The 107,078-nt window shown below is 32.4% G+C and overlaps 5 protein-coding genes and 1 long non-coding RNA gene across 17 annotated transcripts; 3 read left to right on the top strand and 3 right to left on the bottom strand.

Annotated features, from left to right (window-relative positions):
* Nucleotides 1-111: 111 nt before the first annotated feature.
* LOC132740759 (testis-expressed protein 47-like) lies at nt 112-16,346 on the bottom strand. The gene is made up of 7 exons (XM_060728731.1): nt 15,787-16,346; nt 14,817-14,889; nt 9,084-9,190; nt 7,263-7,367; nt 6,114-6,272; nt 902-965; nt 112-248 (listed from the first exon to the last, which is right to left on the bottom strand). The coding sequence occupies exons 1-7, from the start codon at nt 16,003-16,005 to the stop codon at nt 124-126; spliced, it is 852 nt and encodes a 283-aa protein (XP_060584714.1). The 5' UTR covers nt 16,006-16,346; the 3' UTR covers nt 112-123.
* Nucleotides 16,347-16,494: 148 nt separating this feature from the next.
* On the top strand, nt 16,495-29,861 carry LOC132740758 (G patch domain and ankyrin repeat-containing protein 1 homolog). Its single transcript, XM_060728729.1, has 2 exons — nt 16,495-17,032; nt 28,277-29,861. Exon 2 carries the CDS (start codon nt 28,302-28,304, stop codon nt 29,478-29,480), a length of 1,179 nt encoding a protein of 392 aa, XP_060584712.1. The 5' UTR covers nt 16,495-17,032; nt 28,277-28,301; the 3' UTR covers nt 29,481-29,861.
* A 10,384-nt stretch (nt 29,862-40,245) lies between these two features.
* LOC132740760 (uncharacterized) lies at nt 40,246-80,241 on the bottom strand. 10 transcript variants are annotated; one of them, XM_060728733.1, is made up of 7 exons: nt 61,200-61,350; nt 60,186-60,680; nt 55,080-55,173; nt 51,205-51,389; nt 50,720-50,941; nt 50,202-50,348; nt 40,246-48,922 (listed from the first exon to the last, which is right to left on the bottom strand). In XM_060728733.1, exons 2-7 carry the CDS (start codon nt 60,243-60,245, stop codon nt 40,946-40,948), a joined length of 8,685 nt encoding a protein of 2,894 aa, XP_060584716.1. In that variant the 5' UTR covers nt 60,246-60,680; nt 61,200-61,350; the 3' UTR covers nt 40,246-40,945. The 10 variants fall into 10 exon arrangements, with proteins under 10 accessions (XP_060584716.1, XP_060584720.1, XP_060584721.1 ...); XM_060728737.1 differs by lacking the exons at nt 60,186-60,680; nt 61,200-61,350 and adding an exon at nt 80,181-80,241; XM_060728738.1 differs by lacking the exons at nt 60,186-60,680; nt 61,200-61,350 and adding an exon at nt 68,186-68,296.
* LOC132740763 (uncharacterized) lies at nt 74,331-76,758 on the top strand. The gene is made up of 2 exons (XR_009627207.1): nt 74,331-74,596; nt 75,945-76,758. It is a non-coding gene; the product is annotated as an uncharacterized LOC132740763 (long non-coding RNA).
* A 9,485-nt stretch (nt 80,242-89,726) lies between the features above and the next one.
* Nucleotides 89,727-103,753, bottom strand: LOC132740762 (universal stress protein Slr1101-like). Of its 3 annotated transcripts, none has more exons than XM_060728744.1 (5): nt 103,668-103,753; nt 96,628-96,722; nt 92,381-92,461; nt 90,741-90,859; nt 89,727-90,019 (listed from the first exon to the last, which is right to left on the bottom strand). In XM_060728744.1, the coding sequence occupies exons 2-5, from the start codon at nt 96,719-96,721 to the stop codon at nt 89,738-89,740; spliced, it is 576 nt and encodes a 191-aa protein (XP_060584727.1). In that variant the 5' UTR covers nt 96,722; nt 103,668-103,753; the 3' UTR covers nt 89,727-89,737. The 3 variants fall into 3 exon arrangements, with proteins under 3 accessions (XP_060584727.1, XP_060584726.1, XP_060584725.1); XM_060728743.1 differs by lacking the exon at nt 103,668-103,753 and adding an exon at nt 103,261-103,358; XM_060728742.1 differs by lacking the exon at nt 103,668-103,753 and adding an exon at nt 103,089-103,230.
* On the top strand, nt 100,100-101,802 carry LOC132740757 (uncharacterized). The gene has a single exon (XM_060728728.1). The coding sequence runs from the start codon at nt 100,861-100,863 to the stop codon at nt 101,749-101,751; it is 891 nt and encodes a 296-aa protein (XP_060584711.1). The 5' UTR covers nt 100,100-100,860; the 3' UTR covers nt 101,752-101,802.
* Nucleotides 103,754-107,078: the final 3,325 nt, after the last annotated feature.

Below are 107,078 nucleotides of genomic sequence, written 5' to 3' on the forward strand. Positions count from 1 at the left end.
AAAACATTAACTAATTAAGAAAGTCAATATAATACAACTTTTTTCTCATTTCAAATACAATCTATTTTAAACAATCTATAAATCTGGTATTTAAATGTTTGGTTGCCATTCAAATAGTTTACACTATCTTACTGATAAAAACTTACCACTTTCCAAAGTTACATCAAAGGGTTTCTCATACATGTCCAAATACTCTTCAGGCATTATCATTGTAGAGTCATTCTCCTCCAGTAAAAAGTGAATGTGTGCTAAAAGTGAAGATGCAAACAATTAAATATTGAAACCTCTCATTACTTAACTGTATCAGTTTAACTGCTCAGGATAAGGCTCACATAAGCATTCAACTATGACTGCCTGATGTGAAAAACAACAAAAATCCTATTGGATTTGATCAAACTGTAGTCTTATAGGCTCAGCAATGACCAAGAAATTTATATTATGTGGGCTGTCCAAGAGAAGGTAGCATGATTTTGTAGTATAATGTGGACTACCATAAGCGGAAACAAGACTTTGTTGGGGAATTTATAGATAGATTCTAGCAATCCGAAGACCAGGGGTATCTATTGACACTCGGACCTTAAGACAATTAAATGCTTTTACATTTTTCACTCAATATACTGGGTGCCTGTGACTGGTATTAATCTGTTTATATATTAATAAAATATATTTAAAATACAGTGTATATATTATTTAGTACAATTTAGATGGATTAAATTCAGTATATAAAAATCTTATGGTGATAACATGATAAAAATAAACTCAAAATTGAATTGATCTTTTCATAATAGGCTATTATTTTTACTCTAGTATAAATGTCAAAAGATGGAAAAAAACTAATATTATTACACAACTATTGTGATGGACTGTTCAGAAACATTTCAACAAAACATATAGCCCCTACCTTGTTGAGGAAGAAGATCTGGGAACTTTTCATGCAAAGAATCTAGTGTTGACTTAAAAGCAATCTGAAAATTGATAAATAAATAAAATATGGTAAGTAACATAACATTTGTTTTACATATTTTTCATGTATTCCGTTTAGGGGCAAAAGGTTGGAAAGACTTTAATAATATTTATTCCGTTTAGGGGCAAAAGGTTGGAAAGACTAGAATAATATTTATATCTGCTTCCAGTATGGCAAAGCTTAAAAATAGAAAACTTCTATCTAACCCATGCCATGATAAATTTGTAGTTCGTCTAGCTTTGAATTTGTAACTGTTCATTGTTAATGTAAGGGGTTTTGGTATCAGAAGCTTAGATTAACCAGCCAAGACCAAACCTATCAATATTATTTAGTCATATACAGCACCAGCCATCAACATTCAGTACATTCAAACAGTTAACCTCTAACCACCCAAAACATCTTATATGAACTTGTCCATCTTTCAATCTGGACAAAACATTTCATAATTTTTATGATAAATTTCAAAATATATACTGACTGTATAACTATAGTGAACAGTGCAGACCATGATCAGATGGGCCAGATGTGCCGGCTGATCTTCAACAGGTCTGCACTGGTCACATGGGTAGAGTCTATTTCCTTCAGCAGGCTAAGAGTAAAAGTCTATGATTGTATAAAATATACACCATATACGCAAACCTTTCAATATAACCCCTTGCATATTACTGGAAGCAAATATACAATAGATTTAAATGACAAGATAAAAGAATAAAATAACAATAGAGGAGAAAAGTGGCAGACTATCAGCTAAATATGTACAAAATATACAAAATCCCAAGAGTATGAAAAGTGAAATAAGGATCAAAAAAAATAAAACTGATTCAAATATATGAAAACTGATTTAAATTTATGTAATGGAAATTTAGATTTAACAAAATCATTTTGTGAAAAAGAAATAATGGTAGTAGTAGAAGAAGTCAATGGAATTGATATCCTAATCATTCATTCTGTTTTTCTACTCAAACATAATATGTGCTAAATATTCCAAAATGTGAACACTAATTCAAACAAAGTCTCAAAATAACTCAAACAGGCAGTGAGCATTATCCAGTGCTCTTCATTCTTTAAGTCATTATTGAAATTAAGTATTGACTCACCCTTACACAAATTTTATTATATAATTATGATAATATGAAACTAATCTTTTGTACAAGCAGGCAGACACGATTGCCTGATAAATATGTTAAAAATAAAATACTAGTAACTGATCAAATCATTGTAAATCAGCATATTCAACTGATTTTGTTCAATACTTTGGGGATCAATTTTGCTGTTTTAACAATGGCAATGTTTTGATTTTAAGTGGACTATTCAAGTCATATGCCCACTTTCTAGTCCCATTCAGTGCACTGGTAAATGAAGATAGTAAATTGCTCATCTCTAAATTATCTACAGAGTCTATCATAATTATGTGTATATTTTAACATCACAATTTTATATGCTACCTGAAAAGCTCCTTCACTAGAAACAATTCAACATCTAAAGCAAGGTTCAACCCCTTAACTTTGAGAGAAAAGGTTCAAACTGTACAACATTAAGCTTTTAGTTATATAACAAGTTCTTGTGATTAAAAGAAGGTTCTGAAAAAAAATCAAAACAGAGAGAACATAATGCCATGTCACATCAGATAATGTGAAAGAAATTTTGCACAGTGCAAGAATATTTGTTGTTTTTGACTTATGCAGATACAGGTGTTTCTTGTTGTTTTTTTAAGTCATACCATCACTGTAAAGGTCATTTGATGACGTCCAGATTTACTGACAGGGAAAGATCTCAGGTGCCTCTCTGTGCATTATATCAGGCACAAATTGGCACCCGAATAGAACTACCAACCTTCTGTATGCTAGTTTCCTCATATAAATTGATTCAAAACCCACAGTGATTAGGGACAAGTGATTTAAAATTGGTGACCCTAACCACTAAACCATTGAGGCCCGATGCAGACAGGTTGTTAAAATGTTATTTAGACTATTGGTAGAACCAGTAAAGCTTAAACTGAAAATAGGTTTAGGTGAAAGCAAAATGCAAAATACTTATTTGAGGGACTCCATAAGATGTAACAATTGTGGACTGTGTATAAAATATGGCAACTTGGGACTGTGAAACAGCCCAAAAACCAGTTTTGCAACTTTCTGATAAGGGGAATTCAGAGGAAAAATACAAGGAAACAATATATATAACTAAGCAATTTCTTCACAGTGAATTTCAATACCATGTGCTTTTACATCTACAGTGCTAACCTAAACATACTTAAGTGCAAGTGAAAAAAAAAAACACATTCTTTATTCCTATATCAAACTCCATATCAATATCAAAATCTTAATGAGATTAACACCATGCTTTACAATACAGCACATCAAAGACTTTCAGCACTTCATATACCCATAAAAAATGCATGTTTTATTTACCCAATCCTCCTCATTAATAAAGCTAGTACCATCAGGCATAATCTAAAGAATAATCTCAAAATATTTAGATCAAATTCACAACTAGCATTTCATAAAACAGGTATCACAACACCAAAATCACAGACACAGAGTTTTACTTATGGAAATTTTTGTAATTATGTATTCTTTATAGAATATAAAGATGACAAGGAATTCCAACATTCATTTACAAAATCTGATTTAAATACCAATACAAGGATCGACTGTCCATAAGACAGTAGGCTCGAGTATTCTCAGTGCTTGACAGTAAGAAAAGGGGAACAACTATGTTATAATGTAACTAAGAATTGTGGGACCTTAGATGCACATCATGTTAAATAATCACTGACAACAAGTGTGTGAAGTTTCAACCAATTCCCTTAGTTTTGGTGATACCAACTTACACGCAAAATCTTAACCAATGTGCAACGGCAATGATGCTGACATGGAGTGAATACAATTAGCTCAAACTATTCTTCGTATAGACAAACTTAAGAAACAAAGAACATCTATCGTTCAAAATCTCTTACTGTACAGAACATGTACAGGATATTAATGTGAAAGGATGCTCAACTCTTTAATTAATCTGATAAGATCTTTATTGCTCAAATTTTCCTTGTAATAATTTAAGATGACTTGTGAAAAACCTTTAAGTGATATTTCATATAATTTGTTAAACATGTCAGAATAACAGATAGTCAGACAGACAGACAGACAAACAGATATATAAATAGATGAACATACGAGGGCTGTTCAAAAAGTTCGTGGACTGCGGCTCTGCTGTTCACATCTTTTAATTTGCGTATATGATTTTACAAGAGACATATACGAAAATATGTCCTTATTTAACAGTGAAAAAATCAATAAAATATGTTTACAAATAACAATTCTGTGACAGTAACAAATCACAAGGGGTGCACAATCCGGCGCACGCTGATGACGAAACAAAATGACGTTCGTGACGTCGCAATATAAATGAAACATTTTACCAGCGTCATTGTTTATGAAAGTACTCTGTTTATTGTTCAATATCTGCGGATCATATACCAAAACCGTTTTACTGTTTGTGATGATGACCCGAGATATAAGGTGGTCATCTTTTCGCTCCATTCTCCGTATAAAGGTCCGAGCGCCGCATACTTTCCGCTCTTTATCGGGATTTTTGAATAATTTTGACACTTAACGGACAGTGTTATAAAGTTAATTCAATTGTTGATTTATAGCATCAATTTGAAACCGCCCTCGTCCGATCTTTAAACAATATGATTATCAATGATAAAGAAAAACATTTTATCAACTGACAATTATTCTATGCGGTAAATCTACTGAACACCGGTTAGCATTAAGTATCAAACGGACCAGGGTAAATACACGTAATACAAATAATAACTACAATTATTTATTGTAAAAAGGCAAATATCCTGGTGAATGAAATAAAGTATTATTTAAATTAAATTAACTTAAATTGTTTTGTCAGAATTGAATGCATAGACCCGATGCAGAAATTAAACATGCATGTCGGACATCTCGCAAACCTTTCATACTGTCTGGACTTCTGTAGATTCTTTTGCAATTGACGTTACAAACGTCCCATCAATTTGCCGCAAAATTCTCCGTCGCCCTTTCTGTCTGTGAGCATGTATTTTCCGTATTTGAATCGCTTGCGCGACCTGAAACCAAGAGACTTGCTCGCCAACTCATTGTTATTAATTAATATAATCACCTCATAAAAAATATGAAGGAGTATCCCACATGTATTGGTAAAAATTTCCGAAAGAGCGAATTTCTAGTTTTTAAACGGGCTTTATACTTCCCAACTTACCCGTCTGTCTACTGCTGCTCAAGACCTGTTTGTTCAGCTATTCAACGTCCAATCGACGTCAAATTTCAGATTTATGTTATTTAAATATTATTAGATGATTACTTGTATTTTACTTCATAAAACAATCATTCAGTTTGTTTCAACATTTGTTTATATTTAAACATTATATGAAAATTTCGGCGTGCGCCGATGTTGCGATGCCATGGTTATTAAAGTGCACATAACTCGTAAAGGAATTAAAAGTTTACACTAAAAGTAAATCTTACTTTTAGAAATAAAGACACTTTTTCGATTCATATCCACTAAGGGTGTTTTTATGAACCAAGTAAAAAATGACAGCAAAAATCCACGAACTTTTTGAACATACCTCGTACAACATCAAAACAATATATTGCATGCAATAATACAGGAAATACTGGTTAAAATACTGACAGACAGATTGAGACTGACTGATATAACACTATCTATGTAATAATTATTTACAACTGTAAAGAAACATTAGATAAAACATAAACCATTTCTAAGAATGATAAAAAAAAGTCTTTAAAAAGATAAAGTTAAAAAAATATGAAAATTGTTTTCTTATATCTAATTTTAAATGGTTTAATTAGATATGTAAGTAAATATACATTACTTTTCAAAATAAGCCTAAGAAAAGTTGGAAACAATTTTGATTTTCATGTGTGAACTTACTGAATTTGTTAAATATGCTTGTCCAGCTTTCATTTTTGGAACCATCCGTGTTGATTTTTTACAAATATTAAAATGATAATTTGAAGTTGTTCAGCCAACAGTATAAAGCCTGGTCAGACTGCACGGAAGTGCAGGCTAACCTGGCCCCATACTGGTGGCAAAGGCCAATCACTTTCGGTTTGAGCAGTTTAAGAAAAAGATCAAATACCTTTGGAATGATCGCCAACTTGCTACCAAGTTTAAGTAGTTGTGAGAGAAGATCTATGATAATTTTATCGGCACCTTCTGATGACTCATAAGATTCCATTCTAGCTGCCTGTATATCCAATGTTCTGAAGTTCCACTGCTGGTAAAGACGTGTGGATACGTTCACTGTAGTTAAGGAGTTATAACTACATGTGTTCCAAAGTAGATAAAGTAGTGTACTTGTGGTTGGAAATGATTCAATTATAGATCTCTCTATTGAATTAAAGAGAGATCAATCTAGTTGATGGCTGTCAATAAAACTTAGTGAAAACTGAATATGGAGAAAGTAAACTAACATGCTGAATTGCCTGAATTCAAATATGGACCAACCATCTGTTTATTTCAGAGATGTGGAGCTAATGCTGGGAAGCAAACAATGATATGGCAATTTTTCAGCTAAATTACTCATGGAGGGAGATCTCAGATGCCCCTTCATCAAAAGCAGCATTTTAGCTGAACCACCAACCTTACAAAAGCTATATGTAGCTAACAACTTTCTAATGTGAAATAATTTGGTGTTAATTCATTCAAAAATGGAATCTGAATGCACAGATATGAGCTTCCTATTCTATACACTTGGCTACAAAGTAATCCTTTTGAATTAACAATGAATTGTTCCAAGTTCAAAGCAGTACAAGTCTTTAAAAAAAATTGTTTTTATAATTTCAAAATCTATGGTGTAAATGTTAAGGGATTATAGGTCACATTATGAAGCATATCAAATTTTTAAAACTCTCACATTAAAGCTGCATGCCGCAAGATTCATGCTAATTTTCATGAATTTCGAAGTAAAGTATTGAATAGTAAAAAAGGTATTTCATATATTGCAAACCGTACTAACAATCAATGTAAATTACCAAAAAGTGGTCAAAATATGCAAAAAATAACTGTTACTGTGTTAGTCATGCTGTAAAACTATTGTGATAAATACGGCAAAATCAGTCATTAATCACACATATTATGTAAACTAATACTTGAATCTTGTACTTTTCTTAAAATCTTTTTTTCTCAAGTTTGATTTTCTTGAAAATTTTTTAGAACATCTGGAGGCGTGCAACTTTAATGATTTGTACATGTATAACAAAATAAAACATGTATTTATAAAGGATATATCATGTGAGACAATAAGTATTTTTGCCTGTTCTAGAAAACCATCTTCCTCTTTTTGTGTCTTTATTATATCTCTCACCACTTCAAGAATCATATCTGAGGATGTCTGGAAAATAATTATAATAGAATCATAAAAATTGACATTAAAGGAACTCGACTTAATTTCTTTTCCTTACTAGGACTGGGAATATAATGTGTTTCTTACACAAATCAAGCTAAGAATCCCATAAAAAATCAAATACATATGTAATTCTGAGAGTTACAAAAATAGTTATTATTTTGCACATTTTTCTGTTTTTAGTGCCAAAGTTGATCTATGTATCTATATATAATTCAGTTATCTTTTTATTCTTCTCTGTTTATCATATACCTTTCAATAAAAATAATTAAAGTAATTGTGGATATTTGTGAGTGACTATCTTAATCCTGGCTTTATTTCAATCATCTTTCAATTATCATCACACTTTAACAACAAGAGGGCCCAGAGGGCCCTGGAGCGCTCACCTGAGAAAAAGGTCAAAAGGTCAAAGTTGACTCCCTTTTTCACCCAAAAAGTACAATTTGAAAACAAGGGTCAGCTTAATCTGAACAACTTTTGTACACTGTCATCAAGGAAATTTTGTGTAAAACTATTTCAAAATTGAACCAGTGGTTTACATGTTGTTGTTGTTTAATTTTAGCTCTGGCAGTCATTTTATTAAACAGACCAGCCTGTCACTAAGTGAGGGGTGAGCTAATAATAAGATGACAGAAAAAGAGAATGAAAACAAACATTTGACCTGGCTGGGGATTGAACTGTCAACCTTGATCCCCTGGGGCAGGGCAAATTTTGACCCAAGGGTTTTATTTGAACAAACATGGTAGACATCCACTAGAAGATATTTTATGCAAAATATCTCAGCTCTAGCTCTTTTGGATTTTCACAAGAAGAGTTTTTAAGTTTTAACTATATACATGTACATGTATATATAAGGAAAATCAATGACCCCCCTGGGGCGGGGCCAATTTTGACCCTAGGGCTTTTATTTGACCAAACTTTGTAGACATCCACTAGAAGATGTTTCATGCCAAATATCTAAGCTCTATCTCGTTTGGATTTTCACAAGAATAATTTTTAAAATTTTTACTATTTACATATAAGGAAAATCAATGAGCCCTGAGGCCGGCCAATTCCGACCCTAGGGAATTTATTTTAACAAACTTGGTAGGCATCCACTAGAAGATGTTTCATGCCAAATATCTAAACTCTAGCCCTTTGGGTTCTTCACAAGAAGATCTTTTAAGATTTTTTGTAAAACTATCTTTAGGCTGCCATGGGAACCAGAGTTCTTTATGGAATTAATTCTTTGAACAACTTTGGTACAGCTTCATGCAAGGAACATTCCTGCAAAGTTTCAACAAATATGGCCTAATGGTTTAGGAGGAGAAGTTGTTGAAAGAAATTGTTGACACACACACAGACAAATGATGGACAATGGGCCATCACATCGCCTTGAGGACATTGTCCTCAGGTGAGCTAAAAATAATCATTTAATTATCTACCTCTAGGATAAGATACAGAATTATAATCTTTATTGTACTATTAACCCTGACCCTGCTGGCCATGACTGTATTTACACAGGCAACCAGTACAGACCAAGATCAAACGGCACATCAATGCCATCTGATCATGGTCTGCACTGCTGGCTATTAAGTTAGTACTTATTTTGAAATTTTACCTAAAACTGAAGAATGGTTTTGTCCAGATTGAAACATGGACAAGTCCATTTAAGATATTTAGTGTGGTAAGGGTTAAAGTTCTGAAGAATGATATATAGATTACCTCTACAACATGAACAAGGTGTTTGAGGTACACAAGAAGAAGACCTGTTATTGGTTCAGCATGCTGGTAGTTATTCTGTAAGTTCTTCAACAGTCTGTCATAATGATCTGAAATATTAAAATTATATTTCATATTACACAGTCTATTAATGGATATAAATTACACACAGTTGACTGTTCCTCTTAAACTTTCACTCTCTCTATTGGATGACATGAGAATAATTATCAATATAGGAATTTTTTGTGTGTTCTTTCTTTACACCTGAAAGGAGCAAAGGGGCATCTGAGGTCACTCACGGTGCCACTACCAGTTCAACATCACATAGGCACACTCTTGCAAAAATTTGCAGACTGGCCTTTTGACATCAGGAAGTCACCATTGCTCCTTAACGTGTGTTCTAGCCAAGTAAAATACTTTGAAAAATATTATCCATAAAAATTCTACCCATTCAACTATAAAATGGTTGAAAATGAATCTGAAATGTTGTTATATCTAACATTTCACTAAATGGTCACTAATGGAAATTTAATTTATTTTTATCTTTCTTTAAAAACAATTACTGGACCTTCACTTTTTTTAGCTAATCTAATGTTACATGGACCCTACATGTAGGTCAGGAGGTCTTATAAAGGAAATCATGTACAGTAGGGTGAACGTTTCGGTTGTCAAAAATAGCGTTTTTCGTGCGTCCGTTTTTCGTGTAACGTGCGTGCGTATAGTCGTGAACGTGCGTTTGGCTGAAATGCGTTCTCACAATGCGTGCATGTTTACAAGGTTTAACGTTTTCGTTTTCGGTGTATCAGTTTTTGGCGTTTATCAGTTGCGTCTGATAGCGGTGCGTTTGTTGATTACCAGAATCGCGTTTAGCGTTGCGTTGCGTTCGGGGCAGCGCTTAGTACCCGTGTTTTAGCGTCTGTTAGCTACTTGAGTTGTAAAAGATTTTTAGATGAGAATAAATATATGTATATTTGTGTGTTTCTTCAATACATGTAGAGTTAGATGTTCCAGGTGTCCGCTGTCAAGAAAGGAACATTACTTTTATTATAAGAAGTATTATTGGATGACAACTATTTACATTAATAGTTTTAAACAGTTTGTTGTGATCCTCGCGGTGAATACTGGTTCAGATTTCTACATGCTTAAAGCCGAAGATCAATTAGTTTTAATCCTATTTTACATACGCATAAGATATAATTACTAATTAATTGCAACATTTTTGATATTCAATTCAGCAAACAGATGTTTATATGCGTACCAATATATATTAGATACGAGGTTCGTCAGACATCAAATGATGTGATCAGACTAGCACCCCACCCCCTTTACAAGTTCATCTTTTGACTTTTCATCAAAGACTGTCCGAATCCTATCGGAATACTATTTAGGGTGATAATTATTTTAGACAGTTCCTTCCTATTTTTCTTGACGGATTTATATTGATATGTAAACAGCCTGGCAGGCACTCGAACCCCTGGCACTCGGAATACGATTCCGCGGCTCTTGAGTTCCTCTGAGCTATTCGGCCGCTTACACGTTTTACTTGTTTAAATACTGAATAGTTATAAACCTACTGTGTATGCAAATATTTCTTCGAATTTCCCAGGCTTACTTAGCATTATAAATTAATTTCTAGCTGGGCTATACAAATGTTTGTCAGTCACAGGGTGAGAAAAAAGTGCATCCTGACATGTACTCGAACCCGTGACCGTCTAAATACTGTACCGCAGCTGTACCGACATTTGTTAATAGTTTCATTATTTGTACATGTATAGTGAACATTTTACTAATTATACATTGTACATTGTACTATTTCTATATTTTTGTACAAATAAAAATAACTAGATATTTTCTTGATAAAAAAATTCTATGGTGGCTAAAATATAGCATGTTGAACTTTTTAGACATGTAATCACAACAGACAGGCTAAGCCACCCTTTACAAAATTCCCCTATCTGTCAGCTCATAATCAAGCCATAGACTACTATTTTTGTATGTGGCCTGGGCTTTTACTGGTCACTTACAAACCGTATAACACTGATAGCGAACAGATGCCCAGGCTGGTCTGGATCCATGCTGGTCGCAAACCCATTATGTTGCTTTTATCGTGACGGGGCTCAAATATATCTTAATCTTATATGAGGTCAATAATATAACCCACTTTGATAAACATATATAGCTTTCTTGATTTTTATTCTGTATATTATCTAAAATCACTTTTTAAGGTTTATCAATCTGTAATCATTACTTAACATAATACCCCTTTGAGATACCCGAGATGAGCCTGTGTCGCCCTTTGCTAACTTAAAAGTATATAACCTTTCCATATATAACCATATAATTCTTTAAAGATTTTTCTCAGCTGAGTAAGATAGGTATGCTGTAGTCCCAAGTCACTTGTTTAACTTCCCTCAAGTAAGTTTATAAACCTAGACATAACTGATAAAATTCTAACTATAATATACTTAAATATCACCTATGTATTTATATAAATTTACATAAACCCATTTTGCATACTAATATATCTTTTGGGACCTGTACAATTTCAATTGATTGTAATTTTAATTTTCCTACAATATCAATTTTATGCTTCATAGGTAGGTCAGTTCATTAAAAAAGGCATAATACAAGATCCCTATGAAAAGTAATGTAATTGATAACTCAATCCAAATCAACTTTATTAATTAAAAGCTTTCATTAGATGACTTTAAAAAGTGGATTTCAATAATTGTCCAGGAAAAATATAAATGTTATAGTAAATTTTATCTGGACCCCAACTATTAAAGAAAGCAGTGCCACATAAAATGTTGATACACCGGGTAATTTTACCTTAAACTTAACCTATTAGGAAATGATACAGAATTTTTTATATAACATAAATCTATTATATTAATAAACAAACATATGTAATTGACTAAAATAAGGTAGTCCTAACAAATTTCATTACAAAATATGAGAATTATGGCAAATCTCCTAAGATGCCTAAATGTCCAAGATAGTGCACTAAATCACAACAAAATATGAAAATTTTACCTAATTAAAAGAGCCTTGGAAATTAAACAAAGCTACAAGAGGAACATTAATCTATCATATTAATTAACAAACATATCTAATTGACTAAAGTAAGGAAGTCCAACCAAATTTCATTACAAAATATAAGAGTTATTGCAAATTTCCTAAGATACCTTACTGTCTTAAGATAGAACACCAATTCACTACAAAATGGGGATTTTTACCTTATTATATCAGCCTAGGAAATGAAACAGAATTATAAGTGCAACATAAATCTATTATATTAATTAACAAGCATATCTAATTGATTAAAATAAGAATATCTCAATAAATTACATTGAATATTCAAAAAAATATGGCTTATTTCCTATGATGTATAACTATACAAGCTAACACACTAATTCATTAAAAATGGGAGTAATATTACCTGATTATAACTCATGGTAAATGAATCAAAGTTATATAAGCAACATAGTATTATTATATTAAGTTAAACCTACATCAAATTGACTTATATAAGAAAATCCCAACAAATTTCATTGCAAATTAAGAAATAATGGCTAATTTTCTATAATGCCTTATTAATAACTTTACCACACTAAAGCATTGAAAATTTGGGTAAGTTTACTTTGTTATAACCTTTTGGTCACTGAAACAAGTAAGTAAAGCCAAATAATGTTATTACTATCAAGTAACTACTACATCTAATTGACTAAAATAAGAAAACCCCATTGAATTATATTGACAATGACGAGAGATAAGGTAAATTTTCTATGATGCCTATTTGTTCAAGCAAATACATTACATATTTAAAAATGGGGGTAATTTTCCCTTATTATAACCTCCTAGGAAATGAAACCAAGTTAGTAAGGCAACATATCACTATAATATTGAGTAACAATTACATCTGTTTGATTGATATTGAAAAAATCCACCAAATTTCATTGAAAAATAAAAAAAAAGGTATGGCAAATGTCCTATAATGCAGACAGAGGTGTTCAGATCCACTATCAGTAAGGAAGTGTTCCCTTCCCTGTCAGGGGACCATTACTGGCATGGTATATGGAATCACAAAAAAGATACTGTAAAACTGATTTTTTCATTTTTACAGCTCTGAACTATTCACTAATGAGGGGACATAAGATAAGTTAGTTAACATAAACCCGTTTAAAATACATGAATGGCTAGCTATCATTTAACCCTTTCCCTGCCAGAGGGTTATTGTTTTATTGTTCACCTATTTGCCAGAGGATTTTCTAAGAAATTACTATATTATTAATTAATATAATTATTATTATAATTTATTTGTTATTAGTATTATAATAATTATATATGTTTCCAAATCTGTTAGTATAATAATAATTATTGTCGATGGTATAATTTTCTTTATATTTATTATTATTTTTATTATCATTATTATTAATTTATTATTATAACTATTATTTTTTATAGAAATGGCTAAAGCCGTCCATATGGCAAATACGCCGAAAATAACAGGGACGGCTTAAGCCGTCCCTATGGCAGTGAAAGGGTTAATCAAATCACTAAACGATCTAGCTTAGAAGTTGTTAAAAATTTATATGATAAGGATATTTTATTAACGTTTAGAAACGATTTCTTCTATTTTGCATGCGTTTTAGCGTGCGTATATCGTGTAGCGTATTTCGTTTTGCACGCGTTTGCGTATTTCGTTTCATAAAGGGTGCGTGTAACGTGTGTTCGTATAGCATGTAACGTGCATGCGTTTTTTTCCGCAACGTGCGTTTTGCGTGTAAAACTGAATCGTTCACCCTACTGTATCACATACACAAAATAAAGACCGTTTAAAGTGAAATAAGAGTAGTTTTTCACTTATACGCCTATAGTATAACGCTACCATTTAGCCATCTTTACATAATGTTTTTTATAACGCTAATGAGGTCATGTAAATTATATGCATGGATGTGCAAATACCATATTAACTGAGTGGCAAAATCGGCACTGGTGTGTGATAAAGCATATTAATACGGGGAAGTCAAAAACCGCGGGTCCGGCTTTGACTTGCCCGGCTATAGACTACATGTGTATATTTAAAAGAAAATCAAATAAAAAACAATTAAAAAATATATAGAATTCTATACCTATCAATGAAATTTTCAGTGTCAGTTCTAGTCGGGGGCCACCATTTACAATGTAACTCAATGATAAAAGGCGGGGTATTCCGATAACGGAATAAATCTCAACTTTTCGGATAAATAATAAACGTCAAGTGTGTTCCGAGTGAAAAGGGAGGCGGTGCATGTAATACCGAATGACAATTTTAAAACGGAAAGAAAGAAAGGAATTTTTTAACGACTTCCCCGTTCATAGGCTCTGCCTAATTTCATATTACATATTAAGCGCAGATCAATAAGTTTCAATTTTAAGTGATATGAAAAATATTTTCTGTTGTGCTGTCTTTGTAAATCCAATAATTTCGTTCGTATAGCGTGTAACGTGCGTTTTGCGTGTAAACTGACACGTTCACCCTACTGTACACAAGAATTGACAGTTTCTTCCTGACTTTTTTAAATGCAAATACTGGTAAAGAAACCAGGAACATTTGTTAGACAACTAACAATCAGTATATAACAATGATTATTAAAAAAAGTACATTTTTATTGCCTACCAGGGTTTGACTTAAATATAAATTTTCACCCAGTTTAAGTTAACAAAAAGAAAAAACAACAAAATCACTATACTCACTTCCAACTTCAATTCTGTCATCAACATTCTCTCTTAATTTTCCAACATATACTATTCTGTGAACCAGATTTTTCTGAAATTATAAATATATCTTAATATTGAAATATAATATTAAAAGTTTTAGCAAATATTCTAACATTAATAAGCTCATAATAATGGAATTGTCTAGATTTAAATAACAGCTGATCCAACTTACTCCCTAGGACAATAAATCATTTTATGCAGTATTTTCTTTTCATGTAATTGGTTAAAAAGTGTGAGGTAACATTAATATACAGTGACATCAGTGAATATCTATTTATAATTACAAACTGCTGTTGCTTTATACTGGAAATGCACTAAATATTTTTCCGATTTTAATTGGTTGTGCTTAACAACAGTAGTGGGACATAACTCATTTTAATCTTTCTATCTTCTTCGACACGCGCAAGTAATTACAGTTCATCAATTTCAGGGTTAAGAAATCTCTTAATGTATCATACTGTATCAATTACTGGAAAATATTTTTTTCTTCAACATAATACATGTATGTTAAGAAAAAGATTAATATACAATCTGAATCAGCTATAACAAGTATAAAATTTTGTTCTTTTGGATATTGAAGCAATCAGTTTATACATGTTAAATAATGCCTTTACAAAAAACATAAAAAAACATGCACATTTGTGACATTAATTGTCAATCAACATTTTGAAAGTTCATGTAGTACTGTGTTTAAAGTCTCTGATTTATACAGTTTTTGGTTAACTATTTTGTGCTCACACAAACTTTGTACATTCATTTGAATGTTGTTATTTAAGTGAAAGCCATATGAAAGACAATGTAAATTAAGGCTTATTATGCTCTGCATTCCTAAAATATGGCAATGCAAATTAAATCTAAATACTCTACCTTCCTAAAAAAAAGATTTTATCATTAATATCATTATTAATATCTCAAAAATATATTTCACACTGCAAATTTTTTCTACCATTTTACTAGAACCTCCACCTTCTGCTGGATCAAAACACGAAAGCTCAAAAAAGCTCTTCTTAGGCCAGTCCCATACTCTTTCCTGGGGTTTCTTGGCTTTCCGGCGCCTTTCTGGGCTTCGAGACCCAGGTCTTTGCTTTTCCTGATCCCCTGCATCATTTTGACTATCATCTTTATTACCTTTATCTTTCTCTAGCTGACTCATTTTTTCTGCCATTGTTTACCTATGTTCCCTTTTTATTTAAAAAAGCTCTGGAACCACCTGACTACTGTTTTTACCCGAACGATTTTAGTTATAAAATCACCCAAACACTGTTTAAAATTTAATCACGGCAAGTCCATTCAAGTTAAATTCAAATGCAAAGAATAAAAACTTCCTAATCTGAATTTTAAAGAATATGGTATATTTGTTCTTTAATAATAATTATCAAATAAGTTGTTTATTCCACACAATATAAATTTCATCCAGCTTTTTTTCCAGATTTTTTTTGACAATGTAGATCTAATAAATATTTATTTTTTTTCTGTGAATTTATGTATGACACATGAATCTTCTAAATCTCTTCACATGACAAAATTTAACAAGTCTGATTTAAAATTGAGAGTTAAAAGATTTGTTTTAACACAGACTTCACAATACACTATTGGTTACTTAAAAACAATCTTATCACTGCAGGTATAACTACCTGTTGACAACATGTGATAAAGTTTCAATAATACTGATAAGCTTTTAATAATGTTTCATTCCATGTTGACAAAAGTTTAATCTAATGTCTTTCAAATCACAATATCTTAAGTAAATATACACCAGCTGAAACAAACATAATGCCGGCAAAATCAACAAAAACCTACAATCTGTACAAATGCTGGATTTTTATTGTAAGCCTTAAATATTCTTCACTTGTGATTTTTTTTTTAACTGTATTAAAACATACCTCAAAATGGTTTATTCCAAGGGATTCATTTCAAGTGTTTTGTGTTAAGCAAATATTAAGAGTATGTTTGTACAATGGGATAAGATACAATAAAACTATAGTGGCGTATTAGAAACAGGCAATTTATTACATACACTTTGGGTGAAAAAATAAATCCCAGAGCTACTTTGTTTGATGAACAAATAGTAGTTTACCAGATAACTGATCTGCTACTTGTGGAAATTGTGAAAATTAAGTAAGATGAGGAACAATTTTTAGAAATTCAAAAAATCAAAATGAAGATGGGGAAAAAACAAATGAATCTACATGGTAAGTAATGTCAATGAAATGATTACTTTTATCATCAACTTACCGTACTAAAAGCATAAATATTTTTGACTATACTTTTTATGAACATTTCATTTAATTTTTATCAACAGTGATATTGTACCTAATGAGGGATAAATAAGATACTGGCATATATAGGATGGTTGCTGATGTCAGGTGAATAGTAATTATCCCTGTAGTCATTTCAACTGAATTGGGAATTGCTCATAATTTATATAATTGCAATGATTTTCATATCAAAATTATTTGAATTGAGATTAAAATTTGAAATTAGAATTCAGTATACATCAGACTGTGTGGATGTGCAGTCTTGCATATACATGTATATATAGCTCTACTGCAGTATACAATTTTGCAACAACCTTTAGAATTGTAACTTGTAATCATTATAGTAAACCATTCACTCTTTTTGGATGACATTTATAATTACAAATCTAAAGAATGAAAAGAAAAGACTTGAGTAAACCTCGGCATAATACTGGTTGGAGAAATAACTTTGACTTTTAAAATCTCAGATTCTTAAACTGCCAGTTTTTTGTTAAATATGTTAATTTATAACCTTCATGCATATTTAAGATTTTGAATCACCTAAAAATAGTTTTTTGTTTTTTGTTTTTTTTTTCAAATATTTTATGATGCGCTACAAAATTATTTATGAAAATGGGAACTTGTACAGTTTTTTAAGGTCCTGAATAAGGTAAACAAAACATGGACTTTTTACCATACAAGAGCGATCAGTAATCACATGTGTCGCCTCATGATGGCCAATTTCATGTTGGGACAAATTTTGTGACAGACGGACAGTGCACAACTAGACTAACCACTTTGTACTGATCATTCCTGTAAAATTTGGATAAAATTGCACCAGTAGTTTAAGAGGAGTAGTCCGGACAAGCTTTTGCGCATCTGGCAACACACAGAAAAAAACACCTTTTTATCAAAGGGCCATAACTCGGCCAAAAATCATTCAACCGGAAAACCCGTGCAATATGCGCAAGGACTTGAGCTACAGATCAATCCTTTAAAGTTTCATTGAAATTGCATAAGTGGTATAAGAGAAGTAGTCTGGACAAACTTTAAAAATAAAAATTATTAAAGGGCCATAACTCAAACAAAAATCATTGAACCGGAAAATGCTGACAAAATGCACAACTAGACTTGATACTGATCATTCCTGTAAAGTTTGGGTGAAATTGCACCAGTAGTTTATGAGGAGTAGTCCGGACAAGCTTTTGTGTATCTGGCAACACATAGAAAAAGAAACCTTTTTATCAAAGGGCCATAACTCGGCCAAAAATCATTCAACCGGAAAACCCGTGCAAGTGCGCAAGGACTTGAGCTACAGATCAATCCTGTAAAGTTTTATTGAAATTGCGTAAGTGGTATAAGAGAAGTAGTCCGGACAAACTTTAAAATTAAAAATTATTAAAGGGCCATAACTCTGACAAAAATCATTGAACCGGAAAATCCTGACAATATGCACAACTAGACTTGATACTGATCATTCCTGTAAAGTTTGGATTAAATTGCACCAGTAACTTTATGAGGAGTAGTCCGGACAAGTTTTGTGACGGACGGACGGACGGACAGACAGACAGACGGACGACGGAGAAGTGATCCCTATATGTCGCCACTACTCTGTAGAGGCGACACAATAAATAACAGTAGATAAAGCAAACATTTCATTGTTGAGTCAAATTACAATTAAACATGTAGCTGGAAAATCAGCATCAATCATTTATTTTAATATTTCAAAAGTTTTTACTATTTTTTGTTGATATTTTTTTTACCATTTTTCAAGACACCTTCCCATTTAGTCAAGGCCTGTATTCAAGACAATGGTAACCGTAAAAAGAATGATTTGAGGCAGTTTTTCTTGTACACAAAAAGTTGTGGTTAACATAAACGCATTAAGTAGATAAATCAAATCTCTTTTCCTGGTGTCTTGCATGCCTACACAATTTAATCTGTACCATGTCTTGTGATGTAACAAGCACCTGTTACTTCTAATCCCTTTACCTTTCTTGTGAGCCTGCATATTCCAACTTGAGATAACATAGTCAAACTAATTAGACTTGTCAAAGCGACTTGGAAATATTTTTTGGATGGGCAATGTCTTTTCCCAAATCTAACCATCAACTGTATTTTTCTACATGGACACTGCCTAGTTAGACATTGTTGGTAGCGTTAATTAGCAATATAAGGAAGAAATGTCCCACTTCACTTGATACATGTACATGTAGATACAAAAACATGTATGTATCTTTTTTTTAAAAATATTTTCCAAATATTAAAATTTTTCATTTTTTGATTACATCTAATATGATTCATAATCTCACTTAATTACTCTCTCAATACAAGTTTGCTATTCAGCCAAAAATTCAAATTGTTTACAACAATTTTTTTTATCCTGAACAGTTAACTAAATACTATGATAAATAATGTTAGAGAAATTTCTGTATATATTGACCATTTATTGGAAAAGAACTTCGGCTAAGTTTATTTACTAGTGCAAATGTATGACAACATATTTAGTATAATTTACTCATTAGAAACTTTTAATATTTTTGCTTTTAAAAAAAAACAACAAAAAAAACCCATGCTGCTTTACTGGTCGGAGACCATCAACCGGACACTTTTGGAACATTTTTCCATACAGATTTCATAATTTTTAACCCTAAGAGACCAAACAATTTGACACAGTTCAGCTAGGTTCTTCTCCTAACTAATAAACTAGTTTGTTTATTTCTGATTGTATTGACACTTATATCTGAGGCTCGACAAGGAGGGTCTCAAAATTACCTAAATTGTCTACACTACAGTACCATGTGTCCGGACAGATATGTACATGATGTGATTTAATTAAGATAAAAGCCTGGGTGTTTTGATTTTTTATTTGTAACATGATATACAATATGTCAGCAACAAATGCTGAAGTTTTGGATATTCTATTATTCACTCTGCAAATGATTATAGCTGGTATATGAGGTCAGGCATTGCTTTCTTGACCCCCGAATTTCAATGTTAACATTCTTGAAATAGACATTAAAATATTACCATTTACGGAGGTTGAAATAAATTCATTTACTTAATTTTAAAAGAAACATGCACTTATTGTTGATAACAAGAATTTGTAACAGAGTTACCAACGTCCCCCGCCCCGGGAGTTTTATATGAAGCATAAAATTGTGCTATTTCAAAAGATTGAGGTATGGATCTCAGGACATTCAGTCCAAAATTATGATCAATGCTAGATCTGCAAATGTTACAATAAATTTGTTAAAAAAATAAAATGAAACACGGAATTTAAAAATCTATCATGTTAAGCTTTGACCTCTAAGTGTGAACTTGACCTTGGAGGTAGGGGAGCAGGTGTTGTGCATGACCAGAGCTGCATTACTGGTACTGGTACTGGTACTGCAGTATGTACTGCAGCGATTTTGCAAGTACTGGTACTGATACTGAATTACTCTTACAAAATTTTGCTACTACTGGTACTGGTACTGCATTACTGTCTTAAAAAGTGGTACTGCTACTGCATTACCCAGTACTTTTGGTTTTGATAAAAATAAAAAATTACATCAATTTTTCTCATAAAATAAAGCTGTAAATTACATAAACTATATTTTATTTTTGTGAAAAAGTAAGTTATCAAATCTAAAGATAATTTGCTGCAATATTCCTTCAAATGTTAACATAGTATTCATCATAAAAAGCACCAAAGACTTTAAGTAAAAATTAAATTAAGATAAACAGACTCAATAACTCTTTCCCCAAAAATATCCTTATTAAAATATTTTATTATATTGTATTTATTAGTAAAAGAGCAAAATAAACACTAATTAATTTCTTCTATTCTAAAAAATCCCATTTCAAGTGATATTGTTAGCACCATAAAAAGTTGTTATTTACTTTGGTATAAATTGAACAGAGGTGTGAAGGTGTGAAAGGCAACAAAAGACTGTTGTGTTTTAAATGAAAGATGTTTGTATTGTATTTATACAGTTGACTGGTTACTAAACAGTTAGATATGACCTGAATATATGTTGTAAATATTGTTTGTAAAAAGTATGTTAAAACTATAAAGCTGTAAATACATTGTATGTTATGTTAACTTTAAAGCAGCACGCCTCCAGATTCATCCTAATTTTCATGAAAATTTTGAAAATGTATTTAAAGGTAAAATATTGTTAAATGAACAAAGAATGTACTTGACACGTTACAATTGGCACTTAAAATCCCCGTAAATTACCAAAAAGAGGTCAAAACATGCATAAATAGCGTTAGTAACGCAGTAGAAATATGGTGATAATACTACAAAATACAGTCATTAATTGCACATAAGATATAAATTATCACTTGAATCTTTAATTTGTTTACTTTTCTCAATTTTTTTCCAAGTTTAATTTTCTTGAAATATTTTGGGTCATCTGGAGGCATGCAGCTTTAAGTAAATTATGATTTTATTTCTTTGCTGAATAATATTTGCAATTATTTGTTTGACACTGTATTTATTCAAACTTTGATGAATATATAAAAGTAATGGTACTGATACTTAATTACTTCACCAAAAAAAGTACTGGTACTGCAGTACCAAGCTAAAATCTAGTACTGGTACTGGTAATGGTACTGCATAATTTGCCAAGTACTGGTACTGGTACTTAAGTACTACACCCTTAGTACTGATGCAGCTCTGTGCATGACATAACGTCTTATTATTGTGACTATTTGTGCCAAGTATTTTCACAATCCTTTGATCTATGAAAAAATTATAGACCTGACACAAAATATACCCTGTAACAGACTATGTAAGTATTTGACCTCCAAGTGTGACCTTGACCTTGGAGGTAGGTGACCGGTTTTTGCGCATGACACATCATCTGATTATTGTTAACAATTATGGCAAGTATTTACAAAAGTCCTTCATAGATAAGAAAGTTATGGACTGGACACGACATATACCCTCAAATAGACAATGTTGACCTTGAATGAACAAGTACGACCTTGACCCTGAAGGTACGGGTCTGGTTGTTGCGCATGACACATCCTCTTATTATAACAAACATTTGTGCCAAGTTATCTCAAATTCCTTTGATAAATGACAAAGTTATGGACCGGACACGAAATATACCCTGCAACAGACTATGTTAATATTTGACCTCCAAGTGTGACCTTGACGTTGAAGGTAGGCAACTGGTTTTGCGCATGACACATCGTCTGATTATTATGAACAATTATGGCAAGTATTTACAAAAACCCTTCATAGATAAGAAAGTTATGGACCGGACACGAAATATACCCTGTAACAGACTATGTTAATATTTGACCTCCAAGTGTGACCTTGACCTTGAAGGTAGGTGACTGCTTTTTCCGCATGACACATCGCCTGATAATTGTGAACAATTATGGCAAGTATTTACAAAATCCCTTCATAGATAAGAAAGTTATGGACCGGACACGAAATATACCCTGTAACAGACTATGTTAATATTTGACCTCCAAGTGTGACCTTCACCTTGAAGGTAGGTGACTGGTTTTTGCGCATGACACATCGTCTGATTATTGTGAACAATTATGGCAAGTATTTACAAAATCCCTTCATAGATAAGAAAGTTATGGACCGGACACGACATATACCCTCAAATAGGCAATTTTGACCTTGAATGAGCAAGTGTGACCTTGACCCTGGAGGTAGGGGTCTGGTTGTTGCGCATGACACATCGTCTTATTATAATAAACATTTGTGCCAAGTTATTTCAAATTCCTTTCATAAATGACAAAGTTATGGACCGGACACGAAAGTGTGACGGACGGACAGACAGACGGACGGAGCCTATTTCTATATCCCCCTTTTTTCTTCGAAAAGGCGGGGGACAAAAAAGTGACTGACAACCACTGAACAATGAAAATACTAAATTTAGCATTTTCGGGGCCGTCCGGGTTTGGTGGTTGTCCGGTTTTGGTGGTCCCCAACCAGTAATTAATGTGTCTTTCCATTATATTTGTTAAAGTGTATAAAGCTATTTATTTGTTCTTTTGTAATTAAAATGATTACAGAATACCTATAATTTTCCCATTGTAAACATGACAGTCAGAAAAAAATAGGCATAAATGTAACAGTCAGAAAAAAATAGGCATAAATAGTCAGAAAAAAATAGGCATAAATGTAACAGTGTGACAGTAGGAAAAAACTGTATAGACTCTTTACATTTTATTAAGGAAGTGGCTAGCCGTACGGGCCCGTACGGCTAGCCAAAAGTTCTAGCCGTACGTGAGTCACGTACGACTAGCCTGGACACACTGTATTGGCTAGCCGTACGGCACTTTTCAAAATTATATGGAGGTCGTATGCATAAGTTATTTTGTGTCTTTAAACGACGATTTTAATCAAATCTCCGCATTTGTCCTAGTGTGTTCACTTTAATAAAGATGCTCCGCAATTTTGCAAAAAAAGTGAATACGAGTAAGCGTTGTATAATCTTTCTTAATAAAATTAAGTGTCAAAGTTGCATGTTATAACGTCCTTAATTTTCATGCTTATGATTTGTATGAAAGATGAATTGTTAAATCTGTTAATTAAGCACACGGATCGAATAAATAATGATCGGAGGGGAATTAATAAATAAATAAAAAGAATATTAAAAAAAACGGTGAAAAGGAAAAATAATTTAATAATGCAAACTTTCCTTAATGATGGACGATGAACAAACTTCTATACCGTCGGTATTTGACGCAATTATCAGAGACCGACAACAATTATTTTTGGTGTTTTTTTTTTTTTTTTTTTTTTTTTTTTTTTTTTTTTTTGTTTTTTTTTTTTTCAATTTAAAAATTAAACTTATAATGAAACAAAAAATGATTAGATTATCAAAATTTTGTAAACTATTTCAATTGATGTTATTTAACTGCAACCAAACGCTTAAATTTTTTCTCGACGTCTTGTGATGACAAAGTACGTACATTCTTTACTGTAGCCAACACGTCGATTAATCTCTAAAAAGTAAACATTCTTGACTAAAATCCTCGCTTAAAGTCATAATTAACATATGCACTTTCGCCTTCCATATATTTTTGAAAAGTGCCGTACGGCTAGCCAATACAGTGTGTCCTGGCTAGTCGTACGTGACTCACGTACGGCTAGAACTTTTGGCTAGCCATACGGCTAGCCACTTCCTTTTATTAAATGGCTCAAATCGTGACACATAATTAATTTGGCTTGAGATAACACGAAAAAGGTTTGTTTTATATTTCGTATCAAACATCTTTTGTAAAGTCTGTCATCCTTAAGTCGTAAGAAATACCAGAGAAATAGCAATGGGTATTTTTCATTATAATCTTCTAAATATTACCCCACCCACAAATTTTGCATTGTAGAAAATGTAAACATTAGCGATAACTTCGCCGTTTAAGTTTGATTCAAAACAATTTGATCGTCAATCACATTGACCAGTTATAACAAAGCACTACCTTGCTTGCCGCTCTGTTTTTATCTTCAATTACTTCAAGGAGCGAGGTTCTATGAGCTTCAATCAGTGAGTCTTCTCTTTCCATACCGGAGACCGCCATTTTGTAAACCCTTTGTTGCTATAGATACATTTTAATTAATATTTTAATTTAAAGAGATTTATTCAATTTTAATACCTTTTTATTTCTTTTATAAATAATTATTTAACTTTAAAATCAATTTATTAAAAAGATCTTTTTAAATAAAATAAAAATAATAAAAATCATTGTCATGAGACGCTCTGGAAAAGCGTCTGGTTGATGTTATGATAGTCAAATGTGATCATATTTGACATAATTATCATTTATGTCAAAGAAAATTGACATTTTTATGGTTTTATCCTAACTTTTCAAAGAAATAGGTAAAGTCAAGTTTATTTAATTCAATTAGTTTTATAATATCACTCGGAGTTTATTTTATTTGGTGGTTATTTTGAGAAGGACTAGGCAAAGTATTACAGAAACACTTTTTCAGGTCTAGGATTTCATGATATTTATGGACTGTCCGTAAATTTATAGACAGTCTAGAAATTTTAAGATTTTTCAATCCATAAATTTACAGATATTCAATGTGAAATTTGCTGTTTTTAGTTTTACAGTACAATAAAATCCGCAGCTTTAGACAAGTTGTTTTATTGATTGTTTAAATTTACAAAGGTAATGGGGTGAGTTTCATCTTTGTATGATGATTTTGAAATTTTTGTAAAAAATGAAAATTGAAAGTCATCAAACTGTTCTGAATCTTAACATATAGTCCAACTAATTGTACTGCGCGACGAGATATTGTGCTATTTTCGTGTCTGGGCAATATCTCGCCTCTAAAGCGAGATTCTGCCCCAGAACGAAAATATCTCAGAATCAAGCTTGAGCACGTCAATATATTTTGACTACTTAACATACTGATACATTTAATTGTACAATACCTTACCTAATTCATTTTAACCTGCGGTTTTAAATTTTAATGCAACTTCTACTATTTTCTTACTTAATGTCTGTAAATTTACAGATAAGAAAACCTGTAAAATTATTGATCGTCCAAAAATTTACAGACTGTCCGTAAATATCATGAAATCCTAGACCTGTTTTTCATCACACAGTAGACTAGTAGATCTAGGTGACACAATATAATGTACATTTGCACTTCTGCAGATTCATCTTTCATGACAAAACTCGCTTCATCAATATGATTCATTAATTTCACAATTATGGCATATTTCAATGTTGTTGGTGCTGCATTGATAAATTAATTAATTTAATTTAATTGGTCAAAATTGACCTGTTTCAGTCATACTCATAATGACATACGTATGGTGGCTGACCTGTGGCATTCGTGATTTCGCCCCGCTACCCCACCAAGCGAAAAGTTGAGAATTAATAAGTTAAAATGACGCGGGGACGAAAACATGCTACTTAGCGGAGACAGGAGGGGAAGTTTAATAAATAAATCTTTGTCTCGCAGGGTCGAGGAGCAAGATTTAAGAAATAAAATGGCAGGGGCACTAATTAGCATGTATTTGCTCTGCTCCCCCACCATTTTAACTTGTTAATTCTAATTTTTTCGCTTGGCGGGGTCACGGGGCGAATACACGCTAATTTAAGCGGGGGCTAATGGCAAAGTTTTATTTATTAAACTTTGCCCCACATCCAAGCTTATTAGCATGTTTATTTTTATTTATTAAACTACGCCCGTGCCCGCGCTGTTATATATCTTAAATCTTACTCTGCGTTCCCGCGGGGCAAAGTTTTATTTATAATTCTAAATTTCGCCCCGTGTCCCTGCTAATTAGCATGTTTTTGCTCAGCACCCCCGCCATTCTCCCATAAAAATGATTTCAAATAATTTCATTCTGCATTTTGGTAAAAAAGTGATGAGTTAACCAAAAAGGGGACAAATGGACTGGTTTAGGATGATTTGAACAAATATAGGGGACAAGTTGAACTGTTGACCAAAACAATGTCAAATGGGAAAAATTGACCTCAGGACAAGTTGGTCTGACAACTAAACAGTAAAGTTTTTAACCAAAATATTTAGAATCATTCTGTAAAATAGTGTTTATGTGAAACAAAGTTGCTAAATCAGTGATCGGGGCCAAATTGTAATAAATGTGATCATATGAGAGAAAAAACTACAAAAAACACCTTTTGAAAGTTAATTAGTAAAAGTCTTCGTTTAAAACAAAAACAAATAATTCCATCAATTTTTTTTATATTAAATGTTCAATTAATAACCTAAATTTGCCAAATATGCAGCAGACATGCAGTTGCATACATGTACATGTGAAATCCCAGCGGGATTTAAAAAAGTCCTGATATTTTGACCCTGATCCCGATTCCCTATATTAAACATGAAAATCTTGATGTTCGTCTCACTGTTAAAATCAGTTGTCACATGTATGCAGTTGATGTATAATCTCGACTTAGAATTTCTTTCCTTTTGTTTGATGTGGTAAGATCAAATGATCATGCCGGAACCATTGAACTTTAGATGAAAGAATAATAAACTAGAAGTAAAGCATGTTATCACAGAGTTATATTGAAAATAATTAATTTAAGTCCGTGGTTTTATGCTTTTATTTTGTAAGATATTCTTTCATTTATCATGTTATTCCAAACATAGATCTTCCTTAATTGTTCATACAACACCTCTAGAATAACATGTTACTCATTTTTTCATCCCATCTCATCCCTATAATCCCATCCATCTTCCATCCAATCGTACATTGACCAACCCTAAATTACACCCACTTGTTAATCCGCTTTGAAGAAAAGAAATAGGGGTCATCTTACTAAACATAACAAAAGAGAACAATATTACAATTAAGTTTATTACAAAGCAAAAGAATAAGGGGCCAATTGCACTCTTTTAAACAAAAGAAAGTAATAATAGAAATGGTTGCATACATTGTACTGCTTCAATCAAAGTTTGTGCTGTTATTAATTAGTGAAACATGTATCTGAATTGCATTAGAATATTTGTGTTCAACAGTTACAATAATAAATCTCAGTTTTAAACACGAGTCTTAAGTAATGTATGACATGTATGTAGAAGTCCATGGGGCTATTGTTGTCAACTAAATCGGCTACACTAGCTTCCATTGTTCAATATTTCAATGGCGCAAGCCAACAACCTTCAATAGACTGCATTAATTTTATTCTCTTACATGGGTATTTAATATTAATGCCATAATGCATTTTCTACATTTTCATATAACATGTAGTACATTAATTACCAGTGTATGTTCAAAAGTAGACAAAACATTTTATTTTTCAACACATTATTTTATCCTAAACAGTTCTCCAGTTCTCTTTCTGTTTTGTGAGAAATTTCTGTATATTTTTACAGGTTATTTGAAAATAACTTCGGCTAAGTTTAATTACTAGTGCGAATGTATTACAATAATAATATTAAGTAAAATTTACTCATTAGAAACTTTATATATTTTTGCTTTCCAAAAAAAAAAAAAAAGAAGCTATTTTTTGTTCTTTTGTGATTAAAATGATTACAGAATACCTAGAATGAAAGAAATTTATTAAAAGGTAGTGGACATGCGTGAAATAATTGACTAACCTACTAAAAATAGCCACTATTAATGTCTAAATACATGTATTTTGTTCAAGAACGTTTAATTCTATTTATACACTTAAGTTAATTTAATTGTAAAAAATTAAATTTTAACTTTTATTTAAGAATTAATCATATATTTTATTTTTGTGTGTTTTCAGGAAAAAAGGTTAGTGTACAAAAAAAATGGAAATCACAAACTTGATCAGATTTGTACCAGAAGGATGTGAAAATGATGTTGTCAAACAAAAGAAGCAAGTAAACAAGGAAAGTCTTACTGGGGAGGAAGCCAAGTCGTTCTATGAAGATTTGATCAAAGATGATACTGAATCAGAACAGACTAGAAAAAGGAACAGGAAAGGAAAAAGAAATTCCAAAGAAAAAAGCAAAGATGGAATGAAAATTAACTTAAAGAAGAAACATACAATTACATTGTGTGATACATATAATGCATTAGAACAGAAGAAAGTAACCGAAGAAATTGTTGAGATAAAACAAGAACTTGATGAGCCAAGTTTTGGCTGTGACAGTTTTGATGGTGGTATTGAAAAACTGAAAGAAAAGAGAAAGGTTGATGACTCCTTAGTTAATAAAAGTATTCAAATGCATATGCTTAAGTGTGCTCAAAATGGTGATTTGCCTGGACTTAAGAAGTTGTTCAAGAATGAAAAGGATTTAGATGTTGATTTTCAAGATGGATATGGATGGACTGCACTCATGTGTGCAGCAGTTTCTAGGCATATAGACGTGATAAAGTACCTTATATCTGTGGGTGCAAACAAATATATTTTGAATAATAAAGAAAAAACGGTTTTAGAAATATGTGAAGAAGTTGGTGCAATAGATGCTAAAATTGTAATAAATACTTTTACTGGACGCTCAGATGAAAAACCTGCAGTTAATAAGAATGTAACCTTTTTCTGTGATGTATGTAAAAGTGAGTTCAGTGAATGTACAAAAGAAAAACATGAAACTTCCACTGTTCATCTGTTCAGCTTGAGGTTGAAACCTAAACCAGATCAATTTTCTATACCAGAGAGCAATCGTGGTTTTCAGCTGATGAGAAAGTCTGGCTGGGATGGATGTAAAGGGCTTGGACCTGAAGGTCAAGGTACTAAATATCCAGTGAAAACCACACTTAAAAGAGACAGATTATGTTTAGGTTCTGAAGTTAAAGAAAAAGCAAAAGTTACCCATTTTGGACCTAAAGATTTAGAAGCAGTGAAAACAGTTCATAAACATTCACAGAGAGTTATGTCAGCTAGAACTGTAGCAAAAAGAGAAAGGATTAGAAGAGAGAAAAGAGACAAACAATGGGAGAGAAATTTAAGAACTTACATGAATATTGATAGCCCATATTTGTAATATGCATGCATTATGCATATGGTGAAAACATACACTGTGATACATACAAAAATTTTAAGACCATCCTGCATTGATGTGGCAATAGTCTTGTTTTAATACTTATTCCTACATTTTGTTTTTATTCTGAATATTAGTTAGTAATATTTTAAAAAAGTGCATGGATAAGGTCATTCTCTTGATATCGGCATCAGTTTTATATTCCATCATTCATGAAAAGATAATATGATAATCCTTATTTAGTACTGTACCAGTATATATGAATATACAATGTATATATATATTGTAACACGCTCATGTCTGTGTTTACTGACTAAATTCATAAATCTTCATTTTCCGATTAACTTATTAATTATTAATAATTAAAATGTCCTTAAGTAAGATCTTGTTATCGTCATTTTATTGTTGTTTATCAAACAATAGTAAAAAATCAGTTTGTGTGCTCAACTGACACCTTGGTTTAAAGGGGTCCTACATGTAAATCTAACGATTAAAGACATCCCGCCAGACTTTACCATGGGAAATTGTGTGTTTTTACTATAATGTCGATCAACACACCAACTCCTTTACCAATATCTCCTTGGCACCAGCATTGATTTTGTTTGCCTTGTTATTAAGACCATTACAAACTTGTAAAGTTTGAGCTCTATCGTCGTCCTCTCTTAAATCAACTTGAATGGGATCTTTAGGCCAATTCATTCCGTTTCATATCCAAATAATAAGATTTCAAGGATTTTTTCTTATAGCTATATCTGCCTGCTATAGCTTCTGATTGACAAAATACAGTTGCAACACAGCTGTTGCTCTTGCAATTCCGTAAAAACGGTCGTAAAGACGCGCTAAATGTTAGCAATTCCTTATACCCTTTTTCACTGTAATTAGTTCTTATTGTTTGTGATAAATTGAATATTATAGTCGTGTAGATTCGATTAATACGCATATACCACGAGGGCCGCTTGGGGACATTTCCCCTTGGTTAGGGCTTTGTGCCTGATAGTGTAGTAAAGAAGAACCCCCAAATTGAAACAAGGACTAATCTGCATCTGAATCAGACAAATGGTGTTTTAACGGTTGCTTCCGTATAATGGTCTTTTTTTTTTACAAAATGCATACACTATAAAATATACAGAAAGAAGACAATTGACAATAGCTTGCGGACTTCTCAAGGCCATTTGCCTTGGGTAACAGTTTTGAACCTTATATTGACGGAAAAAGAACATCCATATTAAAATCAAAGGTTAATCCGCAACTGAATCTGAAAAAGTGTGTTTGAACGTTTGGCATCAGCAAATGGTGAGGTTCTTTTGACGAATATTCTTAAACTTGATATACAGAAAGAACAAATCGCCTATCAAAATCAACTAAACCAAGCGTTACTCTTGAGGGTAAGGTCTTTGTGTCTTATTTTGCTGCAAGGGAAAATTTTTGAAAAAAAACAAAACCGGACAAATGGTGTTTTAATTGGTGCATGACTGCAATCTTGTAATAACATGCTTTAACGCGCGCGTTTTTGTCACACACCACCTTATCAAATTTTCATGAAGTTTTAAGACCACTCTTTCGTGCTATTTGAAATAATATACGCTACAGTTTCAGGAGAGTTGTGTCTCTCCGAAAATGGTTACGAAAATTTCAATCGATCTAATAGTATACAGAAATAAAAAATCACCGATCCTTAAAACCACAAGGCAACGAGGGCCTCTAGAGGCCATTTCCTGGGTCAGAACTTACAATTACATACATGTGCCTTACATTTCTGTAAAAAAAGAACCTCCACAATGAAACAAGTGCTAATCCGCAACGGAATCAGACAAATGATTTTTTTAACGGTTGGCTGAAGAAAATGGTGTTTTTTTACGAATACACAACCAATAAAAAACGTTAACAAAAAGAAAAACAACCCAAAACAAACGACAATTCCATGCGGGTCTCTGAAAGGCATTTGCCTTGGGCAAGAGCTTAAATTTTCTCCTAATATTGACGTAAAAAGAATCCACAAGCTGAAACAAGGGCTAATCCACAACTGAATCGTGTTTAAATGGTTGTCCAACCATGCCACGTGGACCTCTTGAGACAGGCTATTCTCCTTGGATTAGAGTTTTGTGCGTTATGTTGCTGTAAAGAAGGCCTTAAAACTAATGCGAGGGCTGATTTGCAACGGAATAAGACAAACTGATGTGTTTTGAACGGTTAGCACGGGACATTTTTGTTAGAGCTTTTTATTTTATATAAATGCTGTATAAACAGTTGGCTTCAAAAAATGTTGCGAAAATGTATACACTTTATATACTTGCTGTAAAGAAGAATCTCCAAAGAAATACGTATATTTGACTGGATCAGTACTTCTTCTTTTTTCTTTAAGTACGTAGCGTTCTTTTTACCATGACTCTCTGTGCATGACGTAAATTCTTGACTTGAATGTTTAACGAGCGCGTCACTTAATCACGTTTTCATGGAGTTGTAAGACCACTCTTTCGTGTCTAATACCATGGCTTCAGATGAACAAATCGTCCATACAAAAAAAACGACAATGTCATGCGGACCTCTAATCTTAAATAAAATTTGTTTTGTAAAAATACTGGGGAAATTCCTTAAAATATAATGACTTTGCTTACAAACAAACTGAATTAAAATAAAGCAGCACGCCTCAAGATTCATGAAAATTTTAGAAATGTATCAAATTGTAAAATATTGTGTGGTGTACCAAGAAAGTAATTACCATATTGCAATCGGCACTTACAATCCAAGAAAATTACCAAAAAATCGTCAGCACATGCAAAAACAGCCCTTACTGCGTTAGTAACGCAGTAGAAATATGGTTATAAAATACCGAAAAATCAGTCTTACACCGCACATAACATGTAAATTTTAATTTGGATCTTGAATATTTTTACATTTCCATTTTTCTAAATATTGATTTACTTGAAATATTTTGGCTCAATTGGAGGCGTTCAGCTTTAAAATGTCAAAACTTCAGCATTGAAGAAGTTAGAAAGATGTTGCACATTGAATAACATTAATCTGTTGAATAAAGCTATACCGTTATAAGGTACATTGTAATAGTTTAATGTTGGTTATGTCACGTATGATTCACTTTACCTAGCGATAGTATCGTTTAAATTGCTCAAAGAATGATACATGCGTTGTATTTTAGTTAATTTAGCCCAATAACATTAATCTCTTGATTAAAGCTAATTTAAACCGCTAACGGATGGTTTTGTTACAATTAAAAGAAAGTTATGTCGGTTATATCACGAGTATGATATACTAGTCCTTATATAATTTGTCTCAAATAGGCAATACCATTACATTGTTTAGAATAACATTTGTTTCTCTGAAATGCGCTTGATGGACAGCTGACAGAAATTAGGAGCGAGGAGCGAGAAATATAACACTTTTATTCATTCTTTTAAAATTTACCTAACATGACACAATGTAAAGAATGTATTTTCTAGAACTTTTATTGTAATCATTGTGGTAAGCACTTGGGTAATTGGATACTTGATAAAACATAAAACAAGAAGTATCTTTAAAAAGATACTCGGCCGAAGTCAAACTTGTTAACTTGCATACTAACCATGCTAACCGTAAACAGAACATTTTATTCGTCCTCAATAGTTTTATTTCAGTTCATTTTACCCGCAATGTTTTTCCCATTAATTGTCATCTTAGATTTAAACAATATTACTTACATTATTTGATTTTAATCAAAATGGAATTTGATTTGAATAGGAATTTATATTTAGTAGATACTGTACACTAATTCCACGGAGAAAATTGCAACTGTAAATAAGTCGAAAGTTAGTTTCAATCGTCTTATGCCCGGTTTGAGACAAGAACAGCTTAGAAGAGAAACCCAATCGAACGCAAAAGTATCAAAAAGGCGATCTGCTATATTAAATTTCATATATTTATTGAAAAGCTGTTCGAAACATCTAGAAAATACCATTAATGGCATTATTGTGTTTTTATATTTATTCTAACTTATACCTCTTTCCAACACTTCTTGCCATCGCGCAATCGAACAGACCTCTACCTAAAACGAAAGCTCTTCTGGAGTATCAATCGAACAGGCTATTATATAGTGTTAAAATGACCAATGAAAATTCTGCCTTTTCATTTCTTTACTGTTAATTTTAGCGGAAGTCAAGGTGAAATCAGACGGCCTTCGGCCGAAAAAGATAAATGAATAAACATGCATATATGTACCATATATTGTATTTGTTGTGTGCATTTGAAAATATTCATTACCACGGGACAGGAACACACGGAAGATGGAGTTCTTATGATATCTTGTCAGGAGTTCCTCTGATAACTGTCACGGAGTTCGTCGGAAAACATTTGTATAAACTGTAGAAGAACTCATCAAAAATGGCAATTTTCATTTTTAAAAGAGAATTTGAGATGCTAAATTAATTTTTGGTGATTAAGGTTGCCTTACATATAGTATAAGGCGTCAGAAAAAAACTTTATAGTCCCTTTTTCGTCGCCAGTTGTTTAAAATCTTATAGTTTTGAGTAAAATTTCCAATTTATTTGCTCATTTGTACATATTGACCTGTTCATTTGTGCATACTTACTTAATTATAATGGAAAGTTGCAAATACGAAGGCCCTGCTAACAAATCTATGCCCGATTTTTCAGATGTCCTAGAGTTCTTTTGATAACGTTGAATATGTTCAAGATCGAGTTCTTCTGTTACTTTTTGTTACTGCCAGTGTGTTTCATACGCAAAGTAGGGTAATTCAAAACAGCTTAGGGGCGTCCGTGGCCGAGTGGTTAAGGTCGTTGACTTCAAACCACTTGTCCCTCACCGCTGTGGGTTCGAATCCCGACAGGGACATAGGATTCTTTCTTGTGAGGAAGCTATCCGGCTAGCTAACGGAATGTCGGTGGTTCTACTCAGGTACCCGTTCATGCCTGAAATAATGCACGGAAGGGCACCTGAGGTCTTCCTCCACCAGTAAAGCTGGAACGTCGCCATATGACCTATACTTTGTCGGTGTGACGTCAATCAAAACAGCTTATGTTACGTTGTTTGACAATTGTACATACGTCATTTTTCTGTTATATATATATTTTTTAAATTTTAAAGTGCTCTGACATTTTTAGTCAATGTTAACATTTTAGTGTTTCTTACTGTCGCTCAAAAGACAGGCAAATATAAATTTACACACATTCTCTAGTAAAGGGCGCATGTAGAGTGTTTTTCGGACATAAGTTGGTCAATTAAGACGAGTTTTGTTGTTCCTGTGAGTACTTATTGTAGCAGCTTCATGTTGGATTTGTTCAAGTTCCTTTGTCTATTTTGGTACAATTGTCAAATAAGACATCACCATATTCGAGTATAGTCTGCTTAAGGAAAAGTAGATGATCTCTAGTGACTTCCGGCCAAGCATAGATTTTTTTTTGTTCACAATATTTTATTTATTTTTTTTAGAATAATCGAGGTGTGCTCAGTTGAAAAAAAAATATACCTAGATGTTTTTGATTGGTTGGCCCTGTATTATAATGGATTGGTGATTTATTTATTCTTACGGGATATAAACAAAGATTCAGATTAAGAAGAATTAAATTGAAGTTGCTCTTTGTTTGCATGTGTGCATTTAGAGTGTTGGAAGCTGATAGTGGATTTTCAACAACAATGAATAGTATAGTCAAAAAGTATGTTATTTGCTTGACTGACAAAAACAATAACATCTATATAAAGTTGACAAGTTTTGCCTGTGTGCCCTGTCCAGTTTGGTGTCCTGCTGGGCTCCTTACTGGTAGTCCTATGTTGAGGGATGCGTTCACTGAATGTCACAGTCTTCCTTGCTGATCTTGTTTTCTTATATTTTAATTTTTATCGGAAATGGTATATACGAGGGCTTTCTGTCACTTAAATACACTAATGCATGTCTTTTTGCTAGTTGAAAACAGTGGCCATTTGATTATTGCTTTATGTAATTATTTTTTATAATACGGAAATCTTTTAAAGATATAGTATTCTCTATTTCGATATTTGAAAATGCTGTAATTCAGTTTTTAATGTAAAACAAACATCTCATGAATACATACAGCGAAAATATGATATGTTTTAAACCATGCACACTATAAGTAAACACTGTAATGAATACATTTCGCCTTCTTCGATGAAATCAGCATGCAGTGAAAGACTGTTAAAAATCTCGTCTAAATCTCGCGTCGTCTCCTTAGATGCACGAATTAAAAAAGCGTTTGATATAACTAATAGCGTGTCATAAAATATGATACATATAATGTATCGCCTCAGTCCATACATTTTGTTACTTTAAATATTATTATCTAGATATTCGGAAAAAAACCTTTAAATTTGAACCGATCCTGGCTATTGCCTTAAAATGAAATGGGTCCCTGCTCAGTCTATTTGTGTTAGAAAACTTGTAAGTCGATGCGATTAAAGTACAAAATTACATTGCATGTAATATTCAGCGCTGAAAGTTACTTCTTGCCTCGTAGCCCTTTTTGTGAAAAGTACTTTCATCAGAATTTAATAGAGGGATGGTGCTTTGACGTAATTAACAAACAAACATTTCAGTTTCATTGTACATATCTGTTTATTAACAGAGCGAAGCAGCCGGTGGCCAAAAGAGTAATTCTAAAGATATTGCATAACATCTAAAAAACGCATCCAAGAATACATTAATAATATTAATGTTTTATATATATTACATCACAAGATCTAGATACCGTAATGTTTATGGATTCTTCCTGTAGAGTGAGATGTAAATGATAAAAACGGGAAATGAGAACAAATATCGACGAAAGAATAAAATCAACATATCAATATGATGGAATATAAAAGCATCATAATTTATTATCTGTATCTGGGATGTACTATAACGTATCGTATGTTCCAGTCTGTATATAAAATTATAAATTACACAATATTGGCGGAATAATAGATAAGCTGAACATATCTGGGTTTGTTATATTCAAAGAAACACTGTAATATCAGCAAAAATAACAGGTATATGCTCGTTCATTGTAATTAAACCATTATTTAGAAATCGGTATTTCATTTCGTCCTTCGGATGTTGAAGTATAGGTTATGCTGTATTAATGTCACACCAAGGCTGTGAAGACCATACTAATAACGTACATCATAGCTCTATTTGATCTACTTCTACCTTCTGTGGGACTTTCCTATTTCACTGATTGGTGGAACCCACCCTTTGTAACCATCACCATGCCATAAGAACGAAAATGCATATGCATTTTGACCAAGCTTCTGTTTTAAAACATGTGCCTGAAACTTGGCGTTCATCGTGGTGTCGACACACAGCTGTAAATATCTCATGTAGTAAGCTTCTTTCATGATTTCCTACGGTACTTTTAAATGACCCATATCAAAGTTTTGTCCTGTTTTATTTGACACAAATGTTTTTTATTACTCCACTCACTCGTATTAATAATACGAAACGTTTAAATATGCATTGTCTTAAAAATACGTTATATCTATGTGACAAAGAGTTACAAATAATATTTATATTAGAAGTTTATATAACCAAAGAAGTTTAATCACTTAAGACATTTTAAAAGCAAAATGTAATAGATGTTACATCAATTACAATAACATCAATCTTGCAATGTTAAACTATTCTTGAAAGATTTATTTATCCTGAAATCCATAGGGAAAAACAATGTTTAACATGTTGATAAATACTTCTTCCATAAAAATAACTCGTTACAGTGACGTTTTGTTGTGTAATTTAACACATTTGTATGTTATCTTAGTCACAAATTTCCAAATATCACCCATGACTTTTGTCAGTTTTCTACACTTATTAGTTTTAATGATTTCGTTATTTAACTTTATTTATCGTGCTTAAATCTTTGCTTCTAATGTTGCAAATGAGCTAAAAAAAAAATATTTGTGTACTAATTAAATGTCTCTCATTTACCGGAAGTTCGACTTAAAATAACTTATTTTCCAGGTCACTTATAATTATGTAACTTACTTAAACATCATCCTTAAGCGAGCCATAGTAGATATATTAAACTCTGGGTTTTATATAATGGATTATAAAATTAAAACTTCATTATCTTTTAGCCTTGTTTATTGTCAATAACATTTTACAGAAAAAGGAGACTCCCAGGTAAATAATATAAATTTGAGGTGAATGATTTAATTTCTTGTGATTGATAATAAATATGTTTTTGACTTAATTACTTCATGAACCTAAATCGTTAAGCTGATGTTATGATTTCTTCTTTTCTAGAAATACATTCATCACATTCATCTCGTTTAAAAAATTAACGAAATATATTTCACCTTTGAATGCCTTTACATCTTGTTAATAATATTTATGTTTTTTCTTCTTCATAATACTACAGTATATATAAAACGCTATCCGAGTGATTTCCACATCTCAATACCTTCTCTAGTTTGACTAAACCAAGTCTAGTTATTGTCCTTAAAATTTTCAAAGTATTGCATAGTTATTAAAATGAACCCAACATTGCTATTTAACATGGTCTTTCTCACTAGATTTACAAGTCGTGCGTTTACAGTTTTTAAGAATCGAAACTTTTAAAATGTTCAACTGTTACAACTTTGGTGGTAACGCAATTTAACTGCCAGGAAGTCATTTACGCTCTTGATTTTTCCAAGGACCTCACAATAATGGTGTCTTGATTTACAAGAAGACTTCATTTAACCATGAAAGTCGAGAGTTTCAACTTCACTTACAAGATCGTCATGATGTTTATGTTCTTTGCACATCATACACAGTTATTGTCCTATATCAATCTTAGTTGAATATTTGTTCTCGTTTCTGGACTTCTAATAGTTTTATGGTATATTGTAGTTTTCTCTTCTTTTCGTAATCTTCTAATATTTCGGCCTTGCATCCAGTCATCTAAAATAAAATTAATCTAAACTAAAAAAAAGATTAAAAAAGAGATTAAAAAAAGTCATTGTTAGGTTTTCAGTACAAAACAGCTTATCATATGAAAATAAAATCATCAATCAAACAAACGAAAAGCAGTTTTGGAAAAAACACAAGCTTCTATGCAACACTTGCTTAACAGAAGAAACTTAAAGTTCCACGTCCTTTTGTTAAAGGTGTGGCAAATCAGCGACCATCATTCAAAGTACACATATCAGTCAAATTTTGTAGTAACATTTCTAAGCACTACAGGATAACCTTGAATTTTCTTTAAATTTTCGGACTTAATAAACATCTGAAACCCAAAAGGAATATAAATATATATACTTATGAATGTATATCTTACACAAATGAAAAGTCTTGACAGTTTTAATCGACAAACGCTGCAATGTATTAACACGCGAAAATCCATTACAATTCATTCAATATATTAGATATTTGGGTACGTACGATACTTAAAGTTGTAAAAATGTGTAGATACAAAGTGAAAATAGATACATACCTCACACATCCAACTCCATGTAGTTAATATATTCCTTTTTAAAAACTTGCGCCCTCATAACTTTTAGTTACTGCATAAAATACCATGTATTGTGTACATGTAGCGCCAATATAAAATATGAAACAAAAGATGAATAGTTTTTATGTGATTTGCCAAGATTTACCAGTTTATCCGATGTTAATGATAGTATAAAAATGTAAAAACAAATGTGTACGTCGACTTGCGCTGTTTTACTTCTTTCTATCGCGGAGGACGTAAAAAATCGACCCGTAAATTCCATCAGATATGTTATATTGATCGTTCAACATGACATCATTGTATCACAGTTTGGAGACCTTTCTGTTGAAAATGTGTCAGAGTTAAATTGTATACATATACATGCACAGTGCGTTAAATGGAGTGCAGTTATTAGTTACCCGCACTACAGAGCATGCCCATTGATAGGCTCATTATTGCTGGGGTTTACTTATCGTGACGGCACAGAAAGGGAAAGCGACAGAAATATCATATTCAAATGCTCGTTCATTGGTTTCTTTTTTTCTGGGGTTTCATATTGTGACAACAGGGAACGTGTTTTTATGTTTGACCATAATACAAAAAAGAAAGAAAATCAAAACACTCGGCAATCTGCTTAATACTCGGGGAGGGGGGGGGGGGGCTAAGCCCCCTCGTACGAATCAGATATTCTCGTGTTTCGATGCTTTTTCTGTTACTTGTTGTGTTTGTTGTAGTTCTAATTTTTTTTTCTAGTTGGATGGTTCCAGTATTCCGTATAATCATCAGCTGGAGCTGCTTTTTAAATATGTCTTTTGAAAGATTGTGTTACATGTAGCTTTCATAATCTCTGATCTCATTTCAATATTCCATTCATTAATGTAGCCCATTGATGGCTCGTTTAGGGCATATATGTGAATTCTTTTATTCGTTTTCAAGGAATGGCACACAAGTTTCACACTGTTCCACCGCCGTATAGAACATCCCGGATGTTTCTTAATTCAAAATTTAACCATTTCATATTAAAATTTGAATTCTGCTTAAGCCGGGATGGGTGGGTGCGTGGACGGTAGCCTGCACTTTCCAGTACTATCCATGGACAGACTTAATCAAACCTACCCTGCAACGTTTTCAATTTTACCGTTTTAAACGTTGTTTTAGGGATTCCTTTTTCTCTATTCCAGTATTTAACTTTTCATAGTAAAAGGGCTTCGAACTCATTGACATTTTATAAATATGTCATATACATGTAAATATGTAGAACAATGACACTTCGTATAGCCGATAAGCACAACACTTATCACCGAGCGCTATTCGTATTGTATTATTAAAGAGACATAGATGAGAAACATTACATAATGTAAAATTCACTTTTAATACTTTCATATGCAAAACTACATCATATACTTATTTCGCAGTTGAGTGATATATTTATTGAACCGCAATAAATGTAATGCAATATTAACACAGTTTATTGTTAATAAGTCTATCAAACCTTAGTCCTATGAAGGTTGATAGACACGGGCATTATATATCTATATATAAATATGGTTATAAAATCTAATTTGATGAGTGAATTTCGTGCAAAGTAAAGCTTTTAGTGCATCATATAAATATGCGCTTTGCTATTCAACCGGTTTGAATAAGAATTAATTAAATAGAAATTCTGCTTAAACAATAATATATACAACAACAATAAATATAATTTAAAACAGGTTAAAAATAAATATTTTGACGGTAAACATTTATATGTATATTATATGGCAAACAACAAGAAAAATGCATGTACAAAATGTAATTTTAAAACGGGTAAATTCAATTTTACACGGTAAACAGTTATAACTTTTTCTCATATGGCGGTCATTATATACAGAAAATGCTTTCCTTTTTAAAAGCTCTTGGCTCGGTTGTAAAAAACATTTGTAATGCATTTCATAAATTGTCCCTTAATTTCAAACTTCCTTGGACAAATTAAGTATACTATTTCCTAGTTTTAAATTCCCTAAATGATGTCAAAACCCCGATACAATTTACGCATCAATTGTAATTCGGGCATTTTTATCATTTTTTTTCTTTAGTTGTTTCAACTGCAGCCCCTCCTTTCTGTGCCTCTGAGATATCTTTTACAGTGCTACTACTGTCATAATCTTTGTCTCCATGGTTATAAAACGTAGGAGGATTCCTTAATCTTGAAAATTTTGCTGCCAGATATTTGTTTCTGTATCCAAGATTAAATCTATTAATACCTCGGGAAAACCCTCGACCTCTGTTACCGAAGCCTCTATACGCAGGCGTGGATTCCCTGTATTTAGTTGCATCAAATTCATCTTTCACTTTTGCTTCTGTAGTTGTCTCAGTATTATCGTCTTCATGATTATCTCCAGTGTTGTTACTAATATCTACAGTGACTTTGTTGTAGTATTTGCTATACTTTCCTCTAAACCAATGCTTTGGCTCATATGTTTTTGAATGTAGAACTTTGTTTCTTAAGTCAAAAGGTTTTTCTGTATCATTGCCATAGTCAATATTCTTTTTGTTCATATACGGATAACTCCGTTTTTCTTCATGGAATCTATTTTGATATTTATCATAATTTTGCTGATAATCATATGTCTTTCGATAATCGGCATTCCGATTATGGTGTCGGTTATCATAATTTCTTAGGCTTTTGTACCCAGGCTTGTCCCCATAGTACCTGTCGGAACCATAATCCTTATAGCTTGATTTGTACTGAAAGTCATCTCTTCTCCTTGAATCGTAATCATCGTTATGATCTCTAAATGAATCATGCCTCCTTGTATATTTATCTTTATAAGGATATTTTTCATCATATCGTTGCGAACCGTACCGGCCTTTCCCAGTAGGTTTGTAATCACCGTGAGACCTAGAGGATTCACCTTTACTCGATCGCTTTGAGTCATATCGCTCTTGTGAATGACCGTGGTATTTATCATAATTGTATTTCATCTTATCATCATATTTACTGCGATGCATATCTTTCTGATATGTGCTTTGCTTGTATTCTTTTCTTGACCTGGAAGTTTTAAGGTCGTCCATTTCTTGCTTTATTTGTTTAGTTAAATGCTCGTAATGTTTAGATATATGTTCTTTAAGAAGTTCTTCTATGCCACTTGCATGCCTACGTTGTTTGTACGACAAACTGTCGCTGTCGCTGGCCAAGGAGCCACTGAAACGTGCAACTGATTCGTGCTGCTGTTTTTCATGCTGATAGAAATTATGTGCTTTTTCTAGTTTCCCAAGCATATTGTCTGAGCGGTCTCTTTTTGGCTGCGGTGATCTGGATTTCTTCCTTTCATAAGATGATCGTTTTGCACTTCGGTGTTTATCTCTTCGGTCTTCAGGTTTTTCTTCTATAATTATCTTATCTCGTTTACTTTGTATTTTATCTAGCTTTTCAGTTAAAAACGTCAAATAACTGGCAACCTTTTCATCTCCTTTCATGTCATCGGCAGTGTCTTCAAATGTTCGTCTATAATCTTTTATTGCACTTTCGATTTGATCTCTAAGCGTTTCCCGTTCTTTGAATCTAGTCCACTCTGCGTATTCAGACACAGATTGAACAGTGCCCTTTCCTGTTAACACAAAGCCATCAACTACATTTCTCTTTGGTTGGTACTTTCTTCGCCAGGAGAAATATCCGGTTCCAGATTTGTTAAATGTTGCTTTTCCTGAAAAGTTACTATATCTATTCGTTGGCATATTAAAGCGCGAATGATTATTTCTATATGCGCCTCTGCTATTATAATAAGGTCTTGATCCATAAAATGGTTTGAAATTTGAATTTGAAAACGGCCTTTGATTAAAATGTGGTCGTACTGAATGTGGAAAAGTTCCTCTGTTATAAAAAGACGACGATTCGCGTTTTTCATCAACAGACGAATGCATTGATGACTTTTGTCTACTAGAAGAGGAACGATGACTACTTTTACTTCTTGATCTACGACTTGGATCAGTGTCATTTCGTTCGCATTTTTCGGAGGAATATTTCATATGTTTAGGATTTGCATTTTCATCAGTATCTGGGCAAGATCGTTTTCGACTGAAGTCTTCAGCGGAAGATTCTTGTTTGCTACCATTTTCAGTTTCAGATAAATGCTTGCTTATTTCCGTTGTTTTGTGATTTTGATTTTCACTACTTGCCTTTTCCGAACTTTCAGAAGTACCTGCTTCTTTGTTGTTCACATGTTTAGGAGAGGTCAATCTTTTTGATTCTGACATTCTCGGAAAACATTCTCTGTAGTCTATAAATTTCCTATTAGTCATTCCTCTTTTATATTTCCAGAATTGTTGTTTCTTTAGACGAAGGACAGTTTCAAATGGTATAATTCTATCCTTTTTATCAGGTGTTGCAGTGGTTTCCACTTTTAAACTTACAAAATTTGGCATTGATTGGTCATTGATTAATTCATTATCACCGGGTAATTTTTTAGGCTGTGTATCTTTTATAGAAATTGCATTTTCTGGATCGCTTGAAGACTCGCATACTTTTTCTGAAAAATAACCTTTTGAAAAAAAATCGTCTTTTTCTTGAATATCTGTTTCTTTTAGTGACGATAGTTTTTGACATACAGTCTTGTAAACCTCATTCATAATATCGTTTGTTTCATTCTGGTAATTTTGATTTTCTTTTTCCGGCGATTCATTTATTTCTTTTTTCGCAAGCACTTTAGAGTTGGTACATGTTATCTCAGTTATTTTCTCATTTTTAGTTTCAAGATCAGATTTACTATCTGATTGTTTTACAATTCCTGCTATCTTATTTATTGTCACGTTTTTCATTTGAAGGTCTGATTTATTATCTGACTGTTTTACAGTTCCAACCGCAGCAGATCTTGGTGCGTTAATTTTCAGATCGAACATATTTTTTCTCTCTTTAAGGCCCTTATTCAAAATCCCAGATTTAAAATTGAAAGACTGCTTTGGTTTTGTTTTTACCATTGCACTTTCTGTATCTTTTCCTTTTTCAATCTTGATATTTTCGGCACATTTAACACCATGTAATTCTAAATGGTCTGCATGACTTTCCGGCTCTTTTTCAAAATAGACATGACTACTAAACATATTCGAAGGACTTTGTACAGTATTTTGCTCTATTGGAATTCCAAATTGTTCTAGAATTGTTATATCAGACTCTTCATTTGGATCAAATAAACGAGGAAGCTCATCTTTTTCATGTTGGTCAGTCATCTGTTTTTCTTTTATTGAAGTAGATTTTGTAATTAATGTATCAATATTTTTATTTTCTGTTTGACATATGTTTGCTAGCTCTGTTTCTTTCAAAGGGGAGTCTGCTGCATAACTTTCATTCGCACTTTGATATTCATCTTCGGAGGATTTTAAAATGTAATCGTATTGGAATCCATGATCACTGACTGAATTTTCATAACTAAGATCTTCCGTAACAGGACGACATATACTGTCTTCTGGTATAAAGCTAAAGCTTTTCAAATGGTCTTGAGACACCATTTCATGTCTTGATTCTTCTGGTTCGTCTTTTAAATTGATGTCGTGCCCTGCATTCAGCATTGGTCCTATTTCCGTAGTTTTTGTCACATTCAATCGTTCTTTAGATAATTCGTTACACATTTGTGTTGTCACCATTGCCGCTTGTTCTTTTCGTTTCGTATTTTGTACATTGCTATCGGTAAGGAATTTCAAAACAAAAGAAAGTTCCTTTAAAGTGTCTACAATTGCGCTTCTACATTGTGAAGCATCAAGCAAAGCTGTCCCTTTCGCTAATTCTTTTCTAATCTTAGGGAAAAAGGTTGTTGATGTTTCGGGAGAAAAAGGCTCAAGCTTCACAGGTTGTGACTCAAAATTTGGCACCGGTGTTACATGCATTCCTACTAACTCTTGGTCAACTGGTTCCTCTTTAATATTTTCTGCAGAAATCAATTCCTGATGACACTCTAAAGTTGATGATACCTGGTTAACAGAGCCTGATTCTGACTGACATTCTTTTGGACGTACATGATCATTTCCTATTCCATCCTTTGTCACAGCGTTGAATTGGTCTCGATCGTCTAAAGTTTCTTGTTTTATAACATTTGAATTGATTGGCTGAAACACTGTTGCTTTTGAATTTGTCACACAGTTTTCGTAATGCTTCGTATTTTCATTAGATACCAAGAAAGGAGTTAGCGGTAAAATTGGTGAATTTGGAACACCGCCAATAATTGTGTCTTGTGAATCACCATCATGTATTTCTGAAGAATCCCCTCTTGTTGTTCTTGAAACGTGTTTTCTTGAGCATTTTATTGGTTCTTTTGAAGTATTTTGTAACTTGTATTTTTCTTTGGCAAAGTGTGTGCATTCCTTTGCTGCGATTCTATGTTTTGAATCTTGGTTTTCGTGTTCGTCAGATATTCTAATATTTGCTTCAATCTTTTCAAACTGCTGATTAACAGGGCTACTTTGAATGCCATTTGTCGATAATAGGTTACTTTCATTAAATGTATCATGTTTGAAGCCTGTATTATCAATATCTTCGTCTGTCTCACTTTTCTGTTCAACAGATTTTCTGTGTTGCATAGCTACAGCAGCTTTTGAATTTAAAAACGATCGAACCCGATCTGCTGTATGCAAATCAATCTTCACGTTATTTTGGTTTTCAAGATGGCCTAGCTGGGGTGTTTGTTCTGAAAGATTTGGCACTGAAATTTGACTACATTTTTGTTGCTTTGATGACTTTGATGATGCAAGCTCTTTTGTCTCAACTGATTTTGGTATTTCCCTTTCCCTTTCAGCTTTTGAACACTCAGCATTTCTAGAGGTTTTCATTTTTTCTATACTTTTAACGATTTCGTTTTTCAATTGATGCTCCTTAGGAATATCAGTGCCAGTGGATGCAGTTGCTCGATTACCAGTCAATAAGTGTTTCAATGTAGGCATAGCTACACTTTTCGAATCACTTGTGCTTTGCTCCGTTATTGCTTTTGAGGGGTGAAGTTTTATTTTTTGATTCTTAATTTTCTCCTTTCTGGTACAGACCGCCTTGTTTCTATACCTATTTTCAATCGTATCATTAGTTGGAGACGATTTAATCTTTGTGTCTTTAACGCCACGAGGAATACTAGATTCACTTACTTTTTTCTGAGACAACCCTTTATGTTCACCAGTAGAAATGACAAACGGAGCGTTGGAATCTTTTTCTTTTTTGTTGATTTCTTGAGAAGCTGATTTGCTCAATTTTGAATCTGTTTGCGTATTCTTTATTTCATGTAATGCATCTTTATTCGACTTATTTACATATGCACGTTTTTTCTTGTGAGCATCACTTACTGTTGTCAGTTCCGTAGCAGCTATTGCCTTACGTTTTCGTGTGAGCGTCTTTTTTGGCTTTATATGTATTTTACTATTTTCATTTTTACTTTTAGGTTTGATGATAGGCTGGTCGTTTTTTATAGTGTATGTCTTGCAGTCTCCACTTTTAAGCGTCAGATCCTTATCATCCGATATCTTAGCTTGTTGTTTAAACGACTTGTTCGAAGTCGCTTGTGCCATATTGGTATTACTTATGGGTTTACTGTTTTGTTTATCAATATTTATAGTACTTGGAATTAAGTGTGTTCTTTCACTAACGGGAGGAACGGTTCGTTTGGCACTAAACGACGTTCGAATCACTGGATTTACCACAAGAGTCTGAGGGACGTTATCGGGAAATTGCTCAACTAATCTTACACATGATGCATTGTCTGTGTAGAAAGTCGTCATTTCTGACATGAAATGCTCATCTTTATTTTTCACACTTGACTCTTGATAAACGCGTATCTGGTTTTCCGATGATAACATATCTTTAAAAGTTTCATTAGCAATAGTTTCATTACTGTCTTGCATAGAGTATGTGGATGTTTGTGCTGACACAAGAACAGGATTAATGTTTAACATATCGGGTGCAGCGTTTGCTGCTACAGGCGATTTACTTTTTTCAAGGACCCTATGTTGCGTCTGAATTTGTGTGGGATCACACTTAGTCTTATCAATATTGATTAAGTTTGTAACCTTACCAGAACTAACCAAACTTGTTGAATAACTTTTGGACGTCTTGGCAGACTCGACTGTTTTGTTTGCCATTGAGATATCATCTACACGCAGAGATCCATTTGTTTCGTAATATGTATTTTTGCTTCTATCATCATGTCCTAAAGCATGATCATTTGAGGACTTTAATTCTGGATTGATTAACTCTTTTCTTACAGTTTTATCTTTGGCAACAAAACCGTCATTGCTAATATTTTTTAATTTTTGCTTGTTTAGTTCCTGACTTTGATCAAGGGTTTGATCTATGAAATCGTACTCTTGAGTTATTGTTTTTGTATCGGGTGCCTGTCTTTCGTATTTTTTTGGAATAGAATCCATCTTATTTTTCACCTTCAAATAACACGATTGTTTTTCCTTATTTTTATCTAACTTATATTCAAATTCACCAAACTTTGTTTTTGTTGGTGAACATCTTGTTGAAAGCGTTTTTCTATTAACAATTTTGTCTTTGCAATCATTTGGTTGCTTCCTTAGGCTGCGCATGTCTTTATTTTCATTTTTTTCCAATTGTTTATCAACAGATTTATCACTTATATACCCAAGTTTTTCATCTCTGGAACAACTTTTACTTTCTAACATACATTGTTTTGTCGACGATTTATCGGTTATCACAGACACGTCATTTATATCATCGCCACATATGTTAACATTGTTACTGGAACCGTTCTGTTTCTGTTCCGATAAATCGCTATTACTAAAGGTTTTATTAGGTATTAAGTCTTTAGCATGGTTTTTGTTATCAACTTGAACTGCATTTTTGCTTTCTTCTAATGGAACGGATCGTTTTTCATCATCTATTTGTTTATCAATAAAAGATTCATCCGCTAACGAATTTTTTTCTAATCCTTTTGTATTTGACAAAGATATGGATCTTATTTCATGAACATTCTCACTTAGAGAATCTGATTTATTATTTGAGTTATTGCTATGTGTCAGTGAAGTGCTTGGGGACAATTTTGGTGTTGCATGTAAAGTCTTGCATGTTACCTCGATTCTCGGATCTTTCACCGCTAGCGTTCTCTCATTTGGTGACATATTGTCAAACTTTTTACCGTCTGTTTTGCTTTTTAAATCTTGGCTTTGATTTTTCAAATTTTGGGAAGAAGACAGTTTTGCTGATTTGTGTTCTGCTAATGTTAAAGTTTTATCTCTTCCTTTTGTTATGTCACAGATATTGAATGTCGATGTTTCCGTACAGCTGCTCATATCTTCAAGTGGAATACGATTGTCAATTGAACTTCTGTCTGCAGGAGCTTCTTCTAATTGACTCAATATTATTTTGTCATCTTGTTTTGATGTTGTAACATCTGATACATTAAAAAATGATCCTTTAGAAAAAACATCGATGTCTGGTCCCATATTCTTCATTTCATTTCCAACTGATGATTTTATTTTAACTTTACGCCTATACATATTCAAACATCCAATATTGAGTCGCTTCAACTTAACACACGGCTTTAAATTAGTAAGTTGTTGTATAGTTCGCAAATGACTGGGTATTTCAACTTCTTTGCATAATACTACCTTAACATGTTTAGAATTTGTCTCTTTCGATCTTGATGTAAATTTTTGTAAATCCGGTGGTTTGCTTGTTTTAGACTCTATATCGTTTCTATTGCCACATTTGTTATTGATCTTTTGTAAAAGGGGTGGTTTTGCATCAGATACCGATCCTGCAGACTTTGTACGCATTTCTAGAATTTGTCCTTTTAAATGTGACCCAAAATTAGCTGAAGTTTTGCTAAAAACTTTATGTTTTCCTTTTAGTCCAGACTTAGTAAACATAAACCTAAAGCCACGCCTGGTTTCACCCTTGACTTCCCATGTTGACCGCGTTGCATCACTACCGACAGAAAGAAAAGGATTTTCTGGTACAGATGGGATCTTCTTTTCGAGTTGAATGATAAGATATGGTAATATCTGGCGTGGATGCTTGACTGGATTTGAAGAAATTTGATCAAATTCGTACAGATACACCTGTAATGATAAAGATATATTATTTACATTGCCGAACATTTTTTTACATGTTTAAACTTTGGGATGCAATCCAATAGAATAAAATAACATTTTCTAACAAAGCACTTGATTTCGTTAAATAAAAGTACTACCATTCTCCTACAAATCACTCTAAAGTTAATGGGCAAGATTGTTTTTTAAGTTAAACTGTCGGCTATATGGACAACGCCATGTTAGTTCTCGAAATCGTGAAAATTACCCTACTCAGAATCGGTTTTCCGAGGGCTAAAATTAGAAATCACATCGCTTTCAAAATTATGAAAGCTCGCCGATGATTGGCTGTGTGTAAGGACTCCAGAAATGATTTCGTATTTGGTCACGGTCAAATCTAAAAGCGAAGCGTTATTTAGAGCTGATATTAATCATATTTAATAACGCTAAGCATTAGGATCTGACATCCACCCATAGGTTGTCATCTTCTCGTGGTCCTTCAACCAACCAATAATTGGCGAGCTTTCATTACTTTGAAAGCGATGCGGTTTCTGAATTTAACCCTTGGGAAACCAATACTGACTAGGTAATTTTCACGATTGCGAGAACAAACATGGCGTTGTCCATATAGCCGAAAGGTAAACTGGCAAAACAATTTTGCCCATTAAAAATTGACTCTATTATTTCAAGATGATTTGCTAAAACTTACTTCAAACATTTTTTTCTAACAAAAATCAACAATTTGTTTAACTTCCATGAATAACGGTATTTTGATTCTTCTCCTAATGCCTATCTGTGAAAACCGGTTTGATTGCATGGCTAAAAATAGCTTTCTCGGGAAATCCGAATATTAAATTAAGAAAGGTGGTTATCAGATTTATATGGAAAATATAAGTAGATCTGAACTTTAGTTAGATTGACAAAAAGTAAACATGAAATGGCTATAGAATCTGGTTTATGGTATTTTTGTCACAGGGTGAGAAAAATGTGCAGCCAGATTGGGACTCGAATCCATGTCCCTCCGAATATCGTGACGCGACTCTGCCGACTGAACTATTTGACCGCTTACAAATTTTGTCTTCTAATAACTGAACAATTATAGACCGTGACACTATCCCGCCACTTTATTGAAATTCGTTATCGAATTTCTTACCAGTCAGAGAAAGTGTTAATTGAAAACTCGGAATATCGTTCTGCGGCTCTAGCAACTTAAATATCCAGCGGCTTACATAGTCTCCCCTTATAAGTGAACAACCAAGACATAAGTACATTCGGTAGAAAAGAAAATATGATAAAAGATAAAACGTACGTAACTACAGTTCAGTGCTTCGCAAATCGGCATTTCTCTTTCAATGTGTCTTGCTGATACATGCGAATCAAAGCCAATATAAGGAGAAACAAAATGATCATCCTTATGGAGCCGGGGGACAATAGGTTTTGTCTTCCCAAGAAACGTCTGAAATCAAGTATATGCTTTCTATTAATCTGTTTATGCTACAGCGATAACTTGATTCATCGTAAAAGCAAATATAATAAACGGTAAATTTCATTTTTAAACAATCTCGAGCGAGAAACTAAAACACTAATTTAATATATTAATTACAAAATTTCAGACCTGCCCAGTTAACGAATCAGGGCGTAAGTATAACTTACAAGTTGGATAACCTAAATATGGTTTAAAACGAATGCTCAATGAGCGCATAGACGTGACTGTTAAAATAACATGGATTCACTATATAATACGTCTGACATAAATGATATGTCCACTTAAAAGTCTTGAAAGGATATTATCGTGTCTGAAAAAGTAAAAACGCTTAATTTATATACCTTATAAACAACTATATATGTCGGAGATGAGTATTGTTGAAACATCAGATATCTTGTAAGAATGTCATAATGGCGTACGAGATGGACACCGCTTCCGGTATGCCCTAAAACATGTCTTTTCTTCGAGCCGACTTTGTAACCTTCTTTGCAAATTTCCTTGCAAGACTTCTCTGTTTCAGCTGAAAAAGCTAGAGTCTCTGCGACTGTGTCGGACGATCGTCCCTACAAATTAAAGGCATAAAAACAACAAGATATTACTTTATATGTAACATTATTATTGATGTTATGATAATTTCGGATTCTGTACATTCGGAAATTTGGCAATTTTCTGAACAAGAGTAGGCCTAAACGTAGTCCCGCCTGAGCAATTGCCCTCAGATATTCTATTTGCAAACAAAGGACATGGAAAACCATTAAGTCGTATTTTGTTGAATCTTTTGTTAAAACAATTGCTTAAAAGTACCTGTTTTTAAATTTCAACTCACCAGTTCGATGAGTTCTTTTTTGTATTCTTCAAACTGTGATCTCAGTTTGTCATTTTCAATAATATGAATGTCACTAACTCTCCAGTACCGATCATCAAATTTGTTATCAAAATTTGTTGTGTGTAGCTCTCGCATAATTTTAACTCCATCTAACGACTCCGCCTTGACCTGAACACGCCGAACATCTGGAATACACAAAGATTTCATTTGTCCCTATTTTAACTTCAGATTAATAAATGTCAAGATTCTCTGGTGTAAAATATCTTAAAATGAAAATGATACAATGCATATACGTATTTTTATCTCTTATTCACAGGCTTAATCTGTTATGGCTTTTTCTCATAAACCATATAAACCGTAGTGTTTCATATACACATTTAACATAGACTGATTAAACTACCACTTAATATACACGGATACTTTTGAATGTATCTTATTTAGCGGAAATCTACATATGATTAAAACCCTTATTCGGAGATAAAGAAAACATTGTAACATTCAGTAATTATATCAATCGACTCTTCAAGAACTACTCTAAACTGATGATTGTGTTAGTGATGTCACAGAGGAAACTTGAAGTGTCCACTTCCATGTAGCAAATTAAGTTTTGTCAAGTACTACTAGCTGTTTACAATTTATATACATACATATACATCATAAGGATTGTTATATGCACACATTTTGAGAATCATCTTATTGCTTTATAAGCGTGTTTATTGTGAAAACGGTTTTGATTTTGAGATGTCAGTTGTCATAACCGATTTCTTTTTACTATTTGAAACTTGAGATTGTGAAAAAGAGTGTGTTTACAAGATTTATAAACCGTAACGTTATGTTATAAAAGACTTATTCAAGTGTAAATCGCAATTTCATTTAAAATCAAAATACACGGTAAAACGGTCTAGAAAGAAATCTAAAAAAACAAATAGTTGTAAATCATAGACTCGGTTTAAACGTGTCTGTTCATGAGAAATGTTGGAAAGTGCAACATATCTCAAGCTAACAAGCAATAAATTAAGCACAATGTCAAGGTAACTTTTATCTCTTGTTGAATAGTGCTTGCAATGCCAGAAATATTTTTATGTCTACACAGTCGTGCACAATCTAGCTTTTTTAGCAATTTCATATCAAATAGGTGCATTTTAAGCATTTTCTCTCACGTTCCGAATCACTTAAATCACCATTTTTATCAAAACAGAACGAATCTATTTTACAAAGTAAGTGGTGACAGGCTGAATATTTAAAAGTTAAAATCTGAAATACACTTTATATAAGTACTTTTATAATTTGGAAATACATAACAGTTTATGTGAATATTAAAGTAATAGTTTACCTATTTCTCTATTGGTAAATATATTTGATATCGTTGAAATATTTATAATACGATTACAAAATACTACAAAACGGGCGTTTGTGGAAATATACGAGAATTAATATAACTCTTACCTTTCAAAGACGTTAATCCCATCCTGTATTTTTATGATATTATAAGACTTTATGTGTTTTGTGTAGAGTTTAAAATGATGAAAGGTAGAACCTACATACTCGTATTTTGTATATCGGTTATGTTTTAACAGTTATATTTGTTAACAGTGTGTAACACTACAAAATCTTACGATACATTATATGTAAAGCACAGGTAGATTTCCTATCCGAATGTACTATGCTGGTGAATTGGGTGAAGTTAATGCGCAAAATATAAATCTATATTTAGACTTTGCTTGATAACGTGATATGGTGTACATGTACACTGTTTACTTTGTCAGCTTAACGACGGTTTGTATTGAAATGTTAACTGATATAAGGGTATACTTTAAGCAATCGGTTTAAAATAATTTTTCAGCGTAAATAAGCGTTAACACTAATGTGTAATTAAGTTGTTTTGGTTAGTTTTATTTCGAAATAGTAGCAAATTTACTGCCATTATCTAAGTGTTATCTTCATGGACAAAAGTTTATCAGTAATTAAGTGTGTGTTGTTCTAATTTGTGCACAGAACGGCGTCACGTGTTGTGACAAGACGACAGATAACACGAGTGTAAAGATCAAAGTCTACTGGCGTCTGATAACAGCAACTTTAATCGTGCAATAACAAGTTCCATCAGGCACTAGTCCATATATTATTGTAAACTGTTTAAGACGTGTTATGACCATCAATCTTGATATAATAATGACCACAAATATATCAATTTTTTCATACACTGTATTGTGCTGATTTTTGTAAATCGTATTTATTTATTTAGTACGGCAGAAAACATAAATGCTTTTCCGTTACATATGCATCATGTTATTTTAAACATTATGTTCTTGTTGGGATTGCTGAATCATATGATCTTAACATATTTGCATGTGAGCAACTCATTGCACTATTATTAACAAATGAATTTATAAATGATCTTAAATGTACGCTGCTAAATAGAATTTGAAATATATTTTCTATAACATGTTTCATTACGTTATATCATGATATCTGTAGCAGCGGCTGATTCGTAACATAGATTTAGGTCACACAGAGATACTTCTTTATACACAAAAATGAGGCTGCGTTCATGCAAAAAGTATTTAAAGATAAGATATTTCAATATCTCACCATTTAGCTTAGATTCAGCGCGTAAATCCAACACTAGCTCCTCCTCCCGTCGACAAAAAGCAGGTGTTTCAAACATATACATAGTAAATACAGACACTACTTATGCTTATTCCATTCGTTAATGCTCTTGTCTTGTGTTTCAGTTCTCCTTCTGCTGACGTGTACAATTACATCTTCTACAGTGAAAGTTTTACATAGCATTTGCGTATCTGCACGGATTTCGGTCACTCTCGGTAGCTTATCAGACGAAAGTGGGAGCGAGCAAAGACCTATTAACTTATGTGGAGAGAGGTCGAAATGTCATTCAGTCGTCAGTAAGAAGTAATGTCTATCTCGGGATAATCAGCGGTTGTAAGACAATAGACTATATTTGTATATCAACAAAATTTATAATGAAGTTTTGATTTACAATACGGCTACAAATTGATTGTAGATATTAAAGATAAATAGAAGCAATTATTTTTGTTAAAGAGGTTTTTAAAATTGATTCATCAGAGTGTATGAAAAAGTTGGCATTATCTTGATTAACTAATAAATTTATGTTTCATTATTCTATTAAATATACGATAAGAAATAAAGAAAATACACGTATACTTTATATATGGTATGGTTAGATGTGATTTCATGCAATTAAAGCATGAATCTATATAATAGCTTATTATTTGTTATTATTGACAAAATATGATTTTACTTTATTGTTTGAGAATAAACTAGTTTTAAACTTTATTAAAATGAAGTCTTTCATTAGTTATATATATATTTAGTATCTATATACATATTTGTATTTCATGTAAGAATGGTGTGTCTTGAACAAATACTGAATAATATTCTCGAACGTATTTCCCATATAAGGTCAGAACGACTGCCTTTTTATAGTCAAACTGTACTTTTATGTGTGTTTTTTTAAAATATTTTTTACTGCTCAATATATTTTCTGATAGCCTAGTATAAGATATTTTAGGACGCCACGTGATCCTAATTAACATCCAATGAGAGACGAGTATTTTGTAGTCAATACTAGTAATGAAAGATTATCTTATCGTTTTCTCTATAAAGCTATATTCAGAATAATTTGAGAAGAATGAACAAGATGATGAAATATATTCCGATGATTGAGTCGTTTGCAGGTCATAGTATCAAAGGATAATTTGCAAGATTTTTTTTATCAAGTGAAATCAACATGTCAAAAATAATGCATTGTATCACTTATTTTCTTTATCGTTGTTTATTATTAGATTTTCGATATTTTATTTTGTTTTGCTTTATTTTTTTCTGCAATGACTTACTTTTCAATTTCCATCCTTTATCATCTTCACATTCTTTAATGCTCCACTTCTCGCGCATGCGCGTTTTACTGTCTGTCGTTTTCATGATGGGATCCTGTAAAATGAAATGCCAACATTAGTTTATGTCTTACACTTTTAAATTTTTCCCATTAAAGTGAGTCCGTCCGCTTGAACCGATTTTCTATATCCAGGATCCGAGTTTTTCAAAGTAGGTCCCGATTGAAAAACCGTTGCAGTTGAAGAAATGAGCATACGTGTATACAAAACAATTAGTTATTCATTTGTAAAGCAAGCGTGTTCTTACGAAACAATAGAATAACAACTAACAAAAGTGGAAGAACTTGATCTAGCAGGCATGTGTGAACATACTCGTTCAAATTATGGCGTTATTGAATATTGAATTCCTTCAAATCAAATCATGAAACGTCACAAGTTATTTCATAAAAGAGCTAATATAAAAAGATCTCTGTAGATCTCTGTATACCTGAAATATAATACTTGATACTTCAATCAGTACATATAATCTTTCTTTATACCTGCTTCTTATATACATTTAAAAGATCACGCCATAGTTTATTGATAAGTAATATTGAATATGCTATATTCGACATTATTCAATACAATGCTCTATTCATTAAACATTGACAAATTCTTAAGGTCAGTTTCAATAAAACTTCAAACATAGTAGTAGTAAGTTAACATTCAAATTTGAGTCAGGCCAATAGATCAGATTATCTTCAGTAAACAACTTATTTGTTGTAAAAAGGTAACTTATAAATAGCATAAATATTTCACTTTGGGAGATTACACAAGTCATATCGAAACGATCTGGAAATCATATCGAAACAAAACAAAAAATAGTTAAAAATCGCACTCTGTGTTTTAAGAGATAGTAGAAAGTAAATCATTTATCACGCCCCCTAGCACCGCCTTAAGCAGTATTCATTCTCAACACTAAAATGGAAAAATATAACAACATTGAGAATAAGTCCAATTAAAAGAACTTACATGTAGGGCTTTTTTTAGATTGACTGATTGGAGACTTATTTTACTTTGCTTTTGAAACATGTTGATTAATATCAATGTTGAAAAAATAAGCATGCTCTCAGACCACATTATCTGAGGGATGCTCTTGTGTTATATAAGTAAGCGTTGTTACATGATATCCTCTCACTACCAGTGAAATATTGTTTGCAATCTGTATAGATAGTCAAACTGTTCATATATCCGTATGGCTAAGTCACGGTTGCCTAAACGTATTTCTAAAAGGTTTATAATTATGCGTGGATGTAGCGTGGTTGGTCGTACACAGCTTTAAAGTTGGTAATATTAACATAGATAATATCATAACAATATTCAAAGATTATTTAACATTTATATCATGAGCTAACATTTCACAATCTGAATCAATGAACCATGTTTTATCAACCTGGATTATTCTTTGTACTTCTAAAAGAACCTCCCTTCATTACGGGAAAATAATTGTGAAAACACATAGACAAAGCTTGAATGTCTATACTTACTTAGTAAAAATATGTACTAGTATGATATATGAGGTGATCCTTAAACGTTTGACGTCATTTTGTAATACAAAATAGCAACAGTATCACATTCATAATTAAAGAGACGTATATTTAAAGTCTTGGCAAGTTTTCATGTAAAATAACAACACTGTCTACCCATCTGTAAACTATCAACTAAATAGAAAAATAAGGAAATGTTTAAGGAAACTTGATATGTTGTTAGATTTTGGGGTTTAAATACAATGCATTCCGTAACAACATTGTACGAACGGTTTCCTATTATAAGATCGTGAACATAACACGAAATTGTAAACAATATTGTATCATTGTTCGCTTTTGCGGACATAATACAACTCCGTCAACTGTAAATCTGAAATGTTTAAAGTGACAATTACGCTCATCCAAGTGTTTGCTTATTCAAGTGTTTAAAGTGAGTGAAGAATAAGTTTGCATTTTGCCATAATTCCTTTAAGTTTACAATTTATTTCACATGAACGCTAAAAAAAATTCAGCCCAAGGAAATTTCTGTAAATTTTTAAACAATAATCAACCAACTCAATACGTTACCACATGTTTATCTACAGACCTTACTACAATATTGCTAAAGTTGCTAAGATGTCATTAACACAAATTACATACATATAAATTTCAGTCGTCAATTATTGCGCTTGTATTATTTGTCTTATGTTTCTTTTCGCTTTTTATCGGAAGTAAAAAGACAGGGCAGTTCATATATTGTGTAAAATCAAAAAGCCTCTTCACTTTGACTGAAAATCGAAAACATATCATAGAGCAATACAATAGACTTTGATTAACGGTTATTGTCTCTGTAGAGTTACTGTATTCAACACATAAAACATTTATTCGTTTTGCTGTTGAATTTAATTTATTAATTGAAATGATATGGATCAATCTTCGACAATAAAACTTAGTAAAAAGTACATATTCAAATCATTAAAATTTTATATACATTTCTAAAGTAATTAGTATCTTTTAAGGTTTAGTGCTATATCGATCTTGGAACAAAGCAAAATTTTTAGTCAATTATATTTTATAAATCGCTTATATATCAGAGGTAATATCTAACCGTTTGAAATTTGATTATTCAACAAAAGGTCTTTGTTCGACTAACTATCATGTTTCTTTAAGAATGTTCTTTTTTACCAAAACATATTGCACACACAAAAAAAACTTTGATTGAAAGGGTGATTATATTATTTTGTATGGTTGGCGTGGGTCGGATGAAAAGAATACTTTAAAGGAATTCATATGTTAACCTAAATTCCAATGATTCACGTCATGATATTTTCAAATATTTCAAGTCATGACATGATACTTTGTAATTTACCATATTCACCGCTGCATCTGTGTTATGGACTTGTCCTATTTTGTTTGTAAAGTAATTATGTAGCAATGAAAAGAACCACGGTTAAAGCAGCTTCAAAAATAAGTAGCCAAAGTATAGAAGCTTGGCCTGGTTGCACGGATGATAAGCATAGTTTGGGCCTTATAATGGTGATGTTGTGATCGCATCTAACAAAAACAAGCATTCAGTAAACGACGCTTTACAAAATTGTTTTAATTTGCGCTTCAATAAATGCTTTGAGAATTCGTCAATCCAATTTAATTGGAAAAAATCAAATGACCAAAAAAGTTCGAAACTAATGCCTTAACAACTTTTATTAAAAACATTATCAATCCTGTAACATATATTAAGAAGCTTGAATTATATTTTAAAATATTTTTGCATTACAATTAAGTCATAAATATAAAACGATGACTGAATCAGATTTGCTTGGGGAAGATAGGTATACTAAACTATGCAAACACGTGTTGTTTTACATTAATAAAAAATATATGTAAATATATATACGATGTCACTAGATCATGTCAAATCTTGATGTAACGAAACCAAACGAAACGCAAGCAAATTCCCCTTTTAACTACGAAATAATGAGCCCATGCTATGTAAAACTATGAAATAATACTTTCTGAAATATCCAAACTGCGCTATAATAGTTCCGCTTAATATCACATCCAGGTCCTGGTTCACTTTTGCCGAAATCTTGCTATACATGGGATGATTTATACCAAATACATGTTAATTACTATAAAATCCGAAATAAATGCAAAGTTAAGTTCGTTCTGATAATTATGAAGAATCAATGTATTAAAAAAGTTTGATTATCAGGATATCTTGAATATGTTTTCAATAGACTAAAATAATGTAATGGAGGTTTGTCTAAAAGGGACTTGCTTCTTACATTGTTGTTACCCATAGTATTAAATTAAAAGAAGGAAAAGTAAACAGTTTTGAAAAAATGAAGTTGAGATCTTTTTTTTTTTCTTTTTTTAAGGCAAATTTTATTACTAAGGGTAGCATGTTGTCGAATATAGACCCATCATAAGCTTTTTACCCAAACATATGCAACACATGTTTTAACTGAAAAAATATTTATTTTTCAAACATCGCTGAACACTTTTTTATCAAAAACTTTCAAATAATTTCTTAAATTGACATGACCTTCGACAGTCTGATATGTTCACATGATATGTTATCAGTTTAGTAGACACATATATCAGAAGACGTAATTAAACTTGATCGTGATAAATTCAGACGCAATAGATGTCGGACTTATAGCCCAGTAAACTATTGTAGCAAACATTTCAATGAGGCATACTTGTCAAAACAGTGATAGTTACCCAAGGTAAAGCAAAAATTCAAGTGTCAAACTATATTTATGGTTTAACTTTATGAGTGTTAGTGGGCCTAAACAGGCCTATGACACCAGTGTACATGTAAAGTATCATACCATGTTACAATTTTGTGAAGTCTGGCCAGATTTCATACTGTTGGTTGTACGAAATCATTAGATCTATAATATTGCAATCCCAAGAAACTGCACAAAGCAGGACAATTCACTTTGTAAGAATAATTCAATTTCAGTCAGAGTCGATTTAAAACATGTGTCAAGCTTTTGGTTCAAAAATTTGAATAGAGAAATTGGTGTAGTTAAAAAATAGGTCTTTTGATAATCATGTCAGCTGATAGTGGAGTGATTTTGACGAAAAAGTAGGTCAAACAAACAAGTCGTTTGAAACACTTGATAAACTTTATAAATCGTTCTACAGATCAAGTTTGAAGTGGTATAATGATTTAAAGGGTGGCCTTATGAACACAATAAAACTGTCTGTCAATAATATTTACTTTGGTAAACATTAATACTTTATCGATCTCTATACATGCTCCTATATTTCTTTGTCATTTTAAGACTGTTTTGAATATCTTGTTTCACAATTATTCAAATCAGTTGAAATGATCAGCAGAAGAACCTAGTAGAGTATACTCGATTCATTAACTAAATACAAAGATTTAATTATACTACATTTGTATGCAGGTACATGAAGATCAATTCAGTAACCAAATATCAAAATAAGTTAAGCCCAATGTCAAATATATACAAAAATACAAATACAATGGACTATGGACTGGGGTTTCAAATCATACAATCAAAAATTAAAGAAAACATATTCAAAACAAACGCGCTTTATAATTTATTTAAACATCTAAATCCCTCTCTACCTTTTTTCTTACATTTGACATTTGAACAAGATTAAATGAAGCACCACTTCCTAATGTCATTGTTCTAAATAATCCAACTATTATACTGTCAGCAAAATACAGCACTAAAACACAAGATTATTCCAATGTTAATATCAATTCACATGATGGTGGCACTGCCCAACGTATGGTATACAATATAATTATGATGAAATCTTCCTTTTTCATTCATCTTCCGTTTTCCAGTTTCGCTTTCATACATCCATTAAAGCATTTTAAATCTATTACGTGTATGATGCTATGTCTAAGTGGTTTTAAGAATATAGCAATTAATCTGCATCGTTGAATTGTCAATTGAATATTATACAACTTATAGATTTGTAGGACAACACGTAAAATAATGAACTATGATCTCCCTTTTGCACAGTTTCGCTTTCGCATATCCAACCATGACGTAATTCATAAATCGAAAGTAGACGTTAATCATAATATCAATGATTAATAATTTATTTCCTCCTGAAAGAATTACACCATGAACGGCACAAATTAAACTGCTATTTTTGTAATATATATTGCAATTGTTCCTCGACTCTTAACTGAAGACTAATCAGTTTGCTTTATAGATATATAAGTCAAAAATCTATTTTTATCCTCTATTCTAGGAAGAGCAGATAAAATTATTAACACGGAAGTGCGAACACACGAGATTTTGTGACCTCAAATTTGCTTTTCGAACAATGATTTTATCATGGATATATATTAATATTGATACGACGATTATTGATGCATAGAACTGCAATATGGAAAACAAGAATTATTGCATGTGCATATGTTCTGCAGCTGAATGGATATTTTTCGATTGCGGGACAACTGCATTATGGAATTTGGCAAGTGTTCAAGTGTTTCTTTTCTTAAAATTTCTTCACAATTACGGAATGTTTTCATGAATTAAGACTTTTAAGACTCTTATCTTTTTGGCAAAACATACTTAAGTATAAGGAAAGTAGTTAAGTAGCACATGTAAAACTTACTTACAGATAAGATATGTGTTTATGTCCTCCTGTTTGATTACATATGCTGTCAATTTATATGCATGATTTTAATTAATATGAGAGTACACATTTATATACAATATACGCAAACGCATGGAACATGTTTTGAAAAGTAACTACTTCTAATATATGTTGGTTTGTTTTTATCCTTTTTACCACTTTCGTTGTCAATGTTTTATATCCGGGCAAGTATTTAGTTTCCTGCTTCATCTTAGAACAATATTGTTAAGATACACTTGTCTGAAGTGGGATAATAGTACCATCTTGTTAAACAATAGCTGATAAGAAATAAAGACGCAAAAGGAATAATTATGACGTCATACTTCAGCTGATAAGATTTTGATTAAGACATAATTATGTTTTTTTCATATAATTGAGGGAGTTATTTTTTTTTTAGTTCTTTAACAGACGAAGAAAAGCACAAGTACATGTAAAATCATGAAAATACATAAATATTTTAGTACACAAAACTTTGATTGAAGAAAGCAATGCAAACCAAATAGCAGACCGTCGATTGAAGTATGTACATACACTAATACAATTATTAGAGCTAAGCAGCTAAATCTGATATCAGATATTGAATTACTTAAGTTATTAATGAATATGAGTGTGCATGCGTAAGTATTTTCTGTCCATGCCCCTGGTGCTCCGGCCCTAATCTGCAGGCACAATTTAAGTAAAGTTTTCAATTGTAATAAAAAAAAATTTCATAATGAAAACAAATTGCTTTCTTTAGAAATAATCATTGCAGACTCATGACAACACCAGAAAGAGGTAAAATAAGAATAATATCTTTTTGAAGCAGTTACAAAAGTTAAAAAGTAAAATTTGAATTATAGTAAGCTTGTGATACTTGCATTAATTAAATTTTAGTAAAAGTATGGCGCTGCAATGATTTTTGTTTAGTAAGAAATTTGACATCGCTTTGATATTTATATTCTTTTGCAGACATTTATAGCTGAGATTTTAATAACTGACTTTTTTTCTTCATTTTTTGTACTGTCAGAAACTGGTACGAAAAAAAACAATGTCGAACCTTTATCCTGCTGAATATCGGCTTTGAATTTGCTTTACTTTGAATTTAAATCTTAAAGGATTACAATAAAGATTTCAATTTTCAAAATGACTAGACATAAGACAACAATTTGAAGGTCGCTTTGTACAAGATAAGTAGGCTGGAGCTGCATTATACTTATGCCATAGGTCGGTTCTTATCGACACCAGTATTAATTATTCATATTTTAATTACTTGAAATGATTATATGTCCATAGTGCAGTTGTAGATGATGGTTGTCATGTGTATCTACATTGTAATGATCATTATATACAGCGAAGGAATGGGCGTCCAGTAGTATTTAACTTGGTATTGAAATTCCAATGGATTACAGTACACATAGAAATAGAATGGTGAAACTTAACATGTATAGAAATAAATGAGCCGCGACTTGACAAACCAACATAGTGCGTTTGCGGCCAGCATGGATCCAGACCAGTCTTCGCGTTCAAGTACTCTGATCAGGATCTATGAAGTTCGCTGTCAGTTTCTTTACTTGTAATAGGGTTTGTAATCGAACAACATGGATCCTGATCAGACTGCACGGATGCGCACGCTGGTCGGGATACATGCTGGTCACAAACGCACTATGTCGGTTTTGCCATGGCCCGGCTCAAATGGTATAAATATGGGAAGCTCCCTATTACAAGACAAGTAAAGTCTGTATCATATTTGAACAGGAAAGGAAACCAAAACCCTTACACGGCGAAAATTTGGTAAAACTTGTCTCTCTACGCATTTTTATTGAAACAAACCATAAAGAGAAACCTTTAAAATACACATAAAGAAACTAATTATTTCTGATTGAAGGGTTCATGCAGGGTCCACTATTACAGCAACTTCGAATTAGATAATACTGATACCATAGATATACAACAGAATGTGGTAGGAGAGTAATTATCCCACCTGTGTGAACTAACAATAAAGGTTGAAATGACAGTACCGTTTAGAATGATGTATTCAGAACTATATCAGGAATTTATAATTTTCCAAAGACAGCTTGTGACACTCCAAAAATGTTTTATAAAATCACGGTCAATACATGTAGATCTTCGATGGCCTGATATAACATTGGATCAAGAATTAGGACACCAAGATGACCTTACATAGAACATTACTACTACATTTCGGATAAATATCATATCTATTAACACTTGATAATTTTAGTGTGATTCTATGTGTACCCTCTGATAATGTAGATAATGAAACGGATAACCGACAGGGAGTGGAACACGAAGTTCACAGTAGATTGATGCAATTGATGAAAATACTTGTACAACAAAAAAACAAAATGATGTGGAAACCAACAAAATCAAATATGAAAATAGCACTTCAATGAAGCAAAGTGGTATCGCAAGGCACGTACTCTACAAACATTAGAGAAGTGGACGAAAATACAACCAAAACAAAATGATTTGAAAACCAACACAACCAAATATGAAACAAATATATTGAGACTACAAAGAAATTATTATAACACCATTTTCATGCTGAAGCAAAACTGTATCATCGGAAAGCATGTACTGTACTCAACAACAATTAGCATCAAAGTACAGAATGTAGAAAACAACCTCATCAAAAAAACGTACATTTAATATGTACGAGAGGGAAAATACCACATAAATTATGTTTCCCTTCTGGAATGATCGCCTGCTTTGAAAATGACAACAACGCCACACCACATAGAAAATTTACCTGTAATAAATGTCGAATAAAGATCACTAATTGATGTCAAGAAAACAAACGTTGGTATATTCCAGTCTCCAGTATTTGTGTCTTTGATTCAAAAACCAACTTCTAACGATTTACATGATAGCACGTGATGTTAATCGATACATATCTCTACATATACTAAGAGAGCTATGTTACAAAGCAGTATGCTTACAATTCAATATGACCACGGCAGCAGAATATGTAAGTACGAATAATTTGTTATTTCAATCATTTTTCTTTAATAATTTATGATAGTGTGATATATTTTCATGTTGATGTTATTTACAAAGACCTATTTCTCATTCGTAATTGCTTTACATTTATAAACAAATTAAGAAAATCGACGATATAAATTGTTGTTTTTAAGTATATGATATTTCATACTAAATTGATGCAGCTGGTGTTTTCGAAAAGGAAACCAGTCCTCTCACCACCCTTTAGATTTAGAATTATCAACATCCCCGTCACTTCGTTTCCAGTCAATTTTAGGGGGAAAACACTGATATGCCGCAATAATTACTAAATACAGATGTCATCTGTGATTTGTCCTGCGAATTGTTCTACAGAATGTCGAGTTAAAGAAAAAAAATAACGATTCATGAATTCATAGCATTATTTTAGTAATACTTAATCGATCTCAGTTTTATTTAAACAGAGGAACATATTGAATTTATTGATTTTATAAGGTTTTAAATGAATCCACTTTTAACGCCTCCTGTGTGATGTCATCAAAATTTATTTTTTTGGACGAATAGGTAAAAATATTATGCTAGTTAGTTGTGCGTTTTAAATAATTATTGACTATTCGAGTATACTGAACGGTAGCGAGACAAAATGTTAGAGTAAACATTACGAAATAAATCGAGTTTTGTGGTGATTATACAGAAAAAAACTACTTACTTTCCACGGATATCCCACTATCGGAATTTAGAATGTGTCGTCTGCTCGTCTCGCACGTCTCTTAGCAATCTTGATATCGTACTATCATACATGTATTCAATTTGTGAATAACGGGAGTCCTAAATCTACAGTTTATTTATATCTTGGGAAATCCCAACTAGACACTATATTTAACATATGTTTTAATAAAAATATTGGGAAACCTAAATGTGGTAAATATATAACTTAATGCAATACCCCACAAGACTGAGATGATATATGATACGTAAAGAATTCTGTTTATCTGTCCGGTGTCTATGGCATGGGCGGTTTAACATGTAAACATGTCTTCATTTGAAAAATGTAAACGGCAGACTTATTATTTTAAATTAAGCTTAGCAACTATTGTTTTTTTATTGTTTTGTTTTTTTTGTTTTTTTTTTCTGGGTGCGGTAGGGGGATAGGGCCTGGGGTTCTTAATTGAACAATTTATTAATTGATATTGATTAATAGCTGAAGTAATTGCTTATTTTATAATTTATAATTTTTGACAGACTTATACTTACTGACTGACTGACTGACCGACCGACCAACTCATTTTTTCTTTCGTTCGTTCGTTCGTTCGTTCGTTCGTTCGTTCATTCATTCATTCATTCATTCATTCATTCATTCATCCATCAATTCATTCCAATATGATAAGTCCAATAAACAATATAATTTAGGAACAAACTTAACTAAGTAGCATTATGCCCATTTAAGTGTAAATGGTGGGTGAACAACAAAGTTAGATATTTCCATAATTGTTTTCAGTTAAAGAAAATTCTTTAAATGTCCTTCGGATTGTATTTTGAACATTCAATAGATAAAAAGAGTGGGGCAGTTTTTTTTTTTATATTTTAGGCAGTTATTTTTATTCTTCACATTTTTTGTTCAATGACCAATATAAAAATCAATCTGTTTAAATATATAGCAAATTCAGCTCAACTTGACAACGAAAAATTGAGCATAATGTCGCTTTAATCCTAATTTATGAATTAATTCAAACCAACTTAAGCTGTTTCACACACTTTTTGGTGGAATTAAAGAGAGTGCCATAATCCATGTCAAAGAGAGACGTTCTAGTTAAATGTCCTACAGATATATTTGTTATTACAAGATTGTATTTTTATGTTAAAAAATGCAATATCTAAAATTGCTCTATAGCATATTTTGGAATGACACCTAAATAATAACATAAGTATTTGTTAAGTTGGTCATTTAATGTGAAGGACTTCTACACTGCAAAGACTCAAAACGTTCCATGTTTTTATAATAATGGCGGTAATGTTACAGGCACAAAGCGCCTTTGAGATATGGATTGATTGTAAAGATATGGGAAATAAATATGAAAAGCCTAACCTCCGAATTGTTTACAATACCAAGACAGATTTCTGGCATATACAGACATAGAATAACTGTTTCACATAGAGGCATTGCAATATCTTGTTCAGAACGGTTAGCTTATACATTAATGTAGGAAGTATATAGAAATATACAGCATTCAATTTTTTGAAATTGTATAAAAGAAGAACATCCCTCTATTAATACATTTCCATAATTAGATGTTGAATTCTTTTTAAGCCGGTGCTTGGGGGCATGCCTTAACAATTGTCTCTGTCGTTCATGATATGGCTCAATTAAATCGGTCCTGAAACATATAGAATATCCCATGCTGTCCTACCTTTAAATATTTTCTCTGGACATTGTAATTTCATTTTATACGATATAATCTCAACTTTAAATTCCTCTAAAGTAGCCAATGCCAACATACATGTAAATCAGATTTGGTATTGCATATCACTAAATGTTTGGCATACAAATCCGTAAAACTTATCGAAATGTATATCAGTATACCTGCCTAAACTCCATGCGAATTTGGGATAAGAAAAAAAAATAGTCTGAAGCCCCAAATAAATATGGTAAAGACATTATATCAAGACGAGTTCAAACCATATTTCTGAACTATTATCTGTAAAATGAAATTATGTAGACACAAATATTTCGATCTTAAAAATATATTGTGTACACTATATTTCAATCAACCTTTTTCTGATTCATACCCTGCCCCCCCCCCCCCTTTTTTTTAAAACATGAACATAAAATGATAGATGAATAGATAGATGATAGATACCAGCTAATAGACTTCAGGGATGTTCATTTAAAAGAAAAATAAGCATTTAATGCTTTCGGATCTGATCCTTTTTTCAGCATTGTTTAACTTTTGTAATATTCATTATTGTATGTAATTATTGTTTGTGCAAATTGTTTGAAATAAAATATGTTTAAACTAAAAGAAAAAGTTTATCTTCGTATATCTGTTCTTTTCCATAATACAGGTAACTTAAAAAAATAGAACTTACAAATGCTTTAACATAACTGGAGATGTGTTATGTCGTTGTATTTTTCCAAAACACGTCAAAACATGTCATACTGACATATGTGTAAACTCAGTATATACATGAACATTGTGAAAGATATGACTCATATCATTGATCACTGATCATATTTGCCTAACTAAGGCAAAATGATTGAAACATTTTTTTCAAAGGCTAGATAACATTGAACAGCTGAAACTTTTTTTTCAAGGGCTAGATAACATTTAATTTGAACATATCTGTTTAAATTGCGCAATATTTCTTATCACGAAAGTATGTCATAAAATTTCAACTCGAATGGAAATTTGAAAATGTAAAGATGTTTGAATAACTGTATATACATCAAAATGATAGGAAATCTCTTCAATATAGTTAAAGAAAAAAACAGAATTCCTTAAAGAAAGCCCAACACGGCAAAACGAGCCTGTTCATGGACGGTAGTGTTAATTGTAAGCTACCGTCCACGCCCCCTAGCACCGGCTAACGTAGAATTCAACATTTAACATGAACTGGTATTTTTTTTTATTTCGAAACATGCGCAGATGTGTTCATAAGGTTTGGTTAACGTAACAAGATCATTATCATAGCATTAAACTTATAGTATTCTTTTTTGCTTCCACATTATATCATGTTTTCATTAGTTTCACGACATTATTTGAAATGTTTAAATGTTTTGAAATCAGAAGAAAAGTATCTATATATAGATCTGAGACCGCTGATTATCTGATTTGTTTATCTAAAAGGTAGTAAAATAGTATAAAGTTCAAGGGTTTCCGCTTCTGAGTATTTTACTCAACTGCAGTATGTTTTCTAAGTATTTTAGTATTATTCTTTTCAATTCTAATTGTTTTAGTTAAAACATACTTAAGAATAAGGAACTTAATGAAAATAATATTAAAAAGAACTTACTTGCGTATGAAAAGAGATTAACGTCCTGTTATTGAATAGTGTTAAGATATGTACATATATTTAGAAGAAGATAAGACTTTTAAGACATGTACACTCTTTAAATAGGACTGATTGTATTTCATAATTAGGGTCCGGTTTCAACCGGAAATGAAAACATTAACCGGATTCAACACTTCACTCTCAATTTCACTATCAAAATGTTATCAGATATTTTTTCCTGCCTGCCTCACCCATTGTATTTCACTGTTAAGATAAAAGAAACTTAAGTAGGACACTTGTTGATTTAAAAGAACCCCATTGACTTTTTAACCTTTTTCATACACAACAATTTACAAATATTTTAATATAAAAACCGAAATATTTGTTGTCAACGCACAATCGCGACAATGGATTGTCATAATTACTGATAATTAACTTGTCTTTAAGTTAAATTATGTAATATGAATGTAAAATCATTTCATTGAAGGAATGCTTTATGTATGACCGATGCAAAAAAAGAAACACATTAATATATATGACTAAATGTTTAAAATAGAGAAAATTAATTTAGATTAATAAGTGTTTTACAGCAACAAATGATTGTTTTGGGTACAGTTGTTGATTTTGACACAGAATTCAACAGTAACAAGAAAAAGATTACATGAAAACTCAGATTGGCTGAATCTGTTAATAGCCCATGGTGCTTAATAATATGATACAAATTACCGACCATGGCCAAATGATTAAAAGCGCTAGTGTAGGCATATTCTGCTAATCTAAATAGAATACATGTATGATGTAACCAGGAATTTATTCGTATGCGTGTTCTGCCGTAATCATTCAAGACACTTCGGCGACGTTCCACGAAAAGTGTCATATTGTCCCCAAAACGAAAGAACACCGGATGATAGTATATAAAATGCTATTTTGATATTGGACCAGGTCTTTGATGCCAATTTATCTTAGAAAGCTGCCGATAGACAATTTCAAAAAGCAGGAGACTTATTCTTATTGCATGTGTTTTAAGTCCAAAGCAATACAAGTTTGACTTAATTGAACATTCAAATTATGTAAATTATCAAGAATGAATATTTAGATGTATATATATGCGACTGTGTGCGAAACAATGGTTGTGTTTATATAAAGGGATGATAATTAGTTTTTAATTGAGATAATGTGCAAGAAACCTTGATTAAATTTTATTGTCTGAATATTTGCATTCATATATGTGGCTGACAATCTTTTTATTAACGACGTGAATAAATTTAAGATCTATAGGTCGTGAGTGAATATTCTAATACATGCTAATACATACTTAAGAGAAGACCTAAAAAGGTTACCGTGCACGGATGTTAAATGGACGTGACAGTAAGTTATAACAGAGACCGTGAACGAATGTTAAAAAAGGTATTTCAGTGACTCTGATTGAATATATTGATTTATATAAGAAACGATGAGCGACCAGCATGAATCCTGATCAGACTGCGCGGATGCGCAGGCTGGTCTGGATCCATGCTGGTCGCAAACGCATTATGTTGGTTTTGTCATGACACGGCTCAAATGTTTACGTTTTAACATGACAAAAAATGAATATTATTTACAAAAATGAACCAATCATGCAATATGCATTATATCTTCAGTACAATAATTGAAATTTAATCAATATTTCAATTGTGTGGTAACCATTAATCAATGTATGTTTTAAAATCATATTTCAGATAATAAAATATTTAACATGGTATCATATTTACAGCTGCCATTAAAATCAATTTAGTACAATTTAAAGGTTCATTTTTTTTTCTCAGCCCTAAAAATTCTAAATCAATATGCAATTAACTGTTAACAAATCAAATGAGTTGTTGTTTTTCTGACTTACACTTTAGACTTTCAACATACTAAATGAGCCGTGCCATGGCAAAACCAACATAATGGGTTTGCGACCAGCATGGATCCAGACCAGCCTGCGCGTCCGCGCAGTCTGATCAGGATCCATGCTGTGCGCTTACAAACCCTATAACAAGTAGAGAAACTGATATCGAACAGCATGGATCCTGATCAGACTGCGCGGATGCGCAGGCTGGTCTGGATCCATGCTGGTCGCAAACGCACTAAGTTTTTTTTTGTTGTGACGCGGCTCAAATGTTTTAAAAATCTGAAAAAGGGAGATCCCTCGAAAGCAATGTAAATAAACAAAATTTTATGAAAATTTCAGACTCAGTTTAATTTAGTCTGTTCATGAGTTATAATGCAAACCATATTACATTCATAGCTATTCATACAGATCTAACTGAACAATAAGATAATTATAAGAATAATTTTAACAAATGTATATCTTGCATTTGTTATTCGGCGAAGACATTTATGGAATGTTGGAGGTCTGTCACGGGAGAGACATGAAGGTGAGTCGACATTATTTGACACAAAGTATGTGTATCAAACAGAAAAACAAGTAGAGATTTTGATGCTAAAGCATCAAGTCGCCGGATAGAAAAAATGATTGTATTATCATAAATATAAGAAAATATAAGTTTAATGGTTCAAGTATAAAAATAAGAGGAACAATCAGTTGAGTAATGTTTGTCACTGAGGCTTGTAAGGCAAGTGCTATGCTGGTAATTCTTTATACATTATACATAATTATACTGTTGTACCATATATTGAAATTCGTATAGGTTACTAGTTCAGATTCAGATAATTACCGACAAATAATTACCGATCATCGAATATTTGCAAAGTGACTATGAAAATATATATGTTTAATTATTTCATGAAACAATACAATTTTACTGTAAAAGTGTTGTACATCATTATTATGTGCTATAGAAAAAATATATAATTTAGTTGAAATCAATACATGTATTCCCATCGTTACATACGATATATAGAGGATATTTGTTTGTTTTGCATGTAAGATTGAAATATAATTTCACTGAGTGAACACCAGATGCAATATTTTCACGAGTGGCGTAGCCACGAGTGAAAATATAATAGCTGGTGTTCACGAATGAAATATATTTCAATCTTATATGTAAAACAAATAAATTTTCTTTTTATTTCATGCTTTTTAAGTGATTTTAAGTATTTTTTACTGATTTTGCCGCGTAACGTCGCGCATTCTCCTTTGTGACGTCATCACATCATGACGTCACATTATCAAGCTTGAAAAATAGTTCTGTTAAATTTCTCTCATTTTGTTACATTTTTAATATGATGTATGGTGACATCGACTTTCTTTTCCTAAAGAAGCAAAATTTACGCATGACAGCATTTATTTCTGTCTGTTATTCCATTTAGTTATGATTTTCTTTTCATCCTCATTTAGATATAGTCCGGCTACAGTGAAAATTATATTTTATAAATTTCACTAGTGGTTTATCAGAATATAATCATCTGAGATATTCCAATAAAACACTGGAAAGCATGAAATAAATAAAATTAACGTTTAATTGCCTTTCAGTGCGATAAACTATCAACACAAAGATAGTTTATTATTTTTTTCTATGTATCTAATACGATTCCGGACCCCTAACGTCATACCGTTTTGGAAACCTGCGTGACGGAAACCGACGGAATATACCGAAATCAACGATTACCATTATATATTTAAATAATGTGCCTCTTAAGCATAAAATTACTTTGGGATGTTCAACCTAAACTATTGAACTTTCTTGTCGAAAGTTTGACAGAAAGGGCCAAGTTTAACCCTTCACCAAGAAGAAAGGAAAAGGTTTTGAAAATTTATTTTTAAGGTATAAAATATGAGTAAACAGGTTTTTCTAATGATATAAAGTATGAAACTGATTAATGAAAAATAACTTATGTAATTATCTGTACAAAATAACAATGATTTGCATCTTATCAGCTACCACACCTTTTGCCAACCATTAACAAGTTACCTGTATGTCTTATCAGCAATCTGTTACTATTAATAGATTTTATAGCGATATACAACATATATAAACTCGTGATTCTTACGAAAGACCAGGGAGAATTTGTTTATAATTAGATAAAATAATGTAATATAATAGGTCTCATAAAATATAAACAACCAAATAATTTTAAAGTGTCATTTCAAATATCATTCATGATTCATATAAAAAAATATTATAAAATAGCAATGCTTGACACATAGAAAAAGTAAAAGTATCCCTAATATTCAATGACTGATCCTTGGGGATACGTTATTGATTCATTTTATGAAAATTGTAATGTTGCTTTTTAAGATGTCAATATGTGCATATTTCATTTCACTGAGCAAAGTTATCATATGTTTGAATTTTTGAGATTACTGAAAAATAATTGTTGTCTTTAATTGTTCAATGATTGATATGCTTTTATTTTCAGATTTTAAGGGCTTCTCCTACCATAGGTATAATAATATGATTAATAAACCAAAAGTAAGTGTAACTTTATTTAATGAAGATATGCCATTTGAGAAATTTGTTATCTTTACTGTAGTTGAGGATTTATTTATTTATTTATTTTATTTAATCATTTTATTAATTTGTTTTTTGTTTTTGATTTTCTTTTGTTTGAAATTCTATGTTTAAAGGTTCCTTTATTAGCTCAGCGTTATCTTCTATGACGGATTTCACAACAACCGTTCGTTCAAATTTAGTTCTTTGTACGTAATTAACGAGACAATACTTTAATTCTTGTATATCTGAATTAAAAACTGTTTAAATGTTGAATAAAATACATTCAAACTAATGATTAATGGCTAACTTATTGTTTATATCTCTTGTATCTATATCTACAGTTGCTATTGAGATATGCCGATAACTTTTTGTTTGACTAAATATCATGTTCCCATTACACCAAGGCTAACTGATAAATATCATAAAAAGTAGTGACACGGTATGAGCTCAATCGTCCAGTTGAACAGAACCTTTGAAAGACTTTGAATAAAACTATATCAAATTTCAGATGTTAACAATGAAAATATGATTTAGTCAATACTCAAATTTTTGTATTAAACTATTCAATGAAATTCGCAATAGATAAAATAGTCTATATAGCTTTTCAAGATATAATGAGCTTTTCAAGATATAATGAGAGTTCCTTGTTCACAATAGCATAATTATCTCTTTCTTGTATGTTAGCAATATAATTTACGAAATACGAGTCATGTTACACTCGCCATATAATTTATAAATTCCAATCCTTACAGCCATGAAATTAATTGGGTCTAGTTTTTGTTTTTTGTTTTGTCTGTTTGTTTGTTTGTTTGTTTGTATTTGAATTTACTTTTGAACTATTATTTTTATCACATTTTCATTACTGTAAGTAATTTATTGAAGAACTTATACAAAAGGCATGATACATGCGATTGTGTAAACATTTAACAAACTGCATTTGCAAATATATACAGACTTAAGATGTGCTCACTGGAAAATGACTTATACTCAATTCAATAATAAAGGTTTCATTATAACAAGTTCAAGCCCATTAATGATACCTTTTTAGGGCAACATTAAGTTTATGTAATAGAAAGAGGATCGAAACACGAGGTTATCTAATTACATATTATATGCAAATATAAAAACACTTTTCCTCTTGTCCAGAAAGAAGTAACAAATGTAGAAGCATCTGAATATGACTTTTCTATCGTTATCGCTTTCCCTGTCACCACAATAAGTAAATCCCAGAAAAAAATGAACCAATGAACGAGCATGCATGCTCTATTTTATTCCCGACAGACAGTGCGGTAACTGGAGTGCAGGTAACTAATACAAGCACTCCAGTTAACGCACTGTGCATGTATGAGTGCACCATTTGACTCTGGCACATTTTCAAAAGAAAAGTCTCCATACAATGATACAAAAGTTTAGTTAATCAGATAATAGTGAGAAGCTCCCATTATGCATACTGACTTCAACAAGACACCAGTAAATTTTCAAAAGGTGGCTGCCAAAAGGTCATACTAATTATTTTTCATCGACCTGTGACAAGTTCAAACCCAGTTAAAGCTGTACTTAAAGATGCCTTTACCATTTACGTCACAAGTTTGATATATAGAGAGATATCACATTAAACAAATTAAATGTCATTTAGAACATGCGTGAAGATACGATGTGTGGTATATTTCCAAACATAATATGTCGTCTGCTGCGTGTACATATAGAAAAAATAGTATGATATCATTACAATTTAGAATACAATTTACCTCATTATAAAGCCAAGCACTGGTTACACATACATTTGTAAAAATCCAGCCAGCACGAACTGTAAATTAATGATACAAAATTCACATTTAAGATTCATCATTATTGAGATAGCAGCACGTGAATTCGTTACAATGACATCCAGACAGCTGATCGATATATGCATATCAGGAATACCAATACTCGGAGAGCTATGATAGCAGTAATAGAAGCTGAATTATAACGATTCAATATCGGAAAAAAAAGATAATTATCAACAGCATCGTATGTGAGTATCGTATATCCTTGAGTTCAATTTATTTCATTTATTTTTTAATGATGTAATTGTTTCATATTGTGTTTATCACTTCTTATTGTCAATTGTAATATGTATATACTTATTTTGCTTTCTTCGTTTTATGCTAGTTATAATTAGCTATCTTAGTGAATAATGGATCAATATTAGACCTGTAAACAATTATTTATACCTAATATTGTGTTCAAAAGAGTAATTGTATTCTCGTCTCATGTGGGCATCAGATAATTAGAAAATAATTCCTTTACTTTGATAACAAAAAGTATTTCACTAAGTAAAGTTAATAACGTGCAAGTTCAAAATGATCTTTTCGGATCAAGATAACGGTGGCTTTTTTAACATTTCAGTTAAAAAGGAAAAAACAACAGATTTAAACATGAAATGCGAAAATTTTGTAACATATGAACGCACATGAAACATCATACCTTGTATTCATTTACATACATATATAAATGTTCCCAATTTTAGTATCATATACTGATGCAAACTGTCTATCTTATTTTATTTATATATATTTTGCACACCTTTAACGAAAAATGAATCGACTAATGATTATTTGCAATAAACCATATTGGTAAGGATATGTTTGAATTAAAGATAAACAAAAAGTGTGGTTTTTTATTGTGTAACAGTGTATTCTATAAGCTTATATTAAATTTAGCCAGTACGGTTCTCTAAGCCTCTCATGCAGAAATACAAAATCGATATTATCTTTTTGTCAGGATACTGTTTGTTTCCTATTTTAATACATCTTGGTCATGTTTTGCGATCGACGCACCTAGTTAGCTTTACAAGGTAACAACCCGTGATACTGTTATTATTTCTACTACTAATCCCACATGATTTCTAAATCATCGATTAGAGACAACTGACCGTTAGCTTCAAAGTCCAGGAAAAAAGTCACGTAGAAATTTCGAAGAAGACGAAAATGGAAAAGAATTGTATATGTTAAAAGAGTTATGTATCAACATAGCTTTAAAATATTCCATCACAGGTTTGGTTTTAATAAAACATGTATATCATTTAATTAACATTTGTTTCAGTTCAGCAATACAACACATTTTGAAGAACATGCTCAAATGTATGTAGTTAAAAAATTAGTACTGTTTAAATGGTGGTATTTGAAACAACGTTAACGCCCAAAATAAGAATGCTCCCCTTGTGACTGAGGGGTTGAAACTGCGGCCACCATTAATGGGTTCGAATTACTAGAGTCTATGCATCTCTTAGCTCCAGCAGGTAAGGTGGTTTTGACTCCTGGTGTTGCTTTTAACTGTTTGTAACACCTGATGTTAGCCAAAAATCATTTTTCCTCTTTCAGCGCAATGTGATCTAAATTGTGTTCGTGCGCCGTGAAACCAAAATGTAAAAAAAAAGAATAAATATGCGACAAATTTGGTATGTGAATCAACTTAGGAAGATTCCTTTAAACAATATCATTGTTGACTTTAGCTTAGGAGACTTCAGCGAACATGGTTTATACTGTCGCACAACGTCAAAATAAAAAGCTACATTTAAAGTTATGGAAGCCAGAACTATGTTGACATAAGAACGTCTGCTATGAACAAGTCTTTGGAGACAGACAAAAACCTCCTAAAACAAGGTCCAGTGAAGTCAACCTGACATTTGACTTACAACAAAGGCATGGTTACTATAAATAAAGTGTTAATTACGATAATACAAAAATATTAACAAAGACTTTCGTATATTCTCAGTATGCCCATATTTCAAAAAACATTCAAACTGAATGGCAAAGATACCAGACAAAACTATCAATGTACAATAAAGCATAACATTGACTTTTCTAGTTGTTGACCTGGCGTTTGCGCATGATTGATATTCACTACGTTCAGCAATATTATAATGCATAGTTATTTCAAAACTCTCCCTGTCAGAATGATAGAAATGATGACTGGACACGACCATCAATGCATTATACAATATACAAAAAAAAACACATTGCTTATTTGTCATATAAAAGGGTGTGTAAATGTCTGCGCAGCGGACACATTACCAGCAGAAAGTATACGATGCCAAGCGCCATACCACTATCCGGAAGAACATAAAGTAGCTAGGGAACTCGTGTTACAAACCAGCCAATGGCAAGATCAGACCCAAACGGCAGATTCGGGAGGGTGTGAAGGGGAGAGTCAGAAGTAAAATAGGGATTTGGGAAAAGGAGGAGAGGAAACGGCGAGATAGAAAGGAAATAAGAAGAGCAAATAATGAAGTCTCAGAATAATAATACGTTAGAGCAGTTGAGTTGAGTCGGATGTAAGGGATATCGATTTTAGATTTGTATTTGTTCTTGTTTATTGAATTAAATTTGATTATTATTAAACAGGCTTGTATGTAAATAAAAAATAATCATATCAACAAAATTAGTTTTTCTTGATCTTTTACAAAACATTTTATTTCTCTATAACTGATTACATGATTCCATGCTGCTGCTTGACAATCTATTCAAGATAATTTATATGATAGACGATTGTATTTGGTTGTAGTTTAAAAATGATTCCTCCAAAATTATTAAAATGGGTCTATTTCATGCTTAGATTCCTCTAAAACACAGTTTTGACACATCTTCAACATCGAATAGAATGCCCTCCATAGCTAAGGAATCTAAATACTAAAAACCTGAAGATGCAATCCTAGAGCAGGGAAAACTATGTCTAGTTGCGTATTTATAAAACAAAAGGCAAGAATTCTTGCTCGAGTCTAAGCATCTTTTCATCAAACATACAAATCAGGCTTGCGAAAAATTGGAGAAATATAGATTAGAGTTGCAGATGCATGCGCTAATTAATAGGTGATAAGTGTCTCTGTTGAATGGTGCTTACTTTATGCAAACAAAAACATCAAGCATGCACTGATAGCTTCCCCATAAATCTTCAACATATGAATGACAGATGCAGTTACAGAACAGTAAAGAAAATAAAGTTACAGAATATCACTTTGTACAAAAGGAGGCAATTAATCAATCACTTCTAGAATAGTATCTGGTAATTCCGAAGATAAATTGAAAATTAAGAGTCAACTTGACTATAATTATGTTATATGAAAAACAAACAAAAAACCGATCTTTTTCAAACGGCCATTTCCCATGGATCAACTAAAGTAGTTTCAGAAGATGAAATCGTGCCTCAATATAAGCTTAAGAGTTCTGACAGAAATTCAGAGATATTAATTACTAAGTGCGGAGAAAAGCCAAAGAAGATCATGAAAATATTTTGAATGCATTCTTAAGAAAAATATCAAAACTCTTACTTAAAGGGCACACTATTATGATTTTTTTACGCTACGCAATCAATTAACAAGGTTCTTTGTCCTACTCCTAGACAGTAACATCAATTTTATTCAAAATTAGACGCTACTGGTCATTCTTTAGACAAACATCTTCTACTCCCTATATGTTGAAATTATTGAGTGAAAAATAGAATCGCATCAACCCATATTTTAGGTCTTATTCAAAAAATCCTACAAAGAGTGGTTTCTCCGCTCTCACGGAAGTCAGCTTATGTTGCATCTTTTATAAGAAAGGCGACATGTGTGTAGATGAAAGAGATCATATGATACTTAATGGTCTATTATTATTATGTTGGTATCTTGTTACTGTTTCCCAAAAATACTCATTTGCCATATACACGATCAGTCTTTTAGTTCTTTTTCTCTGTTCTCTGGCAATTGGTTAAATCATAGAGAACTTGTATTTGTTAGTGAAAATACTACTTTGTTTTCATGTTGGTATCTCTACGACACATAACAGCACGTTCAGCACTACTTCCGTCAGTTGCTATAATCTAGCATGCTCTTGGTCCATTTTTAAAACATAAAACACATGTTTGGCATTTTAAGAATTTGCAAAATATATATTAAAATGTGCTTTAAATGGCATATCAACGGGGGCTAAACCCGTCCCCTCCGGTGTAGCACTGGGATCTGTCAATCGACCAACATTGTTACTTGCCTTTATATATGACTTCCATTATACCCGGTTATATAAACTCAACAGTCCTCGATTAAGTAGGTGACACTCCAGTATGCCTAACAACTCACCCATCAGGCCAATCCATGACCTTAAAATTGCATCCACAATAATAATTGGAATTTGATTCGCACCACATTGTCAATGTCACACAAAAGAAACATTATGCTTGGCTTCTATCGTAGAATCATAAAGATAAAATCTAAACCTCTTCAGACCAGTGCACATTATTACATTCTAAAACGTTCCTAACTCGAATACATTTCCTAGATCTGGTTACCCGGCCTATACATAAGTTTTTGATATAAAATCGAATGAGCTCGGATGGTAGCTTGCTTTTATCACTACCGACCATGAACAGTCTAGAGCTACCTATCTGTGCAAGTAACATTTTGGCGTTTTTTACTATCTTCATGGATCATGTTTTATTCTTCTTTTTATACTGGCAAAGGAAGTAATTTTAAACGTTGTTAAAGTTTTAAATTGAATTTAAATGCTACCAGCCGCTACCACTCAAACTAAAGTTTTACCTGCTTTTAAACTTGCTTTGCGTTACTACGTACATTCCTGATGATTGTACTGGTGTTATTTTTTTCACTATGCTTTGCTATACACTCAGAGGCACTTATAACCCGACACCTACATTTTTCTGCATAAATAGGTTATTTGTGGACGGATCTCGTTCAAATTCGGACCATATAAAATTCAACATATCATACTTACTACTTAAAATTATATTTACAATTAATCGATAAGAAAATAGAGAAAATAACAAAACAAATATGCTACTGCAAAATTAAAAATCACAGATTGGCTGTAAATATCGTAACATAATGAACAGTCTCTGCATCCCACTAGCAGTTCTAATATTTTGTATGTACTCCCAATTGGCTACAACAATGTAAACACCTCTGTCTCATAGTTCTACATTCCTGAACAAGGGCTTGCTCGAATTCCGGCAACTTGCGAGGGGCTTCTGGTCGCTTTCTCCCACGCCTGTTCAATTCAGCCGACAAGTGTGATGTTGCTGGAACTCGAGTAAGCTCTTATTCAGGAATGGAGAAATATATTCCCCAAGCTTTCATGAGAAACTTCGTGATTTCCACGAGACAGGTGTTTACACGTTGTTTTAGCCAATTTGGAGGACATACAAAGTATTAGAACTGGTTAACATACAGATTTAGTGGGATTAAGAGACTTTTCATTTTTTTACAATATTTACAGCCATTCTGTGATTTTTCATTTTTCAGTAGCATATTTGTTTTGTTATTTTCTCTACATTCTTGTCAATGAATTGTAAATAAAATTCTAGGTAGTAAGTATGATATGTTGAAGTATCTATGTTTCAAAGTTAAACAAAATGCGTTCACAAATAAACAATTTATATCAAAAAATGTAATTAAGTGTCGGGTGCCATGTATGCATTGTGCAAAAATAAATCTTATCTCACATTATATACCAGACAATAAATTATACTGATTCACTTTTTCATATATGATACATAAAAGTGAACAATTCTATAGAAAATACGACTAAAAGAGTAAATATTTTTAAAAAAAAACAACAACTTACTCACGGCAGAAATCCTACTGTACGAATGTGCTCATCACATAGCAATCTTGATCTATGTAGCAACGGGAAACCTAAATTATTCTTAAGCTTGGAAATTTCCAAAATGTAGCTATATATAGCCATTACAATGTGGAAATTCCGAATACATGTATTAAAATAGAAACAGGTCAGTGTAATTCCCCTTTCAAAACCAAAAATGATTTGTTTAGCGAGCCATTTCACACAATCAATTATTTTTTTCTATTATGTCAACGACATGGGTAATTAAACTTGAATTCAATCGATATCTAATACTACATGTACTACAGTTTGTGCAAATCGACATGATCTTCCAGGTCCCTTTTCTATATCAAATGAGCTATAGTACAATCCTTACATCCCTCGAGAGCGATGAAAACAAAGTTTAAAAGTTAAAATTGCACACTCGGATTGATTAAGTCCGTACATGTAATAGATTTATATAATGGACAGGAAATTGCAACAAACAAACTTCCCGGCTTTGGCAATATTCACTTGAACACAATATAGAATTAAAAAGGACAACATTAAACACATTAAGTACGGGGTAATTTTTACATCTGCCGCATGTTGTGAGTATAAAATTCTGAAAAAGGAGGAAGATCACTCGAACGCAACGAAATCCAAGTAAATGTATGTAAAAATCGCAGTCTATGTTTGATTAATTCTGTTCACAAGACAAGATAGAAAGTGCAACATCTCTCACGCCCCTAGGCATCGAATCTTTACCACAATAAAGCATTGGAATCAATGACCTCGGAGGTCATTGCTCATTAGGACCAGAAAAAAGAAAATTGTTATGGCTCCGCCACATAATTTGGATGTCCGTGGCCAAGTGGTTAAGGTCGTTGAATTCAAATCATTTGCCCCTCATCGCTGTTAGCTCGAGTCCTAACAGGGACTAACATGTGAGAAAGATATCAAGTTAATTTACTAAATAGCAATGGTTTCTACTCTGGTGCCCGCTCGTGACGGAAATAATGAACGAAGGGTCACATGAGGTCGAAGATCTTTCCTCCACCAGTAAAGCTGACTTTTACAGCGTTTGTGCGACATAAAATCCAACAAAAATTGATGAAGTTATAGTCATTGCATTATTCGACGCCTTCGTGTCAACACTTGCTGGAGTAAATGCTCGCCTTTGCAATTTGAGATGAAAAATGATAATCACTATTGGAGAAACAAGAAATATCTTCAAAAAAAGATACTCGGCCGAACTAAAACTGGTTTATTTGCATATCGTATTTTAGGAAACATGAAAAAGAATCATAAGAATTATGATGTTGAACTTAGTCAAATTTTTGAAATATTAAAATCATATGCATATGTTGGCAAATACAAAGTATTTTAATAAAAACAAAATCTTAAGTCTGAACTAAATCCTTAAAAAGTAAAAAAGAAGTAAATAAGAACTACAAACAAAGCAATTTATTTTGTACTCATTTTTTTGTAATTCTATTATTTCTATTATTGCGAAATTTCATGCGTATGAGTAAACGGGAAAGTGGATGAAGTTGAAAGTGGTGGTTTTCAAAATGTATAACTCGATCGTGAAAACAGCGTAAAATAATCCGTAGGATACATGGAACTTATAATGTGAAGGCATGGTTAAACAGAACTTAAGTATTTGAAATTTAAAGATTTACTAAGGTCATCCTTGAGTAAAATATTTTAATCCCAGAAATTTATTGAAACCAATTAAATTTTTATTGAATATGTCTAATTGAATAAAAGAATTAATAAACTATGTATGAGAAGCTGCGTTCCCTATTACGGGACAAGTAAAGTTGGTCCTTTCTTAAAAAAAAACTGCCATTTTTTAATGACACTATATATTATTAATATTGTGACCACCTATAGTGTATAGAACTTTAAACATGACATATCTACTTTGTATAAAGTCAAAACGTGTTTATTTTATATATACAAAGAGACTTTGTAGCAATTACAAAAAAAAATGATATAAAATTTGAGCATAGTGTATGTTTAAATTGACAGTCAAAGAAGATATTTCGTTTACAGACTTCTTAAGATCAATCAAAAATTAGACGACAAAATGAGTCGGTTAGCCTCGGTTCTCCTGATAACACTACAAATGACGTAAGGGTTTCAAAGGAAGGTGACTGTTGCGTAAGGGTTTAAAATGGAGGTTACTGTTGCGCTCAAAATAAAGGCAGTTACAGTGACTTCCCATGATATTATTGCAAATGGGTAAGGGTTTCACATGAAGGTGACTGTTGCAATACATGTCGAGTAGGTTAGAGTAACCTCTCCTGTTAACATTGCAAATGGCGTAAGGTTCAAAAGAGACGTGACTGTTGCGCTAAAAAAAGGGTCGGTTGGAGTGACCTCCCCTGTAAACATTGCAAAGTTACAAAAAGAGTCAGATAGAATGGCCTCCCCTTAGAAAATTGTAAATGGCGTAAGGGTTCAATGGGAGGTAACTGTTGCGATTCAAAAAGAGTTGATTAGAGTGATCTCTCCTGGTAAAATTGCAAATGGCGCAAGGGTTTAAAGGGACGTAACTGTTGCGCTCAAAAAAGTGTCAGTTAGAATGACATCCCCTGAAAACATTGCAAATGGCGCTAGGACTCAAAGGGAGGTAATTGCTGCGCTCCAAAAAAGAATTGATTAGAGTGACCTCCCATGACAACATTGCAAATGGCGTAGGGTTCTAAAGGGAGGTAACAGTTGCGCTCAAAAAGAATCGGTTAGAATGACCTCCCCTGAAAAAATGCAAATGGCGTATAGGTTCAAAAGGGAGGTTACTGTTGCGCTAAAAAGGAGTCAATTAGAATGACCTCCCCTGAAAACATTGCAAATGGCGTATAGGTTCAAAGGGAGGTAACTGTTCCCGATAAAAAAGGAGATGATTAATGTGACCTCCCATGATAACATTCCAAATGGCGTATGGGTTCAAAAGGAAGGTAACTGTTGCGCTGTAAAAGAATCAATTAGAGTGACCTCCCCCCATAACATTGCAAATGGCGTTTGGGTTTAAAAGGGAGGTAACTGTTGTGCTGTAAAAGAATCGGTTTGAGTGACCTACCGTGATAACATTGCAAAGGGAGGTTACTGTTGCGTTGAGAATAGTGTTGGTTAAAGTGATCTGTTCATAACATTGCAAATGGTATAAGGGGTGCAAGGGAGAGTACTTTTGCGCTACAAAAACAGAGTCGATAAGAGTGACCTCCCTTGACAACATTGCAAATAGCGTAAGGGTTTAACAGAACTTTGCACGATTGCATGTAAGAAGGTTTTTAAAAATTCTTAGTCTTTTGAAGCTCCTCCTAAAGAAGATTTTATTTCTCAACTCCTAATAATATTTTAATTTTTCCTAATTAGGATTTTAAAATCTGGTCCAAAACGCATTTGTGAACGTTGTCATTATTAGAGATTTTCGACCATGCGACCACATACATGCATCGAGGACAAAAAGGAAGGAAATTTAAGTGACCGTGCGACCACATACACGCATCACAGGATTCCCCTTCTCTAACGAAAAAGGGTCAAAGAGATGTCCGCCCTTTTATTAAAGGGCAGACTTTGTTGATCTTGTTTTTCATATTTTAAAAAATGCCTTTGCCTTATGTTATTGATAAGGAGGCTATTTTTCACAGATATGTCTTGAATTGGTTTATATACAACATTAGTAACACAAACCAAGCGGGTTATCAGTTTACGTCTTTTTAAGTTCGCTATTAAATTTTAAAAAGAGCATATATAATTTCTTGGAAAACTTTGAGTTTGAAGTTTTTTCTACTTCTCATTCTATGTATATAACAGAATTATTTTAATTTTGCAAAACATGAACGTTTCAAAAACGTTTTATATACGTTAAATATTGGAGTTATATTTCACACGTTGTTTTCACATATTTACCTGGGGGCATTTTTGCCGAAGTACTGTCCAAGGACGATAACTTGAGTCTATGTTTACATAACAATTAATAAAAATGCGAAAAAAGAGGTAAAATTATGGAATGCCGGTAGGGACATGCCAATTTGCTTATTTGCCAAATGCTGAATTGCTTATTTGCTAATTGCCGATTTGCTTATTTGCCAATGGCTGATAGGCTTAATGACAAATTTGCTTATTTGCCAATTGCTGAATTGCTAATTTGCTTATTTGTTAACCGCTGGTCTACATATTTGCTTATTTGCCAATTGCTAATTTGCTTTTTTTGCAATAGAATTAGTTTACACTGTGCCGGAAGTATATGGAAAATCTGACTACAGACAACCAGTTGAGTCAGATCTATTAACTTTTACCAACAGTATTCTTGTAAATTCAGTGTTTTTCCAAGAATACTGTTGGTCAATGAATTTAGTTGCAGTGATGCCTACGCAGATATATGTCTTCAACTGATGGCTGACATGTCTTTGAGAACACAGACGCTTGGGGGTCAGATCCCGTACCCCAACGTCATACGTGCCCTTGTAAACACTCTATCAAAACTATTTTAATATTTAAACACGAATTGGACATCGTTAAAAAACTGGTTTTCAAACAATTTTTACATATACCGGTATGAAAAAATACCATATACCACCAAGTCTCAATAAAGTACTTAATTAATGGTTTTATCGTTGAAACGGATGACCAATTCGTATTTAAATAAATATATAAATAGTTTTGATATAGTGTTTACAGAGGCGTATCACGTTGGGGACAGGATCTGACTCCCCAGCTTCTGTGCTTAAGAATGCCTAATAATGTGTTGCAGCTAAAGATCTTTTTGTGCAGCTTAAGTCAGAGATTGATGGCAAAATAAACACTTGATTAGTCATATATAAGTGAAAATTATTGGGTAAAGATTGAAAATTAAAGAACTTGAAAACAAAACTATTTCTTATTTTATGGCATATAAAATGTCGTTATTCTCAGCAGATTTGTCACGGAGGGCCTCATTTTAGTGGTACGACCACATAGTATCACGAATGATACACTTGGTGCATGCTAAACACGGGTGTTTGTCTTTGCACTTAAGCGATAGGCTTTGTTTTGAGCTCTGTAAGATTTTGAGATCACTTATGTCTGTGTGTCCATCAACATTTTGCTTTGGTTCAATGTTTTTGAAATTTGGTCACACTTTCCATTTCTTCATGTTGAACATTTTACATGCCATCAGGTGCACAGACACTTGGGGTTTGGAGCTTAAAACTTAAAACTTCTTTAAAATCCAAATGAAATATATATTTGTCAATCCCAGCACATGTACTGATCATATATATCAAAAAACTTAATATAAGCCGTTTTGAAAAAAAATCATATTTCAACGTCTAAAATAATACACCTAGGGTATAATGGACAAAGCTTCTTTGAATATTGACATTCAGTATGTAACGGGCACAGCTTCTTTATGTACTTTGTATGCATGCTTGTAACGCAAAGTTTATGCAAAGTTGCAGTAAGATGCATGAACCAGCAAAAGTAACAGAGATATGACAGCAAGAAAACCAATGCCTTGGTGGGTAGAATAGCATCCCTATTCTCTGCATAGTGGAGCTAAAACTGAAACTCAAGATGATTAAAAAAAACAACTCCTTTTTGAAACTGAATTTATTTTTTTCGAAATTGAATAAAAAGTATCCATCTGTCTTTCTACCTATATTCTAGGTAATGATGGATTGATCATAACTGTCACAAGTTATAAGTAACAAAACTTTATAAACATAATATTTAACATGATATTGGTTCATGAACTTGAAATGAAGTCTACAAAGACTTGTTATGTCAAACAAGAACTTCGCGAGTCGGACCTGTCTCCTGACAATAGCATACGATTAAATTAATGTAAATAAGCAAATAAGCAATTAGCAAATAAGCAAATTGGCAAATCGGCAATTCAGTAGTTGGCAAATAAGCAAAGTGGCATGTCCCTACCGGCATTCCATATAAAATAGACTGAAGCCTAATAAATGAAACACAAAGTAAAACGTCATATTGTCATGTGCCTTGATAGCGCAGTATAGGCAGAGCGTCCGTGTCAGTGTTGTCTCATGCATTTAGATGCTCGTATCATATATAGTTAGGTACCATTACATTTGAGTGTTTTATGTACTAGTATCTTTTTCTTATTTGAGCAGTTTTGTTTCAAATAGTTACAAATGCATGAGATAGAATATTTTTGTACACAGGTTGGTATGCAGTTGCGTTACGTTTGGGGAAAACGTCAAACATCAGGAAAAACATTATCAGAAATGTAAGAAATATAATGGAATGAAGTGTGCTATATATTGATCCATCTATTCAAATGATTAGTATTTCGTAATTGTAGTGTGTTTAAAATTGTTTGATTTTTAAAATGTTACATAAAATTTTATAAAAACACCTGAAATGTAGTTAGTTTCTAAAGAGTGGGAAAAAAATGAAATAAAAAAGAAACATAAAATAGAAATAAAAATTTATAAGAACCAAATATATGTTTATTCAAATGATCATACAAAAGACAGACAAAGTGAAAAAGGGAGAAAAACAACAACAACATCAAAGTAACATAGCAGAGCGAAGGGTTCAAACCATTAAAAGTCACTGTGATGTTGATTTACCAAGTGAGCTTCTATACGATGGTACACATTTTTTAGAATTAAACTATATATAGTTGTTGACACTTTCAATCTCAAATAATATGCAGACTTACCCTTTATTGAACTTTCCAAAGTACCGTTAAGACCAAATTATCATCACATGACAATATGGACAATACACATTTAATTTCTATATTCGACTTATTCTACTTGAAAAAGAAAAGGTAATGTGATGGGCTGCAAGAAAAACAATAGATTAAACTTGAGCAACACGCAATAAATATGACACTGGTAAGACTTCATACATGCATTTGCAAGCCTTATCATACCTGCTGAATCTGATCGTTACAAAAGATGAAGTAGGCCGAAAAGTTGCGATCATGCAGTCAGGCAGACTTTCATCCGTGTGATCTTCTAGAGAAAATTTCCTATCAAAAGAGATACCTTATTTTCAGCTACATCTACCCTTCTTACCGTAATCTAACGTAAAACAGATTCCGAGATTTCAGATTGTTATTTTAAAATGACAAATGATTTTTTTACATAAATTCAGTTCTTCCTTCGGCCGGAGAAATACCGTTGAGACGGAAGTTTTGGAGGGAACAAATATCTAATTGTCTTTTCATTTGCTTATTACAAAGAAATAACAATTAAAGTAACTTTTATTTCATGCATGTAGATTTCTGTATCGGTATACAGCAAGCTAAATAGATATAATTATGTTTGACGAAAACGAAACAAAATTTTAAATAGAAATTACGTATGTCTATATATAAGCCTATTAAAGCGGATATGATATCAACTTTATTTTAAGACTTTAATCATTATATATATGTATGAGTCATTCTGCCACGTCATTAAAGTCAGCACTTACACGTGTACAGTATATTTATTGCTATTATATTTTTGTATTTACTTTAGTATTTGTTTAAAGTCATAAAGCAATATATCTACTGCGTGTAGTTTACCAAGTTACTGACTGAATATTGAAAGGAATTATTCAAAAATATCTGTTTGAATGAAATATGTTTGTATAGTTACTATAGATGCACAAAATAATTGCTGAACAAGTAAAATTCTGCTTGAAATAGTAGCATAATATTTTGCTTCAGAACGTTTTGTTTTGTAGACGTACAATATTCATATGTGTTCATGAACAGAGACATTTATTGTAACAAGAATCTAATATAAGCGTATGAATACAACATAACTTTCCAATTAAAAAATTCATTAAAATATTTTATTTGATATATCTCCATTCCTTTAAGTACATTAAAGATAACTTCATTTTTTCTTCAGGTAAATGGGAAGATCACATGCACGTTTCGAGATATCCCGGATATAATGATGTTTGTTCATGTTTACTGATGTTTCATAAAAAGATAAAGACTATTTTATTGCAAAATACATTTTATCTGAACATGCCTAAAAACATTGCAAACGACTGTACGCATAACTGCGCATGATTTTTAAATTCATTTTCCGGTAAAATAAATAATTTTAATCAACAGAAATATGATAATGCTACTATAGAAGAAATACAAGGCATGAATTCTTTCCAATTTGTTGATTCATTGAACATTGTAAGACATTTTTCATGGTCATGTGAAAAAAGATAAGTGTATTTATCCGAGGATAGCCAAGTTTATATAGTTATTAATTTATCACTTTAATAGATAAAAAAATCAGATAATGATATGTGTACATATGAATACCCAAGTTGTCTTTGAGAAATTGACGGTAATCACCATCGATTTTTTGTGATTTTATTAGCCCGGACTGAATGTCCGTGTTTCGAGGGATTATATAGTGGTCAAATTAGAAGCAATATGGCCGAAACCTTTAATTACTATTAATATCATATTGGTATTTGATCTCGTTTTTATACAATTTCGCCACACAGCTGTTCATAACACATTAGGTCATAGTATTTATTATGTATTGAAAAGAAATAATCAAAAGCTGATATTCTTCCACAAAATGTACATTTTCAATTATTTAAAATAAGCTATTCAAATTTTCACATTGTCATATTTTTTTTACATAAACTTTATTTTACATGACATTTTTATGAATCAGCGTGGTTTATAGTACTTGTTCAAAAATAATTGTGATCGAAATTTCATGATACTTTAGGAATATATACAGCACTGTCATTATTGCAGCGATGCAAATTTTAAAACTGCTGCGTTTTCCAAGGTGAAATCAATCTGGCTGTCCAGCTGCTATTTTTTAAATATGATTTTTACTTATTAATTCATGTTATTCTTGTTGTTGTGTTTGTTTTCTTTTTTTGTTGTTTTTTGAAATAGCTATATATAGGCCTAGTTCCAACTCGCATTTTTGTTATTCATTTCAGATTTTCTCGTTGTTCAATTCATATTTGGAGAAGACAAATAACTTTAAACACGATTTATAAGTGTTCTATGTTTTCCAATGCATTATACAGAAACACTGACATCTTACGACTTCCTTAAAATAGTCGTAATTAAGTAGAACCTGCTATAAATAAATGATATGTATCAATATTTAAGTTATTTTATTTAATTTATAAATGGAACTGGAAGAATAAACAACAGTAAAAAACGTCTTAATAAAAACAAAGAATTTTTTATACTCCATTTTAATTTTTTTTTCTATTATTTTTAATTATCTTTTTAATTCTTTTTTTCCGTATTCTATACATGTTATCATAATAGTAAATTTTCATATATATTTCATGTATAAAGGTTCTAACAATAAGATAAAACAGCTGTACCATGAATGACGTCAAGTAATAGCTATATTTTTTTTGGTTACTTCTATTATCTCAGTAACTTATACACACAATTTTATAAATACCAAGCTAATTCATTTCATATACAACAGTATCCTCATTCTATCGCCATACATTAACCAAATATTAACCATTAACATGAACATTATAATTATAACTGTAGCAGACGATTACTGTCACTATAATCAGATTGCAGCAGACGTTTACCTAGAAGCAGGGTAATTTAACGTATTTTACGATGACTGGTGTCCGTGACTTTCCGCCGCAGATTTCTTGTGAAAAGGATTATGCAAATGGATACCATGATAATGTTTCACGTGATCTCTGTGTCTAGCAACCACAACTGGAACATGCGAATGGTGTATTATATAGTCCGTCACACTACCAGTAACAGTCCGTCGGATGGTACCTTTGCCCCGACAGCCGACGACGATATAATCAGCGTGTACGTCTTTTGCCAGCGCAATTATAGCCGGTCCTGGAGTGCCGTGAATACGTTCTATAGTGCCGTTGAGCTGAAAGAAGCAAAAATGGGAGATCATTTTTAAGTGATAAAAGGACGTATATAAAACTCTTAATTAACATGCTGGGAACGAAATTGATTAATCATTGTCACCAGTATAGAGCCAGTGTAGTCTGACCAGGCTCTACTGTTGGTAGCCCAAACCTTAGTTCGTCTATCGAGTTATTATGATAGATGCGCCGTCTTTGTAGTAGTCGTGCAAAACCTTTAATGTAGCAATAATTGGAAAACTAACAAATATATTGTACCCATTCTCGGCATTCTAACTAATATATATGTAGGACAATTACTAAATATCAGAATTTCTAGAAAGTTGTTCCCTTTTTCTCAAGGGAAATAATTAAAATTTTGTATAAATACCGATATCTTGAACATTCAAAATATAAACGTTATTCATCTTGTAGAGAAGTAAAGTACATAAAAGCCAAAACACTCTTAATTTTACTAGTCGTTGGCCTTCACTTCACAGACAAGCGTAAACACTGCATTCGGTGCTCTACTGTCATATAACTCATATTTGAATAGACTTTTCAAAATTGAAAGCAAGACAAGTCCCTTACATGTAATATACAGTTCCTCAGTAAGTCCTAAGCTTTCATTACATGTGGATCGGTCTGAAAGATTCATAACTTTAAGCACTTTATTTGGTTGGAGATTTTAACAAAGCGATATTCCTTGTTAAGGGATATAAAATCCATTATCAAAGGTATTACCTTTAGAATTTGCATTTTCTGTATTATTTTGTCCACTAGTTCGTCAGTCCTCTGTTCCTCCTCATTCATTTCCTGTGTTATCATGGACACCATTGTATCACCAGACATCATACCTACAGCTGTTTTTATACAGAATATATGAGCCGCGTCATGACAAAACCAACATAATGGGTTTGCGACCAGCATGGATCCAGACCAGCCTGCGCATCCGCGCAGTCTGATCAGGATCCATGCTGTTCGCTATCAGTTTCTCTAATTGTTTTACGGTTTGTAAGCGAACAGCATGGATCCTGATCAGACTGCGCGGATGCGCAGGCTGGTCTGGATCCATGCTGGTCGCAAACGCATTATGTTGGTTTTGTCATGGCGCTGCTCATATATCTTAATAAACTCTTGAAATAACTATATAATTACTTAAGGTAACCCTTATCAACTCTTAAAATAACTTTATGATAATGCATAATAATATTATATGCATAATATTATATGCATAAACTATACATGATATAAGTTTCAATTTATTTTCGTTAAATTCATACAAACAAATGAGAAATTTTAGTGGTAAATTTAATACCCTAGGTGTTGGAACGTCAAGCTTACCATTTCCATTCTAGACTTACTGGAGATTTATATCAAATGAAAGATAACTATCATTTAAAGCACAAAAATATAACTATGCATCAAGGATAATGTTAATCATTTTTCGATATTCAAAAGTAGATAATAGAAAACTCTGCACTAATTATAATAATTCATAAAGAAACCTAGTCTTGCCCCTGTTTAGGCAATAATCTGACATTTGGAAATACAATGTTACATGTCAAAGTTTGAAAATGATATTCGTATTAAATATACAATGTTTGTTGTTGTTACTATAAATGGAGGAAAAAGTAATGTATTTCTTCGCGTGGACATAGGACTTATTAGACAGAATTCGTAATACTATTAAAAACGATCACTATACTTTTAATATTGTCAAAATGTTGTATGGACAAGCATTGTGTGGTGTGTTCGGTGTTATTTTGTCTCTATAATCCTTATCTCTCTAAATATCTTAAATGAACTTGTCCATATTTCAATCTAGCAGTGTATAGTGTTTTCAAGGTAATTTTTCGCCATAACCATTATCTCGCTTAATATCTTATATTTCAATCTAGCAGTATATGGTGTTTTCAAGGTAATTTTTCGCCATAACCATTATCTCGCTTAATATCTTATATTTCAATCTAGCAGTATATGGTGTTTTCAAGGTAATTTTTCGCCATAACCATTATCTCGACTTGGCCATATTTCAATCTGGCAGTGCATGATGTTTTCAAGGTAAATTTGTCTCAATAAATAGACTTATTTCAATCTTTACAACACCGTTTCTTATTTTAAGGAAATTTTTAAAAATATTAAACCGAGTGTGTAGATCATTATCAGCCAGCACAATGTCGCGTGCGTACATTCAGTTACTTCCGGGCGGCTATAAGAGGTGATTGTTCATTTTCAAATACTTCTTAGAATGACAGAGCTCTTAACTATTTTCCTATGTACTTATATAATTATTTGTGTGGGATCTCCTCGAACCTTTTTAATTCTTATAACTTCACTTATTCATTAAGTACTAAGAGGAAGTAAGGAAATAAAACACTTACTAGGGAATGTTATATTGGAGTATTCGGTTGAATGGGCAATGATCACATGGTTGTCTGGCCTGTGCACAGATTTCATATAAACTGAAAATAATCACGAAGAAGAAAGATTCTTTATCTCAAAATACACATATGAACAACGACAATCTGGTTTAGGCTTATAAGCCCTTGACCTGACACAAAATACAACTACAACACATCAATAGAATACAATACAATGACAGAACAATGAAATTATTCATTATGTACATATTGCAACATATATTCATCTGAATGTTAGTTACATTATAATTTATATTAAAAACACGTACTACTGTATATTTTCACACATGTATATTTCTTTGATTATTTGGGTAAAGATGTTGTTCCGTGTGCTATTGTTAATACAAATCAGCGGTTATAAATGTCTACTTGTAATATTATTATATCCTCATATATAAATATTTATAATTATCATTATTGCAAACCTTATACACACGTGCACATGAATATAATGTAATACAATACCTTGTATCGAAAATGAAATTAAAGGATAATAAAATACAAAATCATGACAGTTAATTGAAATTGTAAGTTAAGTTAGTTATGGATAAATCAGATATAGACACATACAAAATATGCCTTTAGTATGTGTATTAAGACGATTATATTACTATTTCATGCATGTCAATCATGACACATGCAAGGGAAATAACCATGTCAATTATTGTGAAAACTAAATAACTAATTTATCATGTTTGTCTTTTTACAAAACAGTTTACATACCAAAATAGTTTACATTCTTGTCAAAATATTTTGTATATAAAACAATGAACACAATAAAGAAGACAAAGGCTGTCCTGGTGTAGTTTTTCTTAACAAGCTAGACATCTCTAGTTCTTTAAAACTTATTTTGACTTAGAAAATGTATTTTTAAAATATTCAAGATATTTCGCTTTAGACATGGTAAGTATTGAATGGAATGTTTTAGCATATATGGATAAAACAATGAGAAATCGCACAATACAATATAAAGGGAGATTAATCGTAGTTGTGTGTGCTTGCTGACATATTCCAGTTGTCTCCCTTGACAAAGTAACATGTAATCTGATTAGAAGATACACGATAAGAATGGTGATAATTTCTTGTCAGTTCTTGAACAAACTCCAGAACTTTGATTTGGTAACTAACGTATAGTGTTATCACTTTAGATAGAGGCTGATTGTTTTCCCCTTGTAAATGATATACTAACATGGGTTCGTTTTCATAAAACTTGGTATTTTAAATCAAAATGATATTGTCTTTGATTCATTCTGATAAATTTTACAATATTTGAAATTCTATTCCTCTTTAGTATCCTGGTAACTTGGCATTTTTTAGCCTGCTGTAGGCCAAAAATGCTATCATTTATATTTCTCAAAACTGTTAAATTTTGGTATCTTTTTACAGTTTCCCAAAACATGTAACTGTATACTCATTTGCTATATACATTAAGAATCTTTTGCATCTAATGTTTGCAATTGTTATAAATATAGTGAATTATTATTATGGAAGTCAAAATACTACTTTGTTTACATTTTGCTACCTTTAAGTCACCTAATAATGTTCAGCGCTACTTTTTTCAGATGTAAAACCAACATAGTGCGTTTACGACCAGCATGGATCCAGACCAGCCTGGGCATCCGCGCAGTCTGATCAGGATCCATGCTGTTCGCTATCAGTTTCTCTACTTGTAATAGGGTTGGTAAGCGAACAGCATGGATCCTGATCAGACTGCGCGGTCGCAAACCCATAATGTTGGTTTTGTTGTGACGCGGCTCATGTAGATAAATTCGATAACATTGACGACAGTGATTTCTTTTAATTTTCAAAAGAACCTGTGGCTTTCTAAAGGGGGAAATATAGCGCGATAAATCAAAAAAGGGGAAATCAAATTAAACAACGGAGAATTGAATTTACCCATATATTTTATAAAATGTTCTATTCCAAATCAATTTAACATGCATGGTACATAGCAGAGGCTATCTATAGGGACAGCTTTCGGTCTTCTAGCTGATATAAGTCAGATGCTGTTAAGTCATGGTTCTAGTGAAGAATGTGCACAGGGCATTTTAGGGGAAAATATAGCGGAAAATATACCTTATTACAGCCTTTAATGAAATACAGGTAAAAAATCACTGTACATGTACAAAAGTTTGAACGAAAACTAAAGTTGATCTACATATCATTATTATTATTATTATTATTATTATTATTATTATTACTATTACTATTATTATTATTATTATTATTATTATTATTATTATTATTATTATTAATATCATTATTCAATATAATAATATGATAATAATAAAGAAAATAAAACAACAAAGCAAAACAACAACAAAAATAACAATACAAGCATCTGCTTGCTCTTCTGCCAAGCGCCCGTGAGGTGTCGATGGACGAGATAAATGACTCTAAAGGATGATAGTTTAAAAAATGAATATTTTTTTTTTATTGTTTACTTAAAAGAAATAACGTTGCAAATTAAAACCCACGTATGTTTTTTTCTTTGGAAGTTCTAAGGAAGTTCCAATTATAAAGGTAAAATCTCTGTTTCCATAACTTAATCAGTATTTTTAGAAACAGTGGGGGTAAAAACTCACCTTTTAGTTTATTTCGATTGGCAATGATAGACTGTAAAGAGATTTTAAAGTCTCGGAAAACAGCAGGTACAGGATGATATTTGCGTTACAAAATATAATACAAATCGCAGTTAATCATGAAAAATGCCACTCTTAGGATCTCTTACCACACAGACGGGGTAGTTTGTTACATAGCTAATTGTAATATATGAAAACAAATTACTATGTATATACAGTAAGAGAGTTAGAATTAATAGTTTCGGTAAAAGTTATTATATTCTAAAGTGATTTTGAACAGCCCAGGAACTAATATAAGTTATTCAACCTAATTTGTTTAACAGAAATGAATCTTTGTACGCAAATTACCACATATATTAATATACTTTGCTTGGCAGATTGTTAAGCAATGTTTTAGTTACATTTGTTTATCTCGGGGAGCTATTAAGTTGTCAGTGTTATTAAATACATTGCACATCTATAGTCTTTTATTTACTGTGTTGAAAGAGTGGCACCGGACATTTATTGTGATGGTATACAAAACAATAATACGCGGATCGGATCTACCAGTGTGGGTTTTTTATAATTGCCAGAATAGTCAATGTCTTTAAAATTTGGAAAATTTAGCATGGTAACCGATAGAAAAGTGAGAATATTCAATCACCTTTTTAAACCTTTACTTTTTAATTCAGATGATAATGTACTTGTGAACGATGTTTTCATTAAGGTTCATATTGACTTAGGCTAATTAATTGGGAGAATTTTTCTCAACTTTTGGGAATTCTTTTAACAAATTTGGGAATTTTCAACAGCTTTATGAATTGGGAAAAGAGCCACATTTGGCAACCACTGTCTCCAAAGTCATAAAATGATAAGCTAAATATAGAATCAAACAGAAGCAGACAGACAGAAGAGGAAAGTAAGTGTATGTATATATATTCTTTTTTGGTAAGTTAGTCCATTATTCTTGTGGAGACATTGATTATCGATTAATCTTTATATAAGAACATGTGCACGATCCAGGTTACCATACAACCAAAACACCATATATATAATTATATAATATATTGATAAAAAAATCTCGTGTAGCAGAAGTAAAATCGTGTTTCATAATTTGATTCTGATACTGCGGGTATGTATAAATACATGTATACAGTTACTCTAGTCAAAAGATGTGACAGGTTTAGACTAAAATTGCTTAAAATTGACTAACTTTGAACATTAAATGATGAAAGTAGGCGTTTTAGAAGTAAGGGGTAGTCCCGGAATCAATATAAACCAGTTTTACTCAGTTGCAATACTAACATTTACCAGTTATCGAACTGACTAACCACCCCCAGCCACCCTCCCCCGCCCATCACCATCTCAACCCCAAAACCCTTCCCATTTTCCCAACAAAAAATATATATATATATATAAAATATATTAATAAAAATGATTATAATAACAAAAAAAATGTATTTTGGAGTTGTAGACAGAAATAACACCTAGAAGTGCAAATAATTCTCATAAAATCCATTCATCAAAAACAAACATAAAACAATCACGCTTCTCAAGTATATTATATAGCTATGTGTGAGAACAAACAGACTTTATAAAATTTCAGTTATTTTAAAAGCCAATCTTTATTGTATAAATTATACTTACATTGCAATGCATAGTCCGAATATTCACTCCCGTCCATGGCAATAATCACCGTTTCTCCGTTCTTATCCATCTTGTCTTCACCTGACTCCGCCATTCTTAAATCGAAAAAAAAACTGATAAGATCTTTATCTTTATTCTAAGAATAAGACCATGCTAGTGTTTCGTATAAACTTATAATAATACAGCGCGCGCTTTTAACGCTTTAATGTTGACTAAATACTTAATTAAGTAGAAACATTAAGCTTGCAGGGGAACGCGCTGCCGTTACATAATTAGCATTAAGAATTCATTTACGCCTACCTGAAAGGTCTTATCTTATCGAAAATATTGTTGTTGTTTTTTTTTTACATGTATTCAGTGCGAATTGTTTTGGTTTTTTAACAAGACTGTTATATCATGATGAAATACTTAAGGCATGAAATTTTAAAAGAAACTTCTAAAACGTTATAGGTAATCCACTTTCCCTTCTTTATAAATGTAATCGGTCTTTGACAGAGAAAATATATCCGTCGAGTTGGAAATAGCACATGTAATGCTACAGGCCTATTTCTCTTATTCTCTTATTATTATAGTTGTACGTACAGGCAAAGATATAGACCGTATCGTATTTTAAACACATGTTTAACTATCTTTACATAACAATGCTTTAATATTTTAATACCAGTCAGGGTTCTTACCGGTCATTTAACTATTTTTCAATTTACAGATTTGTAAAGCTTTATACTTGTATGGTTTGTTTTCTGTGATATATATAAAGCGGTCAAAAGAGTTTGGCATAAGTGATTAAATTTCAAATAAAGACAGTACTGAATTTCAGGTGATTTAATTCATTGGCTAGAAAACTATTTAATGAATAGAAAGTTTTTGCTTGTACTCTATGGTGGCCGATAGCGTCCATTTTAAAGCCGTGAGAAATTATATTGTTAGCTTATAAACCGTCGCGGACAACTTTTAAATCCGCGATATTTTATGTCGAAATTGTATAAAATGTCGCGGCTTATCGAAACTCTCGCGGTATTCTGTCACACTTCTGTCGTTTTACGAAGGAAACCGCGACCTTTTCTGTCTACATAGTAGACGAAGCCATGCAAACATAAGCCTACTTTAGGTAGCCGATGGCAGCCATTATAATTCGCGATATTTTGTTTTGATGAATACCTTGTAAAAAGTCGAGTTTGAACATTAAGTCTTGACTTTTTATGCCCGCAATGTCTCAGCGCAAAAAGTCGCGGCTAAAAAGTCGCAGATTTCTAATACAAAAACTCGCGGCTAAAAAGTCGTGAATTTAAAACCTCGACATTTTATGAAAATTCGTTCTTGAGGAACAAAAGATTAAACCATGAACGCTACTGTACCGGCCGCTGAAGACAAAATGTTCCTTGCTGTTACCAACAACTGTTATGAAATATCGAGGTTTATACGTTCCCCGCGGCACTTTGTATACGATTTCGACAGAAAATCTCGCGGGTTTGTAAGTTGCCCGCGACATTTTATAATTAAACGATAAAATTTCTCGCGGGATTCATATGGCTGCAACCGGTTACCATAGGACTCCCTTTTGTTATTTACGTTACCTTCCTTCATGGCGGTGCACATTACGGCAGGGTCCTTGGGCCTCTTTTACTTTTAATTTAGGTTGATTATATTGCTGATTATTTTAAGCGCAAGATGATATATATAGTTCTTTTGCTTTGTCTACAAATAATACATGTACGATAAATTCAATCACGAATAAATGTACGGTCTGAACAATGGTTAGTTATTTTGAATCCTTCTAAAACCGAGGTTATGCTCTTCTCGCATTGTAACAGAGACTGTCCGCAATTTTATTTTGATAATGTTCACTTAAATTTTGTAGAACACCATAAACACATCGACGTTATGTTCATAGAGTCAGGCCTGGTCATGGCACGAACATATTTCTACTTTATTTCTTTGGCATCTGAAATATTAAGTTCTATGAAAATATTAAAATTTCAAGTCCAAAGGAGTACGCTTTATATATCATATTTACGTAGAATCTAGAATACGGGATAACTGTCCACAGTACGATAAAGATATTATAGAAAAAAAAATGCAAGATATGAAGCCGCGGTAATTTAAATTCCGAGTTATATAGCAATCATATAGTTCGAAACCCAGCTTGTGAATACAGTGCTTTGATAAAAGACGCTGGACGTATTTTCTCTATTTTAACCTTTGTTTTAGAAAAATAAAGAGACACCAGTACACACAATAACATAATTTAACAGTTACTGCTTTTATTGAACCATGTTCGTCATATTTCATTACAGAAACGAAAAGGTTTTTAATATATAATTCAAAAATTTGATTTGTTTTTATGATTCTATATGAACTTGTAAGTCAAAGACTATCGACTCCTGTCAACATCCGTAGTAGGAAAACTGTTGGGTGTAGGAAGCGTGGTTATTTAAATATTACCAAAGCATAATGTTTTTTTTCTAAACTGTAATTAATAATTCTACTTTTAGATTTAATGTATGCATGTATGTATTTAGATGATGATCTATGTATAAGTGTGTATTAATTATCGTGAAACCGTATGTACGTACGTACGTACGTGTTGTGCTGTGTGTTCTATTTTATGTGTGTGTTCTGTTTTGTTGCGTTGCGAAACGTTATGTTGTGTTGCGCTCTTGCGTTTCGTTAAGTTACGCTTCGTTACGGTGTTATCATTATGTTATGTAATCTATGCATGTATGTATGCAATTAAATGAAATATGATTAAACTAATGTTATATCTTGCAAATAAAATCAGCATTAGTTTGTATGTGAGTAGATGTAACTCGAAGCTACTGGTCATATCATTATTATAGACGTTGAAATATGACTTTTTTTTTCAAATCAGCTTACATTAAGTTTTTATATCTAGATCTATTTATGATCAGAACATGTGCTGGGATTGATAAATAGAGCGGGTTCGGGTATTTCTGAACATGTGCACTGTCATATTTTCGTTGAATGAATATTGTTCTGAGATTTTAACTCAGAATTATAAAATCAAGCACACCCCTTTCTACTTCCGGTAATTTTTTTGCAGACGCTGCCCGAGGTGAGTTCTGTTTTTTGAAAAATATATTTGAAGTCATCGTTTTTGCACCTTTAAACTACATGCTTATATTGTAACACATTACTTGTTTACATTATCTGTTGTTAACTTTTGTTGATATTGGCTTTTTACAGTAACTGGAAAAAAAAACACATTGTACATCTTACTTGTCATGCTTGTAAGTGTTATTAATGGACTGTGTCCCCAGATGGATTTGATTTTCATTTAAATGATGTTCAGAAATACTCGAAATAAATTTATTCATTTCGGGTATTTCTGAACAATTTTCTTTAACATGTTACTTGACTTAATTCATCAAAATTTAAGAAGAACTCGGCCTTTCTTACTGTTTACATTTGTTACATTCTATTATTGATAATCATTTTAATAATATCATTTTTTTCTAGTTTCAAATGAAAATTTATATTTTAAGACAGCTCCTCCTGATTCAAATGAACACATGTCTAGAGCGTAAGTTTTTCCTCCTATATTAAGCTGTTTTTCTAATTAAACTTTTTCAGATGAGTCGCCAAATTGGATCAAAGAAGTATCGTTCCTATTCTGTTGACACATTGCAACATGCAGTGAACTTAATTTCATGTCACTTAATCAGGGAGCTGCATCCTTTGGTATTCCAAAGAGCACTCTATCCGACAAAGTAAACCAGAAGACCGTTATTGGTTGAAAAAGCGGCCCAGCTACCATACTTACTACAGAAGAAGAATCTTCTCTTGTAGATTGGGCTCTACATATGACCAAAGTTTAGCTTGGACGAACCCGTAATGAATTGTTAGACACAGTAAAGGTTATACTGGATAAAGATGGTCGACCAAACCCATTCAAAAATAATCGGCCGGGAAAAGACTGGTAGTATGCATTTGTTAAAAGGCATCCTCAATTAGGAGAACGAACACCACAACAACTTGCTAAAGAACGAGCCATTATTACCCCAGCTAAGATTGAAAGCTGGTTTCAGGAATTCTGTAATTTTATGGCCGAGGAGGTATCCGATTCTTCCGTATGAAACAACCCTGCTGGCTGGTTTAACGCAGACGAGTCGGGATTACCATTGTGTCCAAAAAGTGGTAAAGTTTGTCGCCAGGGGGTGTTCCGAATATATACAACTTCACTGCTTCTGATAAAACACAAGTAACTGTATTAGCATGCATGAGTGCGGCAGGTCAGTTTTAAAACCTTTGATTGTTTATCCGGGTGTAAGGTTTAATTATGACCCTCCGGAAGGATTTGCTGACGCTGTCTTTGGTAGGACAGAGTCCGGATGGATGGACTCTGAACTTTTTGTTACATGGCTAACTGAGGTATTTGAAACTGCGCTGTCTGAAAGGGAAATCAAAAGACCTGTGGTCTTGTTTGTAGATGGTCATTCTACACACTGCACATTAGAGGCCTCCAAGTTTTGTAGAGATCACGAAATAATCCTTTACTGCCTACCTGAGCATGCGTCCCACCTGCTGCAACCTTGCGACCTGAAACTATTCAGCTCACTGAAGGATTCCTGGAAACAAGCAGTACTTGATTTCCAAATAGCCAACATAGGTGAATACGTCACAAAACAAAAGTTTGCTGCCGTTTTTAAGCAAGCCTGGGAAAAGTCTACTACTGTTGATATAGCTGTAAAAGCTTTTCGTGACAGTGGACTTTTTCCAATGAACCCAAAGAAGGTTTTAGGTACTATTAAGATGGAACCAAGTACAATCTTTTCCAAGGCCAATACAACAGAAGCTGCAGCATCTTCTCAGGCAAATCCAACAGAAAGTCCAGCACCTACAATTAGAGGTGACAGCAAATCTGACAAAGTTGCCTCCGGCCACCCACCTGAAACACTCGTGTCAGATAAAGGTAGCAGCAGTTGTACATCTAAATCTGAAAGTCATGTCAAGCTTGCTTCTAATGCAGACACCATTCTTGCAAGCAGCTCCGCTGAGCGTGTTTCAGGTGAGAACTTACCTCAAGCAATTGCACCTATTATGTCGCCACCTTCTCAAAACGTATCACCAGCTTTCACAGATGTGTTGAAATTTCCAAAAGCATAACAATCTGCTTGCAAAAGTAAACAAAAGCGAATACCACTCCCAAAAGCAATATCTGGTTTCATGATCTGCTTGAACAAAGAAAACAAATTAAACAGGAAGAAAATGCTAAAAAAGAAGCAAGTAAAGTTAAAAGAGAGGAACGCAAGAAGGAGCGACAGGGGCAGCTGAAACAAAAGCAAAAGGATAAAGAAGAAAAGAAATACAACGAGAACAGCAGGAGGAAGAACTAAAGAGAAAAACAAAACAAATTGAAAAATTAGAGCAAGAACTTAAAAAGAAACGGAAATCAAAGGATTCTGATATAGATAGTACAGATGAAAAAATGAAGCTATTGAAATCTCCCTTGCTGATGACGAAATGGCCGATGTAGAAAAAAGTTTTTCTACCGCCAAATGCTATTCTTGTGACCAGGCATTTGATGGGGACTCCGAAAACTGGATTACATGTCACAAATGCCCACGTTGGTTACATAGAGCTTGTGTGAAAACAATTGATTTGCTTTCATTGTCTGAATGTTAAATTGCAGATTTACAATTTGAATGTGACTACTGTTGAATTACAAAGTGAAACAGAATGTATGTTAAGAATTCTGATTCCTGAAAGACCCAGTTTTTCTTTTGTTTTATAAACTGTTATAAGCACAATTATGTTAACATGGCATGAACTGCATTGTTTCTGGTACTTAATACAATGTAAATTAATAGTTACGTTTTAACTATTTTGAGTATTTAAATTTTATTTGAAATTGTGTTTATTTTAATGAAATTTAACTGGATGTTTATTTTCAAATTTGGATGTATTCACTAACAAATATGTTTAACGTACAGTATATAACCGTTTAAACTGAACGTATTTAGTGTTTGTGTTGTTTTTTTAAGTCAAAAGTATTCAGATTTACCCTCCGATGAGTTCAGAATCTCCCGACGTGTTCATAAAATACCTCCATCAAATGACATAATTTATCCTGTTGTGTACTGCTTTTGTATCTACAATGTATCATGATTTGTTCGAAATATCCCGCAGAAAAGTGAGTCCGTGTCATTTCTGACTACTTGAGAAGTTGCCAAGACAATCCAATCTGTTTTAGTTAGATAAAAGATTTTTGCTTAATTGTTCAGATATACCCGAACCCGCTCTATATTATTATATTTTATTTGAATTTTAAAGGCGTTTTTTTCAATGATCCACACCACAAGTGTATGTGTGTCTGTCTGAGTTCAGTCTATCTACCAAATCCTGCCACGTGTAAGACTTTTAATTTTTATAAACATAAATTTACTAGATCTATAAAAATATTGACAGATTTGCAGAAAAAAGCAAATTGATCTAGAATCTACCTTTTAATAGTCATGAGTGCCACCCTTAGCGGACGGTGACGTACCATAACTATTAATGCAAACAAATGACACGTGCACGTGCATGATCACCCGTCCTGAAGCGTTATCGAGCATTATTAGTCATGCTAGCGATTTTATTAAGCCAAATTTAAACGTTCTGAAAGGAACTCACAGTTTTCATTCAAAGTTAACTTGCAAAATGTCCAAGGTTCCTTCTCTGAAAATTGTGACGTCACTTAAATGGGTGACGTCATTTTTTTAAAAGTTTATTGCCTTAACGACATATAAGAAAGCGAGATCATAAAAAAACTTAAATTTTTTATTTGATTATTTTCAGACACGGTTACACGTGCATCAGAGGAGAAAAATTTCTCAGATAGAGTTCAGCTCTTTATCGAGATAGGAGTGACATGTAAGTACGTACAGCCAAGGAGAACTGATCAAGATCTTATTGACGTGATTTTAATATAGAAATCTAATCTACTGTTATTTTTTATTAAATTGTGCAATTAGCATGAAGTGTTTCACAGTATTATGTGAATGCCATACTATTTAGTATCAACACCATTGTATACACACCTCTCAAATACCAATATCGACAACACAATGGTATCAACACAGTACAAAATATTTGGTGTTGTTCAACCCAGAAATGAATAATAGCAAAGGGGTACCGATTGTTCAACTCGATTACGACAATCGTAAAATAATTTGGAAATACCCAAATAAACGAAATTCATCGAATAAACTTGGGATTGTTTCCTGTAAAAATGTCTTGGGGAGGACAACGCCCCCAGCAATATGTAAGAAAGTTTACTCTGTTATAACTTAGATCTGCTTGGCCATCTAGTACCCCTCGTTACTGTGACTGATGTCTCTGAACCCGTCTCTGAAATTCAAATTATGTCTATCAAATATTTAAGATATTATCCAAAATAATCCACCTACTATGTAGGCGCTTTTTAGCTCGACTTTTCTATGAAAAGGGGAGCTATCCTACTCGCCCCGGCGTCGGCGTTGGCGTCACACCTTGGTTAAGTTTTTCGTACCACCCCACTTTATTTCAGAAGTATTACAAGTATGGCTTTGAAACTTACCATACTTCTTCACCATCATAACCTCCATCTACAGACAAGAGTACATAACTCTGTCAAGGATTTTGACAGAATTATGGCCCTTTTTTGACTTAGAAAGTGTATTGAGCTTGGTTAAGTTTTTTGTACCACCTCACTTTATTTCAAAACCATTGGAGGTATTGCTTTGAAACTGACCATACTTGTTTACCATCACGACCTTCATCAACAGACAAGAGGACATAACTCTGTCAAGGTTTTTGACAGAATTATGCCCCTTTTTGACTTAGAAAATACATTGAATATGGGTAAAATCCACTTATTGCCTTAACCCTTTGAGATATTGCTTTGAAACTTTTAATGCTATTTCACATCATTACCCCCATCTGTACGCAAGAGAAGGTAACTCTGTCAAGGATTTGTTTTAAAAATTAAGGCCTTTTATCGACTTAGAATCTTGGTTAAGTTTTTAGTACCAGTCCACTTTTTGACTGAACTGTTTGAGATATTAATTTGAAAGTTGGAATACTTGTTTACAATCATGATTCCCAAACATGTCCAGGAGAAGGTAATTCTGTCAAAGATTTTATTTGAATTATGGCCCTTAACTGTCAATGTTTTGTATTATAGGCAAGCAGTGTTCAAGGGTATCACACAATTCAGTAAAATAATTCTTCACTAAATATCTTAATGCTCATGGCCATTGTTCACTTTAAAAATACAGAGATTCTTGTATTGCCTTTTACTGCAAAAACTTTTTTTATTGGCAAGCAATAAAAAAGTCGAGCGCGCTGTCTTACGGACAGCTCTTGTTATATTGGTTATTTGATAGAATTTCAAGTTCCTGTGCTCTGACAGTAGCTTGAATTATTCAATTTATTGTCTTCTTTTTCCACTTTTTAAGAAATTTATGCTATTTTTCTATCAAATTTCTAAAACTAGATTCACTACAGTAACTTTTATTATGTCTAACTCTTAGACATTCTAGATCTTAAATGAACTTGTCCAGCTTCCATCTTTGAAACTTCTCATAAAAGAGACCAGCATAGCTAGGCCGAAATTAATATTACGCACACTTGCACAGGATTAAGGAGAAAGGTATTCACGAATTCGAAAACCTAGCTAAACGCCATTTTCCGGTACTTTCTGTACATACTACATAGCTCTGGGGAATTCACGTAATGGAGTGTAATAGCGAAGTCAATGTTTTCGGCCTTTTTTTAAATTAAACTGAAATAAAACACTTATTTCTTTATAAGAAAATAATTAAATATCATTGTATGAATAATTCCATAAAAAATAAAGTAAATACACAAGTTTACGCAGAAAATAACCTTATTTACTATCGAAGATTCCACTACGTCTGTTTGAATTTTATTGATTTTCATTATAAACAATTTATTTTTTTGAATAATTTGCAATAGATATTAAACGAATATTGATAATTTTCAAAAACATCAATTTATTTCACCTTAAACGGTTAAATAATGATAGAAAAATAGACATATCTCGTAACTGTGTTATGTACTTCATTTGGTGTAATTCCCCAGAGCTAAAACGGTAACGTACCGGAAAACGGTGTTTAGCTAGGTTTTCGAAAAGGTCAATAGGAAGCCCCCTGAAGCTCCTCGATTTGCTCCATTTATTGTTGCGTTTTTCTTGTATTTGTTGTTGTAACAAATGTGGTTAATGTCGTTGTTTGTTGATGGGTTGTTTTTTTTCATTGACGCGTCTAAAGTATAACATTAAGAACAATAGCCATTTGCTCCATGGGCGCTGCATCCATGACCTTGTTGGCGACAAAGCAAAAGAATGGAGCGGCATTGCAGGTCTCCACAATAGGTTTGCTGATAATCATCATAATCTCCGCCACATATAGAAATTAACTTGTTCTTGATACCGAGTGAAGTGTATTTCGTGCGAGCATTATGGTGATCAAGGTTGTCCCATAAAACAGTGTTATGCTTCGTAAAGTTCTTTATCAAATTATGGATTAATACTCTTTACGTAGACATAACATTAACAGTGCTAATTAATGAATGTTATTCAAGACATAATAGTTTTAAAGCTTTGGAACTAATTACCTAAATACTTAGAAGTTCTATATTTACATTTTAAAAAGAATCAATGATATGATTAGAGCTAAATAGATTTTGGAATCATGTCTCAAAACCCTCTAACACCACCCACCATCACCCATACCCTTAAGTTTTCACACCCTTTCTAGCATATTTGAAATTTTATTTTTCTTGGATCAATGTTACGCATGTGTGTAGGTGCGTAATAATAGCTATGCCCCTGGTGACATGGGGTATTGTAATGTTTATCAGTTTTGGGGATATCAAAATGAAAATTTGAAGTTCATCAGCCAACAGTATAGAGCCTAATCAGATCGGACAATTATACTACCTGGCCTGGCTCTATACATGTGGCAAATTCATTTCAGTTTCAGCTGTCACTGTTAAAGGGGTAAAATGTATGTACTTTTGATGCATTGAGTCTTTTAAAATTGCATTTGCTGGGACATTGCTGCAATGCCAAAGGTCTTTTGCAGGGATTTATCATTCGATTTTACAATTTACATGTGCACACATGACAGGGATTTTACTAAGCATTTGCTGGTATGAAAGTCAAAATCCCTGATATTTAATAATAAAGTGTATACCTTGATTAAAGAATAATATTTATTTACTTCACTATAGGGAGGATATGGAGCACCTCAAGGGTACCAGCAGCCTGGTGCTCCTCCTGCTAATCAAATGTATGGTGGATATGGACAGCCACCATCTCAAGGCTATGGACAACCTGGAATATATGGCCAACCACAGCAAGGCCCCCCAGGTCAACAATATGGTGCACCAGGACAGCCTCCTAGAGGGCAGTATGGAGCTCCTCCACCAGGTCAGTACGGTGCACC

The sequence above is a fragment of the Ruditapes philippinarum genome, unplaced genomic scaffold, assembly GCF_026571515.1.
Source record: "Ruditapes philippinarum isolate M1 unplaced genomic scaffold, ASM2657151v2 ctg2039_1_1_1_1, whole genome shotgun sequence".
Classification (NCBI taxonomy): Eukaryota; Metazoa; Mollusca; class Bivalvia; order Venerida; family Veneridae; genus Ruditapes; species Ruditapes philippinarum.

Excerpts from the sequence above, each read along its gene's own strand:
- LOC132740759 (XM_060728731.1), bottom strand. The coding sequence starts at position 16,005 with ATGGCAGAAAAAATGAGTCAGCTAGAGAAAGATAAAGGTAATAAAGAT. Across the intron at positions 6,273-7,262 it reads TACTTATTGTCTCACATGAT|GTATCCACACGTCTTTACCA; the intron begins ATATCCTTTATA and ends ACTACAGTGAAC. Across the intron at positions 249-901 it reads AGATCTTCTTCCTCAACAAG|CACACATTCACTTTTTACTG; the intron begins GTAGGGGCTATA and ends CTTCACTTTTAG.
- LOC132740760 (XM_060728733.1), bottom strand. The coding sequence starts at position 60,245 with ATGACATTAGGAAGTGGTGCTTCATTTAATCTTGTTCAAATGTCAAAT. Across the intron at positions 50,942-51,204 it reads AAAAAGAACTCATCGAACTG|GGACGATCGTCCGACACAGT; the intron begins GTGAGTTGAAAT and ends TTTAATTTGTAG. Across the intron at positions 48,923-50,201 it reads AAGCACTGAACTGTAGTTAC|GTGTATCTGTACGAATTTGA; the intron begins GTACGTTTTATC and ends TTATCATTACAG.
- LOC132740757 (XM_060728728.1), top strand. The coding sequence starts at position 100,861 with ATGCATGAGTGCGGCAGGTCAGTTTTAAAACCTTTGATTGTTTATCCG.
- LOC132740762 (XM_060728742.1), bottom strand. The coding sequence starts at position 103,135 with ATGGTACGTCACCGTCCGCTAAGGGTGGCACTCATGACTATTAAAAG. Across the intron at positions 96,723-103,088 it reads GCACTCATGACTATTAAAAG|AATGGCGGAGTCAGGTGAAG; the intron begins GTAGATTCTAGA and ends TTTCGATTTAAG. Across the intron at positions 90,020-90,740 it reads AGAAAATGCAAATTCTAAAG|CTCAACGGCACTATAGAACG; the intron begins GTAATACCTTTG and ends TGCTTCTTTCAG.
- LOC132740758 (XM_060728729.1), top strand. The coding sequence starts at position 28,302 with ATGGAAATCACAAACTTGATCAGATTTGTACCAGAAGGATGTGAAAAT.